Source organism: Felis catus, chromosome E2, assembly GCF_018350175.1.
Source record: "Felis catus isolate Fca126 chromosome E2, F.catus_Fca126_mat1.0, whole genome shotgun sequence".
NCBI classification, from domain to species: Eukaryota; Metazoa; Chordata; class Mammalia; order Carnivora; family Felidae; genus Felis; species Felis catus.
In genome coordinates, this window is record NC_058382.1 from 49,553,761 (window position 1) to 49,694,141 (window position 140,381).

At 50.9% G+C, this 140,381-nt stretch overlaps 5 protein-coding genes and 1 long non-coding RNA gene across 12 annotated transcripts; 3 read left to right on the forward strand and 3 right to left on the reverse strand.

Annotated features, from left to right (window-relative positions):
* Positions 1-14,099: 14,099 nt before the first annotated feature.
* Positions 14,100-36,364, forward strand: ZFP1 (ZFP1 zinc finger protein). Of its 4 annotated transcripts, none has more exons than XM_011290247.4 (4): positions 14,100-14,258; positions 20,006-20,065; positions 31,564-31,690; positions 33,259-36,364. In XM_011290247.4, the coding sequence occupies exons 2-4, from the start codon at positions 20,051-20,053 to the stop codon at positions 34,332-34,334; spliced, it is 1,218 nt and encodes a 405-aa protein (XP_011288549.1). In that variant the 5' UTR covers positions 14,100-14,258; positions 20,006-20,050; the 3' UTR covers positions 34,335-36,364. The 4 variants fall into 4 exon arrangements, with proteins under 4 accessions (XP_011288549.1, XP_019675617.1, XP_003998301.1 ...); XM_003998252.6 differs by lacking the exon at positions 14,100-14,258 and adding an exon at positions 14,530-14,898; XM_019820058.3 differs by lacking the exon at positions 31,564-31,690 and having other exon boundaries at positions 14,112-14,258.
* Positions 31,377-55,885, reverse strand: LOC109494941. The gene is made up of 4 exons (XR_006590327.1): positions 54,839-55,885; positions 53,587-53,887; positions 53,342-53,440; positions 31,377-32,482 (listed from the first exon to the last, which is right to left on the reverse strand). It is a non-coding gene; the product is annotated as an uncharacterized LOC109494941 (long non-coding RNA).
* A 4,563-nt stretch (positions 55,886-60,448) lies between these two features.
* Positions 60,449-65,167, reverse strand: LOC101096125 (chymotrypsinogen B). The gene is made up of 7 exons (XM_023245390.2): positions 65,032-65,167; positions 63,083-63,186; positions 62,889-62,968; positions 62,709-62,787; positions 62,278-62,458; positions 61,001-61,134; positions 60,449-60,667 (listed from the first exon to the last, which is right to left on the reverse strand). The coding sequence occupies exons 1-7, from the start codon at positions 65,084-65,086 to the stop codon at positions 60,506-60,508; spliced, it is 795 nt and encodes a 264-aa protein (XP_023101158.1). The 5' UTR covers positions 65,087-65,167; the 3' UTR covers positions 60,449-60,505.
* Positions 65,168-79,553: 14,386 nt separating this feature from the next.
* LOC101091168 (chymotrypsinogen 2) lies at positions 79,554-82,621 on the forward strand. Its single transcript, XM_011290248.3, has 7 exons — positions 79,554-79,686; positions 80,344-80,447; positions 80,562-80,641; positions 80,983-81,061; positions 81,345-81,525; positions 81,612-81,745; positions 82,393-82,621. Exons 1-7 carry the CDS (start codon positions 79,635-79,637, stop codon positions 82,552-82,554), a joined length of 792 nt encoding a protein of 263 aa, XP_011288550.1. The 5' UTR covers positions 79,554-79,634; the 3' UTR covers positions 82,555-82,621.
* A 431-nt stretch (positions 82,622-83,052) lies between these two features.
* Positions 83,053-87,036, forward strand: LOC101096371 (chymotrypsinogen B). Its single transcript, XM_023246162.2, has 7 exons — positions 83,053-83,119; positions 83,920-84,023; positions 84,110-84,189; positions 84,554-84,632; positions 85,061-85,241; positions 86,332-86,465; positions 86,816-87,036. Exons 1-7 carry the CDS (start codon positions 83,068-83,070, stop codon positions 86,975-86,977), a joined length of 792 nt encoding a protein of 263 aa, XP_023101930.1. The 5' UTR covers positions 83,053-83,067; the 3' UTR covers positions 86,978-87,036.
* An 861-nt stretch (positions 87,037-87,897) lies between these two features.
* Positions 87,898-126,415, reverse strand: BCAR1 (BCAR1 scaffold protein, Cas family member). Of its 4 annotated transcripts, none has more exons than XM_045045639.1 (8): positions 126,062-126,415; positions 101,564-102,175; positions 101,441-101,479; positions 95,665-95,826; positions 95,377-95,493; positions 93,106-94,203; positions 92,081-92,170; positions 87,898-88,879 (listed from the first exon to the last, which is right to left on the reverse strand). In XM_045045639.1, exons 1-8 carry the CDS (start codon positions 126,398-126,400, stop codon positions 88,367-88,369), a joined length of 2,970 nt encoding a protein of 989 aa, XP_044901574.1. In that variant the 5' UTR covers positions 126,401-126,415; the 3' UTR covers positions 87,898-88,366. The 4 variants fall into 4 exon arrangements, with proteins under 4 accessions (XP_044901574.1, XP_019675622.2, XP_023101929.2 ...); XM_019820063.3 differs by lacking the exon at positions 126,062-126,415 and adding an exon at positions 125,485-125,662; XM_023246161.2 differs by lacking the exon at positions 126,062-126,415 and adding an exon at positions 112,464-112,660.
* Positions 126,416-140,381: the final 13,966 nt, after the last annotated feature.

Sequence of the window (140,381 nt, forward strand, 5' to 3'; positions counted from 1 at the left end):
GGCCAGAGCTAGCCATCCTGAGCTTTATTCTATCAGACTCACCAAGTCATAAAGTCAGGTGGGTCCGAAACAAGCCATTACTAGACAAAAGGAGAACAGACAAAATTGGGCAGAAGCAGGGCCGGAAGGCAAAGTAAGCTGTACGGGTAAGTGGCTCAGGTCCCCATGTCGCCCACCATTGCTTGCCTAGCACCTTTTCCTCAGCTCACACCTATGGCCATAATGGGGGACTTTTAGGACCAGCCGATAGAAGGGGGAAGAGTTCAAGCTTGATTCGTGAATGGGTTGGTTCAACATGAGGGTGTGAGCCAACATGGACCAGTGCTGCACTACAGCTCCACTTAGGGATAACTCTGAAGTCCTCCCATTTGGCAGAGCTCCAGGTCATGCACCTCATCAGCCCCTTTTGTGAAAAGAAAAGTGGCCCAGGAGAAGAATAAACTTAGGCTCGTGGACACTGGTGAATGGCTTGGTTGTGTGGTCAAGGGCCTATGCGGAGAAAGATGGGAAAATCAGGGCCTAAGAGATTTGGAGAAGAGGCATGTAGATGGATCTCTAGGAGTAAGCACAAAGAGCCACACGTCGGGGCGCCTGGGTGGCTCAGTCGGTTGAGCACCTGACTTCAGCTCGGGTCATGATCTTGCAGTTGAAGAGTTCGGGCCCCATGTCGGGCTCTGTGCTGACAGCTCAGAGCCTGGAGCCTGCTTCAGATTCCGTGTCTCCCTCTCTCTGCCCCTTCCCTGCTCATGCTCTGCCTGTCTCTGTCTCAAAAATAAATAAACATTTTAAAAAATTAGAAAAAAAAAAAAGAGTCACACATCTATCACCTGTTAACACCCACCAGAGTGCATCTGCCGTGGAAAAGACCAAACGAAGTATACAGCATGATTTTGCCAGTTGTCATTGGCCAGCCTCGGTCAGTGACCACACCGGTGCTGGCACAATGGCAGTGGGGATAGACGCTACTCATGGATTCACCAGCATGGCACCCACTCACTAAGGCCCATCTGGCTATTGCCGCTGCTAAGTGTTCACCCTACTGCAACATTGAATCCCACACAACGTTGAATCTCCCTCAGGGAGACCAGCCGGCCACTTGGTAACAAGCTGATTACATTGGACCTCCTCCACTCTGAAAGGGGAGCAATTAATTTATCTCAACTGAAATCCACACGACACATACTATGGGTATGGGTTTGCCTCTCCTGCCTGCATGGCCTCAGCCAGCACTATTGTCTGAAGGCTCACTGAGTGTTTGATCCGCCATCATAGTATATACCACGTAACATCACCTAACGTCAAATAACCCTTTTTTTGATGGTCAGGTCAGAGGCCAGTGACCTTACAGAGCAATAGGTGGATTGACCTTTGGGAGGTACAACTGAGCCACCATCTTGGAGATGCATCTATTCAACCAGTGCTAGAAGAGGAAGATATTTTTATATAGCTAACACATAAAAGGGGGGGTGTCAAAATTATTTTTAACTTTTTCTTTTGAACTAATTTTAGAGTTATGGAAAAGTTGCAAAAATAGTACAGGGGGTTCCTATATGCCCTTAGCCTGATTGTCACTAACGTTTACATTATACATAACCATAGTACAATTGTCAAAACTAAGAACTAGTAAAATATTAATTGATACAGTTAGAGAATAGGTACATTACTAAACTACAGATTTGATTTCGCCAGTTCTTCCATGAATGTTCTCTTGTTTGGGGCGGGTTTTGTTTGGTCCGTATTCCATCATCTCACGCTGCATTTAGTTGTCTCGGCTCCTTTGTCTCCTATAATCTGTGACAGTTCCTTAGTCTTCCCGTGTCTTTCTGACCTTGATATTTTGAGGAGTACTCGTCAGTTACTTTATTGAATGTCCCTCAGTTTGGGTTGTTTGATGTTTTCTCGTGAGTAGATTGAGGTCATGCTTTCTGGCAAGAATACCACAGAAGCGATCTGCCCTTCTCAATATACCATATCAGTGGTTTAAGATGTCAATATGTCTTATTAGCAGTGACATTAACCTTGATCACTTGGTGCAGGTCATGCCTGTGGGATTTCTGCACTGTGAAGTTACTATTTTTCTCTTTCAACTAATAAATATGTTGGGGTAGATACTTTAAGACTGTGCAAATATCCTGTTTTCCCTCGCTTTCATTCACTCTCTTTAGCATCCATTGGTGGATCTTGCCTGCAATAGTTGTTATTGTGGTTATTGCGTGTTCTATTGGTGATTTTCTCCTTCTCTTATTCCTTCTATATTATTTAATTAGAATTATTCTCTAATAAAGAGCCATCCATTTTCCTTATTATTTATTCACGCAATTATTTATATATTACCAATATGGACTCATGGATATTTATTTTATTCCGTAGATTATAATCTAATTGTCATTATTTTGTTGCTCAGTTCCGGCTTTGGCCACTGGAGGCCTCTGTCATCTAGGTTTCTCTGCCCTTCAGATCAGCCCGCACCTTTTTTTGAGCCCTGTCTTACTTCCTACTACTATAAGATGCTCCAGGCTGGTCATGTCTTTCCCCTGCCCAGACCAGCAATCAACCACTTTTCCAAGGACTTCTGGTTCATTTTAGTGCAGAATAGTAATATTTAGGGCCTGGGGTTTGGGTGTGAGCTGTGCTCTTAAAACTCAACAATAAGAAAACAAAAACTGTGATTAAAAAATAGGCAGGGGCGCCTAGGTGGCTCAGTCGGTTAAGCATACAAGTGCAGCTCAGTCAGGTCACAATGTCGCAGGTCCTGAGTTCAAGCCCCACATTGGGCTCTGTGCTGACAGTTCGGGGCCTGGAGCCTGCTTCAGATTCTGTGTCTCCCTCTCTCTCTGCCACTCCCCCACTTACTCTCTGTCTCTCTCTCTGTCTTTCAAAAATGAATAAATGTTAAAAAAAAATTTGTTTAAATAGGCAAAAGATCTGAACAGACAGTTCACCGAAGAAGACATACAGATGGAAAATAAGCATATGAAAAAATGTTGAACATCACCTGTCATCACAGAATTGCAAGTTAAAACAACAAGATGCCACTACACACCTATTAGAATGACTAAAATAAAAAAAAACCTGACACCAAATGCTTATAAGGCCACAGAGCAACAAGAATTCTCATCCATTGCTGGTGGGAATGCAAAATGGTACAGTCACTTTGGAAAACAATTTGACAATTTCTTACAAAGCTAAATATAGTCTTACCATATGATCCAGCAGTCATGTTCCTAAGTACTTACCCAATCGAGTTGAAAACTTATGTCCCTACAGAAGTCTGCACATGAATGTTTATAGCAGCTTTATTCATAATCTCCCCAAACTAGAAACAACCAAGATGCCCATCCAAAGGTGGATGGATAAGCCAACCATAGTCCATCAGTACAAGGGAGTATTTGTCAGCTACAAAAAGAAAGGAGCTATCACGTCACAAAAAGACATGGAGGAATCTTAAATACATATTGCCAAATGATAGAAATCAGCCTGAAAAAGCTACATGCTGGATGATTCCAAACATGTGACATTCTGGAAAAAATAAAACTAGGGAGGCAGCAAAAAGACGAGTGCTTGCCAGGGATTTGAGCTGCAGGGATGAATAAATGAACCGCAAGGGATTTTTAGGGTGGTAAAATTATTCTGGATGCTACTGTAATGGTGGATACATGACTTTATGCAATATTCAAAACCCATAGAGCTTTATAACACTAAGAGTAAACCCAGCTGCAAACAAATTCTTAAAAAACCATTTAGGGGGCTGGAAGATCCCAAGAAGGAATGCGGACTGTGACAAGACAATCTAACTGTTATCTCTCTAAATGTGGGAAGCAACCTCACTGAAGGGGGGGTGGGGGAGAAACGCTGACCTAAGTGACTTTGGGAAAGGAGTTTGTAAGGCTAATGGGCAAAAGGAACTGCACATAGGTACAGGGGCACGAATTAACAATTCAGATACAACCATGCGTATATACTGGACGGGTTGAGTCAGTTAATACATGGGGAGAAGGGTCAGGTCCCCTGTGCAGAATTCCAAACAAGTTATGTAAATACGGGGAGCATAACTTCCCACTCCTTAAATGTGAGCTATTCATAATGACTTCCTTCCAAAGAGTACAGTATGGAGAGTGGAAAGAAAAAGAGTCCCTTTACAGGGGGGAGATCTGACAAACTACTTCAGCCAGATGGCCAAGGTCAACATCACCAGCCATAAATCACGTTGATAGCAGGTACCTGTGCTGGGTTCAAGAGTATCCTCCCATGGGTCCCTGGGTGGCTCAATTGGTTAAGCGGCCGACTTCGGTTCAGGTCATGATCTCATGGATTGTGAGTTTGAACCCTGCATCGGGCTCTGTGCCGACAGCTCAGAGTCTGGAGCCTGCTTCAGATTCTGGGTCTCCCTCTCTCTCTGCCCCTCCCCCACTCACACTCTGTCTCTCTCTGTCTCTCAAAACTGAATAAATGTTAAAAAATTAAAAAAAAAAAAAGAGTACCCTCCCAAAGTTCAAGTCCTTCCCCTGACCTCAGATTTTGACTTTATTTGGAAATTCGGTATCGCAGATGTAATTCGTTAAGATGAGGTGATTCTGGAGTAGGGTTGGCCTTTAATCCAATGACTGGTGTCCTGTAAGAAGAGAAGAGACAGAGACACAAGAGCTGAGAATGTCATGTGACAATGCAGCAGCACGCTAAAGAAGCTAGGGAGCCCACTGACATAGAAGCAAGGAAGGATTTTTCCAGAGGCTTCACATGTGGCATGGCCTCGCCCACACCTTGATTTCAGATTTCCAGGTTCCAGAACTATGAAAATAAATTTATGTTGCTTTCAGCCAGTTTGTGGTACTTTGTTATGACAGCGTTAGGAAACTGATACGTTCCCTTGATGTGATATGAGGAAAATGGTCCTTTACCTCTGAGCATTTCCTCCCCAGAACCCATAACTCCTGTCTAATCATGAGAAAAACACCAAGCAAATGCCAATAATGCAGCACTCTACAAAACACCTGACTAGTACCCCTCAAAACCATCAAAGTCATCAAAAACACGAAAAATCAAAGCAACTGTGCCATCTAAAAGGGTCTATCTTAGTCCAGTAGAGCTGCTGAATCCTATCAACAAATGCAAACGTGTATTTCTCCCAGTTCCGGAGGCCAGGAAGTTCTGGGCTTTAGTCCTTCCATTTGTAAACAGAGGTATTTGGACCAGTAGACCCCCTGATCCATTCCCTTTCTGGATCGACTCATGAAAAATGGAAATCTTTGATTCAACTGCTCAGTTTTGTAAGCACTCTGCCCAACAGTACTCATACCCATGTCTTTCTGACCCCTATGAAAGTATCTCTACATCCTCTGTGCAACTAATGCATCCAGTGCTAGAACTTACTCGGCGCGACTGGGGCTTTTTGGCAGTCCTAAGACCCGGCCAGGAGGAGAAATGGACTGAAGAGGCAGCTCCCTCTGATGCAAGACACAGGGTGCCACTGGTTTCCCTCAGGTGGACAGGGGTGACACTGCCACATTCAGGATGCCTAGGCCGTGCCTGATACCTTCAGGTGGACAGGACTGCAGAATTGGAGGCTCCTGGTCACAGCTGTGTTACAGACGTCGTAAGTTCCTGCCCCTGTCATTCTTTTATTCCTCATCTATGCTAAGCAGAGTCCTGGAAAGGCAGAGACAATGAAGCAGTCCCTGTACGCCCCTGGGGGGTCCTTGGGCGAAAACTTTCTGAGCCATTGGCCAGGTGAGGAATCCTTCACTCATCAGGGAGAACAATAGACCTGTCAGATGCTCAGTAAGATAACTGGATTTTGCCAGGTTCAGGCTGTTCCGTTTTTGTTTAATTTTTATTGAAAATGAAGGAACGAAAGCATGAGGTATTCACTTTGCTCCGATTCGGGAGAATTTTTTGCGAGCTTCCTGCTCTGTAACTTTGCCATGAGAAAAACAGGTGGAAGGTCACTTCTCACAGCCCCCGGACTCTGAGCTGTGGTCAGCGGTCATTCCCTTCCATCCTCTCGGGTATGAAAGAGGGAGGCAGGCCGGCCTGCTGGGGCGATCGGAAACCAGATGGAATGGTGTTGTCAGCCGCTGGAAATAACCGAGGACATCTGCCAGTCGGGGGGTCTGATTGTAGAGTCTCCGAATTAGGATCATGGAGCCTGACACCTGATTGTGGAGTCTTGGCTCAAACCGCACCTGCTCAGTCAAGCCTTCTCTAGCCAGTCTGTTCCCAGATGCACCCGGTGGGGCACTCCTGATACGACCTCCTCAGGGGTGAATGCCATCTGACACACTTCCTATTTTGCTTTCTGTTTACTGCCTGCCCACCACCACCCCCCCCCCCACCTGGAATATAAGCTCACAAACGGAGGGAGTGTTGTGCCCTTCACAGCTGTGCTTTCCCAGGTGCTTGATAAACCTTGACTGCAGGAATGCTGAATCAAGGAGTAGAAAATAAAGACGCCTGGTGGAGGAACTGAACCTGTCACTCAGCACCTTAAAAAAAAGAATCGTTTTAACCCCTGGCAAGGAGTAGAGAACCGCCGTTAATTTGGGGCCAGAAATTCTTCCTAAAGATTGACCTTCTCAGATTTGAAGTCCAGATAAAGGAACAGAACGTTGACAGTTAAATTCCAAGGTGATCGGGGAAAATCTGAATGTTGAAATTCTGCAGAATAACACAGTGTTTTCAACATATTAATGGCAAAGAAAAGAAAAAAAGGTATGGAGGCGGAGGAAACCTGCGTATTAAAAGACACCGATCGGGGCGCCTGGGTGGCGCAGTCGGTTGAGTGTCCGACTTCAGCCAGGTCACGATCTCGCGGTCCGGGAGTTCGAGCCCCGCGTCGGGCTCTGGGCTGATGGCTCGGAGCCTGGAGCCTGTTTCCGATTCTGTGTCTCCCTCTCTCTCTGCCCCTCCCCCGTTCATGCTCTGTCTCTCTCTGTCCCAAAAATAAATAAAAACGTTGAAAAAAAATTAAAAAAAAAAAGACACCGATCTTAGGACGTGGACTCATTTGGATCTTGAGTTTCAACAATCTGAAGAACTATGTGATGTTTATGAAAAGAATCTGGAAATATGAACACCAGCTGGGTATTTGAATACTATTAAGGAAACGATGCTAATTTTTTTTTTTTTTTAGGTGTGATAATGCCACACAAAGATTGTGCTGTCAATGTAGTCTGCAGACTCCTGGGGTCTTTAAGACAGTGGCAGGAGATCCAGGAGGTCAAGATTACTTTAATAATAATGCTTAGACATTGTTTTCCTATTTCATTGAACTGACATTCAGTATCAGTTTGGCACTGATGGTGCAAAAGCATTTGGAGGGGAGGGGGGAGCTGCTGGTGCCCCAGCAGGATTCCAGAGAGCGGCACCAAACTGAACTGGCCGTCATTGCCTTCTGTGTTCTCACGCAATTACAGAGGAGAAGGGCTAGTTTCGCTGAAAAATGACCTTACTGGAGCAGTAACAATTTAATGGTGTTAGGCCTCGAACTTTGTATCTTTTTGCCACTCTGATGAAACAGGAAGTATGCAGGAGTATTTCTGCTGCACACAGGAGCACGATGTTTGTCTCCAGGAAGATCACTTGTGCAGTCGTTGGAGTGGTGAGCTGCACTAGCGGCTTTTCTCACGAAACACCATTTTTACTTGATTGGCTGACAAAGGAAGCCTGGGTGTTTGGCAGGCACTTTCTGAAAAGTGAATGAAGTGAGCTGTCGCTTCAAGGAAAGCAACTGATTATATTTGTTGCCCGAGGAAAAAATGAGCTTTCAGGTGAAAATTAGAATTTTGGCCAGAACTTGGGGCGCCTGGGTGGCTCAGTTGGTAGAGCATGCAACTCTTGATCTCATGGTTATAAGTTCAAGCCCCACGTTGTATGTAGAGATTACTTAAAAAAAAAAATCCCTTTACATCCTTTGGCAGGGCCATCCAAGCATGTACTTAACGCTGGTGCCGGTGTCTGTCAGGACAGAAGTAGATATTACACCACACTTGGAAGGAGATCCAATGACCTGTGGGATACACCGAGTAATGGACTGGGAAGCCAGCCCTCCCTGAAATGTCAGTGGAAAGTCAAAAAAAATTATAAGCAACATTTAAATTAAAATATGCAATGTGTTTTCCAAAAACTTTCTCTGCCCCAGTCCTTTATTCCTAAGAGCAAATTAATAGAAAATAATGTGGTTTTGAATTTTTCAGGATCCTCAGAAGCAGTCCACACCCGGCAGCATTCTGTGCTGTTAAGCATAAGGCGGTAGGAGAATTTATTTTATGTGTGCATATGGGGGGTGGGGGATCTTCCTTCTTTTTGTACATTCCAGTACTTAGTCTTTTCAAAACATGCATAATTTTGACAAAAATAGTATCACACTCTACATACTCTTGTGGGATCTACATTTTGTAAATTTCTCAGTATATTAGACACCTCCCCCATGTAGTCAGTGTACATTATCATTTTCAGTGCCTTCCAAGTTCTATTCAGATATCACTACAATTGATTTTACTTGCATCTGTTGAAATATTGTTCGTTTGTTTCCAATGTTTTGCAAATATAAGCTACAATGTGAGGACACGCTTGTATGTACACACTTGTACACGATTGAGGATTATGATAATTAACACATTTTTAATTTTGATTCAGTGAGGCCTTCAGAAAGATTTTTAACATATTACACCCCTACCAGAAGTGTATGAAAATATTTTTACAAATTATTCCCACCTGGGTATCATTATTGTTTTAAATATTGGCCAAACTTATAGGTCCAAAAGATATTACGTACATTATAATGCTGATTTTTAGTAAAGAGAAACATTTTTTTAAGTTTTATTTTTGAGAGAGAGAGAGAGAGAGAGCAAAAATGGGGGAGGGCAGAGAGAGAGGGACAGAGAAAATCCCAAGCAGACTCTGACCTAAAAGTGTGGAGCCCCAAAGCAGGGCTCAAACTCAGGAACCATGATTTCAGATCATGATCTGAGCTGAAATCAAGAGTCGGTTGCTTAACTAACTGAGTCACCCAGGTGTCCCCAAGAGAAACATTTGTGATAAATTTATTGTTCTATGTGCTTCCTCTTTAATTGGCCATTCATATCCTTATTTTTCTTACTATGATTCAATTAACTTGTAAGAATTTATAAATTAAATTCCTTATTCTTTTATACATGTACCACATATATTTTTCCAGTTTGTCTTTAACTTTGCTTAAAGCATTTTTTTTCCAGGATTTAATTTTCTCTGTAGTTGAATTTGTCCATTGTTTCCTTTATGATTTCTGACTTTGGTGTCATACCTTCTCACCCAAAGAATATAAAAAACATTCCATTTTTCTTCCCTTGTTCCTTTCCTTCCTCTTCCCTCCTTCCTTCCCTTCTTTCTTTCTTCTTTCTTCTTTCTCTCTCTCTTCCTTCCTTCCTTCCTTCCTTCCTTCCTTCCTTCCTTCCTTCCTTTCTTCCTTCCTTCCTCTTCCTCTTTCTTTCTTTCTTTCTTTCTTTCTTTCTTTCTTTCTTTCTTTCTTTCTTTCTTTCCTCCCTCTCATCTCTACACCCAACATGGGCTCTAACTCACAAACCGAGGTCAAGAGTTGCATGCCCTTCTGACTAAGCCAGCCAGACGCACCCCTCCTCCCCCATCATGTCTTTAAAACCTTGATGGCTTCCACTTTAAAATTTAAATCATGAATCCACAGCCACTCGGGAAAACAGAATGGAGGTTCCTCAAAAAGTTAAAAATAGAACTACCCTACGACCCAGCATTTGCACTACTAGGTGTTTACCCAAAATATACAAAAATACTGAATCGAAGGGGCACACCATGCATACACTCCGATGTTTATAGCAGCACTATTCACAATAGCCAAATTATGGAAAGAGCCCAAATGTCCATCAATTGATGAATGGATTAAGAAGATGTGGTGTGTATGTGTGTAGGTACATACTCACAGTGGAACGTTACTCAGCCATAAAAAAGAATGAAATCTTGTCATTTGCATCGAGGTAGATGGAGCTAGAGTGTATTATGCTAAGGGAAATAAGTCAGAGAAAGACAAATATCATATGATTTCACTCTTATTTTTATAAGAAACAAAACAGATGAACATAGGGGAAGGAATTTTTTTAAAAAAAGAGAGCGAGGCAAACCATGAGAGACTCTTAACTATAGAGAACAAATGAGAGTTGCTGGAGGGGAGGTGGGCGGGGAAGGAGCTAAATGGTTGATGGGAATTAAGGAGGGCACTTGTTGTGATGAGCACTGGGTGTTGTTACATGTAGGTGATGAATCACCAAATTCTACTCCTAAAACCAATATTACAGTATATGTTAACTACCTAGATTTAAATAAAAACAAACAAATAAATCTAGTGTGCAGTCTTGAGAGCTAACATTTTAAACATTTTTTCCTTTGAATTGTTAAGTAGTAGTCCAAGAATGATGAATATTCCAGTCTCTCATTAGTATTCATTAATTTGTGTAATGTATTTCTATATCTAGTAGTTATTAGTCTTTTTAAAAAAAATGTCCCAAATATTCTGTTTTTCTTCCTGATGAAGTATGATATTATTCCATCAAACAAACAAGCAAAATAATCAAAACAGTGCAAATAGTAAATAACAAAAATGCCTTTCAGAGAATTTGATTTTTATGAATTTAGAGTTATGTATCCATCACTTCCATCCAGTATATAATTTTTTAATTCTGATAAAATATACATAACATGAAGTTTACCATTTTACCCCTTTTTAAGCATACAATTCCGTGGCTTTAAGCATATTCACAGTGTGGTATGGCCACCACCACTCTCTCACACAGAAGCTCCCTGCCCAGTGTGAGCTAACCCTCCACGCCTCCCTCCCTTGAGTCCCTGGTAATCTCTATTCTCCTTTCTTTACGAACGTGTCTATTCTAGATACTTCATGTAAGAGGAACTACACAGCATTGCTCCTTTTGTATCGGGCTTGTTTCATGTGGCGTATCTTCAGTGTCCATTTACATTGCAGCCTCCGTCAGAACTTCATTCTTTTTTTGGCTGAATAATTTTCCATATTATTCCAAATGTACATATATACTACATTTATTTATCCATTCTTTTTTTAAAAACTTTTTAAAAAGTTTATTTATTTTGAGGGAAAGAGAGAGAGAGAGAGAGAGAGAGAGAGAGAGAGAGGGAGGAGGGGCAGAGAGAGGGAGAGAGACAGAATCCCAAGCAGGCTCTGCGCTGACAGTGCTCTCTGACGCAGAGCTCAATCTGATCATGAGATCATGACCAGACCTGAAACCAAGAATTGGATGCTCAACTGACTGAGCCAGCCAGGTGCCCCTACTTGTCCATTCTTTCGTTGGTGGACACTTAGGTTCTTTCTACCATTTGACTGTTATGAATAGCAGCCAAATGCTGCTATGAATATTGATGTACCAATACCTTTATGAGACTACCCATTATTTTAATTAAAAGTTACTTGTGGGGCGCCCATGTGGCTCAGTCACTTAAGCATCTGGCTCTTGACTTAGGCTCAGGTCATGATCTTATGGTTCGTGGGTTCAAGCCCTGCCTTGGACTCTGAGCTGATGGTGCAGAGCATGCTTGGGATTCTCTCTCTGTCTGCCCCTCCCCTGCTCGTGTGCTCTCTCCCCCTCTCAAAACAAATACATAAACTTAAAAAAAAAAAGCTACTTGCTACCACTCTGCACCTATGAGAATGGCCAGAATCGACCCCACCGACAGCACCAAACGCTGGCAAGGATGTGGAGCAGCAGAACTCTCACTCACTGCCCGTGCGGGTGCCACATGGCACAGCCACCTTGAAAGGCATTTTGGCAGTGTCTCACAAAACCAACCTACTCCTACCATACGATCTAGCAGTTACGCTCCTTAGTACCTACCTAAATAAGTGATTTTATCTGCACACAAAACCCTGCACGTGAATGTTTGTAGCAGCTTTATCCATAATTGTCAAAACTCGGAAGCAGCCATTCAATAGGTGAGTGGATAAATAAATGGTGGTACATCCACACAACAGAATATTATTCAGTGGCAAAGAAATGAGCTATTGGGGTCCATGGCTGGCTCAGTCAGTGAAGCATGGGACTCTTGGTCTCCACATTGTGAGTTCAAGCTCCACATTGGGTGTAGAGATAAACATGTTTTAATCTTAAAAAAAAAAAAGAAAGAAATGAGCTATCAAGCCATGAAAAGATATGCAGGAACCTCTAATGAATATTTCTTTTTAAAAAAATTTTTAACGTTTACTTATTTTTGAGACAGAGAGAGACAGCACACAGCGGGGGAGGGACAGAGAGAGAGGGAGACACACAGAATCTGGAACAGGCTCCAGGCTCCACACTGTCAGCACAGAGACCGATGTGGGGCTCGAACTCACGGAATACAAGATCATGACCTGAGCCCAAGTTGGATGCTCAACCATCTGAGTCACCCAGGTGCCCCATCTAATACATATTTCTTTTTTTTTTTTAATGTTGATTTATTTTTGAGAGAGAGGGAAATACAGAATGGGAGCAAGGGAGGGGCAGAAAGAGAGAGGGAGACACAGAATCTGAAGCAGGCTCCAGGTTCCGAGCTGTCAGCATAGAGCCTGATGCGGGGCTCAAACTCACAAACCGTGAGATCATGACCAAGCTGAAGTCAGACGCTCAACTGACCGAGCCACCCAGGGGCCCCTCTTATGCATATTTCTAAGTGAAAGAAGCTAATCTGAAAAGGTACATACTATATGATTCCAACTATTCTAAATTATGCATACCTAAAAATATCAGTGTTTTCCAGGGGCCCAGGGAGTGGGAGGAGGGATGTATGGTGATGTATACATGTCATTATATATTAGAGTAAATCCTAATGTAAACTATATAGACTTTGGGTGATGTGTCAATGTACATTTCATTATAACAAATGTACCACTCTGGGTGGGAATATTGATAGTGGATGAGCCCATGTATATGCAGGGGCAGGTGGTATATGAAATTTTTCCTCAAACTTTGCTGTGAACATAAAACTGCTTTTAAAAATAAAGAAAAAAGTTGGGGCACCTGGGTGGCACAGTCAGTTAAACTTCTGACTCTTGATTTTGGCTCGGATCATGATTTCACATTCATGAGTTGGAGTCCGTGTCAAGCTCCACGCTAACAGTGCAGAGACTGCTTGGGATTCTCTTTCTCTCCCTCTCTGCCCCTCCCCTGCTTGCCCCTCCCCTGCTTGCCCCTCCCCTGCTTGCCCCTCCCCTGCTTGCTCGTGTGCCCACACACGCGCGTGCGCAGACACACACACACACACACACACACACACACACACACACTCTCTCTCTCTCTCTCTCTCTCTCTCTCTCTCTCTTAAAACAAAATTTTTAAATTAAAAAATAAGCTAGTTACAGCACATGATATCTTTAGGGTAAATTTTATTTTTTAAGATTTTATTTTTAAGTAATCTTTACATCCAACAAGGGGCTCAAGCCTTTAACCCCGAGATCAAGAGTCACGTGCTCCGCAAGCGCCTCTGATCAATTTTATTTTTATTTTTTAAAAATATTTTTAACGTTTATTCACATCTTGAGAGACAGAGCGTAAGTGGGGGAAGGGTAGAGAGAGGGAGACACACAATCCGAAGAAGGCTCCAGGTTCTGAACTGACAGCACAGAGCCCAACGCGGGGCTCGAACTCACAGCCCTTGAGATCATGACCTGAGCTGAAGTCTGACGCTTAACGGACTAAGCCACCCAGGCGCCCCATGGTTAATTAGATTTTTAAAAAGTGAGAAACGTATGCACTTAATGTTACATACGGTTATCTTTGAGAAATTAGATACTTGCTTTTATTTTATACATATTTTCTAATTTAAATACGTTATCATGGATTACCTATGTAATCTTTCAAAGTCAGGTTTGGTTTTTTTAATCTGGGAAGAGGTGGTTGTAATCCATAACCCTTGCTGCGGTAAATGGACAGTCCAGGCCAGGGGTTATTTTAGCCTCCTGCCACCCGCTAAACTAAATGAAGACTTTCCAGAGAGTCCCTGCAGCGGGGCCCCAAAGACTTATGGGAAGTGTAGTCCCGAGGTTGGATGAACCTCCCCTCAGAGGACCCTGGGACGGCTAGCAGCCCTTGCATCTGCGCATGTGCAGTGCTGCGAGCGCGCCGGTGGCTGCCCTTCCCCCACCTCCTGCCGCGAGTGGGTGACAGGGCCCCGGTCTCCGCGCATCTTCGCTGACCGGCGCCGTGACCTGGCTTGGCACTGAGCCACAAGTGGAGGCTGTGCCCTTCCAGGTATGAGGGGGGGCTGCCATGCAGCTACGCGAGGGCTGGGGGCCGCGGAGGAGGAGATGAGGGATGGGCTCCTGTCCGCGCAGGGTGGGAGCCCAAACTTCAGCGACTTGCAGACGTCGGTGACCCTCGGGGCGGTGTCCGGGGCCGCCCCGCGCCGTCCTCCGCACGGGGCTGGCGGGGCCCGCCTGGCCGGACGTGCGGGGGCGGGGACGGCGGGGAGCGAGGGCGGCGGCGAGGGCTCGCCTTCCTCCCTTTGTCAGGAGAAGCGCCTCCGACCGGCCGCCAGCGTCTCCTGTCGCGCGGGAGCGAGTCCGGAAGCTCTGGCGGGTGCGCGCGTGACCAGGCCCCGCGGGCGCGGGGCGAGGCCGGGGGCGGGGCCGCACACACCTGGCGGCGCCCGGAAGCCGCGTGCTGAGTGCCCGAGCATCACCTGGTGCAGGGAGGAATGAAAGCCCCAGCAAGTTTCCTGATGCACGCGGCGTACCTGAGGAGACCTCCGACCTCTTTGCGAAAGCCTTTTCGGCTAAGTGTGCCTCTAATCCTCACACCTAGCCTGTGACGTCGCTAGTGTCTCAGGTGCAACTGAAGGAAAAACCGGAGGCTCAGATGGGTGGAGTACCCGAGCCTCCCGGTATTTTGTGTAAGTGGCACGTTTTTTCATTTTCCTTTTGATTTTGTTCCCTGATAGTTTTGCCTTGCAGGCGTTTTGAATTAATTTGTAGTTGAATTTACTGCTCTTCTCTTTTATGGCACTCAGAAGCCTTTTACCACTTTGAGATTACGCAAGTTGATTTATGATTTCCACTGGTATTTTAGAATTATTTGCATTAAAAATCTGCCAATACTTTTGGGGCGCCTGGGTGGCGCAGTCGGTTAAGCGTCCGACTTCAGCCAGGTCACGATCTCGCGGTCCGTGAGTTCGAGCCCCGCGTCGGGCTCTCGGCTGATGGCTCAGAGCCTGGAGCCTGTTTCCGATTCTGTGTCTCCCTCTCTCTCTGCCCCTCCCCCGTTCATGCTCTGTCTCTCTCTGTCCCAAAAATAAAAATCTGCCAATACTTTTATTATGATCCGATTAATGGCTGCATTTAATTAGGGAGAATGGACACCTTTATGATGTTGGATCATATTGTAGGCCATCCGAGTGTTCAAGCCCTGTTTTGTTTTGTCTCTCTTAAGTGCACTTTATCATCTTTACAGAAGTTTGTCATTTAAAAAAAGGTTATTTTTCTTTATCCTTATGTAGTGTATTGTTGAAAATGAAATCATTTTTCCATCATTTCATATTTTTTTCTCTTGTATTTGTTGATATTTTCCACTGTTCTTATTTTGTATATTTGGGATTTCTCCCCCTTTTTGTTTTTGTCTCCTTAATTAGCATAGCTAATGGTTATCTATTATTTAAAAAAATGTTTTTAAGTTTATTTATTTTGAGAGAGACAGAGACAGCATGAGCAGGGGAGGGGCAGAGAGAGAGAGAGAAAGAGAAATCCTACACAGGCTCCGCCCTGTCAGCGCAGAGCCAGACACAGGACTTGGACTCACTAACCCACACTAACTGTGAGATCATGACCTGAGCCACAATCAGGTCCCACACCAGGTTTAACCGACTGAGCCACCTGGGTGTCCCTCTATTTTTATTATTAAAGAATAACTCTTTAATATCTGTAGCATCTGTAGTAGTGTCTCCTCCTTCATTTTTGATAATGGTAATTAATGCCCTCCTTTTTTTTTTTTCCCCCTTTTGGTCAGTATGGCTAGAGGTTTATCAATATTATTGATCTTTTCAAATAACCAGGTTTTGGTTTTATGGAATTTCTCCATTGTTTTTCTGTTTTGAGGGATCTTTTAAATGTTTATTTGTTTATCTTGAGAGACAGAGTATGAGAGTGCATGGTTGGGGCGGGGGAGAGAGAGAATCCCAACAGGCTCCGCCCTGTCAGCGCAGAGCCCCAAGTAGGGCTCAAACTCACAAATTGTGAGATCATGACCTGAGCTGAAATCAAGAGTCAGATGCTCAACCTGCTGAACCAGCCAGGTACCCCCCTGTTTTGAGTTTTATGGATTTCTGTGCTTAACTTTATTATTTCCTTCCTTATGCTTGATTTGGGTTTAACTAATTAATTTTTTTATGCTTTCTTAAGGTGGAAACTGCGGTAATTGATTAAAATCTTTCTTTTCTAATACAGTTTAATGCTATAACTGTTTGTAGTTACAGTTAATATAGGTAATAATTTAATGCCATAATACTACTTTAGTTATATCCCTCAAATTTTGGTATGTTGTGCTTTCATTTCTATTCAGTTCTACGGGTTTTTTAAACTTGTGACTTCCTTTTTCAACCCTTGGTTATTTAGAAATTTGTTGTTTAATTTCCAAGTATTTGGAAAGAAGTAATTAACAGATCTCTTTCTAGTAATTGATTTCTTTTTTTTTTTTAATTTTTTTCTTCAACGTTTATTTATTTTTTTGGGGACAGAGAGAGACAGAGCATGAACGGGGGAGGGGCAGAGAGAGAGGGAGACACAGAATCGGAAATAGGCTCCAGGCTCTGAGCCATCAGCCGAGAGCCCGACGCAGGGCTCGAACTCACGGACCGTGAGATCGTGACCTGGCTGAAGTCGGACGCTTAACCGACTACGCCACTCAGGCGCCCCACTAGTAATTGATTTCTAGTTTAAGTCTATTTTCATCAAAGAATACACTTTGTTACAAATTTCATTTCTTTAGAATGAAAGGTTTGTTTTGTGGCCAAGAATATGATCTATCTTGGGAATTTTTAATATATAATTTAATGACTATTGTGCTGCTGGTGGTGGAGTCTTCTATAAATACAAAGTGAGGGGCGCCTGGGTGGCTCAGTCGGTTAAGCGTCCGACTGCGGCTCAGGTCGTGATCTCGCGGTCTCTGAGTTCGAGCCCCGCGTCGGGCTCTGTGCTGACAGCTCAGAACCTGGAGCCTGCTTCTGATTCTGTGCCTCCCTCTCTCTCTAACCCTCCTCCCATTCATGCTCTGTCTCTCTCTGTCTCAAAAATAAATAAACATTAAAAAAATTTTTCCAAAGTGAGTCAGGGTGCTTGATAGCATGGTTCCATTCTTCTATATCCTTACTGGTTTTCTATCTACCTGTTTTGTCACTGAGAAAAGAGTATTGATGTCTCCAACTATAATTGTGAATTTATCTGTTTTTTTTTTTCTTTCAGTTCTATCAATTTTTGCTTCTTGTATTTTGAAATGCTTTTGTTAGGTACATATGCATTTAGGGTTGTTATGCCTTCTGGCCATTTGACACATTCACCAGGTGTTGTTTATCACAGTGACATTATGTAATATCACTCTATTTCTGGTAATATTATTCTGAACTTTACTTTGATATTAATATAATCACTTTCTTTTGGTTAGTGTTTGCAAGGCATATCTTTTTTTCATCCCTTTACTTTTGATCTAGCTATGTTTTTATATTTCAAACAAACCGCTTATAAACAGTTAAAAGCAGTTGGCCTTCCTTTTTTTTATCCAGTTTGACAACCTCTATCATTTAATTGGTGTATTTATACCAGTTATTAAGATGGTTCAATTATGGGGCCCCTGGGTGGCTCAGTCGGTTGAGCTGCCAACTTCGGCTCAGGTCATGATCTCACAGCTCATGAGTTCGAGCCCAGCATCAGGCTCTGTGCTGACAGCTCGGAGCCTAGATCCTGTTTCAGATCTGTGTCTCCCTCTCTCTCTGCCCCTAACCCACTTGCATTCTGTCTCTCTCAAAAGTAAATAAACATTTAAAAAAAAAAAAAAAGATGGTTCAATTAAAATCTACCATCTTGCTAGTTTTTTTTCTACTTGTCCTGGTTGGTCTTCGTTCGTATTTAACTCTTTTTCCAACTACTTTTGTATTAGTTGGTACTTTTATGATTTCATTTTTTTCCTCCACTATTGGCTTATCATTTATACCCCTTTAAAAATTTTTTGTTGTTGTTGCCCTGGCATTTACAATACAAATCTGGAGTTAATCACAGTGGACCTTTAAGTAATATTTTACTGCTTTATGTGTAATATAAGATCTTTATAATAATATACTCTCCAATTTCATCATCCCATCTTTTGTACTATCATATGTTGTAGTTTTACATATGCCGTAAACCCACAAAACTTACGGGCTATTTTTTGACAATCATTTGTCTTTTAGAGTGATTAAAAGTAAGAAGGTTTTCTTTAGAGTCATCTTTATTTTAAGCATTCCCATAGATCTTTATTTCTTGTGTAGATCCAGGTTTTTGTCTGGTATCATATTCCTTCTACCTGAAAAACTACTTTAAATATTTCTTCTAGTACAAGTCTACTGATAATGAATTCTCTGTTTTTGTTCAAAAAGTTTTGATTTCACTTTCATTTTTTGAAGGATGTATTTGCTGGGTATAGAATACTGGGTTGATAGTTGCCCCGCTTTTGTTTTTTGTTTTTTTTTTTTTTAAGTACTTCAGGGGCACCTGGGTGGCTCAGTTGGTTAAGTGTCTGACTCTTGATTTCGGCTCAGGTTATGGTCGCAGTTTGTGAGCTCGAGTCCTGCATTGGGCTCTCTGCTGACAGTGAAGAGGCTACTTGGAATTCTCTCTGCCCCTTCCCTGCTTGTTCTCTCTCTCTCTCTCTCTCTCTCTCTCTCTCTCTCTCTCTCTCTCAAAATAAAGAAATAAACTTAAAAAAATAAATAAAAAATAGGGGTGCCTCAGTGGCTCAGTCATTTGAGTGGCCAACTCTTGATTTTGGCTCAGGTCGTGATCTCACAGATCATGAGTTTGAGCCCTGCACTGGGCTCTGCACTGACAGCATGGAGCCTGCTTGGCATTATCTGTCTTCCTCTCTCCCTGTCCCTCCTCTGCTCGTGCTATGACCCACTCTCAAAAATAAAGTAAATAAATAAATAAATAAATAAATACTTTAAAGATGTCACTGCATTGTCTTCTGGCTTGTATAGTTTTTGATGAGAAATTGACTCTGATTCTTTATGTAGTTCCTCTATATAATGTGTCATTTTTCTCTCTGGCTACTTTCCAGACTTTTTATTTAACCTTGGTTTTCAGTGGTTTGAATATGATGTCTTACATATTTGTTTGGTTTGGTATTTATTCAGTTTAGATAAACTATTTGAGTTTCTTAGAGCTATAGTTTGATATCATTATTTTTTGAAAATCCTCAATCATTATGTCTTCAAATACCTCTTCTGTCCCATTGTTGATTGTCTTTTTGGGATTCCAATGACATGTTTGTTAGGCCATTTGATATTGAACTATAGTCTTTGGATTCTGTATTTAATTTTTCATTCTACTTTGTTTTTATGTTTCATTTTGGGTAATTTCTTGCTTTCTTTTCCATTTGATTTTTTCTTGCAGTTTTCATCTTTTCTGAAATTTTCCATTTATTTATGTTGTCCACCTTTTCCATTAAAGCTTCTAAAATATGAATCATAGTTATTTTAAATTCCCTGTCTGATAATCATCAGTTGAAGTTTGTGTTGATTGCTTTGTCTCTTGATAGTGGGTTGTCTTAGTTTGGCCTTTTCTGGTGTCTCATAATGTTTCATTGAAGGTAAGTGTTGCCACCATAATTGTTTAGGTCCCTTCTGAAGAGGGCAAGGGACTCTCCCAGTAGGTGGTGTTTTCCCAAATGATGTGTAAGGATTTGTAAATAAGTCATTATAGGAGTTCGAAAGCAGGTCACATCATTAATAACAGTATCTTCCTTTTTCTGTCTTTCAGTTCGGCCTTCATAGTTCTCAGCCTTTACCCCAAAACTACAAAAAAATGAACAAATCCCAGGTGAGTTGATTGTTTTTCCCTATTTTGTTTTTTCAGTGCATTTGAGGAAGTTTATAAGGACCCAGAAAATGAAATATAAAGGCAGAGAAGAGCAAAACTTAAGGAAAATGTAGTAAGAATAATTGATCAATACCAGCAGCCAAAAAGCAAACCAAGTTAATTGTCTTGAATTGATTATGAGTGGCATCTCCTTCGTTCTCTGATACCAGGTCTGAGTAAATTTTATGGACCTTCATACAGATGGTGTTTTGGACAACATCCCCAGAAACCATGGGTTTATCAGTTTGTCTCTGGTTATTTTGTATAGCATTCTTCACTGCAAATGCAGGATTTTGTGTGTATCTTATTTTTTCAGTCAATTAGCAGGATGCCAAAAAACTCAGTAAATATCTGTGTGTGTATTTACATTCTCCCCCCAGACCTCCACAATACCATTACTTTCATGAGTAGCTTTCATGAGGAGCTTTACTGTCATTAGTTTCATGAGTAGCTTTCTTTTTTATTTACTTTTTATTATTTTTTTAAATTATTTTTTAATCTTTATTTGTTTTTGAGAAAGAGAGAGACAGCATGTGAGCAGGGGAGGAGCCGAGAGAGAGGGAGACAAAGAATCTGAAGCAGGCTCCAGGCTCCGAGCTGTCAGCACAGAGCCTGACACCGGCTCAAACTCACGAACTGTGAGATCATGACCTGAGCCGAAGTCAGACACTCAACTGACTGGGCCACCCAGGCGCCCCAGACTTTTTATTATTTTTTTAATGTTTGTTTATTTTTGAGAGAGAGAGAGTGTGTGCGTGCGTGCCCGTGCGTACGAGCTGGGAAGAGACAGAGAGAGGAAGACATAGGATCCAAAGCAGGATCTGCACTGTCAGCACGGAGCCTGATGTGGGACTTGAACTCACAAACTGTGAGATCATGACCTGAGCTGAAGTCAGACGCTTAACCAACTGAGTCACCCAGACTCCCCACTTGAGTAGCTTTTCAGAGTTTATATGTACATATTTACATGAGTACAAATACAGGTTATTATAGGAAGCATATTAATCATGCTGATTTGTTTATATGTGTTTTGTTTTTAATTAATAGACTTCATTTTTTAGAGCAGTTTGAGTTTACAGAAGATGTGAGTGAAAAGTACAGGGTTTTTGTGTATTCCTTCATTCCTTCCACACACACAGCTTACCCTGTTATTAACATCTTGCATTAATGTGGTACACCTGCTACTGTTCATGAGCCAATATGAACACTTTAAAATCTATGGCTTACATTAGGTTTTATTCTTGTTGTATGTTCTGTGGATTTTGACAAATACATAATGGCACGTACCCACCATTAAAGTTTCATACAGTATGGTTTCCTGCTCTAAAAATCCCCTGCCTCATCTATTCATCCTTCCCGCCCCACCCCCTCGGCCCCCCCCTCCCTGAGCCCCTGGAAATCGGTGATCATTTTAACTGTTTGCATAGGTTTGCCTTTTCCAGAATGTTGTATAGCTGGAGTCATACAGTGTGTAACCATTAGTTTTTTTCACTTAGACATATGCATTTGAGGTTCTTGTATATCATTTCATGGCTTGATAGCTCATCTCTTTTTACCATTGAATAATACTGTTGTGTGGATGTGCCACCATTTATTTATCCACTCACCTATTGAATGGCTGCTTCCGAGTTTTGACAATTATGGATAAAGCTGCTACAAACATTCACGTGCAGGGTTTTGTGTGCAGATAAAATCACTTATTTAGGTAGGTACTAAGGAGCGTAACTGCTAGATCGTATGGTAGGAGTAGGTTGGTTTTGTGAGACACTGCCAAAATGCCTTTCAAGGTGGCTGTGCCATGTGGCACCCGCACGGGCAGTGAGTGAGAGTTCTGCTGCTCCACATCCTTGCCAGCATTTGGTGCTGTCGGTGTGGTGGATTCTGGCCATTCTCATAGGTGTGCAGCAGTATTTCATTGTAATTTATAGTTCCTTAATGACATGATGTTGAGTATCTTTTCATATGTTTATTTTCCATCTCTGTATTTTCACTGATGAGGTGTGTAGTAAGGTCTTTAACCCATTTTTAAATCAGGTTTTCATATTGTTGATTTTTTAGAATTCTTATATATATTTTGGATACCAATCCTTTATCAGGTATGTGTTTTGCAAAGATTTTCTCCCCATCTGTGCCTTGTCTTTTCATTCTCTCAATTTTGTATTTTTATCACTCAGCAACATATCTGAAGTCTTTCCATAAAAAAACTAAGAGTTTCCTTATTATTTTATTGTGTAATGAACAGAGAGTATATAAAGCATTGTAATACTTTTATGTGCATCATAACAATACGTATAACAAATATGTGTGCATTAAAGAATAATAAGAAAATGGGCACCCATGTACCTTACCCAAGGTAAGAACTAGAACATTCTCGGGGCACCTGGGTGGCTCAGTCGTTAAGCGTCTCACTTTGGCTCAGGTCATGATCTCATGGTTCGTGAGTTCAAGCCCTGCATCAGGCTCTGTACTAACAGCTCAGAGCCTGGAGCCTACTTTGGATTCTGTGTCTCCCTCTCTCTGCCCTCTACTACTCACATTGTCTGTCTGTGTCCCAAAACTAAATAAACATTAAAAAAAAATTAGAACATTCTCTGTTCTTGATGATACATTCTCCCATTGAATCATCCTAGTAGGTATCCTCTATCTTGACATTTTTGTGAATTACTCCCCTGCTTTTCTTTTTTTTTTTTTTAATTTTAAAAAAAAAATTTTTATTCATTTTTGAGAGAGTGTGAGTGGGGGAGGGGCAGAGAGAGGGAGACACAGAATCAGAAGCAGGCTTCAGGTTCTCATCTGTCACAGAGCCTGATGTGGGGCTCGAACCTACAGACCGTAAGATCATGACCTGAGCCAAAGTCAGATGTTCAACCAACTGAGCCACCCAGGCGCCCCTCTTTCTTTTCTTTTTTTTTTTTTTTAAGTTTGTTTATTTTGAGAGAGAGCAAGCAGGGGAGGGGCGGAGAGAGAGAGACTCTGTGCTGATAGCACAGAGACTGATGTGGGTCTCGATTCCACAAACTGTGAGATTGTGACCTGAGCCAAAATTAACAGTCGGATGCTTAACTGACTGAGCCACCTAGGTGCCCCTCCCCTGCTTTTCTTAAAGATTTTACCACTTACCTACATACATGCCTCATCAACATAAAATTTAGTTTTGAGAAACTGTAACTGGAGTTTATATTGCCTTGTGTTGCATAATTTTCTTTCTGATTGGTGGAGTTCTTTTTTCTTTTGCTTCCAGACCCTAAGATTTAAGATGTCCTTATATGCATCCGTGTTCCCTTTTGTCAAGACTTGGGTTTTGTTTTATTCTGTTTTAATCGCTGTTTATTTTAAAGTTTTATTAGCCAGTATTAACCAGAGATGAAACCACGCATGCCTTATCGGTGATAGTCGAAAATGATACAGCCTTACTGGGGAAGCAGTGTGTCAAAAGTTATCCAATAAGCATAAGTCTGGTTGTGTCCTGCAATTTTGCTGGTATTGGATAAAGGTTTCTAGGAGAAGATGAGCTGAATACAGTCTCTGAGTCAGTCTGGCTTCAGCTTTTCTGAGAATTTCCAAAAATTCCATTTGGAGAAGTCATTGGCAAGGTCATGAGAAACATAGGAAAACATAGGGCTCACATGGTTGGGCTATCTGGCAGAGTCAAAGGGTGAATCAGGTATTGAATGTCTGGTAGAAATAGAATTAAACCAGGTGGTTGCCTGTATTCGCTGCTTCTTAGCCTAGTGGTAACTGCCAACTGTCAGGAGTCCATCAAAGCAGGATGCTTTTGTAAGGTGGAGTGTCGTCTGATGCAGGGTAGCCTGGTGTGGAAAGTAGAAGTAGGAGATGTCACCAGCACACGTTGAAAACAAGTCAGACTGAGTGCAAATAAGAAACTGGGCCATGGGGCGCCTGGGTGGCGCAGTCGGTTAAGCGTCCGACTTCAGCCAGGTCACGATCTCGCGGTCCGGGAGTTCGAGCCCCGCGTCGGGCTCTGGGCTGATGGCTCAGAGCCTGGAGCCTGTTTCCGATTCTGTGTCTCCCTCTCTCTCTGCCCCTCCCCCGTTCATGCTCTGTCTCTCTCTGTCCCCAAAATAAATAAACATTAAAAAAAAAAAAAAAAAAAGAAACTGGGCCAGGCTCACCCAGGCATTCTGCCCTCGGGTTAAAAAGGTGGTACAGTGGCAGTAGGCTGTTTGTGTATGACGGGCCTCAAAATGCCTGCTTTTGAGTTGCACTGTTCCCATGTACGACAAGCAGTTTGGTATCAATAGACATCCCTGCCACCCTGCAGTCTCTTTCAGACTCCTGGGGATTTCCTTCAGCTCTGGTATCGATCTTTTGTTTGCCTCTTCCCACATCTTTGTCTTTTTTGGGGTTACTGTTGTTTTAATTGGTGTACATTTTTTAGTATCTTCTTAAGAAAGGGTATGGGAGAACATTTTTTTAGGCTTTACGTTTCTGAAAATATCTTCATTCCATTGGGATACTTGCTTGATGGATAGTATCAATGTGGATTTGTCCATCCGTTGCTCTGGTTCTGTCAGTTTTTGCTTAATGTAATTTGAAGCTGTGTTGAGCACATGCACATTTATGATTGTTCTCTCTTCCTGACGGACTTACCCTTCTGTCATTTTGGAATACTCCTCTTTATCTCTGGCAATATAAATATAGCCGCATCTCCCTTTTTATGATGAGGTGGTGTATTTTTTAAGTGGCTTCTGTAGGGATTATAGCTTATATACTAATCACCTTGAATTAATGTTATACCACCTCAATATGGTCCAAGAACAGTATACAGTGTATTGCGGTGAATTCTTGCAGCTTTTATTTGTCTCTATACGCCTTTTGACCTTTGTTTTGAAAAATGTTTTTCCTGGGGATAGAATTCTAGGGCTTCTTTTTTCCATAAGTATGTTAAAGATGACGTTCTGTTTTTATCTCACTTCTGTGGTTTCTGTTAAGAAATGAGTCTTCACTTTTATTGTTTTTCCCTGAAGGAAAGGAATCTTTTTCTTTTGGCCACTTGCAAGATAACTCTGTTTTTTTCTGGCGCTCACCAGTTCGAGTGTGATGTGTTTAGGTATAATTGTCTTTACATTTATTCTGCTTGGGCTTTATTAAGTTTCTTAGATTTGTGGTTGATGCTATTTACCATACTGGGGAAAATTCTTAGCTATTATATCTCAAATATTGCTTCTGTCCCATTTTTTTTCTCCACTTGTGAAGCTACACGTTATATATTTTTGTTTTTAGCATTTTAAGCAATAGTATATTAGACTTTTGGGCCATGCTTCACATTTCTTATGTTTTGACTTTTCCCCCATTTTTTTCTCTCTGCTTTAGTTTGGATATTTTCTTATTGGCCTGCCTTCGAGTGCACACTTCTTCTGCTGAATCTAATCTGCTATTAAGTCTATACAGTGTGTTTTAAATTTTAGTTGAAAACGCTTTTTGCAGTTCTGTAATGTCCATATGCTTCCCTTTTGTAGATTCCAGTTCTTTGTTCAAATATTCCCATATTTTCATCTACATTATCCATCTTTTTCTCTGTATTTTTTTTTCCTCTTATGTAAACTCACAACCCCAAGATCAAGAGTTACACTCTACTGACTGAGCCAGCCAGGCACCCCTCTCTGTATTCTTTAACATATTACTTTACAGTTAATCTGAAGTCTTGTGTACTAACTCTAACCTACGGATTATCTCTACATATGCTTTTGACTGTTGGTCTCTTGTTTATTGTTTTATTGTGCTATTTTGGTTTTTCACATGTCTAGTAATTTTTGTTTGTATGGTAGACGTGTATGACACACACTTCCGCTCTGAAGGATGTTACATTTTGTTTTGCCAATAATTTAACTGTCTGGCAGAACAAAATTGTTGCCCTCTACTAATTCTCCTAGAGGCTTTCCCTCCTACTTGCACGTATTAGGAACCACCCAAAGATCTGAGGTGAATTTTTATGCAGAATTTTAGAGCCCCTTCTCTATGCCTTCTTTACCTTCATTACTTTGCCCCCAAATCTCAGTTGCTTTGCAGACCCAAATGCTATTTTTTATTTTTTCAACGTAGCAACGGTGCCACTTGCTGCTTCAGTTCTATTTCTCTGTGGTACTGTTAAAAATTACCTTTAGGGACATTTATGCTGTATATAGAATTCAAGATTGATATATTCTTTTCTTTCAGCATTTTTATCATCATTGGTAATGTGGGCCTCCCGTCATGTTCACTGTTCTTTCAATAATTGTAGCCGTGCAGTGGTTGCTAACACCTGCAAGTTGTTATATGTGTTTGTCCAGCTTTTGTTGTTGTTTTCCTCTCTCAGAATTTCGAAGTGATCGCTTTTTAGTGTTGTAGTCATGAAGTACAAAGGCCTTTCTACCTATCAGAACGTGACCTTTTAGTTGTCTCCTGAAACTTGTAGAATTTGCTCTTTGTATCCACTGTTTTCATTTTTTTCTGATGATTTGTGTTTTAATTCCTGTTTGCCTGACAGTTCCTAAGATAGTTCTTCTCACTTTTTTTTGGTTTGATTTTGTGAAGTGTGAAAATGCAGAGAAATACAAATGAAAATGGATTAGGCTGAGCTATATGAAATAGCAATGTTTGTATGTGCAACAGTTGCCTGTCAGCAATTTCAGTATGGTCCAGCCTAATAACTGTCAACCTATTACAGTATCCAAGTCAAGACTGAACATCTTGGCTTATTTGCTTCCATACACTATGTGTATTGAAGGTTGTTATGTTACACAATTCACACATGAGTTCTGTCTCTTACGCTTTCTCACCATCATGGTTCTGACCTCCCTTAGCAGGCTCCCACTCCTGGCATTAAGTCACCTTATTCAATGCTAAAATCCTGTTGACCATTAAAGATTGTTTCCTCACTTTAGAGGTGGCCAATATTGTAAGTTTTGTGCAGGTCTGTCCACTTCTTTTCATATTTTTTACACATTAAATAGAATTGACAGAATTTGGGGTCATGATTTATACATATTCTTGGAATTCTGTTTTCACTAATTTTTTTTAATGAATTATTAATGTTCCTGTGCTAGCTTTTCTGTACCTTTTATTTTAAGGCTTTGTTATTTAAGTTTGCGTCTTTTTTTTTTTTTTTGAAGACTTGTCCGAAGCCTTTTTTTTTTAAAGACTTGTCTTGACCTTTTATTAAATGTTTATTCTATTTTATTTTATTACTGGTTTTCTTCTCGTCACTTTGAGCATTTTTCTTCCTCTACTGGTGTGTCAAAATATATTTTTATATTTCTTTTAAAGGTTTAACTTACTCTTTTTTAGCTTATATTTTAAACAAAACTTAAAAAGCTAATCATGATTTATATTTTCCTTCCAAACACAATACTTTCTCTGTGTCACAACTCCCAGGTGTCTGGCATCCAAAAATTAGTTTCAGCTAATTATTTAATACCTCCTTCCCACATCCCATATATATGTTTTTTAATAACTTATTTTGCTGACTTATTTGCTCCCTGATGCTTTTTACGTCCAACTGATTCTTGCTAGGTTTGTCTTCTTTATGGTTCACATCGTTTTACAGCAGTAAAAAAAGCTAGCACTTATGTGACATTTACTATGCAGTAGTTGTCATTTTAGATCAGGCTGCTAAGCTATGTCCATGAGCCAGATGGCATTCTGCCTTCCTTTTATATGGCTCACAGCTAAGAGTGGTTTTTACATTTTTTTAATGGCTATGAAAAAAATCAAAAGAATAGTATTTCACGATGTGAGAATTCTATGAATTTCACATTTCATTGTCCGGGAATCAGGCTTTTTTGGAACATAGCCATGCCTATTTGTTTGCGTGTTTCCTGTGCCTGCTTTCACGGTGCAGTGGCAGACTTGATTGGTTGTAGTTGAGACTACACGTGGCCTGCGGAATCTAAAATATTTACTACTTGGCCCGTTGTAGAAAGTTTGCCAACTCATATTCTAGCATTTTCAGTACTTTGAAGATACTCTGTTGTTTAATGGCTTACATTGTTTCTGTTGAAAAATCAGCTAGCAGTTTTATGTGCCCTATTAGGCGGTGCCTCCTTTTTCTTTTGGGATTTTTAACAGTTTTGTGATGATGTACATGATGTGATTGTATTTGTTCTTCTTGGGGTTAATGCTCTTCTGTGGTCTGAGGAGAGTTGTTCTGGAAAATCCTAAAAAATCTAACATCTAGAGGGGAGAGTGGAAGGAATAAGACACTTTTAACAAAAGAAAGCAAAATGATTGCCGCAAGAGATATAAACAAAATACTCTAGGGTTTAAAACTGAGCAGGAACTCACAATAAGGAAGGATCACATCTAAGTGTGATGTAAGATGTGACCTTACTGGGGCGCCTGGGTGGCGCAGTCGGTTAAGCGTCCAACTTCAGCCAGGTCACGATCTCGCGGTCCGTGAGTTCGAGCCCCGCGTCGGGCTCTGGGCTGATGGCTCAGAGCCTGGAGCCTGTTTCCAATTCTGTGTCTCCCTCTCTCTCTGCCCCTCCCCCGTTCATGCTCTGTCTCTCTCTGTCCCAAAAATAAATAAACGTTGGAAAAAAAAAAAAGAAAAGAAACCTCATGACTGAGGTAAATTAAAAAAAAAAAAAAGTTGTGACCTTACTGGGAAGAACTTTGCTTAGGAAAGCCATGGGAAAGAGGGATGGAAAAGAAATTTGGTGTTGAATGCTGGGCTAGTGGTTAGTTTATCAGTTTTCAGGAGGTAATGAATAACCACGTCTAATCAAGGTAAACATTTAAAAAAATACATTTTTGACTTATATTTTCATATTACAATGGGTTAATCAGGATGTAACCATCGTAAGTCAAGGAGGATCTAATAGTTTGAAGAGTTGAGGAAGGGGTATTAAAAAATGGTCTGTTTAAATGTCAAATACGCTAGCTCTACCTCTATTCATGACCATAGGCTTTCTAGCCAGAATACCACATTCCTTCCAGATGGAAACTATATACTGTTTTGGCAAAAGTTTTTGAAGTTGGTCATGCTTGACATCCCTTTTAATGCTATGGTATCAGAACTGTGTTTCATCAACAAGTTTTTGAGTTTTTTGTTTGTATGGAGTATGGGAAATAAGGAGAAGAAATACAGAAAATTTTCATATTTGATGGTAGAGTCATTTCTAAATTATTATAACTTGAGTCCAAGTAATGTGCCACAGGTTTGTCCCCGTTGGTCTGGCAGCCATACAAAAGTTCTTATTGCATCTATCATTTGGCCCAGTGGGTATAGATAAATAAATCCATGTAGTCGTCATTCAGGCCAAGAAATAGAAAATAGCCAGGATTCTTGAAGCTCTTGTGAAATCCTCACTGTGTGCCTGGAACTAGTTCATTTTTATTGCTTTATAAGACTCGATTATTTTAGTATACCGTAAGAAATCCATCTATTGATGAGCATTTGTTTTTCTGGCTCTGGGGTCCTATGTAAAATTTAACTGTGAACATTCTTTTTTATTGATTTTTAATTTTTTTTAAACATTTTTATTTTTGAGAGGCAGAGGGAGAGCATGAGTCGGGGAGGGGCAGAGAGAGAGAGGGAGACACAGAATCAGAAGCAGGTTCCAGGCTCCCAGCTGTCAGCACAGAGCCTGACGGGGGGCTTGAACCACAAACTGTGAGATCATGACCTGAGCGGAAGTCAGACGCTTAGCTGGCTGAGCCACCCAGGCACCCCTGATTTTTAATTTTTTATGGAGATAGAATGACATATAGCATTATTAGTTTCATGTGTACCACGTTATTTGATATTTCTATATATTGCTAAATGATCAGAATAAGTCTGGTAAACATCCATCACCATATATAATTTTTTTTTTTTACTGTAATGAGAACTTTTAAGATCTGTTCTCTTAGCAGCTTTCAAATATGAAATACAGTATTGTTAATTGTGATTACCACACTGTACATTACATCCCTATGTTGTATTTATTTTAAAACTGGATGTTTATACCTTTTGATCCCTTTTACTCCATTTAGCTCATTCCCCACCCTGACAACCAATCTGTTCTTTGTATGCATGAACTTGGTTGTTTTGGTTTTTGTGTTTTATTTTAGATTCCACATAGAGGTGAGATGATACAGTATCTGTCTACTGCACTTAGCATGATGTCCTCAAAATCCATTCATGTTGTCACAAGTGGCCAGATTTTCTCTTTTATGGCTAAGAAATACTCCGTTGTGTATATATGCCACATATTCTTTATCTGTTTGTCTATTATCGGACGTTTAAGTTTCCTTATCTTGGCTATTGTAAATAATACTGTACTGAATGTGGGTGTGCATATATCTTTTCAAGTTAGTGTTTTTATTTTCTGTGGATAAATACCCAGAAGTGAAATTGTTGGATCATGTGATAGTTCTATCTTTTGAGGAACCTTCATAGTGTGTTCCTAAGTGGCTGTATCAGTATCCCTTTCCACCAGCAGTGCACCAGCGTTCTCTCCATATCCTCACCAACGTTTGTGATCTCTTGTTAACAGCCATTCTAACAGATGCAAGGTATTATCTCGTGATTTTGATTGGCATTTCTCTAGTGATGTGCTGAGCATCTGCTCTTGAATCCATTGGCCATATGTAGGTCTTCTTAGGAAAAATGTCTGTTCAGATATTCTGCCCATTTATTGGATTGTTTTATCAGATGATTTGCAGATATTTTATCCATTTAGTTGGGTGCGTTTTCATTCTGTTGGTGGTTTCCATTCTGTGCAGGTGCTTTTTGGTTTGATATAGTTCCATTTGTTTATTTTCGCTTTTGCACCATTGGTATGGCTTGGATATGGTAGAGAGATCTCTACTTACGTCTGACATTTTGCCTTGTAATTGGAAGTTCGTCTGCTGCCTTTAAATATTTAAAGGTTTAGGGGCCCCTGGGTGGCTCAGTCGGTTAAGCGTCCAACTTCGGTTCAGGTCATGATCTCACAGTCCGTGGGTTTGAGCCCCACGTCGGGCTCTGTGCTGACGGCTCAGAGCCTGGAGCCTGTTTCAGATTCTGTGTCTCCCTCTCTCTCTGCCTCTCCCCTATTCATGCTCTGTCTTTCTCTGTCTCAAAAATAAATAAACGTTAAAAAAAATTTTTTTTAAATAAATATTTAAAGGTTTAATTAACTCTTTAAACTTGATACCCCCCAACATAATATCTGAGTATCATCTTTGTACAGATAACATTAAATTCTGTGTATTTGTTTACCTATTTATCTCCCTCTGCATATTTTCAGAGGAGAAACAGTATTTTATTAATCTTAGATACCTGTTGTATATGGCAAGTGCAGAGATCTAGGGGATCTACATAAATGTTTTATTTATAAACATATTTTTTGGAAACATGAGAAAACAGTGAAGATGTCAGTTGGCGTCCTGTGTAAATTTTACAAGGTAAGAATAAGTTTTCACATATCCTTCCTACATTGCCAAATGCCGATCATTTCAGAATGAATAGCCATCTGAGTAATATGCCATTTCAGGGATCGGTTTCATTCACCGATGTGACTGTGGACTTCACTCAGGAGGAATGGGAGCAACTGGACCCCTCACAGCGGATCCTTTACATGGACGTGATGCTGGAGAATTACAGCAATTTACTCTCAGTGGGTAAGCACAGCTTTTAGTGCAGCTCCGTGTTGGCCTAGCATTTATGTCCTTGCTCAGTTACCAAAAGTTCTGAGCTTCTGAATTACCACCATGTGGTTGTGGGCTGCAGCTTCAGGTGTTAAAGCCGAGAGACAGTGGAGACGCTGAAGTTCTACCTTCTTTATTTGGGGGATTTCTGAAGTCTAAGCAGGTAGGAGCTGTGTTCCCTTATGAAGTTCTCTGATATTATCGAGTCAGATGTGATTTTCAAGTTGGAACAACAAGAGGTGTAGATAGCATAGTAAGAATGGTCAGGTCAGAACTTTCTGGGGAAGATGTCAAAAGAGGGAAGGAACATCAGAAGCCAATCCACGCAATATCCTAGGGGGTATGAATAGGTTGAACTATTTTCAAATATTTTTTAAGAATCAATTTTTCAGATTCTTAAACCTTTAAAGATGGCCAATACCAGATGATTCCTCAGATATTAAAATCCTACCTCCAACTATCAGTCTGTCTCTGCTTAACATTTTTTGTTGAACTTTTATATTTTTCTCTCACACTTGACCCTTGACATTTACCTAACCTGTCTTAAACCTTTGTGATTAGCTGCTCTTTCGTTCGTATTCCCAGTTTCCCAGAATGGTGACTTTGATATTTTAGGCGATGGAATTGGTGTAATAGATTCTTCTTTAGTCTGAGAGTAATGCATTGTCCTAGACACAAATGCCAGCAAGATCACCAGAGTCAGGAATGTCAAGGCTGGGTCAGTCTGAGCCTTAAGATTCCTTCCGGTAACAGCAGCACCAAGACCTGTTTAGAGAAGAAATCGAACACATTAGAAGGAAAAAAATAAGGTGTTTCAATGGAAAAAAGTAAAACACATGATTCTGTCGCAAGGATCTTGAACCCTTGGATTTATTTTCCATTTCCTTCAGACTATGGGTTCTGGATCTTGTCATCCATTTGCAAAAGTTGTACATGAGAGATTTGGATCTTGGCAGGAGGATTATGTCTGCAGACCTGTGAGCAGCATTGCTGTTAGCAAGGTGTGTGGCTTGCAAGAGCAGAGGGGAAAAAACGGGGAGAGAGACTAGGAGTGTGGAGAGGAAGTGCCCGTCTGACCACAGCAATTCGGAGCCTAAGTGGCAGCTGCTAAACTCAGATCTGCCCAGGCTGCTTGCCGTTCCTTCGCATCTTTGTCCACTTGTTCTCTTGGTCTGTGCTGACTGTTCCGTGTCCCTGAGGACACGCTGAACCTCCTGCATCCCTCGACTTGTCAGCCTGCCTACGTCATTTGTGCCCTGTCTGCTGCCCTTTGTTTTTATTTCACTTTACCTTTTAAGGTCGTTCTGTAATCTGGCAGTGCTACTCGAGTCCATTGTCAGCTTCCATTCTTTTTTTGCCACAGGCTTTTTTGGTCTCTCCAAGCTTAAGAACTAGGCAAAATTTGCAATGGAGACTTTTTAATCCTGGAAGCCCGGATCCCACACACAGAGACAGCCCTGCGATGGAACACTGGTGGAGACTTCACATTCTCTAACATGGCAGGAAGGGGCTGACAGCGTGTCTCGTGTGCTCTTTCCTAGAGGTGTGGAAAGCTGACGACCAGATGGAGCAGGACCCCAGCAACCCAGATGAGCAGGCGAGACCATTTATCATTTTTAAGAACCAAACCCCAATTGAGGAAAGAGGTAATCTCTTTGAAAAAACATTTAATCTGAGCACAGATTTTGTTTCCTTAAGGCAAGTACCCTATAAATATGACTTATACGAAAAAACCTTGAAGTCTAATTCAGACTTACTTAATGGTAATAGAAGCTATATAAGAAAGAGAGCTGATGAGTGTAATGGATTTGGAAAAGCACTCCTCTATCTGAAGCAAGAGAAAACCCATCATGGGTTGGAATACTCTGACTATAATAAAAGTGGGAAAGTCTTTAAAGAAGCCATTTTTAAACATCAGAAAATACGAAATTTGGTACAACCTTTTATTTGTAATTACTGTGACAAAGCTTTCTCCTTTAAGTCACTCCTCATTAGTCACAAGAGAATACACACTGGAGAAAAACCTTATGAATGTAACGTGTGTAAGAAAACCTTCTCCCATAAGGCAAACCTCATTAAACATCAAAGAATTCATACGGGGGAGAAACCCTTTGAATGTATTGAATGCGGAAAAGCTTTCACCCACCAGTCAAACCTCATCGTTCACCAGAGAGCACATATGGAGAAGAAGCCCTATGAGTGCAGTGACTGTGGCAAGACATTTGCCCAGAAGTTTGAACTTACTACCCACCAGAGAATTCATACGGGAGAACGACCCTATGAGTGTAACGAATGTGCAAAAACCTTCTTCAAAAAGTCCAACCTCATTATCCATCAGAAAATTCACACGGGGGAGAAACGCTACGAGTGCAGCGAATGTGGAAAATCCTTTATCCAGAACTCACAACTGATCATACACATGAGAACTCACACGGGAGAGAAACCCTATGAATGTACCGAATGTGGCAAGACATTCAGCCAGAGGTCAACCCTGAGATTACATTTGCGAATCCATACAGGAGAGAAACCATACGAGTGTTCTGAATGTGGGAAGGCCTTCAGCAGGAAGTCCCGACTCAGTGTCCATCAGAGGGTTCACATGGGGGAAAAGCCCTGAGACTGCAGCTAGCTTGTTCTGTGGAAAAACCCGAACCCTTCCAGTGGGGGGCAGACCGCACAAAGGTACTGAAGGGACGCGGAAACGCGGGGCTGGGGGGATACAAGCCATCAAATCAAAACACATGTAAAAACAGGATCCCCTAAGAACAGCCTTATACCCAAAGTTAGCTACGCTGCCCAGCTAAAGCGTACATCCAGTTGTAAATAGACATGCTTAGTCCTGTTACAGTGAGCTTTTTAAAATCTTGAATTATTCTGGGCAGCAGCATATGGGGGTATGCAGACCACACCCCGGGAGTTGAGTGGCTGTGTATGAGATTATGCCCCAAAACACAAATCTTGTCTTACATCTATACATGTAAATTTAACACAGTCACTGGGAGTTGGAAATTCTTGTCCTCTGATAGTTAGGACATGAGTAAGATTTTCCATACTAAACACCACGTGTCTTTCAGTACCTTTACAACCCAGTACGCATTCCACATGAACTAGGTCACAGTTTTAGTAGCGTGTAGCGTATGTTTTCTCCTGCTACTTGCTGGCAGAGGGAAGTTGGTCGGACCGTCGTTACTCAGCTGCCTCTTCAATAAACAGAAGACAGTGTTGAAGGTTTAACTTGCTTCGGAGGTTGCTAAAAGCATTATTCACATCAATATATAAGAGATAATTAAGAGGGGATTTAGGGAGTGAAAGACCACTGTGGGCTGTCACTCAGTGTAGGCACCACAGCTGGAGAGAGTGCCCACGTCCCTCGTGCGCCGTTCCTTTGCAGTGGGGTGTTTACATACAGATGCCTGTCTTTTAACATACTGTGTAACCCATAAACTACTTGTGCTTTTGTGTTCTCCTGTTTCTCTTAATATTTTTATGGATTGTCTTACAAAAAGTAGGATGTGTATGTGGTTCACAAATGTTACATTTCAGAGACTTCAGAGAAAAAAATGTCGTAGTGCTTTTTCAAACGTCCACGTGCACAACCCACTTTAAAAATGCATTTTTGCCACATCCTGTGTAAAGGAGGCATTTTCATTCCCTGGGTTTCACTGTCATCAGCCAAAAGCATTTCCCTTTGGAACCTGAGTAAAAGTTAAGCCTTTCTTTTAAAGGTTCACACACACTTTATAAGTTAGACTTTTCAGTGATCTCTCCATATGTGTTTAACAACCTAAAAAAACTTCTTGCCTAACTCAGAGGTAAAGTATCTTACTATTGACTTCAAATTCCCAAGTTCCTCTCCCTGTCAGTCATGAATCACACACTAGAATTGTCACTGGGAACTGGCCTTTCTTTTTCCTTGTTTTTGAGTATCATTGATGTGCTGTGACCACCCATGAATGTGAGTGACTTTCTGAACAGATTGACAGATTGACAGAACATCTGTAGTCCAGTAAGTTTGTCTTTCTCAAATTGTCATCTTGTCTACTACTGGCAAGGAAGCAGGGAAGAAGATTCATCTCACACACTGCTGTTAGAAATGTAAGTTGCCACTCTGTCTCTGAACATTAGGAATATACGTAGCCTTCAGGGCACCTGGGTGGCTCAGTTGGTTAAGCATCGACTCTAGGTTTCTGCTCAGGTCATGATCTCACGGTTCGTGAATTTGAGCCCCGCATTGGGCTCCACCCTGACAGCATGGAGCCTGCTTGGGATTCTCTCTCCCTGTCTCTCAGCCCCTTCCCTGCTTGTGCTCGCTCTCTACATAAACATTTAAAATATATATACATACTCTTTAATCCAGGAGTCACTCCTGGGGATCTATCCCTAAGAAAAAATAAAGTGCCAGTACTTAAGATTATATGTTTATCATGTATATTGTATTTTTTGATAAGGACAAAAGAAAATGTGAACAACCATCACTAAGAGAATGATTGAATAAACTGCAGCAAAATATGCCATGGCTGGCTGGTGTTCCATGGAAAAGAATGTGTAGGAGCAGATGCCTCCACATCAGAAACCTAGATTGGGGGGTGGGGGGAGGTTGTGTGTACACCATGTTTTTAAAATAAAGGTCTAAAAACCTTACATGTATGTATATCTGTGTGTATTTTTATTAATTTATGGACCTGGAGAATAGAATTCTATATCAAGAATATAATTACCATTAAGTCCAATGGAAAATTGCTCATGTATCCCTCGGTCCCTAAGTTAACCCTCATTTATACTAAAACAATACACTAAGTCATCATGCAGCTAAGTAATTAACATCAGTTAACACCATAACACAAGGCAGGTTCTCTTCCTCCATAACAAACAGCTCTGTGCTGTTCTCCAGCTCAAGCTTTCATAGCTGTATGCTGTGTGTGTGAGGTTGTGTTCTCCGTGAAAACCTGTATTTGGCATTCATTGTTCACACAGTGAAACCGTTCACACACACATACACAAAAATAGTAAAGACAGACACTTGGGTGGCTCAGTCGGTTAAGCATCCAACTTAGCTCAGGTCATGATCTCAAAGTCTGTGGGCTCAAGCCCCGTGTCAGGCTCTGTGCTGACAGCTCAGAGCCTGGAGCCTGCTTCGGATGCTGTGTCTTCCTCTCTCTCTGACCCTCCTCCGCTCATTCTTCTTTCAAAAATAAACATTTTAAAAAATGTTTTAGAAAAGGGGGGGAGAGACCAAGATGTAGGAGGTCCTCTCACGCTGGGAAGTATGTTTGAAGGTAGTGGGAGGCCTGTGGGACTGGCCTCAGATCACTTTGCTCAGGACAACAGATGCTGTAATGTTGAAAATCAACTCGGGTTTTGTTTGTGATAAGGATCAGCCTAGGGGTGGGGTAAGGACTAGCTGTGCTCAGCTGGTTTGGCTGAGCTAGGTGCAGGAACAGCCTCAAGAGTGGGCAAAGGATAGCCAGGCCTAGGCGAGAAAGGGGCAGTTGACGGGTACCTGCTGCAACAGACTCATTGATAGGCCATCTGGAGGAATAGGTGATCGATAGCAGGTGGAAAAATTTGACCTCAAACAGGTTAAGCTGCTGAGAATGCTCAATATGGCTCCCCTGTGGCCTCAGAAGGTCAAGTGCTAATAAAAAATACCAGCAACAACAGCTGCCACCAGACCAGTAGTAATAACAGTGCTTCTATTAGTGATGATGCTGAGTAGTATTGCTTGCTTATTCTGCTCTTGGCAACATGCTGCTATTTGCTTTATATGCATTAGCTCATTTAATAGTTAACCCATGAGACAAGTTCATTATTATTTAAAATGAAGAAGCAAGTTCAGAGAGGTAAGGAATCTGCTCAAAGTACATGAAGTGGTACAATACTAACTCTACGAATAATATGAAAAATTAAGTTTACATATTTTAATCTAGAACCACCAAAAAAAAAAAAAAAAAAAACATGAGAAGAGGTATATCTAAGATGCCAATAGATAAAACAGAAAGCCAAAAGTATTTTTAACCCAAAGAAGGCAAGAAGGAAGAAAGAAGAGAAAGCCTGAAGGGAAAACAGAAAACGAAAAGTAAAATGGTAGACCCAAAGTTCAACCATTTTAATAAAAGATATTGTCTAATGGATAATAAAAATAAGACCAAGCTACATGCTCAGTAAGAGTCATGTTTTTACGATAACGACAAGGATGGAAAGAGGATGGGAAAAGTATTACATATAACCGCTAAACATAAGGTTGGGGTAGAACTGTTAATATCAGATCAAGTAGACTTTAAGACAGTATTGCTAGAGATTAAGGGTAATAATGATAAAGGGTTGATTTAGGAAGACAAACATGTATGTGCCTAATAATGGCGCTTCAAAATGGAGAAAGCAGGTCACCTAGGTGGCTCAGTCACTTAAGCCTCGGACTCTTGATTTGAGCTCAGGTCATGATCTTGAGGTTTGTGGGTTCAAGCCCCGTGACAGCTAGGGTTCTGCTTGGGATCCTTGCTCTCTCTCTGCCCCTTCCCTGCTCACATGTGTTCACTCTCTCAAAATAAGTAAACTTAAAAAAAAGAATGGGCAAAGCAAATACTGACATTTAAAGGAAGAAAAGACAAATCACAAGCACAGTTGAAGATTTAACACCTCTCAGCAACTGACAGAACTCAACAAAAATTCAATAAAGACCTAGAAAATATGAATAACACTTAACCACTTTGATCTAATTGACTTTGATGGAACACTTTACCAACAGCTACAGAATATACATTCTTTTCAAGTGCATGTAGCACTTTTACTAAAATAGGCATATGCCTGGCCATTCAACTCTTAGAGCATTTAAAAGGATTGAAAGCATACAGTGTGTTCCCCGAGCACAACAAAGTTAAACGAAAACCAGTAACAAGATAAATGTAGCATAAGCACATGACGATTGGTTCGTTTTTTGTTATAACACCAGTACCTGACTCAAGCTTTTCATTACTGAGGCATCCACTTGAAAGATAGCTGTTTCATTTTTTTTAACTTTGTTTTATTTATTTTGAGAGGGGGTGAGAGAGAGAGAGAGAGAGAGAGAGCGAGCGCATGCACGCGTGGGCACATACGGAAGGGGGTGGAGGTGGGGGCAGAGAGAAAGAATCCCAAGCAGGTTCTGTGCCATCAGCACGAGTTGGAGCCTGCTGTGGGGCTCGACCCATGAACCATGAGACCATGACCTGAGCCAAAAATCAAGAGTCAAACGTACAACTGACGGTGCCACCCAGGCAACCCCAACATAGCTATTTCAAATGAACACACTGCCAGCACAAGTGAGTAAAGAACCAAGCTGCTCCCTGTCCCCATCCTGCAAAAGTTTCCTTTATTTTAGAGAAATCTGTTTAACCTCGGAAACTATTTGGCTTCTTGTTTTTCCCTTTGCACCCTTTAATTCCTGTCCTGTGTTTTAAATTCACCAATAAAGTCTGAACTCACAAAACCCTAGGCCCCCACCCTTAACCCCAGTAGAAGCCGCACCCCGGTCTGCTTACTCATGCCTCTCTCCCAACTTCACTGTATGGCCCCAGGCATGCCTTGTACCCTCCAGAACCCAGAAGTAATAAATCTTGGGATTTTCCCCATTTCCTGTTATAGATTGTAACAACCCCAAGGACTGGTTCAGCCACAACACGGTTTCCAAAAGGGGAGAGGTCTGTGGGGGGCTCACTGGGCCAGCTGAGTGCCCCCAGGTATTTCCGGCTGATAGCGGCACTATCCTCAGGCTGAGACCAAAACAGTTGGTGTAGTGGGCAGGACTGCACAATTGTCCTTGCACTTAACGGAGAGCAATGCCCTTTAGCTGCACCTGATTTACCGACTAACCCAAGCGGTAACCATCTGGGAAAGGAACGCTAATTGCTAGAGGCCATGCTGCCTGTGCTGCTGGTTACTGCCGCTCTCACTGCTGCCTGCAGCATCCATCCCACAATGTCACCGCTGCCGTAGTAATTCAGCATCTTCCCAGACCAACGGGGTCAAGGCCATATTGTCTAACAAGATCGGACCGGTAGATGAAAAGGCCTTGATTATTAATGTACAGTGAGGGCCCTCCGTGCCCAGAGGCCTGGGGATTGGACCCCAGGACTGTTGTGACACCCAAGTGGAGTGTGGTCCATGTTTTGGACCAAAGACACGAGGAAAGGACGTTCTTGTAAAGAGGACAGGAGCCCTCTGCCCGTGACCACCTGGCCGTGGCTTGTGCCTGGACTATGCGTCCTAGTAGCCTTGCCATCGAAACCAGTGGCACCACGAAAGGGAAATGCAGCAGAGGACCATGGTCTGTGTGTCACTGCTTTACTCGCTGCTGTCATTCTGTGTCCACTGACCCAATGGGATATCATGGGTCCAATCCCTGGTGCGATGTTGCTTAAAGAAAAAACCAGACAAATACAACTATCCCGAACATCTGCAGCCAGCATCTCCTAAAATCCCTGAGAGGGTCTATCAGCTCCTTGTTAAATGCAAAACCTCGGCATTTCCTGGGCTCCTGGGCGCTGCTCAGTGCTACGGCACGCTCACTGCCCGGGCTCTGGTACTAACACTCTCAGGTCTGGGGACTTTTCCCAAAGACCTGTGAGCATTGCACTCATGGAGGCAGACCCCAATCCCAGAGTTCCTGGGAAGGGAAGTGGCTGCACAGGAACATCATCACACATTTTTCTGGTTACAACACAAGATTAAGGAATCAGGAGAAAATCACAAAATAGAGACTGAGATTGGAAACTATACCTTAACTGAAATTCAAGCCTTTAAGATTTTGTGCATCAAAAAAGAGAAGGGACTGATCGGCTATCACAGGTTTGGGGGCTGGGCTCTGCATTATTGCTCTCGGCAGCTTCTAAGACCACGCACTCCATAACGTGCTCAAATACATTCCGGGCTTTATGCTCCTTTCCTCCCAGATGCTACAGATTCTGAGCCCCCACCCTCTGCGTTCACCTGATGGGGGGCAGGATCGAGAAACATACCTCACAAGGCCCCCTGCTGCCAAAGGAAAATCTGCCAGGGTTGAGACCTGGAGCGGTGAGGAAGAGGGAGAAGGGAAGGCGAAGGCCTCGAGAGCCTCCGATTCCTACCAGGGCCTTCCCTCTCCTCACTTGGCCATTTATGGCACGGGGCTGTGCCCACCTTCCATCACTCTACCACAGTGAGGACAGGTAAGGCCCACAGTGATTGGGAAACATTAATGACGCCCATCTCCCGGTGTACAGAGTCGGCATGCTCCACGGGTGGGAAGGTTTTGGACCGGATCACACGGCGTGTGTGGGAAAGGCAGTGGGAATCACCAACAAGTGATCCTCAGACACCAGGTGGGCGCCCTAAAATTCAGCTTAATTCTGATGCTATCCACTTAGACATCCCATCAGATTCCACAGGTTAAGGGTTCAGTCCTAAACCCTTTTGGGGTTTTATGAAGCTTCATTCTATTGGCACAGTTGATTAACGAATTGACAATTGGTGACTCAACTCAATCTCCAGCCTCTCTCCCCTCCCCAAAGGTCAGTGGGTGGGACTGAAGGTTCCAACCCTCTAGTCCCCTGGTTGGCTCCATTGGCAACCAGCCCCCATCCTTAGGTAGTGCCAAAAGTCATCTCATTAACATAACAAAAGACACCTTTGTATTATCCCTCTTATCACTTAGGAAATTCCAAGTTTTTAGCAGCTCTGTGCCAGAAATGGGGACAAAGACCAAATATACATCTATTATAAATCACGACATCACAGACCACCACCACCCCATTCTCAAACATGGGTCCCTTATAGCAAAACAATCTTAAAAGTTACTGGCATCTTACTAGAATGCGATTCAGCCATTGATAACTATCCAGTCAATCATCTCCTGTAAAAAGGTCTCCTATGGTGATGCCACTCAGATTTGCAAGCCATCATCCAATCTTGCCAGGTTCCCAAAGCAGTTGTCGTCTCAACAACACAGGGATTCACCCTTTCATGCATCTGGTACAGTCCAGCTAAGAGACCGTATCACCTCTTGTTCTGAGCCTCTTTCGAGATGCTCGTGTAACATGGGATTTCCCTCATTACATAACCCATTTATTCAATCCTTTACCCGTAGCTACTATTTTTCCTTCTCTCCATTTGAACCCAAACTTTTCTCCCTTTGGAAGAGACGTTCTGTTTGGCCACTGTGCTGGCCTAGATTACAGATTTCCAAACAGGATGTTGTCCATTCATCTTGAAACTGCCACCCATAAACCAAACAGCCCTTTGTTTTCCAGACAAGAGCCATTCTTAGGACACCATCCACATGAGAATTGGTTCCGGCGGCTCCTCAGGTGGCTCCAAAGGTGGTCCTAGAGGAAAGGAGGCTCCCTGTGTTCCCTGGCAGCATACCCCTATATGAACCATTTCCATGTTATTCTGGAACTCTTCTGGGCACAGCCTTCCTTATTAGAGTGTCTCTCTGACACCACCCAAGACATTACGAGTATCTCAGGTTTCATGATTATTTTATGTCCTTCCGTCATCAAGGCGGTCTCATTAGTGCCCAGTAGCAGGTGTGTCCCTCAAAGGGTGTGGACTGGCCAGCAAGATGTGGTATCTGGGAATTTTCTGGTCCAAAATCCCAACAGCTGGGAGACTGTCGTGAGCACTCTGTAAAAGCACCAACACAAGCTGTGTCTTTCCACAATGTCCGATTCATTCAATCGTGATTCATTCACAAATGATTCATTTGTGATTCATTCAATCATAAAGCAAAGTTAATGTAATTGTAAAGCAGTTTCAAGACTCCAAATTCAATGACGTTTCGCTACGCATCTCACTTGGCTTCATATGTGCCACACAAAGCCAAGTACAATAATACAAAGTCACACAACAAAGATATGACAAGGGGTAAGAAGTTAATGAAACAGACACGAAGTCTGTTTGTGACCTTGCAGAATGGTCTGGTCTGGGTCAGCTCTCAACCCTTACTGCGTATTCTGTTCACTGCAGAGCAGCTCTCTTACGTTCAGAGATCATTCGGGCAGAGTCTTTGTGGCAGTTGCCTTGCTAACCCACTCAGACATGAAGTGTTCCGCGTCTGGAGAGTCTGACAGCTGGCTGCAGTTTTCCCTTTTTCAAGGAGTTTCGTCAGTCTTGGGCCTTTTCAAGTCTTTCCTGGTTCTAGTGATCATCAGCTCCTGGCTCTTTTAGGTTCTTGTAGCCTTACAGATCATCAGTCCTTAGTCCTGCCAGTCTGTGCTGGTTCTGATGAGACCTGGTCTTAGCTACAATATCCTAGGGCTGCTCACATCACTGCTTGACATGAGTGACTCCATCTTGCTCTCTACAGAGGTGCACACGAGCTTTTGCCACAAGCCCCAGTCTGAGTACAGGTGGCAGACATCCCACAGTCACCAGTGAGTGGGGGGTCACAAGGCTCCAAAGGCACTGAGAGCTGCCCTACCACGTTTTGTAATTCATACATGGCCTCCTTTTGTTTAGGTCCCCACTCAAAAATACAGCTTTGGGTGGTCGTAAAGATGGGAGTCAGCAAAACTCTCAGATGTGGCACATGCATTCTCCAAAATCCAAATACACCAACCAAACACTACCTTCTTGTTTGGTCTTAGGGATGGGTAGTGACAATTTCTAGTCATTTGTGTGATATCCCAGGTGGTTCCTGTCCAGGTTATTTCTGAGAATTTCACCACTTGAGTAGGGCCCTTAGACCTTTGCTAGATTTATTATCCGGGCCTAATGGTCACGTGCATCACTAGCACATTCAGATCAGTTCCAGCCTGGTCCTCGTCTCTCCAGTCTCTCATGTCATTAATGTAGCATATCATTACACTTGAGACCCACATCAAGTTCAAATCCCTTCTGACCACATTATCACAGTAGCCGGTGAGTTCAGAATAAACCAAGGCAGCACCATAAACGTACACTGGGGTCCTTCCCACGCGAAGGCAGACTGCAGTGGGCTCCTTTCCGAGATGAAGAGAAGAAAGCATTTGCAAGATCAACCACGGAGGACCAGCCTCCTTCAGCCCGTTTGTTTCCCGTATGGCTGGAGCCACGTCGGAGCTGCTGAGGCTACGAGCAGCACAACTTTATCCACCCCTCTGTGATTTACTGGCGGTCCCCATGAGCCATTGAGGCTTCCACAGGCCACGCGTCTACGGTGCTGAGAATTCGTTGCTACCAGCAGTCCAGCATGTCATCAACCAAAGTGGCAGTCTCGTCCTGTCTACCTGGTATTCTATACTGTGTTCAGTTAACCACCTGTGTGGGCCTCAGGCAGTTCTAGTGCTTTCTGTTGGGTATCTCCAGTTAACGCTGGCCTGCAGGTGGGCTCACGGGCCTCCGCCTTACAGTATCAGCCAGGAGAAGCAGTCCCCAAGCTAAACATAATATCCAACCCAATATATTCAGGTAAACAGGATGCCAACAGCTTGACGTATAGTTGAAAAAAAACAATCCAACTTTCCTGAGCACCTGGGTGGCTCAGCGGGTTGAGCATCCAGCTCTTGGTTTTGGCTCAGGTCATCGTCTCATGCGAGTTTGAGCCCCACATCCGGCTGTGCTGATGGTGCCAAGCCTGCTTGGGATTCTCTCTTTCCCTCTCTCTCTCTGCCCCTACCCTATGTGCACGTTCTCTTGCTCTCTCTAAAATAAACATTTTTTAAAAATCCAAGTTTTCATCCAAACTTTCACCTCAATTCCATCTAACGCTGCATCTCTGTAGCCTCCCCATCTAAACTCGCCCTCATTAAGACCTCACCAACAGGTTTTGGAATCACAGTGCATGGGCTCCTGCATTAAGGAGTCCCAGAGGGGCGCCTGGATGGCTCAGTTGTTGGAGTTTTCGACTCTTGATCTCTGCTCAGGTCGTGATCTTGTGGTTCATGGGATCAAGCCCCTCTTGAGGCTCTGCCCTGAGAGCTCAGAGCCTGCTTGGAATTCTCTCTCCCTCTCTCTCTGCCCCTCCCCTGCTTGTGCTCTCTCTCCCTCAAAATAAACTTTAAAAAAAAAAAAGGAAAAGAAAAAAAGGAGTCCCAGCAAAGGCTCTTGTCCCCACCCTACCCCAGAAAGTTCAACAAAGCTTCTTGAACTGCTGTTCAGTTTTTTTAATTTTTTAAGTTTATTTATTTAGGAGAGAGCAAGCAAGCAAGGAAGGGGCAGAGAGAGAGGGAGAAAGAGAATCCCAAGCAGGCTCTGGGCCTCCAGCAGAGCTGGACGTGTGGCTTGACGTGAACTCATGAACTGTGAGATCATGATCTGAGCCAAAAATCAAAGAGTTGGACACTCAACCAACTGAGCCACGCAGGCCTTCCTCTTGTTCAGTTTTGTAATAGCAAAGTTACGTGCGCAAAAGCAGCCCCCTTAATCACAGCATTTACTCTAATCTGGGTAACGGGCACATTCAGTGGCTGAACATCCTGGTTATCGTAAAGCCAGTCCCACAGGCCTTGCATACAAAGCACATGAGCAGCTTCCTCTGGGGTGTCCATGGGGTATTTATGAGGGAGTGAGCAGCCCCCTTCTCAGAATAAACACACTTTACAAGGGGTCTCATCCAGTCCACCAAGCCGCTATTCCCTCAACAATCACCTCTTATGCATCTGGATCGGGTGTGGCATCTCAGTTCAGCCCAATTCTGACACTCTCTGCCTGGAGATGGCATCAGATTCCTATTGCAGGAGACCGAGAAGACATGACCACCTATTGACCCACGAGCTAGACCCCTACAGGCAGAAGTTCCTTACCCCTCCCCTGCCCTTGGATGCCTATTCCCCACTGTTACTCTACTAGGAGCCACTTGAAGGGTGCACCCTTGAGGGGTTAATGGATTTGGAGGCCGTCTAGACAGTATACATGACTGAACCCCACTCAAGCCTCTATATAGAATTTTAAGATACTGGTGGGCAGGTGTGGAGATCTCTTTGCCCAAGACAAGCCTTCATTTAAGTTCCCTTGCTTGTGAAGACTTCCACCTATGAGTCTGCAGGGGTCAGCCTCATTATTCAGTCTCTCCTTCCCTCTGTGTATGGAGGCCAGTTTCAGATTTCACCCAGAGAATTCCTGACGTTGGAAACCAGCAGTTCCATAGTTGAAGGGTTTGGTCCCAAAGACTGCATATTCAACCCACCCCCATTTCGGATACCAGCCTCAAGCTCAAGATCTTATCTGTGCTTCTGACCGAATGGCCATCAATCAGACCTCTTCCTTGTGTTCAGTGGATTTGCTAGAGAAGCTCACAGAATTCAAGGAACCCATTTACTCACCAGGGTACCATTTTATTATAAAAAGGTATGACTGAGGAAGAGCCAGAAGGAAGAAATGCAGAGGGCAAGGGGCGCAAAGAATCCATGCTCTGGGGGGGGGGGGGGGCTGTTCTTCCTGAATCTTCACATGTTCACCAACTGGGAAGCTCTCCAAGCCTTGTTCTTCTGGGTTTTTATGGAGGCTTCATTCCATAGGCATGATTGATTAAATCATTGCTCGCTGGTGATTGAAGTCCAGCTCCAGCTCCTCTCCCCTCCCCAGAGGTCAGGGGGTGTGACAGAAAGTTCCAACCATCTAATCACCTGGTTGGCTCCACTGGTAGCCCAGCCCCATCTTTAAAAATCCTTCATGGCACAAAAACAGACACAAAGAACAATGGAACAGAATAGAGAACCCAGAAATGGACCCACAGGCATATGGCCAACTAATCTTTGACAAAACAGGAAAGAATATCCAATGGAATAAAGACAGTCTCTTCAGGGGCGCCTGGGTGGCGCAGTCGGTTAAGCGTCCGACTTCAGCCAGGTCACGATCTCGCGGTCCGTGAGTTCGAGCCCCGCGTCAGGCTCTGGGCTTATGGCTCGGAGCCTGGAGCCTGTTTCCGATTCTGTGTCTCCCTCTCTCTCTGCCCCTCCCCCGTTCATGCTCTGTCTCTCTCTGTCCCAGAAAATAAATAAATGTTAAAAAAAAAAAATTTTAAAAGACAGTCTCTTCAGCAAATGGTGAAGGGAAAACTGGAGAGGGACATCTAGAAGAATGAACCTGGACCACTTTCTTACACCATACACAAAAATAAACTCAAAATGGATGAAAGACCTCAATGTAAGACAGGAAGCCATCAAAATCCTCGAGAGGAAAGCAGGCAAAAACCTCTTTGATCTTGCCCGCAGCAACTTCTTACTCAACACGTACCAGAGTAAAAGGAAACAAAAGCAAAAATGAGCAAGTGGGACCTCATCAAGATAAAAAGCTTCTGCACAGCAAAGGGAATAAGCAAAACTAAAAGGCAACTGATGGAATGGGAGAAGATATTTGCAAATATCAGATAAAGGGTTAAGTATCCAAAATCTATAAAGAACTTATCAAACTCAATACCCAAAAAACAAATAATCCAGTGAAGAAATGGGCAAAAGACATGAATAGACACTTCTGGAAAGAAGACATCCAGATGGCCAACCAACACATGAAAAAATGCTCAACATGACTCATCATCAGGGAAATACACATCAAAACCACAATGAGATACCACCTTACACCTGTCAGAATGGCTAACATTAACTCAGGCAACCACAGATGTTGGCGAGGATGCGGACAGAGAGGATCTCTTTTGCATTGCTGGTGCAAATGCAAGCTGGTGCGGCCACTCTGGAAAACAGGATGGAGGTTCCTCAAAAAATTAAAAATAGAACTACCCTACGACCCAGCCATTGCACTAGTAGGTATTTATCCAAGGGATACAGGTGTGCTGTTCCGAAGGGACACATGCACGCCAATGTTTATAGCAGCACTGTCGACAACAGCCAAAGTATGCAAAGAGCCCAAATGTCCATCTCTGGATGAATGGATAAAGATGTGGTATATATATAATGGAGTATTACTCAGGAATCAAAAAGAATGAAATCTTGCCATTTGCAACTACATGGATGGAACTAGAGGGTATTATGCTAAGCGAAATTAGAGAAAGACAAATATCATATGACTTCATTCATATGAGGACTTTAAGACACAACAGATGAACATAAGGGAAGGGAAGCAAAAATAATTTAAAAATAGAGAGGGGGACAAAACAGAAGAGACTCTTAAATATGGAGAACAAACTGAGGGTTGCTGGAGAGGTTGTGGGAGGGGGGATGGGCTAAATGGGGAAGGGGCACTAAGGAATCTCCTCCTGAAATCATTGTGGCACTATATGTTAACTAATTTGGATATAAATTTAAAAAATAAAATTAAAAAAATAATAAATTAAAAAAATAAAAGTGGAAAAAATAAAATAAAAATCCTTCAATGAGTTCCACAAGTCACCTTATTAACCTACCAGAAGACATCCCTAGAGCTCTCACCACTTAGGACATTCCAAAGGTTTCAAGGGCTCTGCCAGCAACAGGGACAAAGACGAGCTACGCATTAATTATAAGTCACAGTATCACAACGGGTTTGTCATTCACATGACCACAGTGACCCAAATGACCCCTTTTTCATTTCCAACCCTGAAGAGGCTCACCTGACCCACAGTCAGAATTTTTTTTTGGAGGTCCTCCCCTTCATTACAGGGCATTACTACTACGTTTTACCGGGACTGCCAAAATCACCCACGAAGCACTAGAAGGCACTAAGGTGGTTACTAGACATGGAGGAGATCCCCCCAACCCGCGCCCAGACACCCAGATACTTCAACTCAAGCCCCTCCACTCCTGCTACACTGGAAGGGTCTCCCCTCCGACAAATTTCCTTCAACAGAAAAGGTTTCCGGCTCCTTCCCCAGTAATCCCTGGTCTAACTTTGCCCATTATGATAATACAAAGGTAAACCTTTCTTGGGAGTTTTGGAAACTCGGGGTTCCTGGTGGCTCGCTCTCTGGACAACTGTTCTCTCAGGTCCTAAAACTAGCATTCTCTCAGCTAAGGTCCCCATCTGCTGCCCACCCTCTTACACACAGCTCCCCTGTGACCTTGAGCCTGTCCCCACCATGCCCCTGCCCCTTTGCCTAACCTCCAGGACTGCCAGTCACTTAAGCACCTACCCTAGGATTTCCTAGGAAATAGGCAGCTCCCCAGGGCTTGTCCCACCTCCCAGAGATCATCACCCCTATACCACTCTAGTGCTCCACAGAGACAATAAAAATGCACAGTTCATTTTGGCCCTATTAGGCACCACGGTCCAAGTCGATGCCATTCCAGGAAATCCCTCTAAATTCCCCCAAAGGGAAGTCCTACCTACAAGGCATTGCCAGGAAAACAATCAAAGGTGCACAAACCCAATCAGATGTAACTATTAGGACCATTGGCCTCAAACAGCTTCCTCTGGTGGTGGCCCCTGTCTCCTCCTTTCCAGACATGGATAAATTGACACCTTCATGGCACACGGACCAAGCTCAAGCTCTTGACCTTCCTTGTGGGACTCACCAAATAGATGCCATGGACTCTTCCTCACCAGGCGAGGACAGAAAACATTCCCGAATACAGAATTACACAAGCAATGAAAGCCAAGGCCCTGTCCTTAAAGATGTGATGACAGGAGGGCTGCCTGGCTGGCTCAGTTGGTAAAGCATGCAACTCTTGGTTCAGGGTGGTGAGTTCAATGGATTTGCTAGAGCTAATTGGGTATGCAGCTTAATTAAAAAAAAAAAAAGATAAAGAGTCATGAAGCCCACAATCTCCCCTTTTAACAGCCCCGTTTGGCCAGTACTTAAGCCAGTCACTAATGCTGGCACCTGACCATCGACTCAAGTTCCCCTGATTAAGGCTCCGAGTCCTAAGGACATAGAACGGACCCAAGGAGCATCACTGACATAGCTAATATGTTCTGTCTGTTCCCATCGCCAAGGAATCCCAGGCCCAATCTGGTTTCACTTTGGAAGGAACTACTTTTATGCAGTTCCCAATGGGATATTTAAACACTCTTCCAATTATGTGTGACCTCTGCCACCAGGATGTAAATACCTTATAGTAAGAGGTACGGTTTGGGCCATTCCAATGATGACAGTCTGCTGAGGGGTCCCTCCGGGGAAGCGGTACGGCCAGATCTGCACAGCTTCACGGGCCACTTATGCCACACAGGATCCAAGGCCCCGCGTCATCTGCCACATTTCTGGCATCATCTGGTCCCGTGGGGGCTGGTAAATTCCCCCGGCCATCACACACGAATTACTCACCATCAAACCACCCACTAGACTCAAACAGGCACAAAATCTATTGAGCCGTTTCATGTTCTAGAAGAAACATCCTTCATCCCTCACGCCCTCCGTACACAACCACACGCGTGTCTGTCACCCTCCGCCAGAGCCAGACCCCACAGTGCCCTTGGGAAGCCACTAGCACGCAGGCCAGCATGCCTCCCTGTAGTCCCCCCGGCTTCATGTTGGGACTCAAGTCCTCGGCCACGCCTGACTATGCCTCCTGGAGACTCTGGAGCAAACGCGGCCTACCCGACTTCACGTGGGGTTTTGGCCTAAGAGCCTTCCCCCAGGGGCAGCCCAATAAATGCCCCTTGAGCGCCTGCTTCTGGAATCCTACTGAGCTCTTTTAGAAACCAAGGCCCTACCCAGCCCCCACCCAGAAGGACTCCACAAACAAGCGCCTGGACTGCCCGAGGTAGAGACGTGCCTAGAGAACGTAGCAGAGCCCCTGATGCCTCCTCGGGGAAACGGGACCTCAGGAGAGGACTAAGGCCGCCATCAAAGGCTGTTCCCTTGCCCTTGACCGAGAGCCTTGAGGAAGTGCTGGCAACACCCTGCTTCCTCCTCCGGGTACCTGGGGACCCAACAGCCTGCATGGACGGGGAGTGCATTCTTCACCGATGGCACCCCACCCTCGCACTCGAGCAGCTGGCTGGGAGCCACGGCACCCCGGCCTCAGGCGCCTTGCTGGCCGAGGAGGGGGCTCTGACCCAGTCCCCTGGCGGAACCTGTGGCTGTGGCCTTGCCCTTGAGGAGCCGGCAAGATGGGGCCTTCCGCAGGCCCACGCCTTCACAGACTCCTGGGCTTTTGCTAGCATATAGCAGGTCACCGAGGCTGGGCGGCAAAGGGACCGACCTCTTTTCAGGCAATGGCCCCCGCAAGAAATGTCTAAATGACACTTGCCCCCCAATTTCTGTACATCAAATGTTGTTACAAGCTACTGGCCAAATTTGTGTGTCAGAGACCTTGCCGATGGCCCCAGATGTTAAGAAATTCCACAACATTACCTAAATCTTTGAAGAGACTCCTGGGGATCCTGAGCTCACCGACCGACCTATTTTCATGGCTGGACTCTAGGTCTGGGACAGTGGCCACGGACTAGATTGGCTTGAGCTTCCAACGACAAGGCATCCACGTGAGAGACGGCGATCTCCAAAACACACACCGCCAGTCTGTGGATACGGGCCCCAGCTGCCCCTCACCCCTCCCACCTCTGGTTTCCTTTGTTTTAGAGAGTTCTGGTTGACTTGGGTAATGGACTCTTCGACCTCTTTTTCCCTTCCTGGGCTTTCATTCGCGCAGTTACATTTTATTTATTTATTTTTAATTTATTCTAATTTTTTTTATTTTATTTTAGAGAGAGTAAGCAGGGAGACGAGTAGAGGGAGAGAGAGAATCTTTTTTTATTTAATTTTTATTTTTTCCTTTTTCTTGAGACAGCCTGGGGGAGGGGCAGAGAGAGAGGGAGGGAGGGAGAGAATCCCCAGCAGGCTCTGGGGCACTGTCAGGGCAGAGCTTGTCGTGGCACCTTGAACTCATCAACTGTGAGATCATGACCTGAGCCGAAACCAAGAGTCCAATGCTTAACTGCCTGGGCCACCCAGGCGCCCCAAGATCGAGAGTCTTAAGCAGGCTCCACTTGGCACAGAGCCCAACCTGGTGCTGGATCCCAGAACCCTGGGATCATGACCTGAGCCCAAATCAAGAGTCACTCAACCAACCGAGCCACCCAGGCGCACCCCCTGCAGTTATGTTTTCAACCCACCAATAAAGAGTGAACCTTGAAACGCCAGGCCCTTGTATCACTTCCCACTGGAGGGACCTGCCTGCTGCTGGGTTGAGCTCCCCGGGAGGAGAAGCCTGGTCCACAGAGGAACGACTCCTGCCATCTGAGCCCACAGAATAGTTGGGGGCAGTGACGCGACAGTCCAGCGGAGTACAAGTGCCCTAACAGCAGGGCATCCTAGGTGCCCAGGGAGAGGGAGGACTGAGAAGGGGCGGGGGAGTGGGTACATCTAAGTCTGGCTGAGGCTACAAATCTGACATGCCCAGAGCGCCAGATTGTGGGAGCAACTTGGCCTGCTGGTCATCGTCCTCAATTTCTTAACATTTCTTTCTTTTTGAGAGAGAGACAGAGACAGAGCACAAGCAGGGGAGGGCCAGAGAGAGACACACACACACACACACACACAGAATCCAAAGCAGGCTCCAGGCTCTGAGCTGTCAGCAGAGACCCTGACACGGGGCTCGAACTCCCAAACCGTGAGATCATGACCTGAGCCGAAGTCAGATACTTAACTGAATGAGCCACCCAAGTGCCCCTCATCACCCTTGATTTCTTTTCATTGTACAGACCGAGCGATGCTCCCGGTAACGGTCCCTCTGTTCTGTCCCAGGGCTGCCGGCCTGAAGAAACGGTCTCCCTATCTTGGCAGGGCAGGACCCTGGAGGCCACTCGTTAGAGTAACTGCGTCCACCTGGCCCAGGCCCTCGGGGTCCCAACACGCGGCCATCGGCAGCTCAATTCTGTAGTAGTGCCTCCTACCCCCGTCCTGGCCTGGCGTGGGGAGCCCAAGTGAACTTCTGAGCCCTGCTGGGGCCGCTCTCCAGCACATTCTCTACTGCTTCAGGAGGTGGGCATGTCTCCCGAGGCTTCCCGTGGACCAGTCATCCCCTGGGAGTTCTGCCCTATGCAGCACACTCCCTCTATCACGTCTACTTCTGCCCCTCACAACCCTCCCCTGCCAGACAACTCTGGCATTTCCTCCTCATTGGCCGTGGCCCAGGGATGCCTTCCGCGCTCCCGGCAGCCATTCTGGCAGCACGTGGGCACCGTTCGCTGGGGGCCTGGCCAGGGGCTTGCACCTTTGACCTGGAACAATGCTCCCAAATCAACAAAATCTCTCCCCGTGCCGGTGTGAGGTTCTGGTCCTCTTGACCCAGCACTCCTGGCGTCCAGGCGCCATCTTGCTCACACGGGCCCAAAGGGCCCTTGGGGCACAGCGTCCTTCATCTCTTAGCAGGCCTGGCGCAGCATCGCGGCCAGAAGGGGACGTGGGGCCGACGCTGGGGGTGCCTGCTGTCCTGCAGGACCCTGACCTCGTGGCCGAGCTGCGTTCGCCTAGGTCAGCCTTGGAAGCCGCTGCTCCATGATGCAGTCCCGGACCCAGTCCTCAGCTTTCTCTGCTGTGAGAACACAGGCAGGGAGCACCTCTTCCCATGCTCCCAACAGGGCAACGCTGGCTCTCCCGGGGAGCTTTGAATTGCCCGTGAATCAGTCTCAGCCTTTTCGTTTCTCTTCCCCCAAACCTTAACTGTGCTTAGCAACAGCCACGCCATTTCACTGCCCTGATGGTGTCTGCCTCCCTCCATGTTTTTATCAAACTCCTGATACATGGAACCCACTGGTGAACTCTCGTCCACCAGAACACTGCCCCGTTCATCGGTGGTGGACACTTCAACAGCTTGTTACCTTGTGCCAGGGACACAGGCCGGGAGTCCCCGCTGCCAGCCAGCAGCCCTAGGTCCAGCTCCAGAACCCCATCCTGGCATCTGCTTCCTGGGGCCCACCCTAGATGGAGACCAGCGGGAGAAAAGTTTCTCAGAGGGACCTCCCTACCTGGTTCAGGAAGGACCGGCTGCAGAGTCAGGCGGAGAAAGAAAGGGCTCTTCCCTCCTCATCCCCATTTTAGGTGAAGAGATTGGGCGTTTACAAACCCCCTGACCAATCAGGGCTGTGGCTGCCCAGAAAGGAGGCGTGGCCTTCTTCTCAATCGTTCTCTTCAGCTGAGGAAATTTCCAGAGAGGACTGACAGCTGAGGTTGCCAGCGGCTGGGCTGTAAACCGCCCCAGGATCCACCAGGCTGTGGGTACAGACGCTGGCTGATGGGTGACCCGTGAGTAGTGACTCACGGTGAGTAGTGACATGGGTGACTGTGACATCCTGCAGTTCTGAAGGGCGAACATTCTCGTCGGATCCATTCAGATGTTTCAGGTAGGTAGGAAGAAGCAAGTTCGCCTGTGGACAGAAAGTGGGAAGCATGCGTTGTGTCAAACACGGTTCAGCTCAGAACAAGAAGAGGGGGCAGCTGTCCTACAGAGGGTCTCTTAGCAAAGTGGGACAGACTCCCGGATAAACAGTGGAACTTCTTGATTAACTGTACTTAACTAATTGCAAAAATTCGTATTTGGAACAACTTGGATATAAATCAAACTTTGATTTATAAATCAAACCCGTTCAGCTGTAATTTTTAGGAAACTTAAAGGCAGATCAAGAATCCCTGATGAAAATTTAGCATCTTACGTGACATGTGCTGGAAGTGCAAGTTACACACTGGACTTCAAAGAGAGAAAAAGAATGTAAAATATACCATTAGGGGCACCTGGGTGGCTCAGTCGGTTGCATATCTGACTCCTGATTTAGGCTCAGGTCATGATCCCAGGGTTGTGAGATCGAGCCCCATGTTGGGCTCTGCACTAAGCATGGAGCCTGCTTAAGATTCTTTCTCTCTCTCTCTCTCTCTCTCTCTCTCTCTCTCTCTCTCTCCCTTTGCCTTTCTTTTTTTTTTTTTTTCAACGTTTATTTATTTTTGGGACAGAGAGAGACAGAGCATGAACGGGGGAGGGGCAGAGAGAGAGGGAGACACAGAATCGGAAACAGGCTCCAGGCTCTGAGCCATCAGCCCAGAGCCTGACGCGGGGCTCGAACTCGCGGACCGCGAGATCGTGACCTGGCTGAAGTCGGACGCTTAACCGACTGCGCCACCCAGGCGCCCCTCTCCCTTTGCCTTTCAATCCCCTCTAAAATAAAATGAAATTAAATGAAATATAAAATAAAACATTGATTACATGTCAAAATGATACGTGGATATACTGGGTTAAATAAAAGGCAGTAATAAAATTAAATCACCTATTTCTTCTAACTTTTTTAGTAAGGCTACCAGATAATGCAAAATCACTTATCGCTTACCTTCTATTTTTGCACAGTACAGAGTTAGAAGGAAGAAAGGGGAGGGCACAGCCATGTGCTTCTCACATTGGCCACTAGATGACAATCTTAACCCAGGACTGCGATTTTCAGACTCTAGGAGGCAGCCTCCCGCAAGATCAATCTTGAAGGAAATCTGGAGAGAAACATGGAGATAAGGAGACAAGTAGGAGAAAGACCTGGGAGGGGAAAGGACGCTCTGAACCACCGGTGGTGTGTGGCCAGCGCTGTGACCAATGGCAGGAGGCTCAGCTGTGGGAGAATAAAGCAGAAGTGAATGGTTAGAATTCTGTCTGGGGCAATGGGTGCCCGCCCCCGGCCCACCTATGACAGCTGGTGCAGATGTCCTCGGGATAAATGGGTCGTGCGGAAACTCTGCAGGTGAGGAGCCGAGGAGGACAGAAAGACCACCTCCGTGGCCCCACCACCCCTCCAACCCCCTCTGGGTTCTGCTTCTTCCTGGGGACTGAGCACCAAATGCAGCCCAGAACAGTCTCCCGGGGGGAAGGGCAGTGCTGAGCTGTAGCTGCATTCCTGAGGCTCATCCACGGCTTCTGGGTCCTGAGCTCAGGGGACTGGCACCCAGCAGGCACGCTGGCCTCTCTCCGTGTGTGTCACAGGACCCAAGACTCTGTGCCCCGTGGGAATATGTGCTCTTAGTCCAAAATAAGGAGAATTCTGAGGACCTCAGCTCCTTCAAAAGAAATCCACAAATGGGAATTACAGGTTCCATTGGAAACAGACTGGGGGGGCGGGGGGATGGACTGAGACAAAATAGGTTAAGAACCATATCAAGCAAGATGACATCATTGACTAGCAATATCACATAAGAACAAGAAACTTGAAAAAGAAGGACCAACTAGAAATACTAGGCATGAAAACCACAGTGACTGAAGTAAAGAACATAATAGAAGGATTAATAGTAGAACTAACGCAGTTGAGAAATTGATGGGTTAGAAGGTAGGTTAAGAAACTCTCTCGGAGGGGCACCTGGGTGGCTCAGTCGGTTGAGCAACCAACTCTTGATTTCAGCTCAGGACATGATCTCGGAGTTTGTGGGATTGAGACCTGTGTTGGGCTCCACGCTGACAACACAGAGCCTGCTTAGGATTCTCTCTCTCCCTCTGTCTGTCCCTCCCCCACTCTCTCTCTCTCTCTCCCAAAATTAAATAAACATTAAAAAATTCATCAAACTATACACAACTTGTGCTTTTTCTTGTATTATGTCATTCTTTCATAAAAAGCTCACTAGAGCAGGAGAGAACACATTGCTACACAGCTCATGAGTTGAAGAAATCACAGTGGAAATAAAAAATACTTAGAACTGTATACTACATATCAAACTTTATGGGCTACAATGACAGCAATGCTTGGAAGGAAGTTTAAATCCTGAAATATGTATAATAGAAAAGAGGAAATGCAGAAAATTAATGAGCCAAACAGCCATATTAGAAAATCACAACAGAATGAAATTAGGAGGCTAGTGTTACTCTGAAACCAAAGCCAGATAAAACATTACAAAAAAAGAAACTTGTAGACCAGTATCTCTGATGAGTATAGAAGTGAAAGCCCTCCATAAAATACCAACAAACCAAATCCAAAGGCATGCTAAAAAGATTATACACCATGGCCAAGTGGGATTTATCCCAAGCACACAAAGGTGGTTGGACCTAAGAGATGGAACAGTGGAACGCACCACGTTAACCGAATGAAGAAAAACGCATATGATGATCTCAAATGGTGCAGGAAAAAAACCAAAAAACAAAAAGCCTTTGACAAAATTCAACATCCTTCCATGATAAAAAGCACAAAGAAAACTAAAAATACAAAAGAACTCACTCAATGATACAGGGCATTTATGAAAAACACATAGGTAACATTGTATCCAACGGTGAAGGTTTGAAAGCCTTCCCTCTAAGATCAGGAAGAAGACAAAGAGGCCTGCTTTCACCACTGCTGACCCATATTATATCGGAAAGTATGGCCAGAACAATTTAGACAAGGAAAAAAAAAAAGTCATGGAAATTGGAAAGGAAAAAGTACAACTGTATCTATTTGCACATGACTTGATCCTACATACAGAAAATCCCAGGGGCACCTGACTGGTTCAGTCAGTAGAGCATGTGACTCTTGATCTCAGGGTTTTGAGTTCAAGCCCCACATTGGGTGTGGAGCCTATTTAAAATTAAAAAAAAAAAATTAGGGGCGCCTGGGTTGCTCATTCGGTTAAGTGCTGGACTCTTGGTTTCAGCTCATATCAGGATCTCATGGTTGTGAGATCAAGCCCAGGGTCGGGCTCTGCACTGACAGCACAGATCCTGCTTGGGTTTCTCCCTCTCCCTCTCTCTCTGCCCCTCCCCTGCTGATGCTCTGTCTCTCTCCCTCTCAAAATAAATAAATAAACATTAAAAAGGTTTTTTTCATTAGAAAATCCCAAAGAATGGGCAAGCGAGTGATTCAAGCTAATAACTTCAGAGAAGTTTCAAGGTACAAGAACAACATGCAAACATCAGCTGAGGTTGTATATACCTACACCTGTAATAGACATTCTGAAAAGGAAATTAAGAAAGCTATCTCATTAACAATAGCATCAAATTAGTGAAATATTACACATTCAAAGCAATGTCCCAGCAAGATAGGATAAGGGCTTATAATTAACAAAATTTTTTTAATGTTTATTCATTTTGTGAGAGACAGCATGAGCGGGGGAGGGGCAGAGAGCGACGACGGAGACACAGAATCCGAAGCAGGCTCCAGGCTCTGAGCCATCAGCACAGAGTCGAAGGCGGGGCTTGAGCCACAAACCGTGAGATCACGACCTGAGCCGAAGTCAGACGCTTAACCGACTGAGCCACCCAGGTGCCCCAAGGGCTTATGATTTTAAAAAAGGGTGAGGATGGGGAGAAATTGGAACCCTCACACATCACTAGTGGCAAAGCAAAATGCGGCGGCTGCTGTGGAAAACGGGCCAGCATAGCTGGTGTCCACGTGCAGAGAGCCGCAGAAGAAAGCCCTCACCTGGAGGACAGGTGGGCAGAGAGCAGGAGGCCACATTGTCTCCAGGTTGGATGGACCGTGGGAGGGTGGCCCCTGGGAGGAACCAGGGCTGTGAGATCGCTGAGGGACCACCTGTGTTTCGGAGGGGCTGGGGCGGAGCCCCGTGAACACCCTCACACCTGCCATACTGACCAATCCTCTAACCGCAGGAACCTTCCTCCTGCAGTGTCCCTCCAGAAACTTCTATGAGCAGATGTGACATTGTGTTCATTGTGCAAAAGAAATGCTTTCAGGAATTCCATCCATTATGGCAGAGCGGGTGTGTAAGTGTGAATTTGGAGCTGAGAGGCAATAAATTGATAGTTTTGGACACACACTGCCCTGGCCGTGCACAATCTCAGCGTTAATCCCACGAGCCTTTCCTAGAAACCTACCAGAGAATGAACTTCCCTCATCAAACTGGCTACAGAGGCACGGCCACGAAGACCAGCGGTGAGCCCCAAATTCCCAATCACTCAAGGGCTGAGCGGTCCAACAACTATTTGAAACTGGGGACAGAAGGGGCACCTAGGTGGCTTAGTCAGTTGAGCGTCTGACTTTGGCTGAGGTCATGATCTCACAGTTTGCGAGTTTGAGCCCCGCGTCGGGCTCTGGGCTGACAGCTCAGAGCCTGGAGCCTGCTTCTGATTCTGTGTCTCCCCCTCTCTCTGCCCCTCTCCTGCTTGTGCTCTGTCTCTCTCTCTCTCTCATAAAAATAAATAAACATTAATTTTTTTTAATCGAGGACAGCAAAATACAATTTAACTGTTTTCACTCATTATATTGGTGAAGACAGTATTGTTCTCCCTCAGCTGATGTGTGTGATATGAGATGAAGCAGACATAAATTTAGAATACTCTAGTTCCATCAGCCCCTGTGTCCTTGAGAGTGAAGCTTCTCATTCCTACATGCCAATGTATTCTATGTACAGTGAAGTAAAAACACCTTTGGTCTGTGATTTGAAATACCAGTAGGAACTCATGAGGTACTTCATCTTTCAAATTATTTACCTTCAAATACTTCCTTGCTCGGTCCACTGGAAAGGCCTAGAAACAATCTGATAACCATGAGCATCCCCCACACCCAGACTGTGGTCTTGAAATTCCTTTCCCAACTAAAAGAAACCAGGGATTTTTGGTCAGAGCGCTGATTCCGGGCCTGAGGTGTCTTGTCACATTGGACAGCAAGGAAGCTATGACACCCCTACCTGGACCATGTCACAACGCCTCTGAGCCAATGGGAGAAGCTCCCACTGGTTGAGGGGACACAACCTGAGCTTCAATAAGGACATAATTACGATGGATCAAAACCCTCATATATGTTTAAATCCACAGGAATGACATAATTCTAATATGCGAAAACATATTGAACTTGGGGCGCCTGCATGGCTCAGTCGGTTAAGGGTCCAACTCTTCATCTCAGCTAAGGACTTGATCTCAGGGTTGTGAGTTCAAGCCCCACACTGGGCTGTGTGCTGGGTGTGGAGCCTACTTTTAAAAAATTGGGTTGACTGGGTGGCTCAGCCCATTAAGTGATCAACTACGGGATCAAGTCATGATCTCACAGTTTGTGGGTTCAAGCCCCTCATCAGGCTCTGTGCTGACAGCTCAGAGCCTGGAGCCTGCTTCAGATTCTGTGTCTTCCTCTCTCTCTCTCTCTCTGCCCCTCCCCGCTTCCCCTCAAAAATAAACATAAAAAAAAAACGCATAATGAACTGGGTTGCCTTTGGAGGATGATAGAGAACAAATTCATTATCCTGAAAATCAGTGAAAGAAAAAACGTGAAAAAATTTCGTGAAGGAAAAGGAGGTAAACTTTCCCCTCCATGTGCTAAACCAACAGCACCACTGGGTAAATGACAGATGGGGGTGTCTCTATGGAAGTATTCTAGATAATATATGAGAAATGAGCGTTCAAATTAAGTTGCCTCCAGCGTGCAAGCCCTGGAAGAACCAACGGACCCAGGCGGTGAGTGTCAGAGTCAGCTCACCTCACCGAAAGAGAGCCAGCCAGCCCTGAGGGCTCCTGACCAAGGAAGCGGCCCCCACCTACAGCCTGGCCAAGGGGGCGCCCCTGAGTCTGATCCGGCCTCTAGATTTAACTGCGGAACCCAGAAATACAGAGGACCAGGAGGGGGCCGCCAGGGCACAGGGGACAAGCGCTGGTGCCTGTTGGATATTTCCCGACCTGCACAGGTTAGTGTGTATCCAGCCTGTGCAGCAGACCCCAGGCAGGGAAGGGCAAAGGGCAGGGGGGCGCAGGGGGCCAGAGGCAGGTGAAGGTGCCTGGAGCACAGGGTTGACGGCTACGGACTGCATAGCCTGGCGGAGGACTGCACCCTTCCAGAAAGCTCCTTGAGTAAAGTTGGCTCCAGCAGATAGAAACTCAGTTCTACCTCGAGTGGAGTCCTGAGCAGGGAGGATGGAAAATAGAGCTAGAGCTTTCTAACAAAGCAGGATTAACTGGGAAAGACGCTGGTAACGCCGGCCCTGGGTCACAGTGATACTGCAGCCCCGCGTCTCCCAGGCCACACAGAGACACAGGGTAACTCAGTGCCTCCCGTCACATGCTTTTATTGGAAACACTCGGGGTTGGGACGGTGGGAGAAAGAGGCTCAGTTGGCGGCAAGAATTTCCTGAACCCAAGGAATGAGCTTGGTGACGCGGGCGTACACGGCGGGGACGGAGGTGGAGCAGGTGCCGCTGCCCCAGGACACGATGCCCACCAGGGTCCAGGCTCCATCCTTCTGGCAGACCAGGGGGCCCCCAGAGTCGCCCTGCAGGAGGAGAAAGGACCTGTTTACAAGCCTGAAGCGGGCTGCCGGGGCCCCGGTGTGCCCTGACCTGCCCCCGCGCAGGTTCTGTGCAGACAAATGACACGTGTGGGGGCAGAGACTGGGCAGGAGGCTCTCCGATCGGGGCCACGTGGCAGGCCCAGCTCTGTCGCCTACTCCTGGTGGGCCTGGGGCACGTGGCTGACACTCTCCCCCGGCTGGCTGGCGTGGGGGCCCCCAACGCCACTGCCGCCCAGAGGGGTGGAGCGGACGCGGCAGAAGGGAGCAGCCCCCTGGCCCGCGCGGGGGCGGGGCGGGGGCGGGGCCAGGCCTTACCATGCAGGACGAGACGCCGCTGGCCCCGGCGCAGATCATCACGTCCGTGATCTTGCTGCCCCAGAACTTCTTGCAGTCGGCGTTGGACAGGAGGGGCAGGGCCGCCTGCTGCAGCTTGTCGGGGGTCTTGTTGGCTGGAGAGACACAGGGGGCAGGGGCGGGGGCAGGGGGGGGAGCGGAGGTCAGGAGCCCTCACCCAGCCGGCCCACCCCGGGGTGGAGGAGACCCTGCCTCCCCCCTGCCTGCTCCCAGTCCTTCCCCATCACCATGACCTCAGAAACGGAGCTCCCCACCTTCCCTCAGACCTAACAGTCCCTGCGGGACCCCTTCCTCTCCGATTCCACACCAGGCAGTGGTGACATGGCTTCCAGCACCGCTGTTCACGCGAGCCGTGCCCTGGCAGCCCGTGTGGTGGGCGGGGGGCACTGCCTCCCCTCCGGGGAAGGGGGCTGACGTCCTTTTCACGGGGCCCCTGCTGGGGACCCGCCGCTCTGGGTGGCAGATGGGGGAGCACCGTCCTCCTGCTGCCCTTTCCTGGCCGCCTCCGTCCCGGTCAAGGACAAGAGGGTGAGCCGGGGCCTGGGCAGGAGCACCCGGGGCCCCGGAGGAAGATCGTCAGCGGAGGGAGCAGCCGGGGGAGGGGAGACCCAGCCGGACTCTCAGGGCCCCGAACCACACCCGGACATCTGACTCCCGGCCCAGACTTCACGGCGGCGAGCTTGACACAAGCGCCCGCCTCAAGTCTGGAGAGGAGTCCAGGCTGGAAACCGGACCGTGGGGACCTCGTTGCAACGTAGTGAGAGTGCCACCTGCTGGTACTTGGGCATTTCTTCAGCAACTTCGTCTTCAAGTGTGCGGTATTTAAGCTCATCTTTATTTACGTTCCGAAGGTTTTCATTACGAGGGTTTTAGGGGCGCCTGGGTGGCTCAGTGGGTTAAGTGTCCGACTCTTGGTTTCGGCTCAGGTCATGAAATCTCCCAGTTTCATGGGTTCGAGCCCTGCATTGGTCTCTGTGCTGACAGCTCAGAGCCTGCCTGCTTCGGATTCTGTGTCTCCCTCTCTCTCCGCCCCTCCCCAACTTGCACTGTCTCTCTCAAAATAAACTTTTTTTTTAAAAGAGGGTTTTAAATAAATAAATAAATGGAAAGGTTTCAGAGTGTGTAGCAATTTAGACGAGAAAAAAAGGAAAAGCCATATGGGTCCCACCTGGAGACCCCCGCTGCTCAGCCCCAGCCCCAGATACGTTTCCTGGGTGAAAAGGCCAGGTGGTGCTCACCATTGTGCTTGGTCTTCCCCCAGCCCGTGGTAGCGCACAGCAAACCGGGGGGGAACTCATCCGTAGCCGCGGGCAGGCACACAGGGGACACGGTCTCGGAGAAGCGGGCAGGCGTGGCCAACTTCAGCAGGGTGATGTCGTTACGGACGGTCAGCATGTTGAACTTGGGGTTCTTGAAAACCTGTGGGGCGGAGCCAAAACGACAAAGTTAGGCCCTCGGATTAGTCAGCAATCTGCAGGGTCCAAGCTCTTTTCCTGGCGGCCCCCGTGCGGAAAACAGATCCACAGGAGCCCGGAATGAGAACTTGGAGGCGAGCCCAGCCACTCGGGCTCCTGTGTTCTCAAGCAGCCCAAGGGCCTTGTCCTTCTTGCCGCTGTCCCCAGCCCCGCAGCTGGGCCTCCTGGGCCAGCTGGGCAGGGCTCGGGCCTACCTTGGCGATCTTCAGGACCTGGATGTTCTCCTCATTTGCGTGCTGGTCAAACTCCCCAGCCACGACCACGTGGGAAGTCCTAGAGGAATCAATGGGGGTTAAGGACTGGGAGCGGGCCCTGCTCCCTCCTCACCCCCACATGTGGCCAGAAGCAGAGCCCTGAGCCCGCACAGGCCTCACCTGACACCACAGTGGGCAGCAGTGACCACCCAGTCCTCGCTGATGAGGGAGCCCCCGCAGAAGTGGAAGCCGGTTTTATCCTGGAGGGACATGGGGAGGGTCAGGCTTAGCTGGACACCAGAAGCTCCCAGCCTAGCCCCAGCTGGGCTAACACCCCAGTGTGTCCCCCACTCTCTCACAGAAAACCCCCTCACCTGCAGGGACACCTGCCAGGGCCAGGAGCCCGGGACAGCGTCCTCGCCATTGACGATCCTGGACAGGCCATTCAGCACGGGTTCGATGGCGGGGACCCCACACTCTGGGGGAGTAGGAGAAGAGGGAAGAAGGCTGAGGCCCAGAGTCCACAGAACTCCTGCTTCCTTCCACCAGGACCCCACACCACCCTCCAGGCGACTTCTGGCCGCAGTCCTCAACCTCTAGCAACCGGGATCCCCGCGTGAAGCCAGCCCCCAGGCACCCTGCCAGGGATGCGGAGGCCAGGGGCAGGTCCTGGCGGGGGACTTCCTGATGAAGGAGCAGAAAACAGGCTGAGAAATCAGACTGCCTGGCTGGACTCCCAGGCCCAGCCTTCATGCTGTGAGAGACCTCAGGGCGTCACTGAATCTCCAGTGCTCATTTTCCTCAGTAAACTGGGGAGCACCCGAGGCCAACCTCACAGGTCAAAGCTCACCTGTTAGATGGGAGCGGAGAAATCGGCCAACCCCAAGTACACGGGGAGTCCAGAACCCTGGCGCTTTGCTGAAGCCGGTAAGAACCGGTACGTTCCACCCTTCTGTGCCTATGCTGACTTTTCTTTTCCAGAGGTTTCAGGAACTATTCATCGTGTCAAGTTTTAGTTTCTTAATTATTTAATAAAACAGGACTTTGCACCGTACAAGAACACAGGGGGGAAAACACAAAACATGGGCTCGAACTGTCAGAGGATGAGAAAAGACAGGTGTACTTAATGTGTCTGTGATGCACTTGCTGTGCCGGGACCTGGGGACTTCTCAGCACCCGCACAAGGAAGGTCAGGCTGGTGCAGGCCCGACCACCAGGCAGCCCTCCCTCCCCCGCTCCCTGTGGCAACGCAGGCTTCTCTACAGGTCAGTGCCCGCCCTGCTGCCCCCGGGTGACTCCGTGCAGATCATTCTTGCCAAAACATATGTCATCATACTAATCGCTTTCTTTGTAACAGCAAAAACATTAGAGCTAAACCAGGATGTATTTACACAGCTGAGTACTTTACCGTGATTACAGTGAATGGGTCTCCGCACCAACGGGGATAAATCTAAAACATCAGGTGGGTGGGAAAAGGCGCTTTTTTTTTAAAGTAAGCTCTAAGCCCATCGTGGGGCTTGAACCCTTGACCCTGAGATCAAGAGTCGGAGGCTCCACCAACTTCACCAGTCAGGCGCCCCAGCCATGTTTTAAAATTGACGTAGAGTATAATACTGTTTGTGAAAGCTTATACAACTATTGTACAGAGTTTATGGATTTATAAATATGTACTAAATTAGTAAAACCCACACAGCAAGTTCGGAATTGGGTTCATCTTCCTCGAGTGGAGGAGGGAGAAGGTAACTCTAGCTGAATCTATTTTATGTTTTAAAAAGAAGTACCTGAGGCCAGTCTGCAAAAAGGTAATATTTACAAAACCCTGATGGTAGGTACATGGCTGGAATGTCATTTTCTGTATTTTCTATTATTTCTTCTTCTTTTTTTAATGGAAAATGAAGGGCTTTGAAAGTGCCCGGCACAATAAAGAAAAATCCTAGGAGGAGGCACTGAGAGTCTCCTGCAACCATACCCTCACTCTGCCCACGGCACCCCTGCCCAAGCCACTTCTGGGCCAAAGAACTCGGCCAAAGAACTGGGCCAAAGAACTCTTTGGTACCCTCTTGTCTCAGAGTGTAAGGGCTCAAAGGGCTCCAAGAGGACCCCTGTGCTCCCCGCAGCCTCAGTTTGCCTGTCTGGGTAAGAGACCCAAGGGTGCAGGGAAGGGGTCTCTAAAGTCCCTCTTAGCCAGGCCCCAAGGCTCACTCTGGACAGAGCCTCTCAGGCTCCTTCGATGGGCCTGGCCGCGGGGCCGCTGGGAGCTCAGAGCCTCCCCGCAAGCCGACTCCAGGCCCAGCAGGCCCACCCCTGGGATCCCGACACTCACGACCGAAGGCAGCCCCCACAAGGGCGAAGCAGGAGAGAAGCCAGAGAAAGGCCATGTTGCTGCAGTTGGGAAGGAAGGTGTGGGCTGACTGCCCTGAGGGCCCTGTTTTTAACTCCCCGGGGATACCACAAGCCCTGCCCAACCCCTGTGGCCCTGCCCAGCCAGAGAAGCCTGAGAGCCGCCCTCTCTGTTATCCACTGTTATCCAAGGACCTTGAGCGATAAGTGGGGGCCAAGCCCCTCTCACAGCCTGGCCTCGCTCTCTGCCCGAGATGCCCCAGCCCCTGGGAAAAGGGCAGCTGTCCTGATGCAACATCCCCCCTAAGACTCGGCAGTGCCTGGCATCCTAAAGGCTCTGTCGGCAATGCCAGCACCCGGGCCAGGAGCTTGGGCCCCGCAGAGCCCAGCTCCGTGCAGCCTTTGCCAGTCCCAGAGGCAGAGACCCAGCCGCTGCCAGTGCAACAGGGAGGGACCCCAGCTCCTAATTACAGGCAATCCCACCACGGGGTCCAGGAACCCCAGCTGTGCTCACTGGGAGGCCTCCAGCATGGCGAACACAGGCTGCAGGTTCCCAGCAAAGAGTACTTTCACCCAGTATCATCCACAAGTATTCTATAAATGTCCTGGCTTTTCCAGAGGGTCACGTTCAAACCAGCCCAGCCAAGCAGCTTCTGAGTGCGGGGGAGGGGGGGTGGGGGGGTGGTGAGTGGCCCCTGTAGGCCACTAGCGATGCAAGGCTGGCAAACACCCAGGGCTCAACTGAATCTCTTTCTGTGGTAACTCACAATTTAAGGAACTGTAAATAGCTTCGTGTCCTAGAAAATGGGGCTCTGAGGTGTGCCTGGGTGGCTCAGTTGGTTGAGCAACCAACTTTGGCTCAGGTCATGGTTTCATGGTTCATCGGTTCGAGCCCCGCATCGGGCTCTGTGCTGACAGCTCAGAGCCCGGAGCCTGCTTCGGATTCTGTGTCTCCCTCTCTCCCTCTGCCCTTCTCCCTCTCGTGCTCTGTTTCTGTCTCTCAAGAATAAACATTTAAAAAAATATATCTTTTTTAAGTGGGGCTTTGATTCCACACCATTAAATGACACACGAGGGAACAGAAAAGAAACAGTGTTGATGGTCCCAGAACAATGAGAAAAGGAGGGTGTACATAACAGGACGGTGATGCATTTGCCGTAAGTAGAGGCCGAGTGACCTCTCGACAGACCCTGGTCTAGACGCTGGGTGCTCACACGCACATAGCACCCTGCCCTCGTGGGGCCAAAAGCCTAGTGACAGAGACAGACACTAAAGGGACAGGCATATGATGTCGTGAGTCCTATAGTCCAGGCAGGGAAGGGACAGTGCTGCTGTTCTGGAAGGCTCCCTGGGCCTCCCCCGTAAGGCGGTTTGTAGAGGAAGGTGGGCGGCCAGAGCAGTCTCCCCCCGGGGCCTGGGAGAAGCTGGCCAGACTGAGCAGAGTGAGCAGCACAGGGTCACTGCTTCTGATTGGAACTCCACGGGCCTGGAGGTTTTGTCTTGATCTGTACTTTTAGTTCTACAGAAGAGCTATGTGTAGTCACCACGGGGTAGGTTCAAAGTGCTTCCCCGAGGGGCAAGCGGGGGCTCTGACCAGTGGGGATGGTGGCCGCAGGTGGCGCGGGGCTCCTAGAGGAACCCCGTCTCTGGGGAAGGGCTGAGGCAGCCGTACTTCTGGGGACGTAGAGGGCGTCCCCACTAACTGGGTCTGAGGCTTTCTGATACCTCAGCAGGCTGTGTGGTCCTCCCGGGGGTCCCAGCTGAGTGTCAGCCATGGCCTTGAGGGTAAGGAATCCATATCTAAGTTTCAGGTCAGGGTCACTTATTGAAACATTAACACGTGCTGGGTTTTCTTCTCGTTTTTTCCCTCCCTCATTCCAAGCAGGTCGCCACGCCAATTGTATTTTCCTTGCCTCAGGGACTTTTCCAGAGAGTCTCTGGATCTCTAGGTCTGTTGTGGAAGTGAACTCCCGGCCCACCTGAGCGAAGGAGGAGGAACTGGCCTCAGAAGGCTACCTGAAAGGGAGGGAGAGCTTCCCCAGTGAGAGATGAGCCAGGGTGGCTCAGAGCAACCCGGTCGGTCACGTTTGAGCCTATTTGTCGCTGCATTTTGTGCTTTGACAACAAACCAGACCGTGAGGGGAGCACTCCCTGGGGGCGGGGTGAGCTCCGTGTTACCAAGAGTGATCCCAGGGCCGCGTGCCCACAGCCGTTCCCCCTTCTCACCCCCACAGGCGGTTCCCGAGCCCCCCCCCCCCCAGCTCTCAGGGGGAGACTGATTCCTGTAAGCAGGAGAGGCTAAGAGGAGTCCCGGGGACCCCCGTCCCGCCCTTCCTGCACTGTGGCGGTCTCGTGGGGCTGTGGCACTTGGCACTTGGGCCACCATCTCGAGGCCCTGACAAGAAAGACAGAGATCCTGCCTCGGGATTACGGCATCACTGAGCTGCTGAGCAAAACCCGCATTTGCAACCTCCAAATCTCTGCTGGTTCGCTCTCAGAGAAGCAAATCCCGGTTGTTTAATCACCGCGTCATGTGTTTTATGACAAGAAGCATCTGGACTAGTACAAAGTAACCGTAAGAATGGAGCTACGTGTCTTCGTTTTCCCCTTCTGACCCACCTTCCAGCTTTCTCCACCGTGCTGGCTCCCGCGGACTGACCCTCGGGGACAGAGCAGGGTCCTGTCTCGGGGGGAGGGAGAGAGGTCTGCTACTTATTCTCTGAGGGTTGGCTGCGCCCCTCTCCACCGGCTGCAGTTCCTTTCAGGAGGCCCTCTCTGCTCAGGCCCCCGTTCTGGGTTCCAGAACTGCTCTCCCCTTGTCCTGTCAGTTCTGGGGATGTCCCTATTGTCGCCAGGGCCCTGTGCACCTCACTCGCCTTTTTCTTTTCTTTTTTTAAGAGGAGGGGTTTGTCCACGAGGGCAGAGGAGGGAACTGGCAGTTAGGATCTTTTTTTCTTTTTTATGTTTATTCATTTTTGAGAGAGAGCGAATGAGCAAGAATGGGGCAGAGAGAAAGGGGGACAGAGGATCCAAAGCAGGCTCTGCAATGACACCCCATGTGGGGCTTGAACTCACAAACCGTGAGATCATGACCTGAGCCGAAGTCAGACGTTCAACCAACTAAGCCACTCAGGCGCCCCTCCTCACTCACCGTTTTTGTTTTCCCTAAGCCCTGCCCACCCTTTGTAAAGTTCCCTTTATTTAAACTCACCTCAATCAGCCCAGTTTTGAGTGTGCCACCTGTTTTCAGGCTGATATACAGGCTGTGCCCCCAGGACCACTGAACACGGGATTCTGGGAAAGGGCTGCCCACATACTGGAGAAGTCCACGGAGAACCTCTATGTCAGGGACGATGAGGCCCGGGTAGCCCATGGCATGCGGTGGCATCACGATACTCAAATTAACACTGGGGGTGGCAAAGGCTGGAGCGCAGGCGGGAATAAGGCAGCGGAGGGTAAGTGGCTGTGGCCCCGAGTTCCCCCAGGTTCAGTGCTGATCATAAACACTGGGGAGTCGCACCAGTGGTCCAGGAGCGCACGACAGGGTGATCAGTCATTAGAGAAGTGCACATCGAAACCACAGTGAGATATAGTTCATACCCATTAGGATGGCAAACAGAAGCGAAAACCAGAAAACAGCAAATAACAAGAATTAGGATGTGAAGAAATGAGATCCCTCACCCACTAGAAGCGTGCATTAAAGACAGATTCAACCTATGATCTCACCATTCCACTTCCGCAAATATACCCGGAAGAAGTGAAAACAGGTCCCCACAGACAAATCTGCAGACCTGTCTGTAGCAACATCATTTACGGTCTAGGACACGGAAGCAACCCACATATCTCAAACGAATCGTGGTCCACACAGGGGATGGAGTATTATGCAGCCTTAAAAAGGAAGGAGATTCTGACCCAGGCTACCACATGGGGGAACCTAGAGGACACTGTGCGGAGTGAGTAAGCCAGCCACAAAAAGGCCAAGATCTGCACGATCTGTTTACAGGAGATGATTGCACAGGAAGTAGACTGGTGGTTGCCTGGGGGCTGGCAGAGGGACACGGTGACAGCTTAATGGGTACGGAGTTTCAGTGTGGCAAGATGAAGAGTTCTGGACACGGTGGTGATGACGGCTGCACAAAATGTAGACGCTCCTAATACCACTGAGCCGTTCACTTGAACGTGGTCAAGATGGTCAATGTTGTGTGGTATGTATTTTACCACAATTTGAAACATTTTACAAACACATACACACGGGGGCACCTGAGTGGCTCAGTTTGTTAAGCACCGACTCTTGGTTTTGGCTCAGGTCATGATCTCGCAGTTTGTGGGTTCAGGCCCCACATGGGGATCTGTGCCGATCAGGGCCTCCTTGGGATTCTCTCTCTCTCCCTCTCTCTCTGCCCATTTCCCACTCGTGTGCTCTTTCTCTCTCTCAAAATAAATAAACTTTAAAACACACACACACACACGATACCACTTCATGATAGCTATAGCTATAATTGAAAAATTTTTGTTTATAATTTAAAATTATTTTATTTTTAAGATTAAAAAAATTTTTTTTAAGTTTATTTATTTATTTTGAGGGGGGTGGGTACAGAGAGAGAGGAAGAGAAAGAATCCCAAGCAGGCTCTGCGCTGTCCAAGCAGAGGCTGCTGTGGGGTTCAATCCCAGAAACGGGGAGACCACGATCTGAGCTGAAATCAACAGCCAGACACCCAACCGACTGAGCCACCCAGGTGCCCCACGGCCATAATTTTTTAAATAGGCAATAACAAATTTTGGCAAGGATGTGGAGAGAGCGGAACCCTCATGCATTGCTGGAGGGAATGTAAAACGCTGTCATCTCTGTGGAAAACAGTATGATGGTTCCTGAGAAAGCTAAAAATAGAATTAGTATAGGGCCCAGCAATTCCACTCCTATGTATATGATCCTCAAAAATGAAAGCAGAGAGTCGAGCAGATATTGGTGCAACAGTGTTCACGGCAGCACAATACCCAAAAGGTGGACACAACCCAGATGTCCATCAGTGGACGAATGGAGAGACAGCATGTGGAGCATCCATGCAATGGAATACTATTCAGCCCTGAAAAATAGCAGAGCAGTGACACATCCTACAACAGGGATCAACCCTGAAAACTTTACGCTCGAAGACAGAGTCACCGTAAACTACCGACTGTGCGATTCCATTTCCATGAAACATCCACAATAGGCAAATGCATAGAGACAGAAATTGAAGTAGAGGCTGCAAGGGCTAGAGGGGGCAGGAAAATTGGAGGTATTGCTCGATGGACACAGAGTTTCTAGTAGAGGTGATGAAAAAGTTTTGGAAACAGTGGGCCCGGTTGTACAACCTCGTGAATGTAATCCATGCTACTGAATTGTACTCTTAGAAGTGGTTAAAACGGGGGCGCCTGAGTGGCTCAGTCGGTTGAGCGTCCGACTTCAGCTCAGGTCATGATCTCACACTCCATGAGTTCGAGCCCCGCGTCAGGCTCTGTGCTGACAGCTCGGAGCCTGGAGCCTGCTTCAGATTCTGTGTCTCCCTCTCTTTCTCTGCCTCTCCCCTGCTCATGCTCTCTCTCTGTCTCAAAAATAAATAAAAACATTTAAAAAAAATTTTTTTTAAATGGTTAAAATAGCAGTATGCCTGGGTGGCTCAGTCAGGTAGACATCCAACTCTTGATTTCAATTCAGGTCATGATCTCATGGTTCGTGAGATCGAGCCCCGTGTCAGGCTCTGCACTGACAGCCAAAAGCCTGCTTGGGATTCTGTCTCTCCCTGTCCCTCTGCCCCTCCCCTGTCTGTGCGCACAAGCTCACGTGCTCTCTCTCTCTCTCCAAATAAATAAATACACGTAAAAAAAATTTTTTTTGATGGTTAAAATGGCAAATTTTACGTTATACATGTTTTACCACAATTTTCAAAATTTAATGTAATATACCCAAAACCACTGATTTGTCCACTTTAAATAGGTGAGTTGTATACTATGTGGTTCATACCGTGTGGCCGAGGACGAGCCTGGAGCCTGACCTGGGGCTTGGAAAGTTGCAGAACCTGACACATACTCAACCCCGTCAGGTTAGGAGCTGGTGGGGAAGGGGTGGGGCCCCTGAAAACATGAGATGGGGTGCTTCGGGCAAAGCAAGGCTATAGAGAACTCTGAACCCCCAAATCTCTGTGACCCTCCCCCCCCAAGCCAGCACAGGTGTTCGCATCCCCTGTCTGAGAGAACCAATCTCTCTCTGCATAAAAGCTCTCTGGAACATCCTGGGGCCGTCACCTTCTGAGACAATGCCAGTTGTCCTCAGAAACTACCCCACCAATCCGTATCACCCCTACGAGACTAGATCCTTCACATTTCCCTGTACTCACACCTTTCACCCTTAAACTCCATATGGAAGGTGAGAGACTGAACACACAAACGGACAAGAGCCAGGCCGTATAGAAGACGGAAGAACAACTCCGACCTGCCGTCTGCAGCCGCCAGCCCAGCGAGCCAGGAACACCGGGCCCCAAAGGCCAGGCCTTGAGTCTCGGACGGCTTCCCTAACCTTTGCCCCACTTCCAAGGTAGGACCAGCCAAAGCAAGTGTGCACGCTAACCGTTCACGTGGGATGCCCCGCTTCCAGGCGGCCCCCCCCCCCAGGCTTTCCCGCGCCAAGGGCCTGCGATCAGGGCACCCCTGAAGCCTGCCGTTCGTCCGGAACAGAAGTTTCCCTCTCGCCTGCCTGCCTGCGAGTCTCTCCCCGGCTCCGTGCTGTGCGTGGCGAGCTCCGAACGAAGAGCCTCGGCTTGTGGTCGTTCCCGTGGTCCTCCCGGACTTCCACAAAGGCCAGGCTCCTGTTGGCGGCGCCCCCCACGCACGTTCCCCTCCAGGGTCCAGGTGAGGTCTCCTGCACTTCCAGCCCCGCGGTGCGTCCCCCACCGTTGTCAGCTGGGAGCTCCCCTTCTCCTGGTTTCCCGAGGCCGCGCCCACACCTTCACAAGTGGTCTGTTAAAGGTTCCACGAGTTGCCCGGTTGATCCGGCTATTTGTTTCCTCTGCGGCCGGGGTTCCGGGTAGATACGGTCAGGCGGCCCAAAACTGCTTGTATTATCAGCTGAACGTGACTTTTTAAGAGAGAGAGAGACATAGAAAAGAGAGAGAGAGAGAGAGAGAGAGAGAGAGAGAGAACACGAGCGGGGGAGGGGGCGGAGGGAGGGAGGGAGGGAGAGGGACTCTTAAGCAGACTCCACGCTCAGTGCAGAACCTGACACGGGGCTTGATCCCACAACCCCGGGATCACGACCTGAGCCAAAATCAAGAGTCAGACACTCAACCGACTGAGCCGCCCAGGCGGCCCCCTGGACATGCCTTTTCTTTGAGGAAACGTTGCCAGTTGAGCTACGAAATAATGCTTTCTTTTCACTTAGGATTTTTAGTTTTGCTTTATGGGAAGAGGCCTTGTTACATATTAAACATAGGCTTTTTATCACCTATTATTCCTGGGCACACAGAAAGGACCAAACGTAAGAAAGGTAAATGAAGGTATTCCTCACACTCAGTCACCCTGAGAAGCTGGTCCCTCTAAGGCCTCTCCGGGTGGGAGTCACCTCTGCTCGTGTGGCCCGTGCCATCTGGCCGTCCTGGGTATCCGTGGGGCGGCACTGCTTAGGAGAGACTCGTGCAATGGTGCCTGCGAGGTGTTTCCAAAAGGCCAGCGTCCACTGGGTGTGGCCGCTCCCTTGACCTTACCGGAAGGGGCCACAAGGATGCTCAGACGCTGACCAGGCTCCTCTGCCTCAAACGGTCTGGTTTGGAGCCCGAGACAGGCTGACCCTGCCCAGAGATGCCATTAGGAATAACAACCAGGTCTGTACAGGCACCAGGGCCACCTCGCCAGCAACTTAAAGTGGACATCAACTGTAAGACAACTCTGAATCTCAAAAAAACGAAAATGTGAAAATCATTTGTCTTAGAAACGAGTAGGTTGGGGTGCCTGGGTGGCTCAGTCGGTTAAGCGTCTAACTCTTGAATTCAGTTCAGGTCACGATCTCACGGTTCCTGGCTTCGAGCCCTGTGTTGGGCTCGGCACTGACATCACAGAGCCTGCTTGGGATTCTTGCCCTCTCTCTCTGCCCCTCCCCACCCACGCTCACAGTCTCTCAAAATAAATAAATAAATTTAAAAAACTGATCAAATATGTTCAATTAGACAAACATATGTTGGGTGAGCCAAAAAAGCGGGTGAGTGCCATTCCGTGCAGGCCCCCAGCATCAGGCTCCCTGGCTACGTTCGGGGGGTTGCCGGCCTCGTGGGTTCTGAGCCCAGCGTGGAGTTTGCACCTGGCCGCTGAGCCCCTCGTCTGGTTTTCCAGCTCACCATCCTGACAACACTGTGAGCCTCTTAAGAAACTCGTTCTCCCCTTAAGTCCACAGAGTTTTGTTTTGCTGGTGACTGAGAATCTTGACTTGCACAAAAAGCCACAACTTTTGAATTGTGGGATGCCAGGCTGTTCCATTTCAAATGCCTAAGTCCTGCAGGAATCAAGGCATAAGATATGTGCCATTAAAAAAAAAAAAAAAAAAAGAGGGGCGCCTGGGTGGCGCAGTCGGTTAAGCGTCCGACTTCAGCCAGGTCACGATCTCGCGGTCCGTGAGTTCGAGCCCCGCGTCAGGCTCTGGGCTGACGGCTCGGAGCCTGGAGCCTGCTTCCGATTCTGTGTCTCCCTCTCTCTCTGCCCCTCCCCCGTTCATGCTCTGTCTCTCTCTATCCCAAAAATAAAATAAACATTGAAAAAAAAAAAATTAAAAAAAAAAAAAAAAGAAAGAAAGACAAGGGGAGCCTGGGTGGCTCGGTTAAGTATCCGACTTCGGCTCAGGTCATGATCTCACAGTTCATGAGTTAGAGCCCCACATCGGGCTCTGTGCTGACATTTCGGAGTCTGCGTTAATTCGCTCTCTCACTCTCTCTCTGCCCCTCCTAGCTCACATTCTGTGTCTCTCAAAAATAAATAAACATTTAAAAAAAAAAGAAAAAAAGATGAAAGAATCAGTTTCCATTTTTCTGATCTCAGAGGAAATACTTTCCCTGGTGGCAGTCAGTGATGGTAGCCTAGCAAAACCTAGTCCTCCATTCTTTCAGATTTTAATGGAGATAGAGAAGGCTCAGCTAAAATGCTTCCTTTCCTGACCCCCTTGCAGCTAGAGGTGGCCTGGAGAGACAGCTCTGCTAATGACTTGTAAGGAGACGCCACTGGATGCGGCTACTGGGAAGACTTTTTAAAATGGAACAGATTCTGTTGGCATTGTTTTTTTGCCCTTTTCGCTCCCTCTTCTTTTCCTGCCTGAATGCGGACGTGATGCTTGGAGGTTCAGCAGCCATATTGAAGCCACGAGGAAGATGCCTCGGGCTTTGAGTTGCCACATCAGCCTCGGACCTTCTCCCTTGAGAATTCTTGTTAAATGAGAAAATAAATGTCTACTTCGCTTAAGCTATGGTTTTTCAGGTGTCTATATTTCACAGCTGAACACAATGCCAGCACATGCCCGGCAGTTTGGAATATGTGACAGTTCCCCCCGCCTCCAAATATTAACTTAAGATGTCCTGAGCTAGAGGAGAAAGGAGTGTTCAGGGTGCATCTCTGACAACAGGCTTGAGATCCTGCCCGCAGCCATCTTCTGTTCCCTACTCTGCCATGGCTGGGGGGAAAAATGATAGGAAAACAAGGGAGTTTAAGGCAGGGCCTTTGTCTTACTGCCTCTGACCAACCTTAGACATGCACCTCCAATCCCATCTTGCTGTGGAGTCCGAGAGCAGGGAGGGCCGCCTGTGAAGACCGGGAGGCTGGACCCTGCAGAGCGCCCCGAGCCTAGCACAGCAGAGGAAGCAGCCAGAAGTCTCCCAGGGTCCCGCAAGAGTGCGGCAGGAGCGGCTGAGAAAGAAGCCTAGCCCCGGGGAGGCCTCGGGACAGGGAAGAGAAAAGGCCAGCTGCAGCCGCGAGACGCAGGTTCCTCGGCAACCAGCAGTGTGGGCACCTGAGGAGAACCGGCTCCCCTCTGGACATCTGGGTTCACTGCCAGCCAAGGATGACAGTAGTTACGCTCCATGGGCTGAGATTTGGTTTCAGGCTCCTGACAAAATAAATGATCAAAACAGAAATGACGCGGGGCACCTGGGTGGCTCAGGGCACGCAGTGTCTGACTTCAGCTCAGGGCACGAGCTCACGGACCGTGGGTTTGAGCCTCGCATCCGGCTCTGTGCTGACAGCAAAGAGGGCCGCTTTGGATCCTGTCTCCTTCTCTCTCTGCCCCTCCCCCACTCGCACTCTCTCAAAAATAAATAAACATTAAAAAAAAAAAACAGAAACAGGGGCACCTTGGTGGCTCAGTCGGCTAAGCATCTGACTCCGGCTTGGGTCATGATCTCACAGGTCATGGGTTCAAGCCCTGCGTCGGGCTCTGTGTGGACAGCTCCGCCTGCTTTGGGTTCTGTGTCTCCCTCTCTCTGCCCCTCCCCTACCTGCACTCTGTCTCTGTCTCTATCTCTGTCTCTCTCTCTCTCAAAAATAAGTAAACATTAAAAAAAGTTTTTAAAAAGAAAAGAAACAATGTTCTCTAATAGAAAAACTTAAAACCTTACATTTTTCACATGCCTGTGTGTAGGGCTGAGAGTCACCTCAGGACAAGGAACGAAAAAGAGGGCTGGGATGGGGAAGAGGCAACAGCCCAAACTTCCAGGTGGGAGAACGGCGCATGCATTGTGGGGTGAGGGAACAAACTACTAACAGAGGCAAGAACACAAGTGAATCATAAAACCATTTGCCTGAAAGAATCCAGATGCAAAGACAGGAGGTTCCACTTATGTAAATTTCTATAACAGGCAAACCTAATCTATGGAGAAGAAATAGTTACAGTGGTTGCTGGTTGCCTCAGGAGAGGGGTAGCTGGAAAGAGGCGTGAGGGAACTTTCTGGGGTGACGGCATTAATTTACATCTTGGTTGTTGTGTCTGTTACACTATGGTGTGCGCCTGCATGTATGTATATATATAAATTCATACTGCTGTTTACTTAAGATCTGTGCATTTCATCATATGTAAATTATACTTCAGTGTATCTTATTTTTAATAAAAAAGAGAGTTCGGATTTGACTCCTTAGGAGGCAGGACTTCAAGAAGGAAGTTCACCTAAGGAAACTGACATCTGAGTTCCGGCCTCGAGCAATGCCCTAGTGTTAGAGTTGGCAACCATGGGAGGACGCGTGCGTAATGCTCACCTCCCCCCACCCCGTCCACGCCGACAGGACCGGGATCCCCGGCACAACCCCCACCCGAGGCCAAATCCCAGGAGGCAGCTGGGCAGAGACTGGCCCAGGGCCCCCAGCAAAGCTCTTCACCTCCACACAGGCTGCCTGGGAAAGAGCTGTCCCCGTCATGTTTGCTCCCAGGGCGCACATGGATCGGGTCGTCTCCTGAATACATTTCAGTGAGTTACACCTTTCCCCGGGCTTGCTTCAGCACTGCCCGCTGAACACACTAGACGCTGCCTGCTTGCAACGAGGTAACAAGCGCAGAGTTACGACTTTCTCAGATGGCAGACAACCCGCAAGCAAAGCCGCACCTTCTCCCTGGGAGTGTGCACGAGCGCGGACGGGTGCACTCCAGGGGCTTAGGAAGCAGGGTTCCAGACCCCTGGCTGGGAAGTTAGAAATATTGACGAAAAATGCAAGCCAGGAAAATATTCGTTACCGTAAACTTGATTGGCTGAACAACTTCTGGGCGCAGACACCCGTCGGCTTGTCCCGGGACGCCGACGAGAGGCTGCTGGGCGGGGGCCGGCCGTAGCCGAGGCCGAGCTGCGCCCGTGAGGAGGCGCTCTGCGCGCAGGCGCGGAGGAGCCTTGGCGTCGTAAGGAAGGGAAGGGCAGGGCGCAGGCAAAAGGGTCCCTCGGGTGGGTCTGGGGTCGCGGCGGGGCGGGGTGGAGGGCCCGGGCCCCGCCCCAGTGAACCTCTGGCCCCGCCCCCGGCAGGAGTGGGCGCAGGTGCGGGCTCGCCCTCCCCGCCTCCACCTGCAGCTGCGCGCTTTCTCAGACCTCTCAGGCAGCGCGAACGGCGCGGGGGGGTGGGGCGCGGGCGGGCAGTCTGTTCCCAAGGCCTCAGCCACCTGCTGGCTCGGGCCGTCCTGGCCCCGCCCCCGCCACTCTGCCCCTCCCCCTCTCGGGTCCCGCTACACCCGCGGTCGCTGCCACTGCGCCTCTGGGGCGACCGCTGCGGCTCCACAGATGGAACAACTCACCGGGGGCCGCAGCATCAGGGCCAGCCGCTCCCGACAGTGCCTCCACCTGGGCCTTCCTCGGTCGCCCCCCTCAGCCTCTCAGCCCTGGCCCCCTGCCTTGTGGGCTCATCGGTGCCCTTTGGCCTCCTCCGGGCGACCACCTGCGACATTAGGCACACTTTGCTCTTTGCTCTGTGTCCAGCTCAGGCGTGGACACAGCCTCCGAGCTTTGCTTGGCGCACTCCCGCATGCTCCCGTGACTTAAATGTCCGGGTGTGGGTGAGGCCCTCCTGCCTCGGTATTAATAATGGTAAGGTTTGTGAGATCGAGCACCCCCCGAGCCCGGAGGGGGCTCTGTGCTGATGGATCCGATTCGGATCCACTGCTCCCCTCGCTCTCTGCCCCTCCCCCCCCCCACACCACTCACTTTCTCTCTCTTAAAAATAAACCGGCATTTAACAAAATCTTTTTAAAATGATAAGGATATGAGGCACCTGACTGGCTCAGTCCGTTAAGTATCCGACTTCAGCTCAGGTCACGATCTCAACGGTTGGTGGGTTTGAGCCCCACATCCGGCTTTGTGCTGACGGTGCTGAGCCTGCCTCAGATTCTGTCTCTCTCTCTCTCTCTCTGCCCCTGCCCGATTTGCACTCTCACTCTCTCAATGATAAATAAACATTTAAAATTTTTTGTTTTAAATGATAACTCCTTAGCTGGTGGAATGTACATTTTACTTTTTTTTTTTTTTTTAACTTAAACTCTCCAACTCCTCCCCATGGAAGCTTGCTAAAGCAGGAGAAATTTGTTTCTTTTCTTTTGTTCCAGTTGACTAGGGGCCTGGGCCTGGTAAGCGTGAGTTGTAAGGAAGAACAGGCTTGCTCAGGTAGCATGGTCTCACAGAAGGGGCCACCCCGCCCCCTGCAACCCATTTTGTGCCTTGCCTTCCCACCTGATATAGTGTGGCCATGCCTTGCTGTCACGGGACAGTCTTCTAGAACGTGGGAAGGGCACCAACAGGCAATGCAGGAAGGAGTTCAGAGGACCAGCGAGTATGGATGATTTTGTGTTAGGCCTGGTCCTGGCTCAAGATGGGTCATGCCCTTTCATACTGTGGGATCCACACTATAAGCATCTCCCATTTTACATGCTTAGAAACAAAACCAGAGAGGGCAGGTAACCTGCCCAAGTCTCCACAGCTGTTTGGTGCTGAAATGTGTGCCGTGGAGCACGCTACGGTCATCGATGCAATGGAAGTTAAAAACAGCCCTGAGATACCATTTTCCTTGTGTGTTTCGCGGGGCTTCGCTGTGCCTGGCAGCCTCACCTTCAGATTTCTCCTCTTCCAGTTTCCCTGGTGCTGAGAAAGGGCCCCACTGCCCACCCTGTCGGCCAAGCCAGAAACAGGCCTCCTGCCTGCCTCCCCACGCCCCCATTTCCTGCCTGACCAGCCTCTACCAGCTCTCACTGGGTCCAGTCTTGCCCCAGATGCCACATGCTCCATTCCAGGAGCCCATGGGGACTAAGTGACCCAGCCTCACGTGAACGGGCAGTGGGCGGCTTGCTCTTCTGAGCCGCACTGCACACAGGCCACGTGGCCTCCCCAGCTGTGGAACAGAAGGAACCTTCACTGAGACTTCTTGACCACCCCCCAAGACCAGGGTAGCATCCTCAGCCCCATGGCCAGACGCCCCTTTGTCCTCCCTACTTGATCACACTGCCCAGGTTTTTGTTTTGTTCTGTTTTCTTTTGTTTTGTTTTTAGGGGGGTGGGTGCAGAGGGAAGGAAAAGAGAGAATCTTAAGCAGGCTCTGTGCCGAGCACAGAGCCTGAGGCGGGGCTCAATCCCATGACCCTGGGATCGTGACCTGAGCCAAAATCAATAGTCGGATGCTCGACTGACCGAGCCATCCCAGAGCCCCTGCCCAGGGGTTTTGAATAACTAACAGACCAGATAAATTACTTATCCAAGTTTCTCCAGTCTATGAGACAATAGGCTGGGGCTCCAACCCTGCCAGGCCTGGCCCTGGCCCTCCTGAAACAGGGCCTAGAAGAGGAAGCCCAAGCTTCCTGAGCCCTTCCCTGTGGCTGTGGGTCGAGGGCCACCTTGTTTGGTCCCACCTTCGCCCTTGACCCAGACCCAAGCTCAACCATGGGCCGCAGCTGCTGCCATCCCAGGCCCTGATGCCAGGCCTGCTCTGGCACCTCCTGCCTACTCGGGCACACGCCCAGGAAAGGGATTGTCACCTCAAGGTTTTCCGATAACAGCCTGGTGCACAGGGATATAATGGGGAGCTCCCAAGGCAGGGACCCTATGTCTCCTTGACCACGGCACCATGGCCTTCCTCTGGCTCCTCTCCTGCTGCGCCCTCCTGGGCACAGCCTTCGGTGAGTTCGGGGCAAGCAGAGGCCAGGAGGGATGTTTCCGTTGCCCTCCAGCCCCCGAGGCCAGAAGGGGCAGCTGGGTCCCTGCTCCCAGTTCGGCCGAGCACTGTGGTATGACCCCAGCGGGTCTCTCTCCTGCTCTGAGCCTCACCGGCCCCATCGCCACAATGGGGATGCTGGGAGGATTGGGCCAGACCAGTCAGTGTGAGGCCCCCAGGGGGAGGTGGGCCTTCCTGGGGCTGACTGAGGCCTCACACCCAGTGCAAGGGCTCAGGAGGACGGGTCCGGAGGCAGCAAAAACTCTGAACAGCTAGTGGCTCCCCAACAGACTCAGATGGTGAGCAGGCAGGTGTGGGCGCCTTGGGGCCCGTGAGCCCAGTACTTGACAGCTTGTGTTCACTTGGTGCTTCCTATGTGCCAGGAACACAGCAAGTTCCTGCCTTGCCTGCTCACGCTTTTCTGAATGGTAAAGCGAGGCAGTGATGGGGCTGGGTTCAAACCCACAGAGCCCAGCCTCCGGCCCGTGCTTCAGTACGGCCACCACCTCCCCGCCAGCCTGTTGGGCTTGTCTGGGCTGAAGCACAAGTCAGATTGAGTTGTCCCTGGGGGTTCCCGGGACGCCCTTGGCCTCCATCCCTCACCTCATACCCCCACCCTCAGGCTGCGGGGTCCCCGCCATCCAACCTGTACTGAGTGGCCTGTCCAGGATCGTCAATGGAGAGGACGCTGTCCCGGGCTCCTGGCCCTGGCAGGTGTCCCTGCAGGTAAGGGGGGATTTCTGCACACGAGTGGGGGACACACTGGGGTATTGGCCCAGCTGGGGTCAGGCTGGGGGCTGCTGGTGTCCAGCCAGCACTGACCTCTCCATCTTCCTCCAGGACAGCACCGGCTTCCACTTCTGCGGGGGCTCCCTCATCAGTGAGGACTGGGTGGTCACTGCTGCCCACTGTGGTGTCAGGTGAGGTCCCAGGGTCCCCAGGAAACCCCTTGGTGGGGGAAGACTCCCGGCGGTGAGGGCCAGACCTTTAACTCCTCGTTCCTCAGTTTCCTTATTTGGACTGTGTCGAAAACCCAAGTCCTGCTGGTCTCCCAAAGGTTACCGGGAAGGAAACACACACACAGCAGGCTCTAGGGCAGTTTGTTTCAGGGGTAATTATTGAGATTTTGAGCTCCTGTCTCTGTGATCAACAACTTTGGGCAGATGCACAAAGGTATATGCGCACGCGTACGCACCCGGCACCCCCACACGGCCCCAGCACCTCACGGCAGGAACCCCCTCCTTTCTCTGGCCCTCTCCAGAACCACCCACCGGGTCGTGGCCGGGGAGTTTGACCAGGGCTCAGATGCTGAGGACATCCAGGTGCTAAATATTGCCAAGGTATGGTGGCCCCCAGAGGCCAGGTGGGGCAGGCCCTCCGGAGTCTGCCGCCCTGAAAACCCCCTGCTGCTCTCGACCTCCCCAGTGGTCCACCGTGAGGGGGCAGAGCAGAAAGCAGGGCGTTCAAGGTCTGCACTTCTGTCCTGGGCCCAGCCTCAGGCTCCTGGGGCCACAGAAAGGCCTGCCAAGTTGAACAGGCACTGTCCAGAGAGAAGCACTGAGGTGATTTGGGGGAGCCTGGGACCCTGGTTCAGCTCTGTGTCAGCCTCTGCCCTCCCCATAGGTTTTCAAGAACCCCAAGTTCAACATGTTCACCATCAACAATGACATTACCCTGCTGAAGCTGGCCACGCCTGCCCGCCTCTCCCAGACTGTGTCCCCTGTGTGCCTGCCCAATGCCAAGGACAGCTTTCCCGCTGGGACCTTGTGTGCAACCACAGGCTGGGGCCTGACCAAACACACCAGTGAGTGACCTCTAGCCGGGCGGGTGGGAGGTGGGGGCTGCCGAGCGGGCACCTGCAGGTGCTGACCCCCCGCCCTGCCCTTCTAGATGCCCAAACCCCTGACAGGCTGCAGCAGGCGGCCCTGCCCCTCCTGTCCAACACCAAATGCCAGAAGTTCTGGGGCAGCAAGATCACCAATCTCATGGTCTGCGCTGGGGCTAGCGGCGTTTCCTCCTGCATGGTATGGTCTACTGGACTCACCCAGCACCCCCTTCCCTCCCAGCATGGGGCGGATTCAGGCCAAAGCCCAGGCCAAGGGGCTTGGCCAGAGAGAGGAGATGGAAATAACACATAGGGCCTCTTTTGAAGGCTTGACATGCTCTTTCTGGAATTCCTGCCTGAGCAGTTGTAAAAACTGATGATCTCAACAGAGGGATGCAGAGCAAGGGCCTCTGGTCTCGAAACTGCCATATTGCAAAATTCCATTGACATCATCAATGTCTGAACAAATGCCATCCCCTGGATTAGTGCAGTGTACAACCTGGGCAGCAGAATATAGTGGCCCAGAGGGCTCTGGAAGGAATCGGGCAGCCCTCCCTCCCTCATGGTGGCTCCATAGCCAGGCCAGCACCACCCATGCTTCCTTCCTGTCAAGCAAACCAGCTTTATTGGGCCTCTATTATAGGACCCCAGCTGATGGCCCAGACGTTCAGGGGCACAGATCACAGACGGAGCTACTGAAGCTTCTTTCATAATCCCTCCAATATGCACGTGCCAGGCGTCTACGGGCCATGAGGCCCCGGAATGGTATCTGGAACAATGTCCAGGGGCCCCTGGCCCAGGGCACCTGGTGGCCAGATCCAAGCCCCTTTCTCTCTCCTCCTGCAGGGCGACTCTGGTGGCCCCCTGGTCTGCCAGAAGGATGGAGCCTGGACCCTGGTGGGCATCGTGTCCTGGGGCAGCGGCACCTGCTCCACCTCTATGCCTGGCGTGTATGCCCGCGTCACCAAGCTCATGCCTTGGGTACAGCAGATCCTGGAAGCCAACTGAGCCGTCAGCCCCACCGTGACCTCCCTGCTGACCTGCTCCCACAGAGTCAATAAACCAATAAAAGACACACTGATGATGGTGTCTCCTATGTTGGGGCCTCTGAGTCCTCCTTCTCCCGAACATGGGTCTTCACTGGGTCAGGTACCAGAGGGTCCCCAGAGAGGCCCCCCTTTAGTCTTCCTCCCCAGAGAGTGGCCGGGAAGGGCGCAGGTAGATGATGTGAGATCTGGGCCCCCGCCCGGCAGGCACGGCGGCCCGGGGGGTGGGCAGGGAGCGGGCCGAGGGGGGGTTGAGCCCTGCTGCTGGCTGCACACACCTGTGGTCCCAAGGAACCTTCCCAGGAGCAGCCCCCCGGGGCCGACTCTTTCCCAGGCCCGGGCAGGAGCCAGGTGCTTCTGAACCCAAGGACTCACGATAAGGGAGGGATGGCGAGGCGCGTTGCAATTGGTGGGCCAGGGGAATATAACGGGGGTCCTTCGGGCAGACCCCATCCCACCTCCTGAGTGGAACACCATGGCCCTTCTCCCGGTTGTCCTTGGCTTCCTCCTCTTTGGCAGCAGTTCTGGTGAGTGCAAGGTTCCGGTGGGCCCGGCAGCCCCGGACCAAGCCTCTCCCACTCCCCGGCCCCCACCGCCAGAAGCTGGGAACCGAGGACCAAGTCCACACGCGTCTAACCGCCCGCGGGGGCCGGCCCCCCGCCCACCCTTCTCAGCCTCTCTGGGCGCCTCTCCTCGGCTCCCCACTCCTCCTCCCCCTGGAGGTCCGTCGGGCCCCTCAGACTCAACCGGACAGGCTGGACCTGCCTCGTTTTGGCCTTGCCCACCCGCTCAAAAGCCGGGGTTCGTCCGGGCTCCTCCACACCTGCCCCTGAGCCGTAGGAGCTCTGCCTCAAGAATGTCTCCCACGCCCATCCCTTTGGCCCCGCCCCCCGGTCCTCTGTAAGTGGGCAGCCTCTCGGGTCTATGCTGCCCTGAGCGGGGCAACTCTCTGACCCCAGCCTGCCCCTGCTGCAGACCCAGGGGCCCTGGGAACAACAGCGACTCCAGCAGGACATCCCGGCCCCCACGCCCCGGGACCCTGGGGTCAGCAGGGGAGGGACACTCCTCTCAGGACACACAGTGGACACCCAGCCTTCGGGCTCTAGGCCCCGCCCAACTCGCGATGCCCTCAACCTCAAGGACCCTCCTCCACAAGGACACCTGGGGCAGCTGCTGGCTGGGTGACAAGGGGCCGGCTGCCCTGCACTGGCCAAAGCTCTGGGTGCTAGGTTGCCACCTAGGTTCCAGAGGCCTGGAAGTGCCAGGCTCTATCCCTGGCCCCCTTGGGACACCATCCGCTGACCAGCTGCCGTGTCCCTGCCCCCAGGCTGTGGGGTCCCTGCCATCCACCCTGAGCTGAGTGGCCTGTCCCGGATCGTCAATGGAGAGGATGCGGTCCCCAGCTCCTGGCCCTGGCAGGTGTCCCTGCAGGTGAGAGGGAAGCTGAGGAGAGGTGGGTTAGACAGAGAGGGGTCAGGCGTGAGGGGGAAGGCTGACTGTCTCACCTCTCTCCCCAGACTCGCTCCGGCTTCCACTTCTGCGGGGGCTCCCTCATCAGCCAGCACTGGGTCGTCACTGCTGCCCACTGCAGGGTCAGGTGAGGCCTGCGTGGGGGCAGTGGGGACGCCCTGGCTGTCAGGGAATGACGGTCACTCCTTGCCCTTTCCCACCCCTGCCCGGCCACCCACTAGGCTTCCAGGGAATGAAGCCTGGCGGGAAGGGTCTGAGATAGATGGCAGGTGGGGACAAAGCTGCTGCTATCCGCCCCGCCCCCCAGAGAAAATCCCCACCCTCATGCCCCCCACCACCTCAGGCCCCAGCCTGTTCCACGAGAGCTGGTCTAGTCCTGTGCCTCCACCTTATAGACGGGGCAACTGAGGCCCAGAGGTCCCCGTGGGAGTGAGGGGCCCAGAAAGGGCTTCCCTCACCTGGGTACCCTCTGCTGCCTCCTCTCTCTCCAGGAAGAGCCACCGTGTGGTGGCTGGGGTGTCTGATCACGGCTCTGACGAGGAGGCTGTCCAGGTGTTGAGGATCACTGAGGTACCGCAGGCAGGCCGGCTGAGGAGGGTGGGGCGGTAAGGCCATGGCAGGGCTGCCCCTGGGCGCCAGGGATGGGTGAGGACCGTGGCGGGCAGGGTGTGTGGGCAAAGAGGACCCCGGCCAGTCGGCTCAGTCCTCACCCACCAAAGCCTTCTTCCCTTCTTTCCCAAGTAAGAAGACTCCTATTCAAACACTGAAGTTTGGCTCATTGTAGAAAAGCACAAAAATAGAAAAAACTAAATATCACCAACGTGTCAAGGGCCATTTTCCCACCAGTTTCCAGAGATTTTGTCCGTGCGGCCCCATCTGTGTTCGCTCTCAACAAGGGCCCCTTGGCACTGAGCCCTCTCCTGGCCTGAGGTCCCTCCCATCCGTGAGATCGGCCATCCTCCCGTGAGGACTGCCCAGCCCCCATGGCGTCTCCACAGGTGTTTGAATACCCACTGTGGGACCAGGTTTCCGGCCGCAACGACATCGCCCTGCTGAAGCTGGCCACACCGGCCCTGCTCTCAACAACCGCGTCCCCCGTCTGCCTGCCCAGTGCCAACACCAGCTTCCCTGCCGGCTCCCTCTGCGCCACCACCGGCTGGGGCAAGACCCGGTATAACTGTGAGTGTCCTTGCAGGGGCTTTTCAGAAGGGAGACTCATTCGGCTTTTATGGTCTAAATTCCAAGCACACAAATTCCAAGTCGTATATCTTTCATTTTTTCTTTTTAAACATTTTTAAAAATGTTTATTTTTGAGACAGAGGGTGAGTGGGGGAGGGGCAGAGAGCGAGGGAGACACAGAATCCTTAGCAGGCCCAGGCTCTGAGCTGTCAGCACAGAGCCCGATGTGGGGCTCAAACCCATGAACCGTGAGCTCATGACCTGAGCCGAAGTCGGATGCTTAACTGACTGAGCCCTTCAGGCCCTCCTTTCCGTTTCTTTACTTAAAACCCTCTTAATGAAAGAATGAAAGAATAAAGATGAGCTTAAATACCGCACACTTGAAGACGAAGTTGCTGAAGAAATGCCCAAGTACCAGCAGGTGGCACTCTCACTACGTTGCAACGAGGTCCCCACGGTCCGGTTTCCAGCCTGGACTCCTCTCCAGACTTGAGGCGGGCGCTTGTGTCAAGCTCGCCGCCGTGAAGTCTGGGCCGGGAGTCAGATGTCCTGGTGTGGTTCGGGGCCCTGGGAGTCCGGCTGGGTCTCCCCTCCCCCGGCTGCTCCCTCCGCTGACGATCTTCCTCCGGGGCCCCGGGTGCTCCTGCCCAGGCCCCGGCTCACCCTCTGGTCCTTGACCGGGATGGAGGCGGCCAGGAAAGGGCAGCAGGAGGACGGTGCTCCCCCATCTGCTACCCAGAGCGGCGGGTCCCCAGCAGGGGCCCCGTGAAAAGGACGTCAGCCCCCTTCCCCGGAGGGGAGGCAGTGCCCCCCGCCCACCACACGGGCTGCCAGGGCACGGCTCGCGTGAACAGCGGTGCTGGAAGCCATGTCACCACTGCCTGGTGTGGAATCGGAGAGGAAGGGGTCCCGCAGGGACTGTTAGGTCTGAGGGAAGGTGGGGAGCTCCGTTTCTGAGGTCATGGTGATGGGGAAGGACTGGGAGCAGGCAGGGGGGAGGCAGGGTCTCCTCCACCCCGGGGTGGGCCGGCTGGGTGAGGGCTCCTGACCTCCGCTCCCCCCCCCGCCCCCGCCCCCTGTGTCCCTCCAGCCAACAAGACCCCCGACAAGCTGCAGCAGGCGGCCCTGCCCCTCCTGTCCAACGCCGACTGCAAGAAGTTCTGGGGCAGCAAGATCACGGACGTGATGATCTGCGCCGGGGCCAGTGGCGTCTCGTCCTGCATGGTAAGGCCTGGCCCCGCCCCCCCGCCGGCCCCGCCCCCGCCCCGCCCCCGCGCGGGCCAGGGGGCTGCTCCCTTCTGCCGCGTCCGCTCCACCCCTCTGGGCGGCAGTGGCGTTGGGGGCCCCCACGCCAGCCAGCCGGGGGAGAGTGTCAGCCACGTGCCCCAGGCCCACCAGGAGTAGGCGACAGAGCTGGGCCTGCCACGTGGCCCCGATCGGAGAGCCTCCTGCCCAGTCTCTGCCCCCACACGTGTCATTTGTCTGCACAGAACCTGCGCGGGGGCAGGTCAGGGCACACCGGGGCCCCGGCAGCCCGCTTCAGGCTTGTAAACAGGTCCTTTCTCCTCCTGCAGGGCGACTCTGGCGGCCCCCTGGTCTGCCAGAAGGACGGAGCCTGGACCCTGGTGGGCATCGTGTCCTGGGGCAGCGACTGGTGTAACCCGTTCTCACCGGGGGTGTACACCCGTGTCACCAAGTTTATTTCCTGGGTTCTCGGGGTTCTGGAGGCCAATTGAACCCCTGCCCCAACCCCCTCCCCCACTTCCGCAAAACCCAAATAAAACCCTAGAGCAACTGCGTGCCTCTTCACTTCTGTGTCCTGGCCAGGGTGCTGAGCGGTGGAAGGCTGGCTGTCTTCACTGGGGTCCCCTCTGTGGAGTCCAAGAGGGCTGACAGACCCTACCCTTTCTTCACAGAGATGGGGAGACTGAGGCCCAAGTTCACATGCAGAACAGTCAGAGCTAGGAGCAGCACTCCCTGAATCCCAGGGCTCTTGTCTCACCTGGGGTGCCAGACATACTCGGAAAGGCTGGGGAGACCACACGTGGACCCATGACAAGGGCCCTCTGGGCCCCCACACCCCAACTTGGAGGCCAAGTCTATGTGTATTTCAAAATAGACACTTGGGAAGGAGTTCCACAAGCTGATATTATGAGCTTCTAAGAGCAAAGTTCTAGGTGAGGTCTGTGAAAACGAGTTTATGTGGAATCCCCCAACGGTGCCCTCGACCAATCCTGTGCCACAGTGAAGCCCACCTCGCTCCCGGAGCCGCCTTGGACCCCACGCTGGCCCTCGCTCTGGCCGGGGGCCGGGGGACCTCACCGCGGGCTCCACACTCACCGAGCCTCTCCAGCCTCCAGCGCTGGTGTCACAGAGCTTCTCTCCAGCAGCCCCAGCTCCCCAGGTCTCAGGGCCATTGGCACACCTGCCCCCACCTTGCAGAAGACCCCTGGCCTCACGCCACTAGCCCAGCCCTGTTTCCCAGGGCCTTGGTTTCCTCTTGAAGGGACCCACTTTTTCTTTATCCTCCCGAGAGAACTGCCCATGGCATCACCACAAATCCGCTCGGTCGGCTGCTCCTCCCCTGCGGCATCCGAGATCAAGGACACACCTGCGCACACCCAGGGGCCCTCCTGCCTCTCACACCAGGGGGAGCTTTTCATTTTTAAACTTTTATTTAAATGTAGACTATTAGTCAAATGATTGGAAAATCAATAATGAAAAATAGTGTTTGGGTTCTTCTCCTGGTTACAGTGGCGCTTGCACTGTCGGGGGAACATGGCACTCCTGTGGGTTGAGGGTCAGCTCAAGGGAGCTCAAGGGGTCGTCTGAGGCCATGTGGGTGGGGGGGGCCTGTGCGGCTGGCCTGGCCCCCAGGGTACTCAGGGAAGACCACCAGCTCCCTCCTCAGGCTCGGCTCCCGGGGGGTCCAGCTCTGCTTGGGCTCCTCCGAGGAGGCCCCGTCCCATATCCTGCCCCATCATAAATATGTACAAACCCCTGGACAGTCTGGGGCACCAGGCCCGGGCAGAGCTGGGGTGCCTGTCCCCATGCCTGCAGCATGGCGACTCTCTCAGGGCGGGTGCCGCCCTCCTCCCGACCCCCACCTCTCTGGTCCCGTGCTCTCAGGCGGCGGCCAGCTGGCCCAAGACCCGGCGGAACTGCTGGGTGCTGTGCCCCAGCTCCTTGACCCTGTCCACCATGTCCTGGGCGGCGGCGGGTGATGGGTACTGCAGGGCGGCAGCCTTGGTGGTGGCGACGATGCCACGCAGGAGGTCACACAGCAGGTTGCTGTAGTGGGTCACCTGGCTGCGCACGTCGGCCGCCTTGGCCTGCCGTGACAGCGTGTCCCCGATGAACACCAGCTTGTGGGCGCTGAGGATGACGAACTTGCTGTGCGCCACGAAAATCTTGGGCGGCTGGTTGGTGGCCACGGCGGTGAAGAAGGCGTCCACGGCGTTGGTCAGGGTGGTCAGGTTCGCCTCGCACTGCTCCAGGTAAAAGAGCAGCAGCTGCCGGTCCGAGGGCCCCAGGCCGCCCGGCCGCCCTGGGGCCAGGGGCTGGGCCGCCGTCCAGTTGGCCAGGTCGTGGTCGATGGGCCGCGACACCTCCTGCTCCAGTCGCTCAAACTGCTTCAGCTGGGGCAGAGGGAGAGCAGAGTGAGCATCGCAGCCACACGCACAAAGGAAACCCGCTATCTCTGCGCTACAGGCCGCGCACGGGTCCTCTCCAAGGAGCTTCTGCCCATCTCGGAAAGGTAGGATTCCATTTACAGAACAGTTTTGAAATGACAAAAGGATAGAAATGGAGAACAAATGAGCAGTTGTAGCGTTTCGGGACGCCAGTCTGTTGGTGTGGGTGCTGTTCCCTGCTGCCTTAGGACACAATCCTTGGGGGACACTGGGTGAAGGGCACACAGGACTGTTCTGTACTCTCTCTGCAACCTCCTACGAATTTATGCGTACTTCAAAATGAGTTAAACACACACACACTTAAACACACACACACACACACACACACACACACACACACACACACACACACACATTTTTGTCCTTAACATATACGTTGTAAAAAGATTCAAATACATTAAGCAGAAAAAAAAAAGGTGTCACCTGGAAACCCACGCACCCAGAAATAACCTCTGATAAAGTACAATTCTGGTAAATTATCTTTCTGTGACACAGGGCTCGATCCCATGACCCTGAGATCATGACCTGAGTCAAGATCAAGAGTTGGACGCTTAACCAACTGAGCCAACCAGATGCCCCTATAAATTATTTTTTACAATCAAACATTAACGTATTTACAGATGATATGATATAATGTCTCCAAAATAAATTGGGGGGAAGGGGTGCTAGATAACCAGGTTAGCTATTGTGCTGAGGGATTGGGGCTGGGTGAATGGTATCGGGACTGTCTTCTTTAATTTTATAAATATATTCAATTTCCCACAATAAAAACTTTAAACAAAAAAAGAAAGCACTGGCTGGCTTAGCTGGTAGGACATGCGACTCACGATCTTGGGGTTGTAAGTTCGAGCCCCACATTGGATGTAGAGATTACTTAAAAAAAAAAAAAAGAAAAAAGGTAGGTCATGGTATGTGTAAAACTTCAGAAAACAAAATTCACATAAAAAACTGGTGACTATTCTTCAAGATGTTTTCCTTTAAACATGAATATTCCTATTTCCTTTTTATTTTTTTATTTTTATTTCCTATCTCCTTTTTAATTAGTAGACTGGAAACACAGTACATGTGACTCAAGAACATGGGGTTTATGGGCACCAACTCACTATGCAATCGAAAATGTGCAAGTAACTTCTGATTTCTCAAAAACTTAACTACTCACTAATAGCCTACTGTTGACTGGAAGCATTACCAAGAACAAAACTAGTTGATTAACATGTATTTTGCAAGTTACATGTATTATATACTGTATTCTTACAATAATAATTTTTTCAGTATTTCTAGGCTATGTGGTTCATCTGCAAGTTTTTTCAAATTGTTTTAAGTCTCCAAAATACTTTTCCAATATGTTTATTGAAATAAATCCAGGTGTAAGTGGATCCATGCAGTTCAAACCCGTGTTGTGCAAGACTCAACTGAATATATAGTATTTTATATTCTACTGTTAGCGCCTAACAGTAGGTCACGTGCTTCGTGTCAGTCATGACAGGAGGAGGGAAAGGGAAACTTCTACAACGGGCAGCCCCTGCCTTGGGAGTTATCAGCGTGGACTGACGTGTCCTTACCAGCGCTGGTTCTGCCCAGGGGACTAAGCGGCTGTGACCAGCTGTGCACAGATTCAGGGAAAGACAAGTTCTATTTTATCCAAGATTTCAAGGCTTAATTGGCTAAACCACCCTGGAACTGCCCTGTCCGAATATCTGAAACACTCGGACTTTCCTCCTCAGGCAGCAACCTGGTGAAACTCACCACTCGGCTCTCATATCCAGCGAGAAGCACACTCATTTTTAGTTTGAACTCTGCAGGGTCTTTCCTGTTTTCTGACAATTCTTAATAGCTACATACTGTTCTACTGTATGAATGTTTATATTTTATTTAATCAACCAATATTCCAATATTAGATATTTGGGGTGGGGGTTTCTAGATCTTTCACTGATGTGGAAACAGAGCAGTCAACACCCTTGTCCGTACATTTTACCTGCCATCTTATACTTGTGCTTTATGCTCTGGCCTAAGAGCTCTAGACCTTTAGAGTTTTTCATCTATACTCCTCTCTCTTATTCTAGTAATTTCTCTAAATGATCAAGCAGTTACATGAAGAGATTTATATTCAGCTCAGCACCGTTTACAGAAGTAATTCTGGGAATAACTGACATGTCCACCAACAAGGGACTGGATAAATAAATGCTGGAAGGGTCCAGAGAAAGATAAAGTACATGTCCATTTCTCTGATCAGTGAAGATTCTGTATATTATTAGGCAGACAGACAGATGATGGATGGATAGAGAGATACCTAATAATTAACCTTGGTTCCTTTACTGAGTACATTATATGGGCCAGGCACTTCCTAAGAATTATACATTCTTTACTCACTCCTCACAATTACCTTGAGATGGATATAACTATGATCCCCACTTCACAGCTGGAGAAACTGTGGCTTTGTGGGTCTCAGGATGGAGCCGGCTCTCACCTACACCATCCTTCCCCCTGACCGGTGGAGGGTGGGGGGGTGGGGGGTGGGGGAATGGGTGGGAGGTGGAGGGGTGGAGCGAGGACAACTTTATGGGTGATGTTTCTGTGCTTATTTTGTGCTAGTCTATGTTTCAGTTTTTTATTATTTTCATAATCAGATAAAACTTCCTTATTTCTTAAAAAAAAATCCCTTTCCCACCCTCAGGAAATGATCCAAAGTATGAAGAAAATTCTATGTCTTCAGATAAGCACAGTAGTTATCATTATACTCAGGGAAACTGGGTACAATGTAAACAGTCAACAATAATAGATATTATGAGGCCTTTAAAAACAATTTATAAGGAAGGTTTGATGCCATGGAAAAACCTTGGGATAAAAGCAGATGTAACTATTCACAAAGTATCATCTCAAACACATGGACAGAGGTCACCCCAGGGGCAGGAGCGGGGCTTAAAACCAGCCCCAGCGCTCCACCAGTACCTCTGGGGCTTTTTCCCTGTCTTACACTTTTGTGTATGTGCTCCCTAAAAGGTCTACCATGATTACTCTCATAATAAGTCACACACAAACCCAACAAACACAGGGGGAGACAGCCACACAGTTGAGCGGGGCCTGGCTGGCTCACTGGCCCACGGGCAGCCCAAGCAGAGAGAAGCTGGCCAGCCTGGGGATCCTCACCTGCTGCAGCTCTAGCTGGCCCTTCCCCTGCCGCATGATGTTGCCTTTTTCCAGCAGTTCCTTCTGGGTCTTTTCAAACTCTTCCTTCCCCTGGAGACAAGACACAAGGACCGGGCTGAGCCACAAGCCCCCACAGGTCTGGCGGGGCACAGGGCAGGGAAGCCAGCCACCAGGTGGCGCTGCGAGCCAGGCCCAGGCTCACACTGCAGCCATCAGACTCAGAGTGGGGACAGTTTCCCAGGAGGCAGCTCTTGCGGCCTCTTTCACCTCCTCTAGCGCAGAAAAGGGCTGGGTACACTGCGTGTGGCCAGGCCATCCTCCCTGCCCCCGCTTCCACACCAGGAATCACATTCAAACCCCTCCCCTTGGCATACGGGGCCTGTTCATCCATCCCTGACCACCTGGCCTTGGCACCTGCTGCCTCTCAACCTGGAATGCTCCTTACCAGGGCACTCAGCTGGCACCCAGGGCTCTGCTCAGAGGCCTATCCCTACCCCATCTTCCCATCTTCTTGTTTTACTTATTACCCCACACCCGCAACTATCTCCGCCTTTGCTTATACTTCAGAATCCATCTCTTGAGACAGAACAGGGGCACTTCCTGCCCTGGTCACTGGAGAAGCCCAGCCCTGGCTGGTACTGCAGGACCCCTGATGACACGGCCAGGTCGGTCTAAAGGGCAATAGGTAGGAGCCTGAGTATGGAGCCTGCTTGGGATTCCCTCTGTCTCTCTGTCTCTCTCTGTCTCTCTCTGTCTCTCTCTCCCTCTGCCCCTCTCTCCTGCTTACACACGCCGTCTCTAAAATAAAAAATAAACAAGTTTTAACAATAAAAATGGAAAAAAGAGAGTGGGCAAAGGGACTCACTGAGCCTACTGGGGCCCAAATTCTCTTTTGGTCACAAAAGCCGTCCGTGTGGAGGGGATTAAGGTCCCCATAACAGGGGTGGCGAAACTAGGGCCCGGAGGAGGCCAGAAGGCTTCCCCCAGGGAATCCTCTGGGGACGCTGGGCAAGGCGGGCACCTACCTGTAGATGGACGTAGTCATAATCCTCCATCCAGCCCCCCTCACTGTTCTCATACTGCCCATCTGGCGAGTCCTGGGAGGTGAACTTGGGAGGTGAGGGCAGGGGCCGGGACTGGATGCTGCTGGCCTTGTCGATGGGGTTGGGGTGCAGGGAGCCGCCCCCCTCAGGCCCCGGGACAGGGGCCTTGGTCCGTCTGAAGAGCAGCGAGGCATTGCCATGCAGGAAGGAGGCCAGCTGCTTGGCGTCCTCGGGCACAGCCCGTGAGCAGGCCACCAGGCGGTCCAGGTCTTCGGGAGCGGCCCCCGGGCCTCCCCGGCCACCGTCAAGGGCCTGACCGTGGGCCACCAGCGTCTGGTACACATCCTCCATCTTCTGCAGCTGCCGGCCAAGCTTAGCGTGCAGCGTGCGGTCAGAAGTGTGGGCAGCGTTGCCTATGGCACCGCGGGCAAACTCCAGCAGCTCATGGACAGCCCCCTGGGCGGCGGCCACGGCGGCCCGCAGGTCCTGCACCGGCGGCTCCTGAGGCTCGGAGGCACCACGCCAGCCTCCACACGCGGGGATGCCGCCCGCCAGGTCCAGGAGGTGCGCCACGCTGGCGCTCACGCCCTGCTGCAGCCGTGCCAGGGCCTCCACAGCCGCCTCCAGCTCCAGGGGCTCACGACCCGGCACCGCAGCCTCCAGGGAGGAGGCCGACTGGCTGCTGCGTGTGCTGCCCGTACTGGAGGCCGACAGGCGCTTGCCATCAGCAGGGGCCTCCCGCTCCGCCGGGGGCGGCACCGCGTACACGGTGTCATCAGCCGCGCCGCCATCGGACGCCTCTGGAGGAAGAAGCCGCTCACGGGGCACGTCATAGAGGGTGCCGGGACCGGGCCGTCGCAAGCCAGGGGGTACGTCATAGAGGTCAGGAGCGGGGGGCGGCACGTCATACACATCCTCAGCCGGCAGCGAGTCCGGAGGGGGTGCGGCGAGGACCAGCGGGTGGCGGGTTGGGTCAAAGGGCTTGGCCTTGGCAAAGGCGGGGGGCACGTCATAGGTCTCCTCACGCAGCAGTGGGCCGTCAGGCACATCCTTGCTCACCGACGGAGGAACGTCATACACCTGGGGGCACAGGAGCGGTCAAGGGTGCCCGCCCAACCCCTCCGGGAGCTGAGGATCAGCACCCCGTCACACATCCAGACACAGCACAGGTGCGCACGCGTGTCACGGTTCTTGTCCACACAGGTTGTGGCTAAGAGCCCAATTGTGGAGCCAGACCTGAGTTCAAAATCCTGGCTCCACTGCTTACTAGCTGTGGGATGTAAGGCAGGTGACTCAATTTCCCTGTGCCTATCTGCTCAGCCAGAAGATGGGAGAACTCCTTCAAAGGTTTGTTGTGAGGATTACATGAATTAATTCACTGGGTAAGCATAAATACTTGGTGAGAGAACAGTGGTCATACCACCACCACCACCACCACCATCACGGCCACCATGACCGTCACCATCATCACCACCACAACCGCTACGTCACATCACCGCCACCACCTCACCCCATCATCATCATCACCCTCACCATCATCGCCACCATCATCTTCATCATCACTACCACCACCACCACCATTTATGTATTCTCGACTCTGTGGCAGAAACTAGGAAGATTTGTGTTATATTTAGGATGACAACACCTTGGTTTACCCAGGACAGTCCTGGTTTATGCCCGATGCCCCTCATAATTACTAGTCCCCCTTTCACTCTTAGAAGTGTCTTGCTTTGGGGCGCCTGGGTGGCTCAGTCGGTTGGGCGTCCGACTTCGGCTAAGGTCATGATCTCACAGCTCGCGAGTTCGAGCACCGCGGAGGGTTCTGCACTGACAGCTGAGAGCCTGGAGCCTACTTCAGATTCTGTGTCTCCCTCTCTCTCTCCTCCTAACCCACTCGCATTCTGTCTCTGTCTCTCTCAAAAATAAATAAACGTTTAAAAAAAAAAAAGTGTCTTGCTTTGAATAATAAATTCTGTGGTCACCTTTCTAATATCCTGTGTGATCCTCTCAAGAACCTGCTAAAGAAGACCTTACAAGTGGTCCTCTTGCCGACAAGTAAGCTGAAGCTCAAAGGAGCACTCAGTTTCTACTTCCGTCACAGAGCAAGGGACAGAGCTGGCGCCTGTTGTCACGTTTCTTGTTGCCTCTATCCCTGCAAACATGGGTCCCCACCCCACAGCACAGGCACACCCACAACTCTTTATAGAGATCAGGCCTCAGCCCGTGAGGCCCCAGGATTCCCTGACTACTCACGGCATGGTGGTTGGACAACGGCAGGCCCTTCTCCACACTGGGGGGCACATCATATACATCCAGCGATGGATCCCGGCCATTAGGACCCTTGACAGCCATGGGGGGCGTGTCATATACCTGAGATAGAAAAGTGCAGTGATATGGGTACTAGGGTCACCTGAGGGGATGGGAAGAGCAGAAACCACACAGCTCCTCCCCTGGGACCACCCCGGCCAAGGCAGAGAAAGCACGGCTCCCTGAGTGGGGCTGGGCTGAGGCCCTCACCCCGACCCCTACCCCGATACCTACCTCCTGGCCATACTGGCTGGGAAGCAGCCCCCGAACAGGGGGCACGTCGTAGATGTCCTGGGGCCCCGGGGCTAGCAGGTGGCGTGGGATGTCATACTCGTCCTGCTCTGGCTGGGAGGCCTCGAACACATAGCCCTGTCCCACACGGGTGGGTACCACCACCTGGGGGCAGATAGCCAACCGTCACCACCCTGTCACCTCCAGCCTAGAAACCAGCCTCCGGGACCCATCCTCTGGTCTTTGGGGAGACTCTACACCCCCATGAGGTGGGTGAGGTACACAGGGAGGGTGCGGGGGTTTCCAAAGGTGGGCTGGGAGGCCAGTCAGAGGCAAGGTTTTCTCATTCCTTTTACCTTCACCCTTTCTTCAAAGCACAAAGTGTTTGGGGAGCACTAGAACCCCCAGGGTTTATTTACAGTCGTCTGGTTCTGGCCAGGAAATGTCAAGTAGTCTCTACAGGTGGATGACCTGGAAGGTTCCAGAGGAGCATACAAGTGGGCTTGACTGGGATGTCCCTGCCTCACAACACCTCCTAGCTGCACCCTCCTCAGAAAGGCTTCCAGTAAGGGGCTCTCTCGACTGCAGGACCAGCTTCTTGGCTCCAGGACGAAGAGAGGACAGTGCCAGGCTGTGCCCTCCTCACGCTGGGCCCAGAGGTGGCCTGCAGGAGGTCCCAATAATTGGCGCCTGGGGCTCCCAGAAGGTGGTGGCCTGGAGAGCAGCAAGTGGTGCCCCTGTCGTCCTCATCAACCGAGCATATGCTGGGGAGATTCCTGAGGGCTGGGCCACCAAAGACTCCCAGACCATCAGGGCCAGTTCTGGGGCTATTCTGCAAAGTTGGGTGTGGGTGTGAGGGAGTGGCCAAGACTACAGCCAAGACCCCCGCGCTCCAATACACCACGCCCACAGGGCCGCCAAGGCCACCACTAACCCGAAAAGGAGACACCTTAATTAGGGGTTGTTGGCCCACAGAAGGGGCCAACACGTTCCCCTCTCTGGTGCCCTTCCCTGGCCTGGCGTCCAGGACAGCAAACTGCTGAGAGCCCTTCACACCAGCCTCTTTCCCAGCAGGCACCCCGGCCATGCAGGCTGCAGGCGGCCCAGCGGGAGGGGCTGGCAGGATAGAACCCAGCTCAGGGCACGCCTCCCCCACAAGGCTCCCAGCTCAGCACTCTGGGACAGAAAGGCCTTTTGTTCCCTAATCAAAGGGGACGTCTGGAACAGAGTTGACTCAGGCCCTCCCCACACACATCCCTGGAGGGGAAGCAGGGCTGGCCCTCAGGCTCAATACCCCCCAGAACCCTGCAGACCATGCCTGGCCCCCAGTGCCCATGGCACTGACAGCCAGCTGTACGCGCCCGTGTATCCTGGAGGGTGCAGGCTTCACACGCAAGCGCTAGGTACTCCAGGAGCAGCAGAATACCCAAACCCCGGAGCGTGGGCACCGCGTGGGCACCGGCACTTTTCTCATCAGCCTGGGGCTTGGCAGAGCCTCCTGCTGATGCATCCTTCTGGCCCCCTCCCCAGCAGCACAGCCTCTCTGTGGAAGCGCCTCCACGGGGGTATTCCCCACCCACCCCACCCCACCCCCAGCGTGTCTGGGAGTAGAGCTGGCGGCCCTCCCCAGACTCATCTCCCTCCTTGAGCCCCAGACTTGAGTCTCCTCCAGAGCTATTTTTAGATGCTAGAACCTGCCAACAACAGGGCAGGCGGGGCTGGCGGGGGCTGGCGGGACGTGGCAGGTTGGCAGGGCCTCCAGGCAAGGCCCAAAGCGTCTCCAGGCCCTGCTGACTCCAGAAGGCAGATGGGGACCCCGCTCACTCCCACCGCAAGCCCCTACGGTGCCTCCTGAATGTAGAGAGAGCAGGGAGGGCAGGCGGAAGGGCTCTGGGGCCGGACCCCAGGCCCAGGCTATCGGCAGCTTGCCACTCCTGCAGCTGAGCTGGTGACAGTAAGCAGCTGTCCTGGCCAGCAAATGTTCTCTGCTAGAAAAAAACTGTAAGGCAGCCACTAGTGGGGAAAAGCTTGTTAGGGAAACCTACTCTCCAGAGAGCTGCTGAGCCTGCTAATCACAGTCTGCCCTGCTCTGCACCTGAGGCCCCATTAGCAGGACCCTGAGGCCGCCGGGGGTGGGTGACACAGGCAGAGCCCGGGAGGAGACACAGAACCCCAGACCCAAGACCCACGTGCTCTTGCGCATGCACACGCCAGCAGTGCAGGAGGCCAACACAGACGCAGAGAAAACACGCACAGTACCCACAAAGACAGACCACAGAGCTAGGCAGGGCAGCCCCATCAGGGCATCTGCAGAGAGGGGGGAGACGTGGAGCCAAAGAAGGCCCCGGAGATCCAATGGGAAAGGCCACCACCACCTGCCGCATTCTGCTCGGGGCCCCAGTCACTCTCCAGGCAGCTTGGCTGCTGGTCTCCCCCTTTTGCAAAGTGGATGTCACCCCACGTGACCCAGACCGGCTCCTGCTCTGGCACGCCCCTTCCTGTCTGAGCCCCAGATTCCTTCTCTGGAGCAGGAGTGCTGTGGGACCTAGCAGGTCCCTCACTGAGAGTGAGGGACATGCTGGGTGCAGGTCCCCTTCCAAGCTCCTGGGCTCCCCAGGAGGAATGGTGCTGAGTTCAACTCCATTTGCCCCCGTGCCTGACCCAGCGCCACAGCTGTCCCCTTAGCACAGCTGCAGATCCTGACCCAAAGGTGTTCCCCCAAAAGTGACCTCACAAAAACACCTCCCTCTCTGCGGGCCCCACCTGCTCCTGCCCTCGGCATCCACGTCCCAGCCCAGAGGATGTTCATGTTGTGCCGTGGCCCCAACTTCTCTCCCCAGCCACACAGGCCACTCTGGCCGAGGGTCCGGACATCTGACCCTTCTTCCTCTTGTGTCTCCTGGCCACCGTTCTCATCGCTCACCTTCTAGCTTCCTGGATACCAAGGCCCCCCCGCCCACTCTACCCCGTCCTGGCAGGTTACCTCCTCACCCTACCTGACCTCTACCCCTGAACCAGAAGCCTCAGTTTCCCAAACTTCTGAGGGGGAGCACAAGGCTAATGAAAGCAGAACCATGAAATGTGGGCAAAGAAGCGCGCACCAAGACGTTTATCGCCTCATTTTAAGAGAGACACGCGCAATCTGAAACTGCCTGGAATCCATCCCTGGGGAGGGGGTGACGCAGCAAAATCTGGCGTGGCGATCACAATCACTTCAGGGACCCAAGAAAATGCTTCTGATAACTGTGGGACTTACAATTTCAAAATGCAAAAGTCTGCATACAAATCTCTGCAAGACAGGGAATATGCTAGACAAAATATGCCCAAATTCCCAGGGATCACCTCTTGACGGGGGAATCTCTTCTCCACGCTTTTTCGTACACTGTGTGTTTTCTGCAACACATAAGCACCGTTTCATGATCATAATATAAAAGCAGATGCAACCGAGGCTGCCCAAGCGAGGAGACGAGGCTTCTTAGAGGAGAGCCACCAAGCCCCAGGACACAGGGCTCTTGTTCCCAGGCCACCAGCCAGATGAGGGCCCTTGGGGACACAGGCTCTGGGCAGCCAGGTGAGCCCAGATGGAACCTGAGAACAAGCCCTGCACAAGGGAGGGAACCAGAAACCACAGCCAAAATGTGGGTTCAAGTCCACAGCCCAGTACAGGGGTCTTGCTGCTGCTTCCTGGTCCACGGGGCTTCCAGCGCCTGCCCCAACCTCACAGACACCACGACAAGTTTGTCCATAAAGATTCAGGGAGAGAAGCGGGCAGGGGAAAAGGCATGCCTCTCCAGGGGATGTGCCGTGTGTGTGTGTGTGTGTGTGTGTGTGTGTGTGTGTGTGTGTGAGAGAGAGAGAGAGAGCGCGCGCGCACGTGACCAAGAGAGGGACTGTGTGTGTGTCTGTGAGTGAGTGTGAGCATACAGGGGGATAGACTATGGCCTGTCCTCAGGCTCACCAGCCAGGCACTGCTCCCTGCCACCTCCCCACAGGACAGGTGTTTCCCTGGCAGGGCTCTGTTCCTCTCCCTAAAGCACCTTAGGAGCGGCCCATCTCTGGCCGGGCAGCTGAAGGAGCAGGGAGGGCAGGAAGTGGGAGCCAGTGACCCAGGGTTCCCTGGTGGCCAATGTCCATGGAGCTCCACCCTCAGCTGGCCAGCCTGACCTCTGGCCAGGTCTCCTGGCTACCAAGCTGCACCCTGTGGGCAGGGGCAGGGTGACGCTGCCTACTGACTACTGCCCAGCTAGAACGGGCAGGGCTCCCACCTCAGCCCTGGACACGCTTTGAGGACAGAGGCTCAGTACCATGAGGGGAGCGCCCACTCAGCCACCGTCTCCCCAGACACAGGTGGCTCTAGAGTAGACGTGGCACAAACACGAGGCCTGGTCTGGGTCTCGGGGAGCTGATTCTCAGAGTCCAGCGGCTTCTCCTAAGGGCTTCCGGGGCACACTGCCTGCCGCGGTCTCCCTCTGCAGAGGGGTGAGCCGGGCAGCTGGGGCTGGGCTGGCTGCGGGAGCCCTCCCTGCTGGCAGGGGTGGGTTTCTCAAGGTCCTCCTGAGCGAGCTGTGAGGGAAGAACAGCATGGAGGAGACAGAGAGTGCCGGGTGCCACAACTCTGTCCTCAACAATATGGGGGAGGCCTCCTCTGCTTCTGGGCCTTGGAAATTTCACTCCCCGAATCTTCAAGGGACTTGGACACGGAAGGACACAGGCCACAGGGGAGAAGAGGCTGCTCCTGACTCAGCCCAGAGCAGCCAGTGGGGCAGAGCCTCCTCCTTCGCACAGGTGGACGGACTTGGGGGTGGGGCGTGCGGGCAGGCCTGTGTAGAGCCGAGGGTGCCGCCCTCAGGGCCCTGTCCCTCAACCCCGCATCCCCTGGCAACAGCGTGCAAGGTGACCTCTGAGAGACCCTACTCTGGCAACGCCCCCGGTAGTGTCCTCCCCACTGTCCGAGCATCACGAACAGGTCCCTCTGCTGCCCGCCAACGTGCCGCAGGAGAGAAGGGGCCGGGCACCCGTGGAGCCAGGAATGCCAGATGCGCTCCATGCTCACCCAGGGGGCTGACACGCACACCCAGGGGGCTCGTGGGAGCCCCAGGCACAAGGAGGCTGGCCTCTCCCCTTGGTCCTCCCCCTTGCCCTGCTGGCTGCGATGCAGACACACTGGATGGAGCTGACGCGGCAACCATCCTGGCCCATGAGATGCCAAGCCCCGTGTCGAGGATGGTGGAACAAGATGGACTGAGGTGTGGCCCCTGATACCCACGGAGGTGCTGTCAGCCTGACACCGCTCACATCCAAACCACGGCATACGACAAAGTCTCGTATCCAATCGACTCCTGTGCGCTTTCAGCCACTCTCGCGTAACAGTTTTACTGAGCGCCCCCAACACCCCTCCCTCTCCTGGGTGTCCCCCACCCCCACCGGGCCCTGTCCCCTGAACTCTGTGGGCTGAATGATGTCACTAGAACATGCAGTGAGCAGGACACTTCTACTCAAAACCCTTCACCCTCAGGCAGGTATCTGGTTCCTCAGGAGCACCACACCCCTGGCGGTTGGTCCCCAGCCTACTGCTCGGGCTTCACCTGCCACGTCCTGCCTGCCCACCCTTTCCAGACTTCCAGGCCTTCGACAGGCCGCATCCTTTGCTGGTGACACCCTCCCAATGGGGTTTGTCCACTGAAGGCTACCTCATGATTCAAGGCCAGCTTGGATGTCTTCTCTGTGGGTTACCTGTTCACCTTCAGTAGACGGATGAACACATTCCCCAAACACTCACCTCCCATCTTGGCCCCAGACGAAACGTGCAGCTGGAGCCCTAGAGACGCCAAGGGTACTCAGTTGGGGCCAGAAACCAGGGCCTGGGCAAAACTTGCCAGGGGGGTTGACAGGGCAGCCTTACCTTTGCCGGTGGCTTCGTCCCCTCCCAGCTGCGTGCATCCATGGATGGGGGCACCTGGTAGATGTCATGTCCTATGCCAGCAGAAGGTGGCACCTGGTAAATATCCTGGGCGGGGCTGCCAGGCCCTGGGGGCACCTGGTAAAGGTCTGGAGCTGGGCTGGGAAAAGGGTGATGGGGCATCTGCTTTGAGAACATAGATGTCTGTTTGGCTGGGGGAGACTGGAACTGTGGGCTGGGTCCAGGGGCTTGGTAGAGGCCTTGCTGAGTCTTGCTGGGGGTGGGCACCAGGTACACGCTATCGGGCTGGGGCTGGTATGTGGCAGGCAGCATGGGCGTGTACTGGGCAGCCGGGGCGTGGGGGCCAGGCTGGGGCTGGGCCGAGGTGGCAGGTGGGCCAGGCCCGGGCCCTGCTGGCTTCTTGTCGTGCATGCCCACCAGGATCTTAAGGCGGTTCCCGGGCACAATGCCTTGGCGCCCATGCAGCGAGCAGAGCCACCAGCCATCCAGGCCCTGTGTGTCCCGTTCCAGCACCGTCATGATGTCACCCTTGCGGAAGGAGAGCTCATCCGGGGACTCGGCCACGTTGTCATAGAGGGCTTTGGCCAGCACGTTCTGGGGAGAGAGGAAGCAGGTGTGCGTGAGGATGTGCATCAGGGGCTCCGTGGCAGAGAGGGCTCTGCCCACCCCACCCCCCACCAGCAGAGAGGCCCAGCTGATGCTGGCATTTTCCAAATAAGCCTCAAAATCCTCTCGACTGCAGCCACCACCTTCACTCCAGGGAAGCCACTCCCTAAGTCACATGACAACACTGGGAGAAGAGTAATAATGCAAATAATGGTCACCACGTTCTGGGCAGAAAACAGGATACAAACCCTCCCTGCTCCAACCCAACAGTCCTGCTGTCCTGCCAGAGCAATCAGCCAAGAGGAAAAAAAACGAGAGAGAGGGGAGGGACACACAGGGACAAAACGGTCACCATCCGCAGACCATATGATCATCTACGTCATAATTCCAACAAATTAGAATCAGTAACTGATGAGAAAGAAATATAGAAAAGACATCGCACGACAACAACAAAAAGCTACTAGTTATCCCGGAATTAATCAAGCAAAGACAGCAGGAGACCTCAGGGGAAAAAATGTGTACTTTCTGCCAAAAGGCTCAAGGAAAAACCTGAATAAAGGGGAAAACACACCAAGTTCACGGTGGGATGACTAAGCACTATAAAAGGCCAATTTGCCCAAGCTTACTTAATAAGTTACAATTGTAACAAAAATGCCAGGAGGATTTTTTTTTTTTTTTTTTAAGGAATTTGATCAAAGGAGGAGAATCCTTTTAGAATTAAATGGAGGAACAGAGGTCCACAATAAGCAGGTCAGTTCTGAAAATGAGATGCAAATGGGCACTGCACTTTCCTTTCAAGCTGTGAGGATGTGCCACAACTCCGCATCAGCGAGCTGGCACGGGGCCGACGCACCAGGACAGGGCCCGGAGACAGCCCCATGCTTGGGGAACCCGTGGGACGCTGCAGGTGGTACCACACAGCCATGGGAAGGACAAGACCGCTTCACAGGTGCTATGAGAACTCACTCACCGTAGGAAGAAAAATCAGTCCACACACTTGCCTTGTGTTATAAACAAAGGACATTTAAAGACCCAAGTGTCAAAGATACAACTCTAGCTCTAATAAAAGAAAAAATCGGGGAGAATATCTTTGTGACCTAGAAATGGGAAAAATTATGAAATACAACTCTAGAAACAAAGATCCCCAAAGCACAAAACATAAGGTAACAACAACAATGACACACGGATGGACTCAACCTCACCAAAGTGAATGGTTTCTACTGCCTGGGGGAGAACCCAAAACTGACAGGGTAACAGATCACCAATGACAAGAGAGGGATCAACCTAGAATCTGGAGGCGTTTCTCCAAATCAGCAAGGCAAAGATAAGAACACCAACAGAAAACCAACAAAATGAAAACAGCAGGTTCTCTGAAGGGGAAAAGGAATGGCCAAGACCACTACGAAGGATGCTCAGGGTCCAACCAGCACAGCGAGACATCTCTGCGATTCTGCTCTGTGCGCCCGCAGGTGTCTAGGTATCTGGTAAGGAAGGTCAACCACGCCCTCCTGAGTCAAAATAACAGGCAGATCTATGGCCCAGAATCGTTTATGTACATGTAATAAATGTCTACAAAACAACTCTATGTTATTTTCCAGACGTTTACCCAGGGATAGACTCTAGACACGTTACATTAGCATGGATGCTTCTGAAAAAGGGACAGACATCAGGAATGAGGAAATTACAGCAAAATAAGAAAGGGGTCTCAAAAGACAGTGACCACAGAAGAGCAATACCCTCCACCAGCCCCACATCTTACCCTGTAATTCTCCTGGTAACCCTCCCGGCCACCCCGGAAGCACGCACGACTACAGGGCTCCATTAATTAGCAACCCTCCTCCCCCTCCACCGCAGAGCAGGGCCATGAGCTCCACATGGCCCTGGCACAGAAAGGCCCTGCTGCCAAGCAGCCTGTGTGGGACGTGGGAAAGGCCTTGGGGAGACTGGGATAGAGGCAGGAGGACCACAGCACGGCACAGCCCAAGCTAGCAGGCCCGAGCATCACCCGGGATAAAGAACCGGGACCGGGGAGGCCCCCATGTCCTCGGTCTTCGGGCTCTGCTGCGCTACTCCCTTTGTGCAGGTGCCAGGCTCGGGTCAGGCCCAGAGATACCATAGAGGGTTCCCAGCAGAGGGAAGAGCAAAGGAGGTGCCTGGGTGAGAGGAGACCAGGGCTGCTCTGGCGTCCCAGGGAGGGGAGGAACAGGGATCAGCTGGGAGCCCATTTCTCCAGAGCAACTCAGAGCCTCCAGACCCAGACAAAGCCAGAAGCTGGAAAGTTGGGAACCAAGAGAGGCTGGATCAGGGGAGAACCCAGCCCAGGGGGGCAGCTCATGGACAGCACGGAAGAGAGATTTCACCCCAGTAACAAGGTGAGCACTGAGGCAAAGGCCTTCGAAACTTCTGGCTACTTCAACACTGCCCATGTCATGACTATAATGATTAAATATGCACTGAAGCATAAATCATCCTCAATAAAATGTCACTTGAACTTTTAAAAAATGGGGAGAGGGTAAGATGAACAGTGTAAATGTTTGAGGGGCGCCTGGGTAGCTCAGTCGGTTAAGAGTCCAACTTTGGCTCAGGTCATGATCTCGCTCACAGTCCATGAGTTCGAGCCCCGCGTCAGGCTATGTGCTGACAGCTCAGAGCCTGGATACTGCTTCGGATTCTGTGTCTTCCTCTTTCTCTGCCTCTCCCCGATTTGCACTCTGTGTCTCTCTGCCTCTCTCAAAAAATAAATAAACATTAAAAAATTAAGAAAAAACAGGGGCGCCTGGGTGGCTCAGTCAGTTAAGCATCCGACTTCCGCTCAGGTCATGGTCTCACAGTTTGTGGGTTCAAGCCCCGCGTCCGGCTCCGTGCTGACAGTTCAGAGCCTGGAGCCTGCTTCAGATTCTGTATCTCTTCCTCTCTCTGCCCCTCCCATGCTCATGTTCTATCTCTCACTGTTTCTCAATAATAAATAAATGTTTAAAAAAAAAATTAAAAAAAATAAATAAGTAAAAATAAAAAATTAAGAGAAAACAAAAGAAAAAACTTTATAAAAGTACAGTGTAAATGTTTCAGACAACGGGGTGCTCTCTCTTCCTGTTTTTGAGAATTTCTCAGTTTGTATTCAACAAGGCTTGGGGGTTGAAGAAAAAAAAACACATCCTGAAAAAGAACAGTGGACCACCTCCTAGGCCTCAAGTCAGGATGGGACAGAGGAGGCCCAAGCAGGTCCAGAGGCCACAGCCCCAGGAGGAGCAGACAGGGGCAGGGGCTGTCCTGCAGCCCATGGGGGCCCATGGGCCCCATCTCCCAGCTGCCTGCAAGAAAAGCAAGTTTCCCAAATATGGTCTGCAGCCTGCCTCAGGGAATCACATCCCGTCAGGGGGCGGGACACTCGGCCCACCCTCCCCCTGTGACCCCAGAACACAGAGCCACCCCAGTGGGTCCCCCCCAGCCCCTGCCCTGGTGACCACAGGAAGTGCCAGCAGAGTGAGTCACGGGAAAATTCCCCTCTAGCCCAGTCAGAGGGGGCGGGGTACAGACAGAGGGGACTGCCCCTCTGAGGCCCCTCACCTCTCAGGAGGACAGCCCAAGGAAGGCTGGCAGAGGGGCCTCCACCAGGCCCTGCCAGGCAGTGCTGGGTGCTCCGGGAAACTGGAAGGCTCTAAAGAGGGCAAGGTCCGGGGGGGGGGGGGAGAGTGATAGAGGGGGAGGGTCTGCCCCAGCCCAGGACAGCTTGTGGGGCCTCCTGCACCCAGGGTGGCCAGCCCCCACCCCCTTGGCGTGAGCTCACTGAGCAGTCAAGGCCAACAACGACTGCAACTGTATAGTCTGGGGCGGCTGGAGCCAGGCTGGGAAGCACCTCTTGGGCTGGGCACGTGGCACAGGGTGCCTGGCACCAGGAGCGCCTCTGCCTGCATCAGCTGGTGCCCCCACCCACAGTCCCAGGAGCAGCCTCTCCACAGCCTGTTCCTGAGTCCTAGGCACCGCTGGCACTGGGCACTCCAGCTGGCCGAGCACCCTAGCTTTGGGCCTCCGAGCCTCCCCAGCTGCTCCCGAGACATGTTCCTCCTTGCTTCTCCTTCCTTCTTCCAAGTCAAGCAACTAAAACCAGACCTGGGTCTGGTTCTCCCTCTACTGCTGGGTGACCCTGGGTAAGTCTCCTAGCCTCTGAGAATCCAGATCCCCTGTGCTAAGGCCACAGGCCTGGTTTCACAGGACTGTTCTTTTGTTTAACAAAAGATTTGCCAGGCTCCTGCTCTCTGTCAGGTGTTGGGCCAGGCTCTGCAAGATGGTGCAGGTCTAGCTTGACCAGGGCCCTATCTGCATGGGACTTACATTCCAATGGAGCAAACACCCAACAATTTGTTAGGGCAGGGGGGACAACTGCAATGCCAAAAATAATGCGGGACAGAGCCACTGCATATAGAGTGGTCAAAGATGACCTCCCCATGGAGGTGATCCTTCAGATGATTCATGAAGAATGAAAAACAGACAACCATGACACCAGCCAGGGAAGAGCATACTGGCAGAGGATGGGCATGAGCCGGGGCACTGGAGGAGGAAGAGGCTGGAGGGAGACAGGGCTGCGGCCCTGGAGTGGCAGGCAGGCCGGAGCCCGTCTCACTGCAGGATGCCTTGGGACAATGCATGAGACCTCAGTAGATGTCATCCAATGGTGGCACCTCATGGCAGGTAAACCGGGCCAGGGCAAAGCCTACAGCATCTGAGCATATCTACTCCGGACACACTCCTCAAGACCCAGAGTCTTGCCCCAGCACGGAAGAGGGGCCAGCGCCCCCAGAATCTAGCTTTCCAGCCTCCCTCACTGCTGCGCCAATCAGGGCCTTCCCATCCATCTCATAAGGGGGGCACAGCTATGACGTCTAGAGGGGCGCGCTGCCAGGGCGCCATCACAGTCCACGCAGACACTGCCAGCCACGTGTTTCCAGGGGACCATAGAGAGTGCTGGCGGACTTGCCCCAAGCCTCTGGCCAACCTCATTCCTGACTCTAGGAAACCCTGGGCTGTGTTCTACTCCACAACAGGATTTGGGTGGCACTCCTCCAGGAAGGTTCCATGCCCCTCTTTGAGCACACGCTCCCCAGTGCCTCCAACTCAAAGTGCTGACCCAAGCATCTCATTACTGCCTACTTTGTGCCCTCTGACCCAGATGCTCAGGAGAGGACAGGGCAGGGGGTGGGGTCCTTCAGTATGGAACCCTCAGGCACACGTGCACAGAGCCTGGCCCTGAATGAGCGGGTTTAGGCAGAGCCCCCCCTTACAGAAGGTGGTATCCAAGCCTCCCTGGTAGCGGTGTGGCCATGCCTGAGGAAGCCAGGAAGACAACGTGGGGCTCACTCACCCCAGAAGGAGGGGAAAGGAGAACCTCTAGCTCAACGCCGACACCGCCAGGCCCCGTTCAGAACAACACCCTGGTTGTCGCACATGGGGGCTAACAGGGCTGCCCCACAGGCCCCGCCTGACTCTGAGAATAGCCCTCATTGTGTCCCAGGGCCCTGTGGGCACCAGACCCACCAAGCCCAGGGGTGCCCTCAGACATGGAGTAGCTGGGCCTTGGCCACAGGGGGGCACATGTCTGGAGGACTGCAGCCATCTGACGCCTATGTGGGTCTCTCCACTGGCTTCGCCTGCTGCCTTGGGGAGCCTTGGATGTGCTCTGCGTATCCCTAAACCCTGACTCTGCAGGAAGGCATGACCTGGTAGCTGGAACTGGTGAGGAGACACCAGGCTGATGGGGACATGACGGACAGGTTCACAGCACTACGGTCACAGCAGTAACGACGAACTCTGTCAGGAGCAGGCTCCTTTGCGTACTTCAGTCATCCCTTTTAACCTTACGAGAGACTGATTACCTCCATCTTGCAGACAAGGAAACTGAGGTACAGAACAGTTACCCGACTTGCTAGGGACAGAGTCAGGAAGCAGCAGAGGCAGACCTGGGCTCTACGATAAAGCAGAGCTGGAAGGCTCCAGGTTGATGCTTAGGTCCCTGGAAGCCAAGAGCGGAAATCTGACAGGCCTCTTCCCGAAACTCCCCCGTCCCTCAGCACCAACGCGCGCGTGCACAAGCACACACACACACACCCCAGCTCCAAACATAGAGCCTCACACACAGTAGTCACTTGGGAAACACTAGCTCCCTTCATACTCAGAACCATCTCGTACTTGGGCCAAGATTATTTCTGGGGTATTCTGTTTGCTTGTCTCAAGGAGCCCCCAGTGGCTAATGGATATAGGTTCAATGCATGCGTGTCTGAATGGCAGTGTGCATCCACAACCCCTGCTCCCTGGTGCCTGGAGAATCCCCCTGGAAAGGCAGTAGCCAAAGGCCCCCTGGTAAGGGTCCTGACCATCCCCTCCCCCTGCCTCCCAGGCTCTAATGGCACCATAAGGGCAGAGTTCCTTCCCTTCCCAGACAGGCCCACACCCTCGTCCCTGGTGAAACTCCATCCCGGCCAGCCTTATTGTCACTCCCCTAATACACCCAGGGACAAGCGAGTAGCCAGGGTCTGGGCTCAAGTTCTCAGCGGTCGACTGTCAAGGAGCAAGACTGTGGGCAACCCCTATTCCAGAGCCATCCCAAGAGGAGCACAGCTCCTGCCCTACCTACCTCAGGAGTGCCTGAGGCTCAGAGAACAGAGCTGGGACTATATGTGGGTCCTCAGCCCCGTGTCTGATAGTCTGTACCTAGAAACTAGGTCTGTTGAATGAAGGACTAAAAATCCACCTGTGATGGCCACTGCCAGCAGCTCCTTCAAACAAACATGAGCCATGGCCCAGCCGGCAGATGCTTCTGTCTCCGGAGCCAGCTCTGGGCCAGGAGCAGGACCCTGCCCCCACCCTTGCCAGGGCATCCCAGGCACTGTCCCTGGGAGGCTGGGCACAGACGAAAAGGTGGCATGGGCAGGCCCTTTCTGCTGTAGGACATAACACCTGCAGCCCCTAACACACCACAGATGATGAGAACAAGCAAGCTGGAGTCAGAGCACCAAGATGGCAGGAAGGCAAAGCCCTCTATCCTGCAGTCCATTCCAACCACTAACAGCTTGGGAATGGTCCTCAACCCCTTTAGAACCCTCACCACTGCCACCTAGCTCAGGGAACTGACCCAGGCTGCCAGAAGCCAGAGCTGCGCACTTGACCACCCACTGCTCTCCTTCTCCATCGCTGGGGCCTTGCTGGTCCCCTCTTGGGATTCAGTCTCTTGAAGAGGGCTCAGCATGAGGCAGACCTTTACTTCAGGGATAGCACCAGCCCCAGATACGTCATCACGGAGGGGAAAAGGCAGAAGGGACACCTCAGGGGGGATAGGAAGGACCTCACTCCTTTTAAGACCCCACTTTCTCCACCTTGACATCTAAAGGCCCCTGTGGACTGCCACTGTCCAGCCCTAAATGATAACTTGCTGCAACCCTTAAAGCAGCAGCATCTGCCTGGGCAGGAATGGAGGGGAACACGAAGGCACAAAAAGGGGGGTTCTCTAACTCAAAAAAGAGTACCGAACCCCTGATTTCTGGGATGCACAGTAGAGATGAGGGTCTGAGATGGGGCCCTGCTTCCCTCTTTGAGCCGCTTCCACTCCAGGCCAGTACTTCACTCCACTCCTTACTCAGAAGTACAAGGGGGGCAGGGGGACGGTGGCGCCTGCATGGGTCGGTTAAGCGTGGAACTTCAGCTCTGGTCACGATCTCACATCGCAGTTTGTGGGTTCGAGCCCCACGTCAGGCTCTGTGCTGACAGCTCAGAGCCTGAAGCCTGTTTCAGATTCTCTGTCTCCCCCTCTCTCTGCCCTTCCCCCACTCATGCTCATGTTCATGCTCTCTCTCAAAAATAAACATTAAAAAAAAATTAAGAGGTGCCAGGGTAGAAAGCATCTGACTCTTGGTTTTGGCTCAGGTCATGATTTCACAGTTCATGAGTTTGAGCCCCAGCGTTGGGCTCTGTGCTGACAGCTCAGGGCCTGGAGCCTACTTGGATTCTGTGTCTCCCTCTCTCTGCCCCTCCTCTGCTTGCACTCTGTCTCTCTCTCTCTCTTCTCGAAAGAAAGAAAGAAAGAAAGAAAGAAAGAAAGAAAGAAAGAAAGAAAGAAAGAAAGAAAGAAGTGCAAGGGAATTAGGGCAGCAAGACACTGGAGCCAGGGCCTCTCTCCAGGGCTAGAGGGCCCAGTCCTACCCCCTTCCTTGAAGGGAGACCACCCTTCAGCCCCTTGTTGAGGGGCCTTGAGGACCCAGGGGAAGAGGAGCTTGCCCAGTATCTGTGCTGGAGAATGATCCCTATCACCTCAACCCTACAACTCACTCACCAAGTGTGACTCCAACACTGCCCTTCACCCTTCCAGAAGCCTCCTGCGGGGCACAACTGGCCTCTGGTTCTGGCTGTCCCAATTAGCTACGGGCTCCTAGGAGGTGGGGAAGGGAGTTTTCCAGGCCCAAGAGAAAAGGGTGGTGGGATCTCCTAGAAGCACAATGGATGCCAGGAGGGACCACAGAAACACAGCCCCGGAGCCAGAAGGACCCCACCAAGTTGGTAGCCCCAGCACAGCACAACAGCACCCCAGGGACCAGAGCGCTCCTAATCAGGGAGGGGGTGTGGTGAAACACTTGTGGCACAGACCATGGGGCTGTACCAGGAGACAAAGTTCTGGATCCAATTCTGTGAGAACAAGTACCTGTTCCTCTCTGCCTCAGTCTCCCCATCTGTAGGACAACGGGGAGAGTAGCTGTCTTGGGGGCGTTTCCTGCTCAAGACGCCCTAGGGACGCTGCCCTTACTTCAAACCCTTCTCCGGGCCTGAGGGGATGGTGCCAGCAGCCCACAGCACTCACACCTGGCTCGTGCAAACTGTAATGGCCAGAGGCTCCAGCTCTCCTCCTGGAACCAAGGGTGACAGTCCCAGCAGCACCTGGGGCTGCCCTGCCCGGCTTCCACCGGTTCCCACTGGGCTCCTTCCTTGCCCAGGGCAAGTGGGTAGAGGGTGCTGGTGCCAGGAGGGTTTGTCCCAGCACCCAGCACACACCTGCTCTTCTAGGCCAGTCGACTCTTCCACCCTGGGACATCACATCATCAGCTCTCCACCGGGGAAAGGAAATGGGCACAGGAAGATGTGTCTCCCAGCCCAGAGGGATAAGGAACGTGTCCAAGCCTGGCTGAAATGGGCACAGAAGTCAACAGCAAACCTGGAGAGTGCCTCCCAGCCTAGACACTCAGGGGAGAGGTGAGGAAAAAGAAACTCCTGTCCTCAAGACCGATGAGTGGGCTGATGTCCCCAGTCTGGGATCCAAGACCTCAAAATCTCTCCAGGCACTAACCCACCCTCGGTCCTAGAGCACCCTAGCCCTCAGCAAATCGCAACTTCGAGTCCTCCAAAACCGCTCTGGGCTGTAGCTCTTGCAGCAGTGAGGGGCTGGGAGCCCTGGTTGCGGACACTCGAGTGGCAGCCCAGTCCCTCCACAAGCTCCACCCTCAAATGCTGGGACCCGGGGTCACGGTGCAGCCATGGACTCCCACCGCCATGATCCGGCTCCTACAGAAGTTTTTGCAATCCTGGTAGGTAAAGGCCTAGAAGAGCCTGCCCCCAGGCCTGGAATCCGGTGCTGGCAGGCTGGGGGTGAATCATTAACAAACCCAGGATTGGTGCCCCAGGCGCACCAACACCTCCTCAATCACCACGCACTTGTTCGCTCAACCCCTAGCCTGGGGGCGGGTAGGGGCTGCTCCCCACTCGAAAACAGAGATGGACCACCATCCCGCTTGCTGGAAATCCACGCCTCCTAGAAGTTCACGATCCAAGGAATCTCGGACCCCTCTTTGTAGCTGAGGAAACTGAGGCTCGGAGGCGTGTCACGCAGGCCCAAGGTCACCCAGCAGGCGGCGGCCGGCAGGGGGAGAACGGGACTCCCGCCAGCAACTTTCCCGGATCCAGGAACTTTCCTGCCGGCCAGCGGCCCCTGAGTCCCGCCCTTCTAACCGCCCCGTGGGCGCACAGGCTCTGGGATCTTCCGCAGTCCTTGCCTCCCGGCGTTCCCGCCACGGCGGGAGAGGGGTTTCAGACCTCGGACCCCGGCCCGGTCGCAACCCCGCGGAGACTCCAGCGGCCAGCTGTTCCCAGGACCCGCAGGTCCGGCAGGAAATGCCACACATTTATCTCTTTCTCGCTTGGGACCGAGCCGGGCGTGGGCAGGGCGGTCGCCTGGAAGCCGGTACGCGGACGCCGCCCGGATCTGCGCTCCCGGACCCGGGGCCGCGTCTGCCGCACTCACCAGGTAGTTCATCGTGTCTGGCCGGCCTGCGGCCCCGCCTCCCCGCAAGGGCGCACACCAAGCTGCCCGCGCCGCGCGCCCTCGGGGCCCCGAGAGGGCCGCAGCCGTCCGGGTCCCGGTCTGGGTCCGGCCGCCTCAGCCACCACGCCGGCGGCTGCCACCACTGCCCAGAGAAGGTTCCACCTCGCTCCACCCGCCGCCGCGGTCGCAGCCTCCGCCCCCCGGCGGAGCCCGGCTCCCAGCATGCCCGGCCGTGCGAGCCCATTGGCCACTGTGGCTTCCCATGCAAATGAGCCGCCCGCCAGCCCGGGGGGCGCGGGCGCGCGCCGCCCAGTGGAACCGCCCCTAACCCCACCCCCACCCCGCACCAGGTCCTAGGCATCCACCCGCTACCAGCCTGAGAGGCTAGCACGGAGGGCATCTCCTTTTCCCCAAATGCATGTCCCCTTCCCTCCAGTAAGAGCGAGAACGCGCCCCTCCTCAAGGCCTAAGCAAACGCCCCCTCTTTTGGGAAGACTGCTGGGATTACCACCCCCATGCGCTCGCTGCAGCCCCCATGCAGACCCCAATACGCTAGCCTAACCTCAAGTGGACTTCTGCCTTCACCACGCACCAAACCCGGGGCATTCTGCGCGTGTCCATCCGGCCATCCGACTCAGATCTGAATGTAGAAGTAATAGGGAAGGGGCATACCCCAGCTGGCAGAAAACTAATAACGACCACCGCACCAACTCTGGTCAGGCCTATCCTGTTAAGAGCTCCAGGAAATGAAGACACGAGGCAGGGAGACAGAGGCCCATAACCTAAGAGCCACAGAGCCACAGAGTCTGTTCTATCAGATGTGCCTGAGGCTCAGTCTACCCAGGGTCAAGGGGCTCACCATCTCCCACCTTATCCACTGAACTGAACTGAGCATCCCTGAAGCATGCCCCCATGGTCTCCATTCTGCCCTAGGAGCTCTGCTCCCACCCACAATCCCTCTAACACCTGTGCCCAACAACATGGGGAGAGGGGGAGGTTGCTGGGAATGAGAGGGAAGAAGAACCACCGGAGGGAAATAGTGGAGAGCACCTTGGTTCTCCTGAGTCCACTCTCCCGAGGTCAGTGACTGTCACCCCACACAGCAGAATCAGGGTGTGCTAGAGTCCCTGAGCATGTCCAGGGTTGCATAATGGTCTGCAAGGATATGTAGGATAGAACCTGCTCCAGAGTCAGCCAGTTCTGTGCCTCAGTCTCCAGGATCCTTCGCCCTCATCCTAGACCACTTGCTGAGCATAGGGACACCATCAGGCAGTTCACAGTACCAGGGAAGCAGTGCGGCCAACCTGGCTTTGCTCTGCAGAGACCCCTCAGGCAGGGCCTATAAAGCACATACTAGCCCAAGATGGATCCACAGCTGCCCCTCCACCAGACACACAGGCCTGACAGCCAGGGCTCAACTGACTGAGCCCCTGGCCAGGTGTGCCACCTCAGCCCTCTCCCCTCTGTAAAATGAAGGGGGTGGGCTAGGGCCCCTGGAGAACTGGTTAAAAATCAGATTCCTTGGGCCTGGCTGGCTCAGTCGGTAAAGTATGCAGCTCTTGATTTGAGGTTTTGAGTTCAAGACCCACGTTGGGTATAGAGATTACTCTTAAAAATAAAATAAATTTTAAAAAACTGGATTCCTAGTTCTCCCTGCTCCAGAAGAACTGAGTGTGGGGGACCTAGACGTCTGCATTTCCTCAAAACTTCACAGGGACCCAGTAGACAGAACTCATGGCCTGGCAGGAGAGGGAAGTAAGAAGCGGTGGGATTTGTGACCCAGAGTCCTCAATGAGGGAGACTGGCCCCTTGTCATTCTGGAGGAGGAGCTGTCACTTTCCCACAGGAGGAGCCGGGTGTCAGGGAAACACTACCTAGGGCATACCCTCGTGCTGTTCCCAATGTCTGCCTCAAAGTCAGGCATGGAGCTGTGAGCCTGGGCCCTCCTAAACCCTGAACCTGTCCTCAGCGCGGCTGGCACCCCAGGTTCCAAGGAAGCAGATCGGAACCAGCTAGGCCATGCATGAGAATCTGTCTGTGCTGGGTGCTCGAGGAGTCCTTAGGTTTTCCAGGGTCTCCACTGAGGAGAGGGGTGGGGACCAGGCCCCACAGCCAGGCAGAACCCTGCTCGCAGGGCTCCAGGCAGGTCTCTGCAAGGGTGGGTGGGGACACAAAATGCCTGGCCCTCAACCGGCTGGCCCTACTCCATCCTAGCCGGCCTTGGGAGAAAGGAGGCTGCTGGCTGGGACCTAGGGAACAGGAGACCCTCCCGACTCTGGCTCAGGATTAAAGCAGCACTGGGGGCGGGGCTGCTGGTGTGGGCAGGCAGGCGGGGGAGGGGAACCCAGCTCAGGCGGAGGCATTTCAAAAATTTGCTCCTTTTCCACTTAAACTCCCTCCCACTCCCCAAGCCTGTGCCTCCCAGAATGGCATTTCCGCTTTGTAATCAAGGCCCTAGGATCTGTGCCCTACAGTGATGGAAGAGGGGGGGATTGAAAGGAGAGAGGAATGCCCCCTCCCAGGCCGGCAGGTAGACGGGTGGGAGAGGGGCACCCCGGGCAGGCTGCAGCTGGGATGTGTGGGGAAGCAGACCCTTGGGGCCAAGAAGCTCTGACAGTGATATAGCCCCCAGGAGAGCTTCCATGCTGGCCCTGGACCAAGAGCTCTATGACTATGTGCTCATTTCACGCCCGCAGAGATCCTGTAAAACAAGCTTTGCAATTAGCCCCATTTTCGTGATGAAGAGGTTGAGACCCAGTTTACTGCCCTGGCCCCATTCTGTAGACTCCCAGCCACAAAAGGATCACAGCTGATGGCCAGGGAAGGGACAAAGGGGCTGCTAGACAGGTGGTGCTTCAGGACAGGGCAGGAAGAGAAGGAGGGCACAGGGGCACCAGGGCTCGGAAAGCCAAAGAAGCTGTCGCGCCGGGAGACCCCAAAGGACAAGCAGCTGAGACCCAAGCACTCCCCAAACGCAAGTGAGTTCAGAACTGGGGCCCAGCACCTCCACTCCCACAGGCAGTACAGGGGAATGTGGGGGCAGTGATGAGCATGAGAAGGCGGAGGTGTTGCTGGCTGAGGAGGAGCCCCCACCCCCACCCCAGGCTGGAGGGGGGGTGTCGCCAACTCCTCCCCTTTGAGCCCAGAGTAGCTGGCTGTGTAGGAAACATGGTGGGACCAGCACATGAGGATGATGGTTCCCATCCGCCCATTAGAGTGTCTACTGGGGTGCAGGCTGCTGCTGATCCCAGACCCTAAATGGGAGGAAAAGCTTGGGACCCAGCGCTGCTCTCTGGGCTTTTTGCATCTTAATCTTCAGGTCAAGCCCACTGCACAAAGAACTATTCTTGCTTTTGGCCCAACAATGTCTGTTGCAGCATTTGTAACAGCAAACAAAAGGGGGCATAACCTGAAGGCCCAACTATAGGCGACTGCCTTCTCAATGGGATATTGTGTAGTTATTAAGATAGCCACTTTCCCAGCGCCTGGGTGGCTCAGTCCGTTGAGCCTCCGACTCTCGACTCTGACTCTCGGTTTCAGCTCAGGGCGTGACCTCACGTTCAGTGAGTTCGACCCTCACATCGGGCTCTAAGCTAACAGCACGGAGCCTGCTTGGGTTTCTCTCCCCCTCTCTCTGCCCCTCCCCTTGTGCTGTCTCTGTCTCTCTCAAAATAAGTAAAGAAACTTAAAAAAATTAAAAAAGACAAGATAGCCACTTTCAAAGACTGAGAAATCATGCAAGAAAACGCTTATGACCAGGTGAATGAAAGCAGCAGACTAAAATGGCCTGCAGAGTGCCACGGCAGGCAGTCGCTTTCCCAGCAGCAGGAGAGGGTGGCGGATGGGTCAGCTGACGGCAGCTCTGGGAGCGGCAGCAGGAAAGGATTTCCTGAGACCGGAGGTGAGTGCTGCCAGCCCCAGGAACAGGAAGAAATGATGTATCTGGAGGGCCACGGGGTGTTGACGCCTTCCCCCTGGGCTGGCCACTCACCTTGGCAAGCTCGAACCCAGCCTGTGAGCTGAGGCCTGCCTGTGGATGGGCCAGAAAAGAAGGGAATCCGGCTGCATCCAGAACCACTGCCACACACGGCTGGACACCCCGCACACCTGCTGTCACAACTACCACTCCCCAGAGGCCCAGAGAGGGGACATGCTGTGCCCAGGTCACCCCGCCAGGAAGGGAGCTACATCTGTAACCCACCCCACCCAGCTCCCCAGGCGTGTCCCTAACCCTACGGAGAAGCACCCCAGGGGACCCCAGACAGTGCAGAGCACACACTCTTAGGGTGATGTTGCAGTTGTCAGATACAAAGAGCTTTCCCATTTTCCCTGCTCTCTGAGGATGGCGTGACCAGTGACCAATGGGGCAGTTCATCTGTCATTAATGTGAGCAACCTGACTGTGGGAAGGTGGGCGGGACCAGTCTAGAGCCAGATCTCAGCCTGCCGGCCCCTTCAGCATGCGCCTGGACTAGCGTCCAGAGACCCAGGTACAGGGTCGAAACCAGGACCCCTGGTAAGCGTGGGGGTGGAACTGCCGGGTGCAAGGACAGAGCCAGGGGTGAGGGCAGAGGGCTGACTAGCCTCCTAGATCCAGGCCTGGTTCCAGCAATTGCAATGCTCCCACCTTCTCACAGCTCCCTCCCCTATCCCCTCTGGCTCTTTCAAGGACTGGGAACGGAAGAAACTGCATACTCTCCTAATTCTTTTATTGCTTCTCTAATTTGAAAATTAGAGAGCAGTGGAGGCACCCGCAGGAAAGTGCCTGCTTCAGAGAGGGGCTCTGCTCACAGCAGGCCCAAGGCTGGAGCAGGATGACAGAGCTGGGCCCTGGGGCGCTTCCCAGAGTCTCTCTGCCACACCCCAGGGCACTGACCCTGGTGGCCCTTTCTCTTCTGCACCCCTTCCTCCCATCTCCCTCTGAGAACCATCACTCTCCTGGCAGGGGATCCCCCTGGGTGCTGGCAGGTGGAGGCCCCCATGTGTGCAAGAAGGTCAGGGTCTAGGTGCACTCTGCCCTCCCTGCCGATGCTCACCCCCCTCCCTGTCCCCAACACTGCCTGGGGGAGGAATGAGGAAGAGGCCAGCAGAAGAAATGGGGGTAGGAAGAGAGGAGCTTGGTCCTGGCTGGAGGAGGGGGATGAAGACAGGCACAGGGACAAGTCCCTGTCCTCAGAGAGAAAGCTTAGTGGCTGGTGGCTCCCCGGATCTGGCTGACAGCCTGGGCCAGCAGGGACAGGGGTGTGGTCAAGAAGCCACCCGAGCTAGCCATCTGCTCTCGCCTCTCCTCATAGCAACCAGCGCCAGCATCAGGGCAATTGGAGGGGGGTGCCTTCAAATGCCATCTGCCGCCCCCCCTCACAGCCTACTTCCGCAGGAACACAGGTGCCCACACCCACAGAGAGGCGGAACAGTGTTGCCCAGTCACTTGGTCGGGGTCGGGGGTACAGTGGGGTCCCAGGAGGGGCAGCAGGGCGAGAGTACAGGAAGGGGCGACGCGGAGAAAGCAGAGCCATGGCAGGCAGCCACCAGGAAAACCGCTGCTTCTCCCTCCGTGGACAGCACCGTGGGGCCGTCCCACCTGCCCTGCTCCAGCCCACAGAGAAAGGCTCTGGGTGTCCCAGGACACCCAGACCCCAGTCCTCACCCGGCTTGAACCCACCCACAAGGATAGGAGCAGAGACTGTTAATGACTCCAGCTGGCATGGGACCCTCCGCCATCACCGGACCTTTCAGAGCCTCGGTTGGCGCATCTGTGAAGCGTGAGGACACCAGCAGTCCTGCCGGTCACCAGGCCATGAGACTGCACAGTGGACAAAGGCACCCTGGGGTCAGCAGCACCCACCACCTCCCACTACACACCAGCGCCACCCATCCTGGCACCGGGAGGCACTTGCTGGGCTGCTCCACTAGGCCCTCCCTACTCTCCCAGCCCCTGCTCAGGTGCCCTGAGCTTCCGAGCCCCTGGACCGCAAGAGAAACAAAACCTCCTCTGAGAGGCGTGGGCAAAATCTTTCTGGGAAGCCCAGTCGCCCCCAAATCCACCGGCCAACACTGGCGGGGCGGGGGGGGGGGGGCTGGCCGTGTGGGGAACAGCTGGTTACGGGGCCCATCACTACACATAGCACAGCCAGCGTGCGGGTCATTCCTTCGGCACCTGCTCGCCACGAGGACAGAGCTGCTGAGAAACCGTGTCCGTGTCCTTGGGGAACTTGCCCTGCAGGGTGTGTGCGTGGGCCCCCCCCCCACATAAACACGTGACCATCTGTGGTGCTGAGAGCCCTCGAGGAGAAGGAGACTGACGGACGGACGGCAGAGTGATGGCAGAGGCTACTTCGTATGAGGTGCCTGCGGCGGGGGAGGGTCCTCTCTGAGGAGGTGGCCTTTAAGCAGATGTGTGACTCTTCTACGAGGCTCGTGATGTGTTAAAAAAGAACAGTAAAGATTTGTAAAAATAGCCCAGGCTCGCCAACTCGCTCAGTGTGGAGAATGGAGCAGGAGGTGTTCAGTCCCTGGATGCAGGGAGTGGTTCTCAAGCAACCCCTCCCCCTTCCTTGAGTGGGGAGGTGTCCAGCGGGGCGCCCCTCAGAGTCGAAGCAGAGCAGCCAGGAGTGTCTGCTTGGTGGGGCATCTTGGGACAAAGAGGAGTGAGGCCCGGAATCTGTCCAGACCTGAGGGGGGGAGGGACGACGGCAGCTCTCAGGTAAGGCTCCCTCCCCTCCTACCGCCTACTTTCCTAGAAGCGGCTCCCTACCAGAACTTCTGGAGTGGACAGGGGCCAGGGGTAAACACAGGTGACTCAAAAAGCTAAGACACTTCACCTCTTGGGCCACCTAGAAAAAGGGAATTCAAACCCCGGACACCCAGGAGGGCTCAACAGAACGGTGTGTGGTCACACGACTTCCTAAACAAGCCTGTAACTTTGGGGGGACCCAGGATCCGGCAGCACAGACAACGCTCTGGGTACGCCTCAAGGCACACGTGCTTGGATATCGGGTTTTAGAATATACCGAAACAGGGTAGGACACCGACAACAATGGCAGTGCGTCAGTACTTAAAAATACACAGCATACAAAGACCAGAGGCAGAGTGGCGCCTGGGTGGCTCAGTCGGTTGAGTGTCTGACCCTTGATTTCGGCTCAGGTCATGATCTCACAGTCGTGGGATCAAGCCCCGTGTTGGGCTCTGCACTGGCAGCATGGAGCCTGCTTGGGGTTCTCTCTCTCTGCCCCTCCCCTGCTTGCGCTCTCTCTTTTTCTCTCAAAATAAATAAGTAAACATTAAAAAAGAGAGAGAGACGGATATCCATCAACAAGAGAATGGCTAAGTCCACAATTTCATATTCATAAGTGGAACACTACTCAACATCGCAGTGAAAAAAAGAACTCTTGATACATACTGCATGGATGAAAATCTTAAAAGTGTTATGCTGAACGAAAGAAGCCAGACCTCAAAGAGTGTATCACTGTATGTTTCCACTTATATGAAGCTCAAAAACAGGCTAAACTAAGCCATGATGAGAGGAATCAGAATATTGGCCACCTTATGGGGGTTGGGGCAGTTGACTATAAGATCTTCTGAGATGATGGAGATATTATCTTGATTTGATTGATGGTTACATGGGGCCTGCATTAGTCAAAACTCATCTAACATCTGTCCATTTCAATACATATAAAATATTCCTATTAGAGTCTCAACTGGTAAAAATAAAACAAACCACAGAGGAAAAAATACATGGGATTAGGAATACCAAAAATAAGTATTGCAACCCTAAACCCACCATTGCCTTTTTTGCCCTGGCTGTCAGGAAGCTTAAAGTTATGTATGTCTACCTTCCCCATATATTACATAGTTCTGGATCTTTTGATGATCCCAGACTATTTGTGTCTTTCACTATAATCGGCTTCCAATCCTTCCTGGACTTGGAAGGATTTAAATAATAAATTTAGATTACTGAAAAGCCCCCTTAGCCTCTAATCCCCTTTCAAGAAGGGATTAATTTTGGAGCTGCAACTTGTGACCATCAATCCTGCCAGTGCAGGCATCCAACCCACCTCTACTCCAGTCCCCAACCTCTTCCTAGCCATATCTCTTTTTCTTGAAGAGAGGGAGACAACGGGCCATCAAACAGTGACTAAGAGTAAACCAAAGAAACAATGGGGCTTGACCAGGATGCCATCAAGGCAGGCAGCTGTGACAAAAGCCAGAGTCAAAGGCCCGGGACCCAAAGGTGATACCGTGGGCGGAGGGGGCAGAGCACAGGCACCTAGGAAACACAGTCTCATGGCTGGAGGTGGGAAGTGGGGACTCAGTGGGTGCTATCCTCCCAGCCTTGTGGCCCACTTGCCTTACACACAGGCTTGAGCCCCCCCTCACGTGCCTCCTTTTTGCAGAAGGGGCCACTCCCTAACCTAGCAGCCTGCTGATCGCACCTGACGACAGGCCTGCAGGGCCCCAGTGGCTTCCACTGTCTACAACTCTGCACCCGCTCCCGGGGGCACTCAGGGCAGGGCATCCACCTGGCCTGGAGCGTGGTGGGTCAGCTGGTGGTCCTAATGAAGGCCACTCAACGTCGGCGGTGAGGACAAGTACTTGGCGATCCAAGGCTCAAGAGGCAGAGGTCCTGTAGGCAGGCTGGGGCAGGAGAGGGTCCGGGGTCATCCCAAGCTAAGGCCTTGGTAGGAAACACACCAACTATAGACAAAGGGCCAGTGGAGGAAGACTGGGCCACACAGAGCTGATCGCTCCTGCCCGAGCTGACTGTGCCAGAGCCAGGGGTGGGGCTTGGCCACTGCACCTGCCAGTGGTGGCAGGAGAAAGATCGGAACCTCAACAAAAGTAACTGCCATGTAGGACTTTTTAGCCTGTTACAAAGAGCTTTCTGGAACCCTGGCCAAGTTCTCACAAAACTCTCAGAGTTCTCAGTGCTGTTAACATCCCGTAACACAGATGAGAAAATGGGCACAGAGACGTTCAGTAACTGGCTCAAGGTGCACACAAGCCAGTAGGATTCATTCTAGAGTCCTTGGCCTCAACCCACCACATGCCCTCCCCGTCCCGAAGCAGCCTCTCTGAAAACCTCCAATCAGCTCCAACCAGGCTTCCAGGACTGTGGCTGAGGCATCAGGCTCTCTGCATGGGGACACGGCCGCCTGTCCAAGGGGGCTGCTCTGCGCTCCCAGTGCCACACCCTCAGCAGGCAGCCATGGCACATGGGGCAACAAGGCAGAGACAGAGGTGCCAAGCAGGCCTGCGTCCTACCCTGACGAAGCCTGATAGCAACCAGGGAACCCCAACAATAAACACATGAGTCCCAGAGGGCTTCGCAGGATGGTGCCTGAGCACCTGAGGGTGAGAAGTGACCTGGTGAGCAAGGCAGCGGCTGGGGATCACTTCCTGCAGAGGGAGGGCCAGGCAGATCCAAGGCCAGGTGGGAGGAGGGGCATGCCAGGTGCTCTGGAGACTGACCGGAAGACTTTGGACGAGGACCTTGCCTCCTCCCACCGTCCTCTTTTGAGCCTGTTCCACCGGGCCCCGGCTGTCCACAACTTGGCTGCCCAGGCCAGCGGCGAGCCCAGGGCAGAGCCTCCTGGCTTCCTGGCCAGCTCTCCAATCATGGCGCTGGCTGGGACAGAACCAGCCACCCAGGTTCCTGAGATCGCTGGTGGAGGTTCAACCAGGTGCCACGCCTGGTCCAGTGATCTCCATCACCCTCGGCTGGGGCCTCACAGGGCTAAGCCCACCCTGCTGCACAGCCCTGGGCAAGCTGCCTGACCTCTCTGGGGTGCCAAAGGGGTTATGCAAACTCCCATTTGTAAAACCACAAGCAGAGGGCCAGGCTCTCAGCAGCCTTGGCCTCTGTGGACAGCTCAACAGGCCACAGCCCCCACAATTAGAGAGGCCGTGCAGGATGATGCTCACTTCCCAGCTTCGGACGCTGCCAGACTTGGTTCCCACCCCGACTTTGTCTCTCAGTGGCCACGCGACCCTGGCAAGACACAGGTCCTCCCTGAGCCTGTGAAGAAGCCTTGAGCCCAGCTCCCAGCACACACGTCAGCACTCCACTCCTTGATAGAGCCTGTCATCCATCAATAAAGGAGCAGAGAGAAAGATAATAATTTGGGGGCGCCTGGGTGGCTCAGTCGGCTAAGCGTCCAACTTCAGCTCAGGTCATGATCTCACAGTTCATGAGTTCAAGCCCCGAGTCAGGCTCTGTGCTGACAGCTCAGACCCTGGAGCCTGCTTCGGATTCTATGTCTCCCTCTCTCTCTGCCCCACCCCCAATCGCTCTCTAGCTCTCAAAGATAATAAATAAAACATTAAAAAATAATTAAATTAAATTAAAATGAATAAATAAAATAAATAAATAAAAAGGAGCAGAGAGGCTAGAATGATAGCATCCATCTCACAGCCAGGAAGCAAGTGGCAGGAACAGACACCAGGGAACCTCTCTACCAGCCAGACACTGGCCTCTTGCCTGACATTGCCAGGGGGCAGCCAGCCTCTTGTCACTCCTCAACATGAATCATGCCAGTGCCCACCAGGGGTCTCAGGTGGGTGGCACAGCCGTTTTCCTTTCAAATGCCTCCTGCCTGGCCAGAGGGAAGAGACAGGCCTGGGGTGACAGATGGCCGTGCCAAGAAGAAGGCCAATGTCAGAGAACATCCAGGAAGTAGATCTCCAGGTGCTGTGTGAGCACTTCCCTCAGCTCAGGGAAGAGGAAGGAGCACTGTGCAGGGTCTCAGGATGACCCCAGGTGCCCTCCCATCTCTAGGCCCCAGAGCCCTTGTGGGTCAAATGTCAGAGTGAGACCAACTAATCCCTGCACAGCCCCCTGCTCTACAAGGAAGTCGCTCCTGGCTCAACCTGGCCCATCCCAACCTCTTCTCTCCTGCCACCACCCTTCATTCCGTTCTGAAGCATCTTGTAATTTCTGTGGGCCAAAGTGCCTGCGTCAGCCCCATCCAGGAAAAGACTGCCCAAATGAACGGGTGTGCTTAAAACCCAAACATGTCCGTGAATACCACATGGGCAGTCACCATTCTGGGTTCCAAGAGCAGGGCCTAAAGAGGCAGCTCGGCCTGGAAGCCTCTATGGGGCCTCACCGCTCAGAAGCACATGAAAGCAATTTTCCGAACATTTCACAGCTGCTCCAAAAATGAACTTCTCCTCCCAGCCCCACCGGCTCTGACACTGCCCAAGGTCCCAGGAGAGAACCAGGGTGATCTGACAGCCCAGCCACTAGGAGGCAGATGGTGAGACCCCTGTCCCCCTCCTGCAGAATCCCCGAGGGCTGTGGCTATAGGCAGGAGTGGGGGGCGGGACCGGGAGCTGGCAGTGGTGTGGACAGTGGACCAGAGCTTCAGGTCTTCAGAGCAGGTGTCCCTGGCAGTGCCTGTCTGTGCAAGTCGCACCCACCCCCCTGCCATACCTCTCTCGTTACACACGTGGCCCGAGTACATACTCTGTTCACTACTGCCCTGAAGACCCAGGCCCTCAAGCAGGCTTGGAAGGTCCACTTCCCTTCCGGCTAGTACCCACAGGGTCAGGGCAGGGCCCTTGGTGTGCTGGGCCAGAAAAGATCCAGAGCTTTGCAGAGGCACAGCAGGAAAGAAAGGCTTGACGGGTCTGTTCTGTCTTCTTTCTAAAGATGAGGCAGTTCCCCTCTGAACCAGAACAGGTGTGGAGAAGGGGCAGGGAGGAGAGGGGTCACATCAGCACAGTCTGGAAGCCTTACTTTTTTCATCTGTAACTCTGTATCACTGCTCTGGAGGCAGCAGGAGCTGGGGTCTCTAATTCCATAACAACAATGCTTTGCACTTACACAGCACTTCTCCAGTAATCTCCACACACTCCATGGTGGTTAATTAAGAGGCCACTGCCCTGCCAGGAAGCCCCTACTGTCTGCTTCACCCTAAGAATGGGGTGAGAGGGGCACAGTCCCAGAAAGAAGGCCAGGTGGACAGCCGCTCCGGCCCACTGCCCCTTCCTACTGGAGGGAAAAGCCCCCAAGCCGGCAGAGAAACAATGGCTGGAAGCCACAGCTTTCCAGCCTGCAGATGGCGCCCCTTCCGGGCAGGCCGCAGGAGGTCGGCCCCTTCCTCAGTCTGTCCATCTGTAAAGAGGGCTGGGGTCTGCACCCGAGGCCTGGTGACTGGGGGCGGCCAGGATCACTTGCCATCCTCAGGAGGCGGGGCCCAGCTGCCTCCAGATGCCGGCCTAAGTGTGGAGCCATGATGGCTGGGAGCTGCTCAAGCCGGCCTGCCGGGCCAAGGAAGTGATGGTGTCAGGCGAGCAGAGAAGCCCCCACTGCTAGGAGGGAAGAAGGGGGCCGGCCCAGCACCCAGCGAAAACTTCCCGGGAAAGTGAGTGCATCAGCCTTTCTGGAGGCAGGCACAGATCCGCATCCCGCCAGGCAGTCCTGGGGGTGGGCTGTCCCGAGAGAGATGCACACCCTGCCCCAGCCCTGGCCATCCTTGAGAGCCCAGGAGCACAACAGGGCAGCTGGCCCAGGTGGTTTCCCGGGGGCAGCAGAGACCTCCCCGCCTCACCCGGCCCAGCTACCCTGGAGCGGGGGAGGGTTCAGGGCGAGCGGCACAGAACTGTCCCCGCTAGGCCTGGCCATCCTGATGGGGGGCAGGGTTCGGGGCGCAGCGCCGACTCCTGCCTGGCTCGGCTGTCCCAGGGGCTTCCCGGGACCAACAAAGGCCCCTGCCAACCCAGCGGTACTGGGGGGGCTCCCGGAGGGAACAGCACAAAACCCAGACCGAGCCGACTTCTGGGCGAGAATAGAAAGAAAGGCAGGGGCAGAGAGGCCGGCTTGGGGGAGACGCCCCCACGCTAACCCCCATGCCCGGCCCAGGCAGGCCCGGGTGGGGTGACCCCCCACCCCACCCCAGCTCCGGAGCCCCCGCGGCATTAGGCCTTCAGAGGGCGGCGCGAGGTCTCAGGCCCGGCCGGGGGCAGCAGACCCGGGGTCCCGGCCGGCGATCGGTACTCACCGGCACGGACATCTTGACCGCCGTCCCCGGGGCCCGGGCAGGCAGCGGCGGCGGCAGGCTGGGGGCTCCGATCCGCCGCGCCTCTCAGAGCCCCCCCGCCACCGCCCCGAGCGGGGTCCCGGCGCTCTCGGGGCTCCCTGCGGGCTCCTGCGCGCTCCCGGCGGCCGGACGGTCCAGCGGCTTCAGTCCGCGCCGCGCATGCGCCGCCCCGCGCCGCCCCTCCCCCTCCCGTCTCCTCCCTGGGGGCCGCGTTAAAGGCGAGGACCCCGGACCGTGGCATTTTTCTGTCGGCCCAACGGGCGAGGAGGCTCGGTCTCCACCCCTTACCCATCCTTCAAGGGCCACCTCGCGTCGCACCATCTCCTGCTCGCCCACCCGCTACTGGAGACCGGAGCCTCCTCCCCCCCACGTTGCCCAGCCCAGGATGCTGGGCGCCTGCCCGGTGGTCTGGCGGGGCTCCCAGTCCCCGTGTCTGAAGGCGATTGCAGGTCAGCCTCGCGGGGCTCCTAGAAACCCTCCCCGCTCCTCCCGCTGAAAGCCCGGAGGCGCGGGCACCCCCACGGTGCGCTGCCCAGACCTCCTCCGCCTGCTCTGCACTCCCCCTGCCCCTCCCTCGGTGACGGGGAGCTCCCGACGGCCTGGGAACAGCTTGGCGCGCTGTCGGTTCTTCCCGCAGAGCTGGACTGACCGTTAGGGAGGATCCTGCTCCCCGTAACCCCCACTCGAGGGCCACCCGCAGCCTCAGACACTGCAAGACGGGCGGGCCCTCGCGGCCCCAGCCTTTCTTCCCCAGGGTTAAACATCCCCGATTTCTTCCACATCTGACATGGTGCCCGCAAGTAGTGGGCACAGACGTGCGCGCTCTGACTTCCCACCCGCTGTCAGGTAGGCCTTGCTGGCTGTTCTCATGTCCCATCTGATCAACTGAGGTCTGAGGTCCCTCAGCCACCAGAAGTCTGACCACTCTGGTCTGCCACCCACCACATACAGCCTGTCCCTGCTCCCTGGGAGCCCTTCCTGGGCAAAGCTGCACCCAGAGAAAGCGCTCCGACTACCCAGAAGGATGAGTGAGCACCTAGACCAAGGTTCTGGGGGGCCAGGTCAGTCCGGGGAAGAAAGGGAGAACTGGTTCCAGGAGGCTGAGTGGCCGCAGATGTGGCTCATGGCCTGGCGGAGCACCTGGGCCACCGAGAAATCTGTGGGGGCAAGTGCCCAGGGCTACAGGCTCTTTTGTCTGGCAGGTGTGCAGTGCCACAAGTCCTGAGGTGGCTGAACGGAGGGAGGACGTGGGACCAGGTGAGGTGGGCTTCCTCAGAGACTCAGATTCGCCCCTAGCTCCCGAGGCTGCAAAATCCCCCATTAGCAGGGCATCCATTGGGGTTTAGGAGGCTTTCCAGGCTTCTCCCCAAGAGGTGGGGCTGCCTTCATCTAAGGAGGTTCCTGGAGAGACCACCAGCAAGGAGAGGGGTACTAGATGTGCAAGAAAGGGGGCGATCGAGGCCCTTTGCTCTGAGCCCAAGTCCCGATGCTAGGACTGAGGAGCTGGGGTTCCTTCCTGCTCCACCCAAGCAGGGTCGCCCGCCCCCTTGAATGGGGTTTGCCAATTACACACCTCGGTTTCCCCAGCCCAACGCTGGGCAAGGCATTGCTGGAGGGAGCATGCGGGGCCATGGCAAGCAGAGAGGGGTCTGGGCCGACAGCTGCCACCTCCTCAAAGGGCGCTCTGTGTGCGCCTGGCAGGGAGCCCTGCCCGTGCCCACCCGCCAGCATCCAGCTGGCACTGGGGCTCCTGAGCTGGGAGCAGCAGCTCAGCCTGGTGCTTGGGCTCCCAGCCACACGTGCCCGCTGTCTGAGCACCCCCTCCCCCCGCCCTGCCTCCCTGGCTCCCCCCTCACTGAGCCTTCCTCCTTGAGCCCAGGCTCCCCCTCCTTCCTCCTCTCCCACTCCCACTCTCCTTCTTACCACCCGCTCTGTGTCCTGTCCACTCAGCCCTTTCTCTAGCTGCCCAGGCCAGAACTGGGTGAGCAGTGGGGAAAGACCCCCTCAATACCCCTGAGTATGGGGAAATGGAAACCCAGGGGAGGGGGTGCAGCTGGGATCATGACCTCCAAACCATCTAGTCCGTGCCTCTAGCTGGCCCGCAACAATGGCTTACAGCTGCTTGCTCAGGGAGGGAGCCACTAACTTATCCCTGAGCACAGGACAAGGGATCCCTGGCCAGACCCTCACTTACTCCAAGGCAGGGACCCAGCACCTTGGGTTATGGTATTGCCTCCCTCACTGCATCTCCCCCCACCCCGATTCCCCAGCAGGAAAACGATCCCAGGATAACTCAGTGCTGCAGAGCACAGGCTCCGGGGGCCTCCTGACTAGCAGTTCACACCAGAAGCAACAGCTGGGCTGCCTGAGCAGTTGCCAGAACCCCGAGAGGATCCCTGGGGGCTGACCAGGGCCCCAGGGAGACAGGGGTTATTGTTGTTCCTGAGGCTGGGAGGGAAGGGAATTTGGACATGGCCACAGAGTAAATCTGGGCATAGATAAGCTTCATACCCAGCTTTCTGGACACCCAGGCCTCTGTCCCCAAGGTGGTTCCTTCTCCCCACCCCCACTCAGGGTGACCAGGGACCTCTCTAACAGGAGAGCACAGTGAGCCTCTGCGGGCACTTGTGCTTTGGTCGCCACTGATGAACTAACATTGATACGTCCTTATTCGCTAATATTCACCCTCAGTTCAGACTGCTTTAGTCCTTCCCTTCCCTTAGTACTGTCCCTTTCCTTTTTCTGTTCCAGACCCCATTGAGAATCCCGCATTACGTCTTGTTGTCAGGTCTCCTGAGACTCCTCTGGGCTGTGGCCATTTCTCAGACTTGCCTTGCTTTTGATGACCTTGCTGGTTTTGATGAGTATTGGTCAAGGATTTCATGGAATGTCCCTCAACTGGGACTTGCTGGGTGTTTTTCTCAGGGTTAGACCGGGGGTATGGATTTTTAGGAAGACCTCAGTGGTAAAATGCCATTTTCACCACGTGGTATCAAGGACATATACCATCAGTAGGACTGAACACTGTTGATGTTGACCTTGATCACGTGGCTGTTAGAATGTTTGTCAGGTTTTCTCCCTGCTTTCTATTCCCTAAAAACATTTGGAATTCTTCTGTATAGGAAATTTATCTCTTTTTCATTTATTGACTTATGCATTTATTTATATCAGTGTGAACTCGTGGCTATTTATTTTATACCTTGGCATGATTATAATCAATACAAAGAAAATATTTTCTTGTGTGTATTGATCTTGCTTTGGTTATTGGGAGTTCTTCCAGTTGGTGCATCAGATTTTTCAGGAAAATCCAGAAATCCAGATTGTTTTTATAAAAAGTCTTGGGGTGCCTGGGTGGCTCAGTCGGTTGAGCTTCCGACCGGCTCAGGTCATGATCTCACGGTCTGTGAGTTCGAGCCCCGCGTCGGGCTCTGTGCTGACAGCTCAGAGCCTGGAGCCTGTTTCAGAGTCTGTGTCTCCCTCTCTCTCTGACCCTCCCCCGTTCATGCTCTCTCTCTGTCTCAAAAATAAATAAACTTTTAAATAAAAAATAAAATAAATAAATAAATAAAATGTCTGGGTTTTGAAACATTGGGTAAGCCAAATGAAATGCTTCCACAGGCCGACTCCAGGCAGCTCCTGGCTCTGGAGTCAGATTACTTGGTTTGAATCCTGCTCTGCTGCTTGCACTTGAATCATTTTGTGCATGTGAGTTAAACCTGCCTGGGGCTCAGTTTCCTCATCTATGAAATGGGACGATAATATTTCCTGGATGGTTGAGAGGATTTAGTCGAATGACTCCGGTAAAGTTTGGGGCACTTGACCTGGCACAAAAGCCTTGCTTTTTAAATAGCAGGGACCATCATTGCCACATGCATGAGCCAGGCGTGGGTAAGCAGTTCCCTATGGAGAGTAAGAACTGAGCTTGTTTGGAGATCTAGAAGGAGATTTTAGGGTTGGGAGTGGCTAATGGGACCCTGTGAGCTCTGGAGTGGATGAGAACACGAACTACCTTGGGGCACCTGGGTGGCTCAGTCGGTTAAGCGTCCAACTTCATCTCAGGTCATGATCTCCCAGTTGGTGAGTTCGAGCCCACATCAGGCTCTGTGTTGACAGCTTCAAACCTGGAGCCTGCTTCAGATTCTGTGTCTCCCTCTCTCTCTCTGCCCCTCCCCTGCTCCTGCTCCATCTCTCTCTCTCTCAAAAATAAATAATAAACCATTTATAAGAAAGAAAGAAAGAAAGAAAGAAAGAAAGAAAGAAAGAAAGAAAGAAAGAAAGAAAGAAGAAAGAAAAGAAAAGACAGGTGGGGAAGTACCCAGCTAGATGTTCTGTCTTACTCTAAAGTGTGAATGACTGCCTCTCTCAGGGAAGGCAAGTCAGACTGGCACAGAAAGAGATGTTTGGCTTAGAGAAGTGGATGGGGAGCCCACTGACCTTGGGGTTCGGTCCTGGAACCACTTCAAACTTATCCTGTAACCGTAAGCCCAGAGTGGGTAATTTCACAGTCTGGTCAAGGATGGGTCCTAGGGGCTAGGGCAAAGCACTTCCTCATCTGTCCCACATTCACAAAACCTTGGGTATGCTCTGCCTCAGAGGCATCTGGTTAGGAGAGGAGGTAACGTTCAGCTCATCACGCTACTGGGTGCAGAGGAAGACCATCATGCCCTAGACAGTGGGGTTTCAGGGTCTGATGGCAAGAGAGAGATAGATGTATTAGTTTCTTATGGATGCTGTAACAAATTACTACAAACTCGGTGGCTTAAAACAACATGAACTTATTATCGTACAATTCTGGAGGTTCAGAGTCCAAAATGGGTTGGCAGGTCTACATTCCTTCCGGAGGCTCTAGGGGAGGATACCTTCCCTTGACTTTTTCAGCTACTAGAGACTGCCTACATCCCTTGGCTTGGAGCCCCACATCACTGCGACCTCTGCTTATGTCATTACATCTTCTCTGACTCTGGCCTTCCCGACTCCCTCTTACAAGAACCTCGTGATTACCATGGGCCCACTCGGGTAATCCAAGATAGCCTCCCCAGTTTAAGACCATCGATTTCATCATAGCTGCGAAGCACCTTCTGCCTTACAATGTAACCTAATCATAGATGCCAGGGATTCAGATGTGTGTGGCGGGGGAACCCCTGGGCCCCCCAACTGCCCCCCATCTGGTCCCCATGGCCTGAATGCTGGCGATGGTCGAGTCAGGCCGGGGCAAGAATCCTCTTACTCAGCTCAAGTGGCATCTCTTGTTGTTTGTGGGAATAGCTGTAAATGACATAGGGCTCCAGCATGCTGTCTGGCAAGATGAGGCAAAAAACTCTTAAGGGGCAGGGACCCTTGGACCCAGAAATTCTAGGAATTTATCTTAAAAAATGCACTCAGAGAGTAGCCAAAGATATACATGCAAGGATATAACTTGCAGTTTCCCTTATTATCAGGAAAACAGAGGAACAACTTACATGTTCAACAATGGGCAGCAGTTAAACATATCATGGAATATTCGCATGATAGAATCCAATCCCGGGCATCACCATAAATGATAGAGTGACATGGAAATATGTTTGTAATACTCTGTTTTGTTTTGTTTTAAAGATTTAATTTTAAAAATTTTTTTTAATGTTTATTTTTGAGACAGAGAGAGACAGAGCATGAACGGGAGGGTCAGAGAGAGAGGGAGACACAGAATCTGAAACAGGATCCAGGCTCTGAGCTGTCAGCACAGAGCCTGGCGCGGGGCTCGAACTCACGGACCGTGAGATCATGTCCTGAGCCGAGGTCGGACGCTCAACCGACTGAGCCGCGCAGGCGCCCCAAAGATTTTATTTTTGAGTAAACTCTATACCCAACGTGGAACTCAAACTCCCCACCCCGAGGTCAAGAGCCATGTGTACCACCAACTGAACCAGCCAGGCACCCCTACAATATGCCGTAAAGTGAAAAATAGGCTTCCAAATAAGTATGGGCAGATCCTATTTTCATAAAAATTCATGTATTTATATTTATGTCATATATTTGCATTGGGAAAAACGTGGAAGCTTAGATAGTACAGTATCAGCTGTGATCATCTTGGGGTGGGGGCGAGATTTTGATCACTACATGTAATGTTTAGGAAGGCCCTGCTGGGTGGTTTGCACATAGGGCCTACTGTGCTGGTTAATAAATAGGGCTTTTTCTGTCTTTACGGAGCAGAATTTCACAGGAGACTCATTTGTTTGTTTTTGGAGGAGGAAATGGGGTTTTGGTGTAACGAAAATTATTTTCTCTACTTTCCAATGTTTTTCAAATGAGCATTCATTACTTGTGCATTTTTTTTTTCCCAGTAGACACCTTTTACAATTGTAGTAAAATAGGGACGCCTGGGTGGCTCAGTTGATTAAGTGTCTGACTTCAGCTCAGGTCATGATCTCACAGGTCATGAGTTTGAGCCCTGCCTTAGGCTCTCTGCTGTCAGCAGAGAACCCACTTCAGATCCTCTGTCCCTCTCCTGCTGGTTCTCTCTCTCTCTCTCTCTCTCTCTCTCTCTCTCTCTCAAAATAAATACAGAAACTTAAATAATTTGTTTTAATTATGGTCAAACATACATAACATGAAATGAACTTATTATTGTACAATTCTGGATATTGAAAGTCCAAAATGGGTTGGCCACTTTTACCATTTTAACATGAAGTTCATTCACAATGTCGGTGCAACAATCACTGTTCTCCATTTCTAGAACTTTCTCCTCCTCCCAAACAGAACCACCCCCTACTCCCCCTTTCCCCAGCCCCTGGCAACCACCAGCCAGCATTCTACCTTTGGTGTTTATGAGTGTGCCTGTTCTTGGGCAATTTTCTTTTCTTTTCTTTTCTTTTTTTTTTAAGAACAGCTTATGAGGGCAAAATGTAATTGCCAAGTCCTAGGAAGTGCAAGCCACCCTGTGTGGGTTCCCACAGACACTCTGGGGCCTGACACCCCCAGGGACAGACACCAAGTGAGGCTGGGGAGGAGAGGAAACCAAACAGGAAGCAGAATAAGCCCCCCTCCTCCCCAGGCCCGGCCACCGCCATCTCCCCTCCCCCCCCCCAAAGGTAGGAGGTGGAGGGGAAGGGACTTGCCAAGGGCCCAAGGGCCCCCTGAATGGCCCCCTGAGCCAGGCAGAGCAGCAGGCTCCCGCCTCAGCACCGAGGGCCCTGGCCTCTGGCCTCCCCGGTCTTCGGTCTTCGAGAATGTTTGTAAACACCCAGAGCCGAGCCCCTTCCAGGAACAGGCCTGTATTCTCGGTGACTGTGGCAAGTGGAATTTCACTCTCCACTGGAAACAATCCCCGGGGCATTGTGTTTCTGAATCCTGGGATGAAGCCTCCCCGCTGAATAGTATACATTCCCTAAATTATTAAAGAGCCCCAAAGAGCTGTTGCCACATTGAGGTCACCAGTGCGAGTCCCCAGAGCAGCAGGTAGGTTTTCAGCGAGGCAGGGGCGCCAGGGCCCCCACTCCCATCAGCTGTTCCCCTGCCAGGAGGCCAAGGGTCTGCCCCAGGGGCGCTGGGAAAGTCTGCCTGCTCCCCGGGAGTGAGGCTGACCCTTGTGGAAACAGGAAGGAGCTCACGGCAGGGAGTGAGGTCTGCACTTTGGCAAGAACCCAGCCTCCCTGGCACCTTTGGCCTCGAGTGGCAGGGCAGGGCGGCCGGCGCGGCCGGGTGCCAGGCTGGCCTGGTTTCTGGTCCTGCCTTGTGAACTTTGGCACCGTATTTACACTCTAAGCACGTTTTCATCCCCTCTGTTAAATGGGGCTGAATAACGCAGCAAAGCAGCCTGCAACTACAGCCCCCCTCTATTTCATCCTATGCCCCCCAAGGGTTGTGCGGTGCGGTGGCCCGGTTCAAATGTCCTGGGAGCACTGGGATATAGGGTGTATCAGGGCCGCTGTGGCACCCAACAAGGAAGCGTCTGCTAAATGCGGCTGTCAGAATCCCTGACTTGTCTCTCCACCCACCACCCCCCAGCCTGCGTCTCCTGGCCCCGGAGTTTTCTCCTGCTCCCCCAAGGCAGCGGTCGCCCCACAAGTCCTGAAGGCCTTGCATTTACAGATGGGGCCAAGCAGAAGGGAGGCTAATAAAGATGCTGGATGCTGAGGAAAAAAACAAAAAAGATGTTGGAAGCTGGTGCAAATTTTGGCCTCCGGGAGAACTTCCAGCAAGGGCGAGTTCTTTATACAGGCTGTTGGGCTCAATGTTTGATGGGAGGAATGTCTGGTGGAAGGTTCCAGAAAGATAAGTCCCCACATCACCTGCACGACAGACCTTCTGAGTCAGGTGGAGGAATACTTACTGAGGGACCTGCCAGGCTGGACCTGGAGACATGGAGACAGACCCAGGTGGAGAAGTAGGATTGGGCTCCGCTCTCCTGGCCTGCCTGGGGAGGCACAGGCTTCCTGGAGGAGGAAGCACTCAAACAGGAGCTTGAAGGATGAGCAAGGGTTTGTGGAGGGCCTCTGTGGGCAACAAAGCCAGTGTAGACAGGGGCTCCCCTCCAGGGTCCAGCAGGCTGAGCCCCATCTGTTCCTGGGGACAAAGTGAGGTTTCTGGAAGCTGAGCCCCAGTGGGGAGGCCTGCATTCGAACCCTGGCTCTGCCGTGTTCTTATGGCCCACCTGGGCCATTTGTCCCTCTTGAGACCTCAGTGTCTTCCTCTGGCCAATGGGGCAATTGCATGGGGGCTCAGAGAGAGTGTTGGGGACACCTGGGTCCAGCCATTTGGGGGGGTCCACTTCTGTTTCCTTAGAGTAATGTGTCTTACTCCCTTGTTTAACAACCTCTCAGGGTATTTTAAGGTATCGGGCCCAGACTCCTCCTGGGCCCCTGCATCCTGGTGGAAACCTGGACATGGGAGGAAGGGAGTCCTGTGTGACAGCCACCTATGCAAAAATATTGATTGATATTTGCAAGACATCGTAGGGGTTGTGATTTCCTAGAAGCAGAGCCTGAGACAGGGATTCTCTGAAAGCAGTTTTTTTTTCCCAAAGATATTTTTCTTTTTTTAATGTTTGTTTGTTTGTTTGTTTACTTATTTATTTTTGAAAGAGAGAGAGAGAGAGAGGAGCAAAGAGAGAGAAAATCTGAAGCAGGCTCTGCAATGTCAGCCCAAAGCCCGATGTGAGGCTCGAACTCATGAACCTTGAGATCGTGACCTGAGCGAAAACCGAGAGTAGAACCTTTAGCCGACAGAACCACTCAGGCGCCCTCGAAAGTGGCTTCTTGAGGGAAGGGGAGTGGGCCGGAGGGAGCAGGGAAGGTCCAGCTCCTGCCTGGCCCCTGGGGAGCTCTGGAATGACTTGTACCTCGGAACTGGTCCCACCCGGGGCAGGGGGCTGCCTCTTTAGGCTCCTCGTCACTATACACTGAGCACTGCCTGGCATGGGGTGGGGCGGAACTCGGGCCAGGAGGTCCCATCCTGCCAAGGACTTTTCCAGAGAAGCAGCAGCAGTGCACAGGGAGGGGCCACCTCTCCCAGCATCTGCACGTGTGGGTTGTTACCCCCGTCTCCACAGAGGACAACGGGTCAACCAGGCCACACTTTGACAGGTTCTTTTGCCCGTAAGGAGCCGCTAGCTATAACCTTTTGCTGCTCTGCCCCCTAGCATCCTGGCGGCACCCTGCTCGGTGTCCCATTCATTCAGTGTCCCTGGCCACTCCAGGGGGGGAAGGCTCAGCCCAAACTCTTCCCTGTCAGGAAGGAGCCCCAGGAAAAGGAAGGGGCTTCGCCAAAGCACCACAGAGTTGGAGCAAGGGGCCGGCTTTTCTGACTTCTAGTTCTTTCCCTGAGAGAGAGAGGGGGTGAGAGAGGGGGAGGCTCCCTTTGTGTGAGCAGAAGCAGGATCCCTTCTTACCCTCTGGGCTCTGGGCGCTTTGGTTTAGGCCGCTGAATAACCCAGACCGCGGGGAGACTAGGGAACAAGGACACGGCAACCCCGGACGAGCTGGCAGCCTGAGGGAGCCTCACGGCCATGACTCAGCTTGGAGAGAAGCCAGGGCAGCTGCCCGAGAAGTCGGCGCATCGCGGGCTAGCGTTCTTGCTGCCAGCATCTCGGACTCTTGAGACGGATGTGCCTTTGGGTTGGTTTTAAATGGTTTCCTTCCAGATAAACGGGTCACCCATCTCCAGGGAAGGAACCTTCGGCAGCCCGGAGGCCTGGGGTAGCCCGAGCCCAGCTCTTCCTGGGGGGCCTGGGGTCTTGCTGCAGCTGGCCGTGAACCAGCTCACCGTCCGCACGCACAGAAGCCCAGGCCCGCTCCGCCTCTCCTGTTGCCCCAGCCCCACTGGCTCCCTCCCGTCCAAGGACGCACTGAATGAGGCAGTTGCCTCGAGCCCAGTCTGCACCGCTTCATAACTGTCAAGAGACACCGCCACCCTACAGAGAGCAAAAGTGAGGCTGCATCAAGCAGTCAAAATTAAAAAAGAAGCAATGGTGCCAGAACCGATGCTTGGGGCCTGGACTGCAAGTCTGGAATCCTACGTGCAGGTCTGATGGTCCCTGGAGAACACACCAAGAGGGGCTGAAATGAGGGGCAGGCAAGCCATGGAAAGGAGGGGGAAGGGCGCCTGGCTGGCTCAGTCAGTGGAAGGTGGGACTCTTGATCTCCAGGTTGTGGGTTCAAGCCCCACGCTGGGTGAAGAGATTACTTAAAAATAAAACCTTGGGGCCCCTGCGTGGCTCAGTCAGTTGAGCATCTGACTCTTCGGCTCAGGTCATGATCCCAGGGTCGTGGGATTGAGGCCCGCGTCAGGTTCCGTGCCGAGTGCAGAAGCTGCTTAAGATTCTTTCTCTTTTCCTCTGCCCCTCTCTCCCGCTTGCTCTTCTAAATAAAATAAATAAATAAATAAAAATAAAAATTCTTAAAAGAGAATAAATAAATAAATAAATAAATAAGACCTGTAAGGGTGTCTGGGTGACTCAGTTAGATGAGCGTCTGACTCCTGATCTCAGCTCAGGTCTTGATCTCGGGGTTGTGAGTTCAAGCCCCACGTTGGGCTCCATGTTGGGCTCTGCACTGGCCATGTAGCCTACTTAAAAAAATAATACTAAATAAAGCCTTTGAAAAAAAAAAAAGAAGGGGGAGCCTTAGCTTGGGAACATAAAGACAGGGAATGAGATCGGAGGCTGTGCAGCTGGGAATAATAGTTTAAGGCAAACTTGGACTTGTTGACCAAACCTCGGAACTGCTGGGAAAGTGTGGGAGAAGTGTAGTAAAGCCCTACCTCATGTTTTTTTCAATGTTTATTTATTTACTTTTGAGACAGAGAGACAGAGTACGGGCAGGGGAGGGGCGGAGAAAAATGGAGGGACAAGGAATCTGAAGCAGGCTCCAGGCTCTGAACTGTCAGCACAGAGCCTGATGCAGGGCTTGAACTCACAAACCATGAGACCATGACCTGAGCTGAGATCACGAGTTGGACACTTTACCAACTGCACCACTCAGACATCCTCAGGCCCGCCTCTTAACTGTGCAAAACTCACTGGCCCTGAGAGGTGAGGGGCAAACTAGATTCAGAAAATGTTTAGAGCAACTCACAGAGGAACGTGCCACAAAGCTAGGTTTGTGATGAATCAAGTCCTGAGGCATATTCCTCCTGCATTAGCTGGGTTCTCCAGAGCAGCAGAAGCAATAGGAGACAGAGAGGCTGTGAAGTCCCATGTTCGTTTGGCTATCTGTGGGCTGGAGACCCAGGAGGAAGAGTTGACCGTGTATGTCCCAGTCCAAGTGCAAAGGCTCCAAGAACCAGGAGCATTGATGGATAGGAGAAGGATGTCTGAGCTCAAGGAGAGAACAAATTTGCCTTCTTCAGGGCCCTCCATGGATTGGATGACACCCACCCACACTGGTGACAATGACATTTACTCAATCTACCTCTTCAAATGCTAATCTCTTCCAGAAAAGCCCTTACAGACATGTACTACCAGCTATCTTGGCATCCTTTAGCCCAGGCTGGTTGACACATAAAATTAACCATCATGCCTGCCTTGTTCAAATGTGTCTTCCAGAGACAGAGCTGGGCTGGGCTGGTACCACAGAAGGTTCTGGCACTCAGGCATGACCTAGTCCAGTCTTCTCCATGAATGGCCATTCTCTTCCTAGTTCCAGACACATCTCACCCAAAGCACTGGGCTACATGCTCAGAGACAGGCAGGCAGGGTGCTTTGCTGAATCTTAGCTTCTCAGAAGGTTTACACAGGAAGAGAGGAGCACAACCACTTCCCTGGAGAGAGGAGGGAGACCTTCCTGGGAGGTAATTGGACATGATATTTCAAGGCTTTCAAAATGTGTGCCCTCCCTGATATGATAACTCCACTTGTAGAAGTGATGTAGAAATCACCAAGGATGCAGATCAAGATCTAAGGACAAGGCACTTCATCACGGCATTATTTACAACAACAGAAAGTGACCAACAGTGGAAGGCCAGCATTAATAAATTACAGTACAACCACGTAATGGCATATTATTCAGCCGTTAAAATCGTTTTCTCGAAGAATGCTTGAGTCAAGGGGGAGACACTCATAGTATATACCACAGGCAAACAAAAGAGAATACAAAACTGCATATACGAGTTCAATCCAAAAGAATCCTGTGATGATGGAAATGCTGGGTGTCCACACTGTCCAATATTGTAGCCACTAATAACATGTGAGTACTAAGCACTTGAAATCTTTGGTTAGTGTGCCTGGGAAACTGAATTTTGAATTTTTTAAAAAATTTTGAATTCTAATGAATTTAAAATTTAAATTTAGGGGCACTTGGCTGGCTCAGTCAGTAGAGCATGCAACTCTTGATCTTGGGGTTGTGAGTTCAAGCCTCTCTTTGGACGTGGAGTCTACTTAAATTTTTTTTAATTTTCATTTATTTATTTTTAAAAATTTTTAAATGTTTATTTTGAGAGAGAAAGAGAGTGAGCAGAGGAAGGGCAGAGAGAGAGAGGGAGACACAGAATCCGAGCAGGCTCCAGGCTCTGAGCTGTCAGCACACAGCCCAACCCGGGGCTTGAACTCATGAACTCAGATCATGACCTGAGCTGAAGTTGGACGCTTAACCAACTGAGCCACCCAGGCGCCCCTATTTATAAACAGCCACATGTGGTCGGTGGGTTCTGTGTTGAGCTGCACAGGTATAGCATAATTCCAACTGCCTTAAGAAAAGGTATGTAAAAATACAGGAAAAAGTCTCAAATTATCCCAAAACGTAGATAGCAGTTTTCTCTGTTAGTAAGATGATGAGAGAGTTAAATTCTGTTCCAATTTTTCTGCTTTCTGCTTTTCCAACAATGAACAGTTTCCTTCTACGATCAGAAGGGAGAAGAGAGAGGCAAAGCCTGGTGCAGGCAAAGCTCACATTGGCAGGAAGGCCCGCGCTGGCTGGGCTGGCGCGAGCTGGGGTAATCTGCCTCTCTCGGGGCTTGTTTTGACAGGAGCGTTGTGCCTCTGGTGGCTTGGGTCTTCTCCAAGCTGCAGGGCAACCTGGCTGACACACTACACACTCAGCTTAGCTGGTGTGAGCACGTGCGTGTGTGCACGTGGGCCCCGCCATCTGGGGCCGACCTGGCAGCGAAGCGTTGACTCTTCAGCTGTGTTTATTGGGACTTGGGTGGATTTTGTCGTTTGAATTTCTTGCTCGCTTCCCCAGGCCTTACTTCAGCTGCTTTTCCAAGTTGCTGGTAACTTTCCAGGGCTTCCTGCTAAGCTCTTTGCTGGGCTTCCAAAGGCTTTTCCAAGGAGGAGAAAGCTCCTGCAGGTGGGTCTCAGCAGACGGCAGGGAAGGAACCTGGGCTTACTCATTCCGGTTTGCTGATGCGTCAGGAATTTAGGAGTTTGAATTATTTGAAGTGGCAAGAATAAAGGAAGATGGAATTTTCCTAAATGCATAGCCGGAGGCTTTTTTATTTTTAATAAGTAGGGAGGCAAGGGGCAGAGGTTCTCAAACTTCACAGTGCGTAAGCATCACCTGGCTGTTGGTCAGAAATGCAGATTCCTCGCGTTCACTCCCCAGGATTAATCCTTCTTCTTTGCTTTACAGATGCACAAATGGGGGCAGGGGAAGCAGGGGGCCAAGCCACGTGCTCATTCAGGTCACTCTCCAATGGGGGTGTCTCACTAGATTATGCTGCCCCTAGGTCACCTGTGGTAGACGTTTGGTGTTAATAGACACAAAAGGCCTCTAACAAATTCTCTAACACCACCTGGTTGTCCAACAGTTCAATTCAGTTCTGTCCCTGACTACCCAGAGTTAGCACAGACCCCCCCCTCCCCGTCCCCCACAGATGAGAGGTTGTCACACAAGACCGCTCCCACTTCAGGCGCCAGCTGCAAATGGGGTGCTCAGACTACTCACCCTGTCCAGCCCGCAAACACCCCCAACATGTTTGATAATCTGCTGGAACTCACAGACTCAGTTAAGTGCTCTATTTATTATTACAGTTTGTTATAAAGGATACAAGTGAAATGGACGAAGATGGCCCAAAAAGGCACCTCGCGAGAGCCTGTGTGCCGGTTGAACTGGGGTGCACCACGCTCCCGGTACATGGATGTGTCCTCCAACTCAGAAGCTCCCCAGACTTTGTGCTTGAGGCATTTTTACCCAGGTCTCATAACACAGGCACAACTGATTAAATCACTGGTCTGGCTGGACTCCATCTCTGGCCTCTCCTCCCTCCCCAGAGGTCCAGGGATGGGGCTGAAAGTTTTAACCCTCTAGCTACAGGGGTGGTTTTGCTGGTGACCAGTCCCCATCCTGAACTTTTCCAGGGAATCTTCCACTAGCACACAAATCCCAAGGGTTTTAGCAACCCAGAACTGCACAGAAACCAAGTATTTATTTATTTTTCTATTATAC

Coding starts and splice junctions, on each gene's coding strand:
- LOC101091168 (XM_011290248.3), top strand. CDS start 79,635: ATGGCCTTCCTCTGGCTCCTCTCCTGCTGCGCCCTCCTGGGCACAGCC. Junction 80,642..80,982: donor GCTGCCCACTGTGGTGTCAG/GTGAGGTCCCAG, acceptor GGCCCTCTCCAG/AACCACCCACCGGGTCGTGG. Junction 81,062..81,344: donor AGGTGCTAAATATTGCCAAG/GTATGGTGGCCC, acceptor CCCTCCCCATAG/GTTTTCAAGAACCCCAAGTT.
- BCAR1 (XM_045045639.1), bottom strand. CDS start 126,400: ATGGGACATGAGAACAGCCAGCAAGGCCTACCTGACAGCGGGTGGGAA. Junction 95,494..95,664: donor CCAGCCAGTATGGCCAGGAG/GTAGGTATCGGG, acceptor TTTCTATCTCAG/GTATATGACACGCCCCCCAT. Junction 94,204..95,376: donor CGTTGTCCAACCACCATGCC/GTGAGTAGTCAG, acceptor CTGTGCCCCCAG/GTGTATGACGTTCCTCCGTC.
- LOC101096125 (XM_023245390.2), bottom strand. CDS start 65,086: ATGGCCTTTCTCTGGCTTCTCTCCTGCTTCGCCCTTGTGGGGGCTGCC. Junction 62,969..63,082: donor CCTGGCAGGTGTCCCTGCAG/GTGAGGGGGTTT, acceptor ATGTCCCTCCAG/GATAAAACCGGCTTCCACTT. Junction 61,135..62,277: donor GGGGAAGACCAAGCACAATG/GTGAGCACCACC, acceptor GTGTCTCTCCAG/CCAACAAGACCCCCGACAAG.
- LOC101096371 (XM_023246162.2), top strand. CDS start 83,068: ATGGCCCTTCTCCCGGTTGTCCTTGGCTTCCTCCTCTTTGGCAGCAGT. Junction 83,120..83,919: donor CCTCTTTGGCAGCAGTTCTG/GTGAGTGCAAGG, acceptor CCCTGCCCCCAG/GCTGTGGGGTCCCTGCCATC. Junction 84,633..85,060: donor AGGTGTTGAGGATCACTGAG/GTACCGCAGGCA, acceptor GCGTCTCCACAG/GTGTTTGAATACCCACTGTG.
- ZFP1 (XM_045045958.1), top strand. CDS start 31,531: ATGAATAGCCATCTGAGTAATATGCCATTTCAGGGATCGGTTTCATTC. Junction 31,691..33,258: donor CAGCAATTTACTCTCAGTGG/GTAAGCACAGCT, acceptor GCTCTTTCCTAG/AGGTGTGGAAAGCTGACGAC.